Source organism: Oxyura jamaicensis, chromosome 3 (genome assembly GCF_011077185.1).
Source record: "Oxyura jamaicensis isolate SHBP4307 breed ruddy duck chromosome 3, BPBGC_Ojam_1.0, whole genome shotgun sequence".
In the NCBI taxonomy this organism is placed as follows: domain Eukaryota; kingdom Metazoa; phylum Chordata; class Aves; order Anseriformes; family Anatidae; genus Oxyura; species Oxyura jamaicensis.
The window spans coordinates 34,900,724-35,028,294 of NC_048895.1; the positions used below are offsets into that span (position 1 = coordinate 34,900,724).

General features: G+C 38.5%; 1 protein-coding gene across 11 annotated transcripts; it reads left to right on the top strand.

Moving 5' to 3' along the window:
* Positions 1–10,208: 10,208 nt before the first annotated feature.
* ENAH (ENAH actin regulator) lies at positions 10,209–107,213 on the top strand. Of its 11 annotated transcripts, none has more exons than XM_035320331.1 (16): positions 10,209–10,387; positions 56,824–56,989; positions 58,320–58,497; positions 70,449–70,460; positions 70,836–70,920; positions 84,570–84,889; positions 86,070–86,867; positions 88,685–88,989; positions 89,253–89,386; positions 89,784–89,838; positions 90,144–90,192; positions 94,692–94,758; positions 97,021–97,080; positions 101,191–101,269; positions 103,592–103,649; positions 105,219–107,213. In XM_035320331.1, exons 1-16 carry the CDS (start codon positions 10,383–10,385, stop codon positions 105,254–105,256), a joined length of 2,409 nt encoding a protein of 802 aa, XP_035176222.1. In that variant the 5' UTR covers positions 10,209–10,382; the 3' UTR covers positions 105,257–107,213. The 11 variants fall into 11 exon arrangements, with proteins under 11 accessions (XP_035176222.1, XP_035176225.1, XP_035176224.1 ...); XM_035320337.1 differs by having other exon boundaries at positions 10,216–10,387; positions 86,757–86,867; XM_035320334.1 differs by lacking the exon at positions 97,021–97,080 and having other exon boundaries at positions 10,212–10,387.
* The last annotated feature ends 20,358 nt before the right edge of the window (positions 107,214–127,571 follow it).

Sequence of the window (127,571 nt, forward strand, 5' to 3'; positions counted from 1 at the left end):
GATAGTCTCTTAAGTTGGGCCCTCGATGAAGCTGCCTTACTGTCTGCAGTGGCTGGAACTCCTTTGTGCTGGTCTTCAGGTGCTCTCCTGCTGACCTGTGACCCTCCTCCAGGCTCTGGGCACCTATCACTGATATTGGCATCGAACTGGTAAGAGTGGGATGAATTGAAGTTCTCTTCCCCCTGGCAACTTTAGTGTAAAGCCCCGTTCACCAGCTTGGCAAGCCTATGACCAAAGATGCCCTTCCCCTTCTCTTGCAGATGAACCCCATCAGCCTCCAGTAGACCAGGTTTCTCAATTCGAGTCTCATTGTCTAAGTAATTGAACTCCTGGCCATGGCACCAGTCTTGTAGTCATTTGTTGATTTTCCAGATTGAAATGGCTCTCTCAACCCCCCTTCCTTTGACTGGGAGGATTGCCGAAAAAGCTACCTGCACTCCTGAGTCCCTTACTGCTGCTCCTGGAGCTGTGTAATCCTTCTTGATACTCCTCAGGATGCTCCTGGTTGTATCAATGGTGCAACATGTGAAACAACAGCAGGAGCAGATCTTTCCTTCCATCTCTGAGCAGCCTAACAAGCAGCGTAGGGAGAAAACGCAGCATACAGCATTATCAGATCTATCCCTCCAGCCCATTGTGTGAGCTCTGTTACCATGTATTCTGAATGAGGATTGTAATTTGTATTTCACGTGATCATAGGTTCTAATCCTTCCCCTTTCATATATAGAAATTCCCAGTCAAACTTTGCAAATGACCTATGTTTGGTTAGTACAGGGTTTCTTCATCCTTTATTTCCATTGTGCTAAAGACACCAGCAGGATTTTGTATGATACTCCCATTTGGACAAAGTTGTGGCAAAGTGAGATTGTGGCAAAAGTTCTCTCCTTTAAGGTGAATATTCAGAAATCTTGGCATTTTGATGAATTCTGTTGTAGCACCTGGAAGACCACTCTTCCCAACCAAGCATTCTTTTGTCTTCCTTTACTAATGATCACTGCTGTGCAATTACTCAATAGTTTCTGCTCCCATCTAAAACTCCTGCCCAATTCCACAGCTGTAATAGTATATTTAATATTAAATAAATAGGTTTTGATTGTTTTTACATAGTAACAGAAGAAGAGACAATGAGATGCAACACTGGACAGTTAAGATTAATCTTTTTTATTGTGTTGTGGATGTTCTGCTCTTAATTTAAGTCCTTTGAGTATATTTACACAAGCCTTTTCCTGGTGCTTACAGGTTCTTCATGTAGTTGCTGTAAAGAATGCGGTAGCTGGATGGAAGTCATCAGACAAGTGAGGTCAGAATCTCAGGAGAGTATGCCTGCAGAGCTTGGAACTTGGTAAGTAAAAACGAGGTTATGGAAAGTTCTCAGCTTTTGAGGAAAACCTCCTGCAAAGTATTTAGCAAATGTGCATAGTAGGATATAGGAATAGAAATATGCTTGTGGCTACTTGAGAGCTCTCAGAAACCTGTAAGATGTGTGAAAGGTGAAATCTGAGAGAGAAAAATGTTTATGAAGTTCAGCAGTTTTGTGAACTGCAGCTAACTTCACAAAATTCTTAGAGGACGAATAAAAACTCCAGGGCAGTCTCTTTTGTGCTTATTTAATGTGATTAATTAATGCGCTTTTTTTTTTTTTTTTTTCCTGTGCAGAGAGATTTTAATTATAGCATAAGAATCATGTGTAATTGATGTAAGAGATGATCATGTAAATGGAAATCTGAGTTGCTATGTTTGAAACTAAAGGAAAGAAGAAATTCCCTACTGAAAGATGGGAGCTTATGTGGGTCAACTTAATCTCATTTGTGTGTGCTAAAGGTCTGGTTCATTAAGAAAACTCAGATACTGACCGTAACATGTAAAACAGCCTTGTGTTGTCATGGGTGAGACCATAAGGTAGAGGTAATGAGGATAATTTCCTTGTTTTTATGAGGTCAGATATCCATTAAGAAAATAACCTGAAAACACTACAAATCAAAAGCTTTATAGAATAAATCACTCAAATGCTCAAGCAGAAGTCCCATGTCTGAGACCCTCCTGCAGTATGTACACACTTAGGCTTCCAGAAGAAAAATATTTCTGACTTTCCTCAGGGATCCAGATGTAAGTGAAAGGAAGAACACCTCTTACTTAGTTAACATATGAATGCAACCAATAATATGTTTTCTAGGGTAAAATATCATAGTTCTCTGTAAAAGTTACTGGCAAGGGTTCCAAAGCATCACCTCTAACTTTGACCTCTTATGCTCTGATTCATGTATAAAATCCTCATAATTCCTTGGCTAGTAGATCTATGCTTTAGCTAGTTCCTGTCCCTTCCCAACCATAGACTGCAGCAGCTTCCAGCTCTAAGTTACCACAAGCCACAAAGGATCATTTTAAAGCAGCAATCCCAGCACTTTGGTGGGATGTGGAGCCACATCTGCCTTTTCAGCCGTCCTCCAAACATGCCATCAATTCCAGATTATAGAGAAGTGCATGAAGTAAACAACATTTTGTGTCAAATTAAGCTTGTAATGTGTTTCTTTTTAAATTTCTTTTGAGCTTCCATGGTGAAGTTAAGAGAAGGGGGGATGATGTATAGCAACTACAGTGGAATAAATAGCTGGCCTTTTTTTGGTTTTAAAACCCAAATTAAAACAATAAATGCAAAGCTCACCTCTACAAAGACAGACCGATTTTGGTATTATATTTCTTCTAGAATCAAGCTTTGAATAATGGTCTCGGAAACACTATCATTTTATTTCTTGAAAAGAATAAAGCCCATGCATGTGTAGATCCGTATCTTGTTCGTGTCACAGCAAAAAGACAGATTAATTCCTACTGGATTTTATAATTTTTAGCATCAAAATCTCATCACCTTTTTCTAAAATAACATTTCTTTTCCTGATCTTGTTCCCAGCCATTACTTCAAGGACCGTGCAAGGATTTCCCTTGCTGCTGGGCCCTTGCAAATCTTGCATTGCTTCTCATTCAGTTCTGCACCTCTTCTGAAAAGGCTTCTCATCTTTTTTTTTCTTTTCTTTTTTTTTTTTTTTTTTTTTTTTTTTTTTTTTTTTTTTTTTTTTTTCTTTTCTTTTCTTTTCTTTTTCTTTTTTTTTTTAATACCATCCCTATCAGATGCTAATGGTTATGGTTGCTACTGACTTAGAGTGGCTCTAAAACATGAACAGGTAAGAGATGGAAGGCTTTTTATTTCTTTGCAGATAAGCCAATATCCTAGTTGTAAAGTTGTTTTAATAATAATAATTTCAAACATTACAAAGCTGGCACTTCCCCTCCACCCACTGGAGTAGTCACAGCAGAATGAATAGTTCATTGTTATAAGAATCATTTCACTGCACAAGGCAACCTCTATTTCCAATTAGAGGGTTAGAAATGTTCAGCCAATCATGACAATTAAATAAAATGATTGTCTGAGCATCCCTTCAAGCTTTGTTATAAATCAGCCTTACTTCACACAGTTGGTGCTACCTGCATTTTATTATATACCCACAGAGTCTTTTTAGAGTAACAACAACCCTAGTAGAAATAGTCAAGTGGAACGTGATTTCTGTTTGCATATTCAGAGCAAGGAGCAGCTGGCTGCACCTTGAGTAGAGTTTGGTTTACACAACGAGGACCTGGAACATGGGAGGGAACTTAGAACAAAGCTGCAAAACAATAGCAGAGGCTTTCAAGAAACTGAGTTATAAGAACATTGACAAATCTTATTTAGTGACATGGAGTAGTTGATTTTTTAGGAATAGCTGATGTCTGAAGGAGACCAAGATAAAATTTACAACTATTATGAAAATAACATAGGGAAGGTTGAATTTATCTAAGCATAACAGATATAAATAAGGAAAGTTTTACAAGGAAGAACTTCCTGACAGTGAAATGTATTACAGATAGCACAAGGTTGGTTTTTAACCAAAGCTCTGGAAAAAATCTAGTGGGGGAGGTCCCTTTACTGGTAGTTTTCTACCTCCATTTATTTACTTTGATGTTCTCCAGAAAAAAGAGTTATGTTTTCTTACCAGGCAGTTAGAAACCCCAGCATTCAGCAAGTGTTTGAAAAGGTGAGATTTCTATGAAAACCATTATTTTTTGAATGTAGACTCTCCAACAGTACTTTCTAGTGAATGTTATGTTCAGAAAGTGGTGAATTGACCATAGCACTTACATTCCTGACTTTACCATGACAGTCAGTGGCAAAAAATCAGCACGAGTGGTTTAGAAAAAAACACTGTGAAATAGGAAATGGTATAAGATGGTTCTGTTCTGTCTAAGGCTGGAATGAGCAGGAAAATATCCATCACTGTTTATGTGATTGTATTTCTGAAACATGGAAGCTAAACTAGCAGAGGAAGTGCAGATTTAAATACTCAATGGAGACCGTGATTACTGTTGATACTGATGCAGTCCTTGAAAATGTGACTTAGGACCAGTTGCAAGGAATTCCTTCTCAGTGATTTTAAAGAGCATATCTTAGTTTTGAAATTGCTGCTTACTAGTTATAGTAATAATAATGGCATGTGTTAGTGCTATAATCTCTTAGGAGCTCATTTCTTCACGTCTTTTTATAGAAACATTAATTCATTTGGCAAACATTTTTGTGATGTTCTTTCTAAAATACTGAAGAAGAATATTTTTGCAACTGCTGCTTTGTATATTTTGGGTCTCATGCATGATTTATCACTTACTAAATTTGAAATCCAAATTATGGAGTTGGCTATGGCTATTGCCAGAAAGCAAAATCTGCAGTGCTGGAAAGGAGTTAAAGAGGTTATCACCATCGTACTAAGTTTCCACCTTTATTGGAACAATATTTGTATTGTGACTTACGTCCAACTTTGCAGTCAACAAATGCTAACTCACAATAGCACAAGTTGTCATTCATCTATAACCAGGACATTATATTTGTTTCAAGTTATTCCAACTTCGCAGTCAGTGGAAATTAACAAGCTATAGTAAAAACGTTGTCATTCATCTATAACTGGGACAGTAATTTTATCGTAAGATATTCCAACTTTGCAGTGAATGGAAACTAACCAGCAATAGTAAGTGTGTTGTCAGTCATCTAAAATAGAAGGGAGGAGAAAGGAGAAAGATGGTTAGAAGACAGAATACATTTGTAACAGAGTCAGAGCAAAGTAATTCCAGTGTTGTGATGCATTTTGCAATTGAGCTTCTTTTGCTTGTTTGTTAAAGATAAATTGCAAAGTACTTAATGGTGGTGAAATTTGGTACAGGCTTCCAACTGAAAGTCTACACCACCTCCTTTGGCTTCTGTCCAACTAAACTTTGACAAAAGGAAGAGGTAGAGTGCAGTAAACAATGCTCTGGTGAAGTCAAATCGCTGCTGGTGTTGGGGCCAAGAAGCAAGATAAGCAGCTGTTTGCAGTGCTCAGGGCTGTTTCAGCTATAAAGTAGCAGATAACTAATACAAGGCAACTGAGCCAAGTATTAAAGCTAGCTCGGATACATGAGGCTGCAGTGTAGACATCCCATTAAGAGTAACAGCTCTTTTAAGAGAGAGGTCTTTTTTTTTTCTTTCCTTTTTGTAATAATTAATAATAGCTAATTAATAATGGCTCTCATCCATGGCTGTAGTCAAGGAACGTAAAGCATAACTCATACGGAGTTGTAAGATGACTCAAAACCATCTTAACCAAATCCTGGGCCAGCTTTGTGCCTGGACTTTACTCCAGCCTAAGATAGAGCAGCAGAGTACAATTTGTTCTGAGACATTAGCAAGGGAGAGCAAAGAATGTAATGAATTAATTTTATTGGTAATACATAACAAGAATGCAGACTGGTGGCAAATAAGACCATTAGGGGATAAGAGCATAAAATTAGATGGGGGGAGATGAGATTGGTCTATCACAGCGGTCCTAAATCAAAATGTCACCTCAGAAACTACAAAAGGCAGCAGTGGAGTGGAGGTGAATGAAAGACAAGGGTCAAAACAACAATCACGATTTATCTGAATGTCAGAAAAGCATTTCTATGCATTGATTTACATTTGATTGTACTTATACCAAAAGAGACTTCAGCCCTCACTGAATAGCCTACAGCACAATACAAATTCTTTTCATAATAATTCTAGGGGGGAAAAGCAATCCGGTTTTATTCAAGGAATTTTCGCTTAAATATTTTAGCCTACTGGGAACAGACTGAAAGACACATACCATGCTCCAGACTCACATCTACAAAGGTTTATGGTTAGATTTTATGATGCTATTTGACACTATGAGGAACACTTTTAGGAACCTTGGTGGAAAGACACTGTGGAAAGCTATGGCTGGTTTTTTTTTTATTTTTTTTTTTTCCACTTCAATCATGCTTGACCGAAGATCTATAAATTGTTTACTTGGATAACAAGGAGCAGGGTCTGCTGGCAGTAAGACTGAGATTCACATTCAGGACTCAGAAGACTATGTTTGATAGTAAAGGATTTGCTTCTTTTTCTGGTAATGTTACTTTGCTTTTTTTTTTTCTCCTTTTTACAACAAAACAGAAATAGTGTTCCATTACGAAAAGACCTTGCTGACTACTGCCGTAGTTATCTGCTGAGTCACCCCAGTAATTATAATTGTTTATTTTAGCATTCTTAACAAGTTTTTGAGATAGTTTACCCTTCTTCCCCTAGAAGATGGTTGAGAAATACTGCATAATTTGATAAATAAAGCTAAAGAGTTTTTGGTTAAAACACCCTTAATGGAGTGCTACGCAACACTTCAGCAGTCAGCTGACTCATGGCAACCTGAAATTGAAAATTACTTGGGAGTGAGGAAAGGAAAGGGCAAAAAGAATTGCAGTACATTTTAACTATCTTTATAATAGTCTGATCCTCATCTTGTTCAAATCCATGGAGTTGATATAGAAGTTATCTCTGTGTCTGGTTGAGAGCAAAATATGTATTTATAAATTAGATTAACATAATCAGTGACAAAAATAATATATTAAATTACATGACTGACTTTTGTTTTGATAATCTTAGATGTTAACAGGAGCACACTGCCAGAGCCATTCTTCTGGCCCACCATTTATTTTTGGAAATCCTGCCACTATCACCAAAGAGAAGGTATTAGCTTTCTCTCTGAAAGTGCTGTGTTGTTGCAATTCTCTCACTTCTATTACATAGTCAATTTTCTTTCTATATTAGCTGTACAGAAAATAATTCCAACAGAAATAAAAATCTTTTCCTACATATTAAAAAATAACCTCTAGACATGTTAACTAAAAAAGAACAACAACCATCAAAAACCAACCAACCAACCAACCCCCCCCGGGGGGGGGGGGGGGGGGGGGGGGGGGCAGGAGCCTCTCTGATGCACATCCTGCGTCACGCTGCTCTCAGAGCATTAAAAAGGCCAAAGTGATCTTGTGTGAACGCTGCTGTCCTAGGACACTAACTATAATGAGACATGTGAAGAACTCAGCTATTTTTTTTGTCTTAAGTACAAACAGACTTTCGAGAGAAACAAAGACTGCAAAATGGAAGATTGTTTCAGGGAAAATGGGGGAAACCTCACTGTGAGAGGATGGATTACTATGCTTTTTGAAGCTTTTGGATTCCCCCAATGACTCCAGAACATTAGTCACACATTCTCCTCATGACCTTGTATTGAGGGTGATCCATGGTGATGATATGAGACTGGACTCAGCTGGGTTTGCTCAGGAGTAGCCTGCCAAACCTCTTGCATCTGGCTGATGCTAAACAGAAACACATTCTCTTCTGGATTATGCCTTGGTGATCCTTTTCTCTAGCATTCAGAAGGCCTCCACTGGGTTGTTCAGAGCAGAGGCACACCATACCACTCAACCCGAGCTGTCTCACCCATCGGAAACATCTGAATTCCAGTCCTCGGTTTCAGCTGAGCAACAGAAATGCAAAAGGGATCATTGCAAAGTGGCTTTTGGGTACTCTGAGCTGCTTGGATCCCAAGGAAGGAAGGTATGAACACAACCTCGACACAAATTAGAAGAGACATTATGTGCCTCAGCCTCTTAAGTTGTCAGCGGCCCTAGGTTATTAGTATGACACCGTCAGCTACCAAGGCTTCTGCCATGTTCTTTTTGTGGAGGAAGGAGGGAGGTGGGAGGTGATTTGGAGGGCATTAACACTGATGCTACACTGTGAAGATGCTGAGAAAGATGATGGTAGAATTGCACAAAGTGAGTTGGACACATCTAATGATTACAGCTTGGGAACACGTGGGCCAGTTACAAGAGATTACAGAATTTCTCAATGCATAATTCAGAACCATAAATATATACATGGCCCTAACTCATTTTTCTGCTAGACTGCTTTAATTTCTTGACACTAACATTGCTAAGTGGACCTGGAAATAAAAAGACGCTCAACATTTATCATTAATTTCTGCCCTATTTCATTTTGGCTCCCCTGCTTCTCACAGAACTAATATGAGTTCCTAAAGATTTAATATTTCGTTACAGTGGGATTTAGACTAAGCTAGTGTCCAGCATGACTTTGCACTTGGTGACATCTGTGATACCAGCATGCAAAATGGTTCTTCTGGCATTTTTACAAATTCTATTATACCACACGGTGTGCCTTGAGAAATCAAGCTATAACCATACCTGATTTGGCTAAGAACGCCTAGCAATATAACACAAATAATAATGATTTATTTATTTTTATTTTATTTTTATTTTTTTAAGGAGTAACAGTTCCTGGCTATTTCATTCTCTCTCGGGCAGACTTGTTGCTCAGGCATACTTTCAGTGCTTTTATGTACATGTCACAGTTAAAGTTCCTTTAGATTTGACTAGTACGTCCAAACAGTCACATCAGAACAGTCACATCAGCATCCTGATTTTTTTCTAGTGTAGAACAAATGGGATCTCAGAACAGAATCTGTTCCCAAACATCTTTGCATTCCTTCTACTGGTGTATCTCCTAGAGCCAGTTAAATATCTATCTTGGATGTATCTGTAAGATGCATAGATGTATGTTAGATATAGATCTTTACAATTATATTTGGCTGCCTCCAAGATATTTTTCACTGTCAGAATGGCTTACTTGTCAAAGCTTTTATCTGGAGGACATTCTGGGGAGACAGTAACCCCAGACCTTGGAAAATACCCGATTCTTTAAGGTTCTTATGGTCCACGGCCAGTCACAAACATCCTAAATATTTAATGGGAGCAATTAAGATAAGTGTATTTATCAGATTCAGTCAAGTCCCTTGTTTCAGACCGTGTGAATGTTGTTGTCAATGGTACCCACTTAATTTTTAGGGGTATGATGCTGCTTTCCTGATTACTCATCTGCATTTTGTGATTCACCTCTACAGATGCATTTTCATTGACATCATCCCTATGCCAGTAAAAACACGCACATTTTCTAATTAAACTGGTATTCCTTCGCTTGCATTTTGGAGCCTATCACTCTTTTTCTGAACTGGTGTTTTCTAACAGCTGCTCTTGTATTTTTTCAGGCTGACGAGCTCCACGCTTATCGTGCTGCTCTGGATGGCCTTGACACCAGGACACCGTGCTGATCCTGGGGGCTGGACGCGTGGGGCTTGTGGTAATGGATGAGATCTGTGACACCCGGATCAGAAACATGGAAAGAAGGTGTATGTACATGTGTGTATGTATACGTGTTTCTAAAATTCTGTACCTTTTTATATCAAAACCCAGCAATTTATGAAGAAATTTATTGAATTACATACATTAATTTACGTATTTTTAATGACTAATGCCCTAGAAAACAACGGTAGCGGTGAATAAAAGCGAAACGACCGGCGCAGGAGCACCAGGACGCCTTCCCGTCACCGGGAGCCGTGCGGAGAGGTGCTCCTCGTTTCCGTGAGCGGGCACCGAGGGCTCGGCGCCGGCAGAAGCCGCTGAGGAGCCGCTGAGGAGCCGGGGGGCGCCGGGTCCGCAGCAGGCGGGGATCCCGGGCAGCCCCCTGAGGGGAGAGCAGAGCCGGGCCCGGGCCGCGCCGCGGGGGCGGCGGCCGCCGAGGACAAAGGGCTGCCTCCGCCCGCGCCGCCGCACCTGAGGCCCGGCCTCCCTCGCGTACCCCTGGCGGGGGGCGTGCGCTCCGCCGCCCCGCCCCGCCCTCCCCGCCGCTCCCCCGGCCCCGCCGGGCTGCCTCCCCCCCGCGCTCCCCCCGCGTTGGTTCGCTCTTCCCCGCCCCTCTCCCCCACCTCTCCGGCCCGTCCCTCCCCCGGCGCCCCGCGGTGGTCTGGCCCGGCCCGGCGGCGGAGGGAGCGGCGGAGGCGGGCGGGCGGCGGCGGGAGGCGGGCGCTGGCTGCCGGGGCTCTCGCTGTCCGTTGAGGCGCCGGCCCCCGAGGCGCAGAGCAGGGAGCGAGCCGAGCGAGCGAGGAAGCGGGAGCGGCTCCCCGACGCCGGGCAGCGCCATGAGGTGAGGGGCCGGCCCCGGGCGGCGGCGGCGGTGGGCCCCCGCCTCTAACGGTCCGCGGCAGCCTGTGGCGGGGGGCTCGGCGGAGGGCGGCCAGGAGGAGAAGGAGGAGGAGGAGGCGGCGGGGCCGGGCCGAGGGGAGCCCCGCGGTGGGGGAGGGCTCCATTGTTAGCGCCGCGTGGGGGAAGGGCGGCCCCGCCGGACCCGGCCCCCGCGGCGGCGAAGTTGCGGGGCCCGCGGGGAGGGAGCGGGCCCGGGGCGGCCCCTCCTGGGCCGGGCACGGCGGGAGCGGGGCCGCCGGGTGCCCGCCTTCCTCCCTTTCTTTCTTCCTTTCTTTCTCTCTCCATTTTTTTCCCCCTCACCCGGCGGTGTTGCATTGCAGCAGCGGCGGCCGGGCTCGTCCCCGTGTGATCAATAAACAGGAGGAGGGGAAAAGGGGGGGGGATTCCCCCTCGCAGCCGTTCGGGGATTTCGGCTGTAAACACGGCGGGGGCCGCCGCTAACCCGCCGGCCGGCCGGCAGCCCCCATCCCTGGGGGACCCGGGCTCGCTGCGGGCTCATTCATTTGGAGCTCAGTTCCTGGCCCCGCGCCCCCCCCCACCCCGTTGCTTTTCCTTCTGCTTCCCAGGCTCTGGGCTCTGTGTAGGCCTGGCCCCGGTTCCAGCTGGGGAAGGAGCCGGGCTCTGCCCTCGGAGGTGCTGCACTCGGGCCGGCCCCTCCTTTGTGCTCCCGACCGCTGGGAGCCCCGGGGTCCTCCGGGGCACAGCGCGGCAGGGTCTGTAGGGTGACACCTAGGGAAAAAAAAGCGACAAGCCATTGCAATCCTTCATCTCTAGTAAAATCCTGATTAGGTTTTCGAACTTTTTTGTGTCCATGCCTTCCGTGCAAAGGGCAGCCTTGCAGCTGGAAGCATGGCAACGTTGCCCCCCCCCCACCCCCTCCCGTTTTGTAGCAGACTTTATTCCTGTATTTCCCTCTATCTTTCTTTGTTAACTCTTAAGTATTTATGTACTACGTTATTTTAATCCTCATTTTGTGTTACACTGCTTTGTTTTCCTGTATTCATCATACCCTGGAGAAATCAGATGCCCTGCAAGTTCAAAGTTACAACTTAAAAAACCTTACAGTTCATACACAGATCCTACAAACAGCGTGTTTTTATTTTGATCATCTTTACCAGTGTACCGAGTACTGTTAACCTCACAGAGGTTGATATAAACATCTTGACAAGCCCTGTATAAATTTGGTTTCTATACAGGAAAAAAAAAAAAATCCTTTAAATGTGTGGTTGATGCTGAGTGAAGTAAGCTCTACCAGCAAGACTGTGCTCTCGCTGATGTAACTGTATGTGTCCTAGGGCTTGTGCCAGTTCAGAGGCAGCACAATGTTCCTCTTAACCAGCACAACAGGAAAGGGCCTGTGCTGAATCTACCCTTAGGTTGCTTATTTAGGTGTTTGATTAGTTGGCTTCAAGCAGTTAGTAAATGTCGGCAAATGACCTGGTTGTGTGCCTGAAACTTTCTACCTGCTCCTGAGTACACAATGTGAAGCTGCTAAGAGGGAAGCTCCATGGCGAGTTGAATGGGCTCACCGAGTGGTCGTGGGGTATTCTGAAGAAAGCTGACTCCAGAGGCTTGATTCCAAACCTTTTGGGAAAAAAAAAAAAAAAGCCAGCTGTACCAATTAAACTACACAAGTTACGAAAACGATGTGGTTAAAGCAGTATTTTCCTCTCTATAGAGGCACCATTAAATTGACTCTGTTTTGTTTAATTGGTCCAGCTCCAGTACAATGGCAAGCTTTCACTGCATGCTCTCCCTTTGGACTTGTTTAGACTAGGATTGACGCTATATTTCTGAAACATGTTTAAACCAATATCTGCACACCCTGTGATGTTTGAGCAATGAATTTTAACATGTATTTGCTGGTTAAGGCAAGCCCTGATGGGGGAGGAGTGAGAAGGTGGATAGGGTAAGTGACCAGTGCTTCCTATATAGCTCTTCTATATGCAGGTATTACTAAAATATGCTTTTGGAATGAATGATGTCGATGGTTTCCTGAAATGCATAAAATGCATTCTGCTATTCCTGTTCCATAGGTAAGTATGCAGTTGGTGCTCCAATTTACATAAAAAGAAATAAATATCAGAAGTCATTCTGAGGTGAGGTGGATGCACCCCCACCCTCTTCCAGGAAAAAAACCAACAACAACAAAACACCTCAGTTTCTGTAATGTCCTCTGGTGCCTACATGTGTGAGAACCCAGTCTTCGGCCATTTCAAACCTGAAATAATTATGATAATTTCATGTTAAGGTCTCACATCTTGTCTAGGCTGCTTAGATGATCAGTTACTAAAGAGCAAACTAGTTGTCCTTATGGTAGATAAAATTAAACACCAATGAAGACGGCATCTTTATGTTATAACAATTCAGTAAGATGCGAACATCACAGCACAAGTTGAACACAAGAATTAATTCTTGTAGTAGTCTGTTTTGTATTTGAATCAAATTTATGTGCTCTTTGGGTAGCATCTGTTAGGGTTGCAGGTGGCTGATAATGTTTATTAGACTTGATATTAAGCATCCCAGTTAAAAGGTCTAGCTGAAGAATGAAGTGACTCAGTTCAGGACACAACTTGAACAGCCACCCCCAGCTTTAGATAAACAGTTGATTTTGATGAACACCCATTTCTCTTACTGAACACCCATTTCTCTTACTGCTAGCTGACAAAGTACTGCTCTTAATGTAGTTTCCTGAACAGGCTTAGAATAGGAACCCAGGAATAGGTGTATTTGGTGACATTTCCATTTGCTGGCCTAATGGAATGTGATGCTGGGAAAAAGTAGTTAAAATATAAATAGCAGCACAAGTTTGTGCCCTTGTTCTAGGAATAGCATAACTTCCCATTGTATTTATACAAGAAGCTCATGTGTAAACAGACTGATGGTGAAGGATATGTTGAAATCTGTGTTACAGAAGCTGATAAACATAACTACTTGTACAGTTGGGATTCTACGGTGAAGGTTAACTGATTGCTCTTAAGTTTTCATTTTTTGGTATCTAGCTCGTTTTGTATGCTTACTCAAAAAATAAATGAGCTTCCTGAGATACTGACTTTTTAAATCAAACTGTGTACGGCTTTCTCTTGGGATTTCCACATCCACTTCTTTGTGTGGGAAAGAATTGTTTTTCATTAGTGTGCTAGTGAGAAAGCAGACTGCTTAATCTGGTTTTATTGCCCAAGCTTCAGGAACTGGGAAAGAAACAGTATTATTTTAGATCTTTATTTTATGTTATTTTTTTAGAATTTTAAATTCCATTATTTCTAGAGCTCACAGAACTACAGAATGGTTGAGGTTGGGAGGGACCTCTGGAGATCATCTGCTCCAACCCCCTGCCAAGCAGGACCACCTAGAGCACGTTGTGCAGGATGGCATCCCGGCAGGTTTTGGATATCTCCAGACAAGGAGACTCCACAACCTCTCTGGGCAACCAGCTCCAGTGCATTGTCACCCTCACAGCAAATAAATATTTCCTCAAATTCAGCTAGAAATTCATGTGCTTCAGTATGTGCCTGTTACCTCTTATCTTGTGACTGGGCATCAATATTCATTTCTTAACTCATATTCATAGCTCGCTACATTCGTGTTTGATAGGCTTCTATGCCTATTGTATATTTAGATGGGGCAAACAGCTAAATTACTACAGATTTTTTTCTTTTTAGGAAATCATGTCATATCCTCACTTGTTTTTTCCAAATAAAAAGTTAGATTCATGGTCTCCTTAAAATTTCTACTCACGTTCCATAGTTTCTCTGCTCCAGTATGTTGCTCTAGAATGTACTTTGTTACTTAAGTCTGTGTTTTGTGCTGGGGTTAGTAAGCCTTCGTTATATTCTAAATTTTGTGCTAATATGTTTGATATCACACTCCCTGTTTTTTTAATGTCTTTAATATAGGAGTGAAAGCAGAAGTAACAAAACATGTACCTTCATTAGGACTAGGAATTCTTGAAGGATCCCGTGTACGTTTTGTAGTTTTCCTAGACAAGCAGGTATGCAAGAACATAATGTTAGTAGTGACAGTAGTATGGTTTAGTCCACTGCTGTAACTGCAGCTATTCAGGGTAAAATACCAGAGTAGAAGAAGCCATTAACTTCAGTGGCGATGTTAAGTTATTGTGTACATCAAAATGCAGGGTAATGCTTTGGTATTTTGCCTTTATTTTAGTTTTAATACATGCATAAATAGTATATTTGAACTAGAAAGCTTAATTCAGTTAAGAAGGATTTAACAAAATATTGGAAATGTATGCAGGCCAATAATTAAGACTGGATCTTTGTAATCAATACGCTTCCTAAAAATTGCTCATGTCTCAAGAGCAAAATTGGAGGTGTAGGCAATCTTTTTTTTTTTTTTTTTTTTTTTCAGGTGGGTACAGGAATTCAGGTTACTTTCTGTTGTCTTAAGTAAACTAACAGATGGACTGAGTCATCTGTCTGATAGAAGTGCAGACTTCAGCTCGTGTTTTATCTGTGACAATTGAAAGTAATTTCTGGACTAGTTGTTTCTGCCCACCTGATAGGGAATCTGACAACTGTTTTACCCTTGAGGCATCTGGATAGAGATTAGTGAATTTTTTTGATAGTAAAAGTGTAAGTCTTTAAAAGATTACTGTGTGAATGGAGGATGCATGAATCACTTTTTTTTTTTTTTTTCCCAAAAGCTATTTATGACCATCTTACCAATTATGTTGTCAGCCTCTAAAAATTAGAAATAGTCTGGGAGTGTGTATAAATCGGGAATGCTCTCTGGAATGCTGTATACACGTTTTCTTGACTCTGATTCAGGGCTTCGTATTGTTTGTTACTGGAGGTCAGAAAACAAGACCAAGCTGGTTGGCTTCCTACTCCAGACTGCTGTTTAATGAAAGCCTTTTTTCTGTACTTCTGTAAAGAGGTTATTCTTTCAGCACCTGTTTCAGTGGATGCCTTCCCAAACACACGCCCGAGTGACGTATCTGCGCTGCCTCAGCCATATGATTGGAAATACTTAGTAATGAGGGCTGCTATTTGCCATGCCAGCGCAATTCATGCACAACTATTGTGGAAGTGGGTTATTGAGCTGCTGCGTAGAGTCATTTGCTTTCATTACTAGAGAGCAAATGTATTTTGTGAAACAGATATTATTCTCTTCTTTGCTGTGACCTTTCATCTGGAATTGCTCTTGACAGTTCATGCCTGCTTCCACTCATCAGTGTAGAAATACATATGCCAGCTCTCTAAACATCTAGACAGGTTTAGGTTTTAAGAGTGCTTTAGTGCTGAGAGAAAGCGAAAGATACCATCTTTTTATGTTTGGTTGGGAAAAAAAGAAAATGTGATTTTTTAGTAGTAGCTAAAGTAAACACAGAGAGGTAAGTCATACAAACCTTCCTGAACAGATTCAATAGTTTTAAGTAATTTTTGACAATCACTTCACCACCCGACCCTTCCCTTCCCCTGCCAGTCCTTGTGAATTGTATAAAACTGTGTTGTGTTCTTGCGATATTGGCATCTCCCTTGGGACTAATAAGGGATCAAAGCCACTTTTCTATCTGGCAATACTTAAACCTGCCATATGAAAAGGCAGTGCTGTAGCTCTCCCTGCTTCAGTTTACCCTGTGTTATCACAAAGCTGGAAGGTAACTAGTTTTGTGTACGGCTCTTTTTGTTGGACTATGTACATCATCTTTTTCCCTTTTAGAGATGTCTGCAACACCTAGTTTTAACTTTAAACGTTTCTAACTTTAAGAAGGAAAAATTATATCTTAGTACCTGAGTTTGTTTTGCCTTGCCTTGGTTTAAAATGCTGTACGCTGATACAGGCTTTAGATGAAAACGTGCAATTTTATTTCAGCTACTGCCAATTAATTGCTCAAATGATTGGAAAGCCTCCACCTGCCCAATGTCACTAATTGCACATCTTGCTTTACGTAGCTATTTCACAATTAATGCTTTAAAAGTACCTGAAAAAATGTGGAAATCATTCCTGACATCTTCTGGCGGTGTTACGCACCTGGTGCTCCTTATGTCGTAATTCAGTGGACGCTTACAGGCAGCTTATGGGACTGCTCCTCGTGAGAAAAACGCGTAAGGGAATGCAAGGAGCTGAAGTTCCATCATTCCATCATTCTCTGTGAGTAATTTTTAGGCGCGGTTAACTTAAACAAAAGAGAAAGCATATGCAAAAAAACTTCACTGATCAATATTCAGGCAAAAAAAAATCTGGTCTTAGTCTTTGTATATTGAAAATTCTCCAGGCAAAGCTTGCTTATATAAAGGAAAAATAGTGCTTAAAAAAAAAGTTTAGTCCCAAACTAGTACATTTTTCTAAATTTGTTGGGTGTTAATGTGGCTTTTTTTATGTTACTGTTTTTCTAACTATGGTAAAAAAAAAAAAGTGCAGATACCCCCTGAGGTATCGGGGGGAGAAGTGGAAACTGATTGCAGTCTGGAGTGATGCAGAAATGTTGTTTTGTTGGACTGGTGTGCTGCCAGAAATAACCCCAAACTCCTAGTTTGCAGCACAAATAAGATTGGAAGCATTTTGTTTCAAACATTCTCTTATTCTTTTATTCACAAATTTGAAACTTAGTTTCAGTTTCCTGAATCAGATCCTAAAGTAACTGATACCTATTGCAAATTCCATAAAGAAGGTGAATTTTGGTTGTTGTATGTTCTAAGTATATGGACTATCTAGTTGGAAAAAAAAAAAAAGTTTTAAAACTTTGAATTTAGCAGAATAATAAAGGAATAAGTAATCACTGGTGTAGGTAAAGCCTGTGTTATACTTTGTTGCGGTTTTATAGCAGCTAGAGGAGTGTTTTATTTCTAGAAAGAAAATTATTTTCTTTCTAGAACTCAATTTGTGTTGTTCTTAAAGCAGAATCCTAAAATATGGTTTAACACTTTTTTTTAGGCTACTGACTACTGTCATCCTCCACTTCCTTGGAGATTACACTGATAACAGATTGTTAACTGAAACACTTTGGAGGTGATGTAGTTAAGGGAATGTTTTACTGTGGTCTCCTCACAGCAGTTGAGGAACTGCTGGTAAATGCTTTACATTTCAGTTGTGTAAGACAGTATGTCTTTGGGTATGATACTAGAAGATATGATTGTATGTTTCGTGGAGATTTCCATTGAAGTTGCATTGTTCTTACTGTATGGAATGAAAATGCAAATACTAAATGGGAAGGTGATTGAGATTCTGTTGTATTTCATGCATTTCCAAAAAAATGTCAATGCTGCTGTATTAGTGGTATTTTTACTGGCATTGGAGGGAAGAGGTGGTTGGTATTTTTAGGTTACATTCAATTTTCTGTTTGGCTCTTTGCGAATCAAACTTCAGCATATGCACTGTGTAAATTTGTGCCTTGAACCTAGTAGTGTTGCTTCTTCAAGTCGCTAGCTCTTGAAATAGCTATTTGGGGCGGGGGGGGAATGTTTTTCAGGCACCAAGCTTCCAACTCTAGGCTAGCAAGAATTTGTCTTTTCTAGTTACTGTAGCTGTTCACATCAGTGATTCGTTACAATAAATAATATATGCTGCTGCTGCTTCTGATAACTTGTTTTCTTGTTCTATTGTTTTATTCTATTAAAATCTTTTCCCTTCTTTGCTTTCTTTTAAAAGCTTAGTGTCTTTTATAAACAGTGCATAGTGATGTGTACATTTTTTTTATTTCCTCTCCTGTGTTAAACTCCTGCTGATATTTCAGGAAAGCGTAGCAGCATTTTGGCAAACCTTAGTCCATTGAACAATGCTGACTCTTCTATGAAAGTACTTACTCTAAGGTAACAGCTTGTTGAATTTGGACTTAAAATTGAACACAGTGAAGCTTTACTATGAAACTCATACTGTTTTTGCATGCAGTTAAAAAGCATATTTTTAGAAAACTAATTGGCTGCTGTAGATTAAGGTAAATTAATTTTACAACTTCAGAATAAAAATTCTTATCTGTGGTCTAAAATAAAAGGTGTGGCCATACTTAGCAGTGAAACTTAATCCAAATGAACCTAATTATGGCAGAGATAATAAAGTAGTGAATGACGGTACTGTTATGAAAATGATCACTGCTGAACCTCATGTGCATGATATTTGCGTGTGTAATCCGTAAACACACGACTTCAGAGGATGTGTAGGCTGTCTGTAGTTGTATACTACTCTAGCAAAAATACTGCTTTTTTAAAGGAAATTAAGTTTAGAGGTACTTTTTTTCCCTAGTTCAGAATATTCCTGCTTTGATTAAAAAAGCTTGAAATGTGATCAGAATGCAAGAAGCTACTATTGTATTTTAACTTAGCATTACGTGCTGGTTTATTTAGCCAAATCACTCTGTTGTAAGTGGAACATGAGGATGGCACAGGAAGCAGATGATACTTTGTGCCTCCATTCTCTGTGTGTGTATGAAATACACTTTAAACACAGAGTTGCCTTACAAGTCAGGAACAAACCATTTGGTCTGAAATGGAGAATGAATGAAGAAGTATGTTAAATTTTGCAACTAAAAGATCTTGTGGTATAATCTCAAGGATTGTGGTAGTGCTGTTGTTCTGGTTTCCACAACTTTGTGCAATGAATCCTGTAGTCCTCTTTAGTGACCAGCTTAGTTAATTGCACCATACATTAATTAATTCTGAAATTATTGCTGCTTGACTTTTCATCTGACTTTACACCCATACTATGAGGTGAGGAAACCTGTACTGCTGTGTTCTGGGGCTTCATTTTGTATTTTTCTGATGTCTTAGTTTATTTTTCCAACCTGTAAGAAGATTAGTCTACCTTGGACTTCTTGGTTTACTATACTCTAAAGGCAGCTTTGAAACTGATGGACACTGCTGTATATTTCTTACTTGCTGTACGTTTCCTATTCACTAATAGAATGGTTCTGTGTCCCTGCTGCTGCCACTATTCCCAACGATAGTTAAGTGCACAAATGGATGGCAATAAGATAAACACAAAGGTGGTTTTCTAGGTTATGTTGCTGTAGCTGTTTTGCTCTGAGAATATAAACAAGACAAAGGTTTTATAAGGAGAGGCAACATCTCTTACTGGATCAGCTGCGTATTGATGGGGAATGGGACATGTGCAAGCTTTCAGATGTTCAATTGCTCAGTTCTCAAGAAAACTACTCAATTCTTTGGAGACACCATGTGGAGGTTGTGTACTGTATGGATCGTTACAGGCACACTGCACTTACAGGTAGATATTGTGGTTTTAATTTTTTTTATGGGTAGCTCGTAATTTTGAATTCTTAGCCAAAAAAAGTGAAGACTTAGATGCTTCAAAGCAAGTAAGCAGATGTAGGGTCCTATTTAAATTGTCAGCTCGTTTTATACTACCACGATGCTTTCATGGAGGAAGTGGAGATGGCATTGCAAAAAAAGATGTCAAAGAGAAAAGTGTGAAGATACTTCTGAGATGTTACTGTTTGTGTGTGAGAGTGTGTTTTCCGTTGAATTATCTGACTACTGGAAGTGAGCGGAGTTCAGTGTGGTTTGTTTGAGGAGCCCATCTGCATTATTTTTATAGAGAGGGATTTGGTCACGAGAGTGGCTGCATACAGGTAAATCTGTAAGGTGCATGTAAAAGTGGATTGCACAGAAAGGGTTGCGTCTTAGGCATGACTAATACTTAATAGTAGGATTTTATCTTTGCCCTGTTGAAGTCCCCAGTTAGTCATCACGAGATAGAGGCGTATATATCTAAGCCTTTTCTGGGTGCTGTAAATGTCTTACCTTCCATGCACGCATATCCCTTTTCTGAGGGAAGGTGGATGCAAAACAATCTCTTCTCCCTCACTGCTTCCTGTTCCAATGTTAAAGAAAACTCCCCGTTCCTGCTGCTACCATTAGCCTCTGTGTGCTGCCTAGCTGTGAACATGCGAGTCCCAGTATGTGATGGGCAGCCTTCATCTGTGGGCAGGTAGCTGATTTCTAACTGGTCCATTCTGCAGCTCCACAGTTAGGAATATGGAGGGAGGCAAGTGACAATGTAGGGGAAATCCTTAGCTATTATGAATTGGGAACTATATGTAACTTTGTTAACGGTCTGATTTCCATGATCCAGGCCTTATGTAGGCTTTTCTTTCCTGAACTTTTGCTTCTAAGTAAATTATACTTTGTAAGTGATGTTAGGATGAAGACTGAGCTGTCCATGTAGTAACTTCTAGGAATCCTTTCAGGTTCGTTGATTTATTTATATGCTTCTAGGCATAGTATTAATCACCCGTTTACTTGAAGTCTTGCATTTTTCTTTTGGAGTTGAAGAGAGCTCCTGATGTTGAGGTCTGTCTGCAGTTGGGGTGGGTGTGGGGGGTGAACTTACCCCCAAGATCAATCACGAGAAATTTCCTTTGTAACTCTTGGGAAAATACCACTGTCTTTCTTGGGCTTTGAAAAAGAAGAAAGCAAAATACCAGAGGACATTGACAGTCTGTATTTTCGTATTTAATATTTTCTTGCAATGTATCATTTTCCCAGCCAATTGAGTTATCAGTTTCCCCACTTTTGGGGGAAGGGGAAGAGATTTTATGCAGTTCACATTGGCTTTACCTCCAAACGAGATGAACAGTTTAAATGTCCACAAATAGTTTTGCTTCAAAATTCATTACAGATCTTAAATTCAGTGTAATCTGAGTTAAAATTTCTTATTTTCTTTAAAATAAAACCAATCCCTGCAACAAATAAAAATCCCCAAACAAAATGAAGCAAAACTATTTTGAAACAAAGCCATAGGTTTTTCTTCTAGAATTTGAGAGCTTTTGTTTTGTGTTCAGTAGGACAAAAGTCTGGCATAAAATGATGAAAGCATTCCACTCTTAAGAACAGAGATTCGAAGCATCTAAAGAAATTCTTCTTGGACATTACTGTAGAAATCAAGCATTGCTAGCCGCATTCAGTATAGCTGTGAACTTGGTCTCAGCAGCACCATCTCTTCCGACCATTTAAATACACTGTCTTTTTTAAATGTGAAAGATGAGGTGTTGTGCCTCGAATCCTTGCTTCGGTTGGCGAGGAGAGTAATGTTTGTTCCGGGGACGTTGTGGTTCTCAGGATGGCTGGGGTTAATGGGAGCTTGGCAAGTGGAAAAAAAAAGTTCCATATTGTTTTCCTGCAGTGGGTTCCTGTTGCTATGCGACAAACAGAATGTCACTTAGTCCAGCGTGTATTAAATCTGTATTCCCTGCACATAGCTCGGCACGTTCGTTTTGTGCTCTACCAGGAGGCCACGTTGCTGACTTCCTGTAGGACTGTAGTACGAGGTATACGTACCGGAGTTTCTATTCTGGTGCTTGCTGTGACTGCGGGTATGTCAGCACGCTTGCACAGCCTTTCTGTGTTTTTGGATGCATGGGACACCTGTGTGGCACTGGCAGACGAAAAGGGGCGGTGGTTGTGTTCATGGGGGTGGGATGATATTGCCAAGCAACACACTAAGGCTTCAAAAGGGAGACATTTCTTGTATGGAAGAACCTCAGGCTATGAATTTTGAAAACATTTAAACATGATGCAGAGAAAGTTAATGCAGGTGATATGCTATGTGAATCTTCAAACCAAAAAATCCAGTTAATTTTTAGTGATTAGAATTAACTTTGGTATTTGAACATGTTAACATCTCCCTTTCCTGTCTGAAACCAGGGCTCTCCCCCCCAAAAAAAACAACCGATGGCAGCATCCAGACTCTTCAGACTCTCCCCATTCACTACAGATGGATGGATTCCGGAATGCTAAAGATGTGTTTGGGGAAAATTAGGTTCTGTGCCTCTGAAACCGGTAATGGACAAATGAGTGTTGGCAAGGCATTATTCCATAATCGAATTAGACTTTCATAGTAGAAAAGAATTCAACAATAATATTTGAGGGCTAGAAGGACATTAATTTGATCTTTGCTTCAAAAAAATGTCATGCAGCATGAATGGCAAATACAGAATTTGAAAGCTGCAGATATTTAATACTGTGCTTGTAAGAATAAAATTGCACCTAACACAACATTCATCCTATACAGTAACAGCTCTTATTTTTAAGCGCTTCTCTGAATTTTATAATATATAAGCAGAAATTAAGTTAGATACTAAAATAAGCAGGTCAAACAGTGCTACTTTTTCTGCTCGTAAAATTGAAATATGCCGTTACCTAACATCTCTTTCTGTTGTCAGTCTGAAGCAGATTTGTAAGCGTGTGTTTTTTTTAATGTTATTTTAAGCTTACTTATGTGTGGCTTCTTGGTAAAGTAAAAGTGGAAGAATCAAAATGAAGTTAAGAAAGATCAGAAATATCTTGTAGTACTGTTCACTTCCTTGTTTTACCAAGGATGTGCCTCTAATGCATGGAGTATCATTAAAGGAAAGGTAGTATTTAATAATACCATTTTCTTCCATAAGTTTGCTGCTGAATTCAGGGCTAAGTGTTTGAGCATTGCATCTATGTTCCCAGGCAGAAGCAATAAATACAATTTCTCAGTGTATACAAAAGAGGCTGATGCAATGTAAAACGCTCTTATGGCATTCTGTATTGGCTGAGATCAATATGGAGCTCTGTTACAGAGAAATGATGTCGTGACATGGGTGGGGGATGCTCCTTTTTTTCGTCTTCATATTTGGAAAAGTGAATCCATGCTTTTGTTTCAGAATTATCGTCACAAGTTAGAGTACTGCCTGTAGCTTTTAACATTGTAGTGGCTCGTTTTAATGCTATCCTTTGGCACAAGAAACTAGGAACTTAAAAAAACTGCCGCCTCTTCTTGAGGATGCTCTGTGTGGGGGGGAAGTAGGTCAGTTGTGAGGCTGCTTTATCTATAACTTGAATGAAGTTATCTTATTTTAACGAGTAGAAGGCTTAGTGCATGCATGGGAAATTTGAAAATTTGAGATGCAAGATGTAAGGAGTGCTGAGGTAGGTTATTTAAATAAATCTGAAAGGAACTCCAAGTAGAAAATGGTCTTCTAAAACCACTTCGGTTTTATGGTAAACAGCACTTACAAGTTAAAAGCTTTAAAATATGAATCCATTTATCTTCAGTTGTTTAATGTACCCCTCTACTGTTACCTAATTAGATCCGAAATCCATCTGTAATATTTCTAGAAGACTGTCTGAATTTGTGTTGTAATGTGGCCTGCCCCTTTCATTTTTTCTCTAAGTCTGAAAATGGCTGTGATTTTGCTGACAGCACCCAAGGTTAAAGAAAAAATCAAAGTACGAATCTGGGGCAGAGAGCAACACATTTCCCCCCTCCCCTCCCAACAAACACCCACAAACTAACAAAAACACCTAGGACCACGTGCTGTTTAAAACCTTTTGTTCCCTGTTCCCTCCAATCTTTTCTTCCTTTATTTTTATTTTTTTTACATTGAAGTCTATAGTATCATGCTTCATATCGTGCTTCATTGTATAATGGAGCAGAAATCCAAAATGAACAAAACGATGCAGCAGTAAATTAATGTTTTGTTTTGTTTTGTTTTTTTTTTTCTGTGTTGCTGGTTGCCAGATGAAAGCAATCTGTGTATGGGTAATACTTTATCTTGATTTTTTTTCTTGCAGTTCAGGTGCTATTCTGCTGTAAATAGGGCTATTAAAAAATAGTCAACTCTTTGTATCCATCTTCTCATTGGAAACTGATTTTAAGTTGAGGCAAATCCTGTAGGCTTGACAGAAGTAGTCCAAAGTTGCGTTTAGCTGCTGGAAAGAAGATAACTTCTTTATGTATTTGTGGTCTGTCATGTTAACCTACCAGCTCTTGTTCATTAATACCTGTTAGCAAATGCAAAATTATGTAAAAACTTTGAAGTACTTGAACTCAGCCCCACTAGGGGCTGGATTCTGATTTGTAGGAAGAATTAGGTTGTTGTTCAAGGCTGCTTTTTTTTTTTTTTTCTTCTTGGTTGTCTTTCTATGTTGCAGAGGTTGGAAAGCATATAATGAAAGGGAAATATGTGATGAGAGGATCATTTCATGGTCTTACGGTTTTCTGTAAGAACTGACTACTTTTTCAGTATTAAGGAGTTTCTGTCCTTTGGTACTGGTTGGGTTGTTCAGAGTTGTCAAGATGCTTATTAGTTATTTCCTGACATGTTATTGACTAACTTGAGACTGTGGAGCCTAAACTTACAAATGTTAAATTTTCCGGTGTATACCTTAATCCTTCAAAGCACAGAAAGCATCATATGGCCGTTGAAGGGAAAGGGCCCTAGGTCATCTTGGATTAAATGACTGAGATCAGATGTGGTGCACCAGTTATTGTGCCTTGGCTCTCCATTGGAGAAAACTTCTTATCTGTTCATCCTTTAATTTCTAATCTTTACTAGCTTTTTTTTTTTTTAAACATTTGTGTTCAAGCTTGAGCTTCTCAAATGCAATATTTAGTGAGACTGTGCATAAACTTCAAGTAGATTTTACATTTGGTCTTCAGAACAAGGTTTGACTAATGTGTAAGAAATCTCCGAACACTGAAACAATGCAGAGAAGAAAAACAGTATCTGGTCATTCCCTCATTTAGTGAAGTCAGAGGCAGCCTGTTAAAATAGGTGGGAAAGGCGAGAGGAGTAAGTAAGTGTACAACTAAGACTTTACATGATTTTATAACTGACTTACTCTTTCATCTTACATATATGCAACCAAAATTTCTGGTAGTTCTTTTTCTTTAACTTGGAAAATTACTTTTTAAACTACATAACAGGAATTTCTCAAGCTCTTTAACAATAGAGGTAGTAAACCAAATATCATGTTCTGTAATATTTGAAATGTGTACAGGCTGCCAAGAGATTTGGACCAGCTAGATTCACAACTGTGTGTGCTACCTGAAATCAGCATAATTCTCAATTTCTGTTCTGTTTGTAGACCATGCACTTGAAGGAAGCTGAAAACTACAATTGCTACTGTGTGCATTTCAAACAGTACTGAAATCAAGGAATCTACATTCTGCTCATGCTGTGCCTTATCAGTCGCTGACCTTCACTAAACTAAAACGTGTACATGTTTGTAAGGGTTTGTGGTAGGACTGGGAAGAACCTTGACACTGTGCTTGTGTGGGTCAGGCCATGTGGGGGTTTGATGATGCTTTGAATTTCTGTCTTGATCTCTCCTTTACTATGTAACTGGAAGACGTGAAATGTTCATCTGTCTTACCTAATGGGACACTTAGGTGACTCTTAATAGCTACTTAGAGATCCAATTATGGGATAGGCAGCTTTGTATGTGTTTTGGCTATGTGGCATGTGCAGACCTGGTTATTAAGGGAGGGAAGTGTGGTACCCTCAGTGCAGGAGTGGGTTTTCAAAATAACTTTATGCTCCCTGGTTATATCTTGGGAGACTGGGGAAAAATGATATCAGGGAACAGTCTGGGCAGACAGAATGTGCAAGAAAAATCTATCTAGTCTTTAGACTGTTGTTTGGGCACCCTAGTTAAAAACATCTATCTGATCTGAGATAGCATCACCTTTATCAGGAAACTTACTGCTGTTCTGAATTCTTCAGAGTTTCATCTCCAAAACTTTTGCTACTCAGCTTGGAATAGAACTTGTTCAGCATAAATTGCACAACTGTAGTCTTCTGAAGATTGAGGTGTTATGTTCAGGGTTCTCTCATGGGGGAATAAATTATATATTCAGACACGAAGTATACAAAGAAGTCATCTGTTGATGTAACGTTGAGGCTTGCCGTTTCTTGCACAGTTGAAAATGTGAGCTTTATAAGAGCCAACGTAGAGCTATACCTGTGAGTATCACTGATGGCATCGCAGAGAAAAGACATAATGAGTGAGAATAGTACTAGATTCCCTGGTGGTGTCTGAGGCATCAAATTGAGGAAGAATACTGTCTTGGGATCCAAGGAATGTGTAATTTTTTTATGGGGCAAGATGTTGGGTCAGGTTACAGCCTACTGATAAATAACCTGAATGTGAGGGGATGAGGTTGGTTTTGCAAAAATAACTCACTTTTTATCTTCACCTCTTCGCTTACTAAAGTTACATAGCTACAGTATATTTCAGATTTCTTTCCCTTAGTCATGTTTCCCATGTGTTGCATGCTTCATCTGACTGAAGCTCTTTTGTTTTGTATCACAAGAGCTAATTTGCTGAGATATAATTAGCAGTAGTCATGGTTTTGTGTCTAGCAGAAATGCTACCTGGAAAGATAGGTGCAGCTTGCCTTCTTTGTACATGGCTTATTTGCATTTGAGAGTAGAGGAAGTGTTGGAAATAACCACTAGACAGTGTTACTAATTTTCTGTGTAGCTAGTTGGTAGATGTAGTGGATAAACCCTGAGACTATTGATCATGGATTACTTGCTTATCAAAACTTGATGAATTTTCATTAAAAATTGTCAGTATAGCAACTGCTGGCTGCAAAATTACTTAAAATTGTAGAGACCTTTTAGTTTTGCTTTTCTTTTGTGTTGCAACAAGATACTGTTAATAGTTGCAGTTCTTGCGGAGTTGCTTTAATCTGCTGTACACTGCTAAGCATCTTTAGATTTAAGTGAGTAACTTCATGCTGTTCATCTCCCAGCAGATGTTAGACTTGAAACGCTTAATAGAAAATATGGAAGAACAGATCAAAAAGCTAATGGGAGTGGGGTGGGTGTCCAGTCTTTGCATCAAGTTCTAGGGAATGCATATAGAGAAAAAGATTAATTTACCATATGGAGTAAAATCCAGAGGTGCGAGGTGAATGTTTTTTTGTGTGTGTGTTATTTCTACTGGTGTGATTGTTTTCCATTCAAAAATGAATGCTGCTTTTTCACTCTTGCTTGTGTATCTTAACTAGTAGAGCCAGCAAAGAGACAAATTAAAATGTGAAAGAGACGCTTGGTTTTTAAATCTCTATCAGTGAGTTCTTAACAAATGCTTTCTTTTCACTTGGCAGTTAACGTCTTTGTTAGCTCAACCTCCAGATTGCAGTTTCTAGATGATCGTTCAGGAATTACAAATATCTACAGGTGCGGAGATCTGGAGAACATATCCCAGGCAATCTCTATAGCTTGAGTTTGTAGCCCAGAGGTCATGGAGGTGCTAACAACAACAAAAAATGAGATAAAGAGAAGTTGATTGTTATATTTTATTTATTTTTAAAGCACCTGTTAGTGCATATAGCTGTCCTCATTTTCTGTGTTTTAGCTCAGTAGCTGAGCTCAGTTTAGGGTTTTGGAATTTAATTATGTTTGGTCAGAATAAATGTTGTTTATGAAGCTCATTATCTGATGCATGCTTTGTCTAAATTTCAGAAAATGCTGATGAGTGATGTTTAGCACTTGCTAAAGCTGTATTTCAATGCAAGCTTTGTGGAAATTAGAAGTAGAATCTTTTTTTTTTTTTGTCTAAAGCTGCATATCTGGTTTTCTGCTGTTATTGTCTTAAATCTTGAAGTTAATTGAACATCATTATTGAACAACTGAATGTTATTTCTTAGAATGCCAGTTAAAGCTTTACAAGAATGTTTATTCTTGTAAAGATGTTTAATATTTTTATGTGACTGCAATTAACTGGACAAATGCCAGCTGAACTGTCAATCCTGAATTTCATTGGCATTTTAAAATTTCTTTATATGTCTTGTCTGCAAAATAGGTTCTTGTCTAAAATTGGAGCCTTTGTTTTCTAATTTTGAAGTGCCTTGATCTACAGTTTGGGTAAGACTTTGTCAACTTGAACCACTTCAGAAGCTCTTTGCTTGAACTCATTTTCAGAGGTTATAATTGAAAATGCCATCATAAAAAGACGCTTCAGGAAGCCCCTGGAAAAGCATTCCCACAGTTTGGGGAAGACTTGAGTGACATAGCCTATGTGTTCCATGTGACTGGTGAAAAATGCTAGGATTACTTGCAGCTCTGTTTGAGATGTGGAATGCACTGCATCTATTGTTAGCTCTCCAACTGGAGCAGGATTGTTTTTCTCTTCTGACATAATCTAGCAACACTGCTGTATATAGTTTTTTGAGTAGTTAAAGGTAATAGCACTGGAAAACTGTCTTTCAGCAGCTCTGGGGGAACTGAGATGTGGGAAACCATAACTTACGTGGCTGTTTTCTGGTTTAAAATTCTTAAGAATATGGAAGGCTGTATATCTCTAGAAGCCTATAAAGTTCCCTGAGTTTAGCTTCCCTTTTCAGGGTAGCGTCTCTTGGAAGTCTAAGCACTCTTTTTGGGCACCTCCACACTACTGAGATTATGCACTGGGTGTGTTTGCACTGTAGTAGTGAGGACAATTGTTGCCATCTAGCCTGTAAATAAATACAGCAATCACAAAACCACATAATAATGTTCCTTTGCTGTTGCCTGTAGCAGAGATCATAATCTGTTCTTCCTCACTCTACAATTTAAATACTGAACTCAGAACTTCATTGTGGAATGTACAGATCTGTTTTGTCTAAAATTTGATCTTAGTCTGCATTGTACATCAAGGTGTCATCTTTTATGAATTTCACATATCTGATAACATGCTATTAGAGGAACATGGAGCTATGATATTCTGATATTGTCTACCATCATCTATCAGCTGTGGGTGCTGAGGGAGCTGGTGGATGTGATTGCTGGGCTGCTTTCTATCATCTATCAGCAGTCATGGTCATCTGGAGAGGTCTCGCATGACTGGAGAATTTCTAGTGTGATGCCCATCTATAAGAAGGGCTGTAAGGAGGACCCGGGGAACTACAGGCCTGTCAGCCTGACCCCGGTGCCAGGAAAGGTGATGGAACAGGCCATCTTGAGTGCAGTCATGCAGCATATGCAGGACAACCAGGGGATCAGGCCCACTCAGCATGGCTTCATGAAAGGCAAGTCCTGCCTGACCTCCTCATCTCCTTCTACAACTGGGTGACCTGCCTGGTGGATAAGGAAAAAGCTGTTGACATAGTCTGCCTAAACTTCAGCAAGGCCTTTGGTACAGTCTCCCACAGTATCCTCCTGGAGAAGCTGGCAGCCCGTGGCTTGGACAGGTACACCCTGTGCTGGGTTAGAAACTGGCTGGATGGCCGGGCCCAGAGAGTGGTGGTGAACGGAGTGAAATCCAGCTGGTGACCGGTACCAGTGGTGTTCCCCAGGGGTCGGTGGTGGGGCCCATCCTCTTTAGGACCTTCATTGATGGTTTGGCTGAGGGAATTGAGTGCACCCCCAGTAAGTTTGCAGCTGACACCAAGCTGGGGGGAAGTGTCGATCTGCTGGAGGGTAGGAAGGCTCCGCAGAGGGACCTGAACAGGTTGGGTCGATGGGCAGAGGCCAATGGGATGAGGTTCAACATGGCCAAGAGCTTGGTCCTGCACTTTGGTCACAACAACCCCATGCAGTGCTTGGGGGTGAGTGGCTGGAAAGCTGTGCAGAGGAAAAGGATCTGGGGGTGCTGATTGATGCTCACCTGAACGTGAGCCAGCAGTGTGCCCAGGTGGTCCAGAAGGCCAACGGCATCCTGGCTTGCACCAGGAATGGTGTAGCCAGCAGGACCATGGAGGTGATGGTCCCCCCGTACTCAGCTCTGGTGAGGCTGCACCTTGAGTGCTGTGCTCATCTTTGGGCCCCTCACTACAAGAAGGACATTGAGGCCCTGGAGTGTGCCCAGAGAAGGGCTACGAAGCTGGTGAAGGGCCTGGAGCACAAGTCCTTTGAGGAGCGGCTGAGGGAACTGGGGGTGTTTTGGTCTGGAGAAGAGGAGGCTCAGGGGAGGCCTTATTGCTCTTTGCAGCCACCTGAAAGGAAGGGGTGGGGAGCTGGGTGTCAGCCTCTTCTCACAGATAACTAGTGATAGGACTAGAGGGAATGTCCTCAAGTTGCTCCAAGGTAGGTTCAGGTTGGAAATATGGAGACATTTCCTCTCAAAGAGCAGTCAGGCACTGGAACAGGTTGCCCAGGGAGGTGGTGGAGTCACCATCCCTGGGGGTGTTCAAGGCAAGGTTGGACGTGGTGCTTAGGGACATTGTCTAGTGGGTGTTGTCAGTGGTAGGGGTATGGTTGGTTGGACCAGGTGATCTCAGAGATCTTTTTCAACTGTAATGATTCTAGGATGCCTGTTAATTAGAGAACATTGCTTCTGGGGACTTGGTTTCGGTTGATTGGTTTGTTATGAAATGTTAGATAAGAATATATGAAAGGTAGTGTAGCAGTAGATTACTTTTAAAAATCATGTAAGTAGGTTTGAAAGATCCTTAATCTCATATGAATTTTAGATAGAACAAAAGAAAGCTTGTTAACATTTCCTCAGTGTTGATCACTAGGCAGCGTGGCTGTTTATTTAAAGTGAGACTTCCTTCTGACTGATTTTAAAGAATAGGAAGCTCTTAATCTTAACGACTATGTTTCCTGTCTTAGATACAACTCCCTTGATAACAAAACAATGAAAGCAGGATGTATAATTCAGACAGTGTAAATGTCAGTGTTCTAGGATTCTCGCCTGTGGAAAGAACTTGGTTTTGTGTGATGCGGAGATTTCAGTAATACAGTGGTATCACGAACTAAAAGTATCCTGTTGAGGTTGACCAATAGCTTCTTACTCTGTCCTGGAAACCAGGACCAGGGAAAGCTGTTGGGAAGGCTCCAGCCCTTAGTGATCACGTGACATCTTGCTCTCCCAGCAGCCTAGAGAAATTGCTTCATTTGAGATTTTGAGGAACATGCATGTTAATTCCTCTTACTATTTTTTTTAAAGAACCTGTTATCCATGAATTCTTGTAATCCATTTTTAGCCTTCTGATATTATCTGCCTCCATAACTTCCTGTAGCGACAAATTCCAGAAATTCCCTGTCTTGGAAAGTAACGCTTTTAGCCTTTAGGGTGATAGAAATTATTAAGTCAAGTCAAAAGTTCACAGTTGGCAGCTAAATTTAATTTTTCTTCTTGTAAATTCTTACAGTGTTGAGCAGTCTGGTTTATGGTGTGTAGTACAATATATTGAATATATGTCTTTGCTAGTGAAATGAGGAGAGCTCTCATGTCGCTTGTCATATAATGCGAGGCCAAAAGAGTGTTAACTTTCCTTCATGTAGACTAAGTGGATATTCAGTTTAAGTAGCTGAGACTATCCAAACAGCACCTTCCAATTTATTCCTTTTAGCAAATAAAGGTCTGCAGTAGTAAGGAAAGATCTTTCTAAACATTTTGACAGTTTTTGACAGGTTACTGTAGTGATTGCTCCACCAGTTTGCAATGTTTTTGTGAAACCATTTCTATAAAAGTATTCTCTACGTATGTAGGAGAGAGGCAGCATGTATTACATAATTTTTATGGCTAGAGTGAAGAGCTTGAATGTTCAAATTTTTACAGCTCCTGTACATGATTTATACTACGCAAGAGCAGAGCTTCCTTGTAGTTATTGCTTCGTGTCACTGTTCTGCTGCAGTACCTCATTATGTTTGTTACTCATATTACAGGTCAATATAGTTTTTCTTTTCTCTTCCCTTTTTAAAGCTGTAACTAGGTAGACATGTTTAGAAAAAAAGAAACACAGAAAACCAAAGTGGAAGTTCTGTGATGTAGAGGAATATTGAATATTAAATTTGCAAATTTACTAAGTCAGAATAGATAGTGCCAAGTCTTCTCTAAACTTTAAATTCAGATTCCTTCTAGGTCAGGAAAAACAGTAGATTATGACATAGTATCAATTGACGCTCCTGTATTTCTTGTACCTCCTTATTATTAGAGTTGTAAAACCGAAATGAAGAAAAAATGGTGACCTCAGAAGGTAGTTACAGTGGCAGCACTATGTATAGTGTGATTTTGATAGAATAATCGTTTTACTTGAGATTTTCCAGTGCAAGTGTATATTGGCTGGAGGGGAAAAATGTAGTACAGTTTATAATGTTATGGTCAAAATCTAGTGAAATGCTTGAAGTTACTCCTTTTGCTAGTTGTATATTGACTATTGTATTTTTGTTGTTGCAGTATTTGTGGGTTGCTGTAGTTTCTATGGAATGTTAAGGAAATTTAACATTAACCTCTGGATATTTTAAACCTTAATCAGGCATTAATGAAGGTTTTGGGCTTATCTTCTTTCCTGTGTTCTCTTTTGCCATAAAAAGGAGTAGTAATTCAGTGATGGAGAGTGGTGATTTTGTTTCTGGGCTTTGGGTATTACAGAGGTCAACAGTCTAATGTTGAAGTACTAAAAGGAAACTTTGGAGTAACCCTGCCTATTTTGTTCTGGCGAATCTTAAATATTCCCTCAAGAAGTTCAAGTCTCACATACATGTAAGGTGTCTTTGCTTACAGCAAAGATCTGTTTTTTTGTCAGACAATTGGTAGCTGTGAAGAGTGAATGTATCTGTGTGTAAGAAAATGTAGTTGTGTTCTAGTTCATTCAAAATTCAATTAGGTTTCCATGTCAGGACCAAAAGCTGTCTTTATTTACATTTATAAAGCTCCCATTGAAAGAAGCGGAGGTTACATAATTTAAATTTAGGTCAAACACTGTTCTTTTGAATGTTTTAGAGCAGTGAATGATGCAGAGAAGGTCTTTCTTTTCTTATATGTTAAAATAAGGAAGTGGTAGCACATAATGAGCATATATACCATGAGTTGTTATAAATAACTTGAGTAGAGCTCCATTTTAAGGTGAAATAGTTCTTGAATACATAAAATCTACCTATTCTTTCCTTCTGTAAAAGCTGATGCAAACTTAATCATTGTTTGATCCAAATAAGATGCCTAGATTCGCATTTAACTCTTTATCCTCTGCAGTTATTTTTACAAGCAGCTAGCTGCAAAAAATATAATTGATGTTTTGAATTTAACTTTTTAATATTAAAATATTGTATACTTGATATTTAGTGTTACATTTTATATTATGCAATTTTTACAATGTTATAATGAAATTCTTATACTTTATGTATTACAACATAATATATATGCAATATTTTATACTTGATATTAACATTTTATACTTTAATATTAAAATATTTTATACTTGATGTTTTGTATTTAACTTTTTACATGCTTTTTTTTGTATTGGGGAATCAAATTCCTTGACTGAAGATGTGTTCAATTTTTTATACTATAATTTTTACTATATATATAGTAATATAAATATATAATATATATATATATTATATATAGTTTTACTATATATATATATAGTATAGTTTAGTTATAGTTTATATATATATATAGTTTTACTATATATATATAGTATAAATTTATACTATATTTTTTTATACAGCTTGATACTATAATTGAATAATTTGGTTTGTGTTTTGAGACAGGAGTTCCCAACATTGAATGTTTGTGAAGGGCGGACATGGTTCTGACTGTCGTGCCCCCTAAATCTTGCAGGGAACAACATTTCCTAGCTGTTGCACTTGTGTGTTGGTGTAGAGAAAACAAACTGAACAGAAAGCTTTAAAAGCCAAGAGGAAGCATTTTTTCAATAAATATCAAGCTGGCGGGATTAAATGTTAGTTTAGAGACTTTAAGTACGCTAAATCTATACTGCACTTACTAGACTAAGTCTATACTACTAATCGTTACGTATTATTTTCATGCTATGACTTTTTTTTTGGAAAAAGTGCTGATGCATTGAACTTTGTAAGAGTTCCTAGCTGTTAGCAGACTTGTTATCAGCCAGAGAATGGGTCTGGAGGGAGCTTTCTGTCACTGCCACACCCAGGTTTCTTAACCTGACTGTTGCAAAAACTTTCAGAGGATTCCTTGTCAATCCACTATTTAAAGGACACCTGTTAAAACTGTAGAAAGCACAGTAAAACAATAGAAGGCAGTACTTCGGCTTCTAAATGTTAGGAAACTTCAGTGGCATTGGAATGTGAGTGCAACTCTTTTTAAGGTATAGGAGGAGGTTATGGAAAGTTATTCTAAACAGCCTCAAAATCAACACCTCTGGACTTTGTAACGTAGTTTTGTTCTGCCAGAGTTGTATAATTTTTAACATTAGAGACTGCTTTAGCATAACAAGTGACGTTATGGCACCAGAAGGTATTTGAAGTACTTCTAAAAGTTTTGGAGGAAGAGAATTTTCTTATTTGGATAAAATAACCATAGCTGCAGTAGAATTTTTTTTAATGCAAACTTGGGCAATTTATTCACTGGTTCAAATTAAAAGTTAGTATACTGAAACCAAGGACCTGTTGTTGCATTTCACGTTGTTTGAGTCAAACGACTTGTACAGGGCAGTAACTTGAGCAGACACTCTGCAGACAAACAGACCTTGTGTATCTTACCATTTTTTTAAATTAAATTTGTTGAGAATGTAACCTCTCCATGTGTGCTGTAGTCGAAACTTAAAAAAAAAAAAAAAAATGTAGATTTTCATTGCATATCCTGATAACTGCAACTGTTGCTGACACATTGCAAATTTTGGCTGTCTAAGCTTACAGTCTTTCTAAAAAATTGACTGTATTACAGAAGGGGAGAATGGGTAGTACCAGCCAAATTCTGAGACAAGGAGCTTCCATACACACTTTCCTACACAATTTTCTTCTGTAAGAAAACAGACTGATTCAGACTGATCTATTACAAAAAGTAGAAGAAAAGGTTCTGCATTCCCTTTTTGTCGTCTGTGTACGCACCTAGCATGAAATTTCATTTGTGGTGGTTGGAACCCTAAAGAACAAAACCCAGTCTTGAGAACGAACACCAAATACTACAAATGCAAAATGCTAGACTTTTTTTTTTGAAAGAACGAGTTAATACTTCAACCTTCAGCAGTCAGCTGTTTGAATCTAGTTACTAGTGCTGTCACAAGATGTGTAAAATTTCTACAAATACTACAACGTTGAAGAGAACTGATGTTCAGTTTCTTTGGGATAATAGCGAGATTGATGGCTTAAGCATTTGTTCTTTAAAATAGCTATGCCAATGGGAACAGCTAGAGGATAATCAACTGAAGTTCCTGATAACTAGAAATATAAATGCCATGTGAACAGCAGTAGATGAGAAACTAATGCATGTATGCTTCAGCTGCTCTGCACAGACAGCGTAACCTCTGGTGAGGTGAACAGGTACTAAATTGCCATAGTAGCAATTGCCAGGCACCTGCAGATGTTGATTCTGGCTAAGGTCCTTCTTCCTGTACAACAACTCAGGCACAACAGCGTGCTGTGAGGATTGTAGTAGTCAAGTTGGCAGTGCGCTGTATGTGCATAAAAGCTGTGCATGCTCAGGAGTTTTGTATCCATTTATACTCCAGAGCTTTAAAAAAGATAAAGATCCAGACTATTTGAGGCAAAAACATGATTTTTCTTATCAGCTGGATCAAACATCATTTGAGTAACTACAGAAGAATGAGTTTCCCCGATGGCCTTTGTAATCTGAAACAACTGAAACTTAAATAAAATAATACTGGAAACAAATTTGATCAGTTTGATTATATTGAAAATTGTTGAGAATTGCAACTAATTATCCATTCCTAGACCATTCAGGGGTTTGTTGTTTCATTTTAAGAAAAAATATTTCTGAAAGCTTGTGGGTAAATGATACCCACTGTGATAAATAATGATGGTGATAAATGTAATGATAAAATAAATAATTAAAATAATTAAATTTATTAATTAATGATAAATTTTAATGATGAATTCTTGATGTTGATTATTCTTCCTCACTCTTCTCCTTTCTCAAACTTTTCTCATTTGTTGAGGGCCATCTGTAAGGATATGTTAGCGTGGTGGGGAGCATCTCCTGGTTCATGTAAATGCCTCCTAGGAAAATAAAGGAAGGATTTCTGTTAGTTTCTTCCAGCAGTAAAGCTTATTTCCATATGTATTACACCATTTAATATTTGAAACTTGGAATGTGAACAGTTATTTCTGATAACTTGCCTGAAATGTTTAGGACCAATATGCTGCGTTTTGACCTTGAAAATGTGTACTCTAGTGTCTTAAGCATATGGGAAATAGTTGGGAGAATTATGTTGCAAATCATGCTCTCTCTCTTTTATTTATTCTGGTTTGCCAGTAGCCTTGAAAATCTTCAGTGTATTTTGTGACAGACATGTATCGAAGAAGGCAGGACATTCCACTTTCTTAATCATAAAGAGCTTATTCAGTAATTTGTTGTCCTGAGACTTAGAATTAATTGGTGCCAACTCAGAATTTACCAGGAACACTTCTAGATATGATTGCATTTGTAGGACTGTTTATCCGAGGCAGATATGCCAAATATCAAATCAGATAAGTGCGAGAGAAAGCAGCAAGAACACTTCTAAGGTTATGAAGCTGTCTTGTGGTGATGAGATATTCTCAATTGTGTGTTTCTTGTGAACACTTTTTCTCCATTTCCTAAGCAAAGTAAGTGTGTTGAGGTTCTTGCTCACTTGATTTTTTTCTGTCTAAGATGTTAAAAGAAGTTGCAGTATTCTGGTCATTAAGGCTTTTTACTGCCCAGATTGAGGGCTGTGATAGAGAACATGATCAGAGTCTCAGATGGCATAGCACACTGTTTTGGGCCACCAGCTGGTGCTGTAATTGCATATTAATTCAACTGTAACTTCAGGTCTTAATAAAGTTATGCATGCTCTTTGAGTGTTTCTCAGACATGGGACTAGAGCTGGGGTCTAGGAACACCTCAGTAAAATCCATGAAATTCGTTTGAAAAAATTAAATTTATTTGGCTGGTCGATTCTTGCTCCATAAACCATCCTAAATGACAACCTGCTGATCGGACAATGAGATGATGAATGTTTTTCTATAAATGTGCCATATAGATGTTATCTATGTGTGTTATAACCAAAACTGCTATCTATCTAAATAAATGATACAAGGTGCTGACTTGTGTCACTGACCGAGGTAATGTTGCATACAAAAAGGCTCTGTCCGTTCCTGGAGAGTTTTCAAAAAGGGGTACGTGCAACTCTTGACCGAGGGTACGCTCTGCTGGTTGCAAGGCTCAAGGGCTGAGCTGCCTATGCACAAAGACACTCCTGAACTACAGAGTTGAGGAGCAAGTGTCATTTATCGTGACAAGCCTAACCTTTTCAGGAACTTCTGTGAGACTTTATTTTTCTAAATATTTCATTGCATGGTTTACTTTATTTTCTTACCCCCTGTTGCTTTTTTATGTACATTGCTGCCTTCTCAAGTGACTTCCTACTTTTTGTCTGCAGGTAATTCCACAATCTAAAGGGTACTTCTCTGAGCTAATCTCTCTAGAAATCTAATTGAAGTTAATTTTTTTCCTTTCAGATTTCATCTACCTCCATTTTATTATTTATTTACATGGTATAGTTCTAGATGCCAAAAACATAGTGCTTATTTTTCTTTCCTTGTTGGTTGGGTAATGATGAAAGATAGCCCCTATCTCTTCTATGGGATCTCTTGTATCTTGCTATCAGGACAGACTTATTTGTGGATATGCTTGTATGGGCCTGCATCGTCTGAGCCAGGTTATGACAAACAGTTCTCGTATGACACCCAGCAGTTAAACTCATTTATACGCTCTTCTGTGACAAGCTGTTTATTGATAGGCTTGTCACAGAGAAGGGAGTGAAATGGTAAATGTTAAATTAATGGTTACCTGCAGAATATAGTTTTTTACAAACATTTCTTTCATACTTTGGGGTAGATTTGCTGCTTAGTAATTAATAAATTCTTGGTCAGTTGCTAGTAATGATACTGTTTGAATTGTTTTCACCAGGCCAGTATGAATGCTGGCTGGTATGTAAAGGAGTTGAATTTCTATTTTATGCATCTCTATTTTTAAGTACTATTTTTATATATGCATTTTTAATTTTGTATGAAGGTATTCCCTCTTGGTTTATACTGCTTTATAAAATGCTTGTTTTGTATTTTCACCAGCTTGCTGCATAAACAGAATGACTTGACCTGATGCACCATTTTTTTTTGTGGTGTTCAAGGTTCAGCTTCACCTGTGTGAAGGCTTCTCTGTTTGTTACCTGCTGGCTTAAAGGATACACTGATGCTCATGGTGGGTCCCCCTATATGCTGTGTTTTGTAAGGAATTGTGAACGTTTGGTCTTGCCCTGACTTTTCCAGTTGCTACAAATGCTTGCTTTCCACAAAATAAGCCTACTAATTCTTTTCTGATTCCTATTAACCAGGAAGAAGTAGGATTCCACGTTGCTGCTTGCTATTGTACTAGTTTCATTTTGATATATTCTTTAAAATGACTGCTGAAGTTGGGAAGTTTTTGTGGGGTGGTATGATGGGGAATGCAAGAGTAAACTGCCATCTCCAGGAGCAGCATTACTCACAAATAGTCAGGACTGATTGCACTTAAGCTGAAGTAGTACTTAAATGTTTGTTTTTAAAGAGAATTCTTGCTGTTGTAGCTTGTGAAGATCTGTGTGTCCGTACTTGATTTACGAGATACTAGTTGTGAACACTGACTGATGTCTGCTGGTGGAGAGAGCTGTGTTGCCATATCTAGATTTAAACAGAGTCTTGCTGTGAGTCTGACTACTGTAAGGAAAGCAGCGACTGACATTCAAACTACTGTTTCTAATGAGGCCTGGAACTGATTAGTCTGCCTAGATCACTGGCAGCCTTTGATCAATGGAATAAAAGCTGAAGTAACTAGTTTCTAAACCAAACCAGAAGTTTGACTGGGTTATGCAGTGGATTCTGCTGACAGCATGGCTAGCTGGTTAGCTGCGGCTTCTGTTCTGCTATCTGAAACAGCCCTTCTGTAGGTTTCCACTTCGTTGATTCACTTCTGGTAATCAGAACCTTGAGTTCCCCTGGCTTGTTTTTTCTTGTTATAAATCTGTCAAAACTTGGATTTTTGTAAAAAGTCATGAAGCGCTTCTGAAGAACCTTGTGTCTAAGTGTGAGGAGGGGAAGAACTGCCTGAGCAGCACGTGCTGCTCATAGCCTGGGTGTATGTTAGCCCAACTAGCACGATGGTAGATGGATTCAGAAGTGTACAGTCTGATAAATATGATTAGTCATATGATTAAGTTGCACTTACTGGCATGTAGTGCCTGAGAAACCCTGTTGTAAGTCTTGAAAGACTTTACCTCAACAGTCTCACTTGATTATTTTTTTTAGATTTTTTTTTTTTTCTAAATCAAATGACCGACTTCATACAGGCAGTGAGTGCTTTCTTTGCTGTATAGGAACAGGGAAAATGAACAGTTTACCATTTCGCAATAAGGCTGAAACTTTAAAAACAAAAGTGTGAGTGGAAGTTTAAAGAATATAATTTTCTTAAGTCTGTAACAAATTTGTTAGTGTTTTATGGAGTATTGCTGTTTCATTTCATGCATACAGGTGTGTAAACTCAGTTCTGTTGACTGTTTCATGTTACATTAACCAGATCTTACTGTTAAACTTCATCCGATGATTTTGGAAAAGTGCATTTGGACAATTGTTTATGCATAAATGGAAAATGGATTATAATCTATGAGGGACCAGTGGAATGAGCTGTGGTTGTAGGGTATACCCACATACGGCATAAAACATAGGGAAAAAATCTATTTCTGTGTGTGCCTGGTTTTGTTTGCTTACTTTAAGTTAGCAGTGGATGACATATGTTGCAGAATATGAATGTTTAGCTACTCTGAAAGTGCAATATCATGTGATTGTGTGAAGGCCCTTGTCTTGCACATTGCTTACCTAAAAGAGGCCTTTTATAGGGTTGGTAACAACTGAAGATAACCAGATGAAACAGCATTCTGTAGCTGCTGTTACCAAACTGTGCGCACAACGGTGTAGTAGTGTATGACTTTAACCTGAGTTTACAAAAAGCAAACAAAAAAAAAATGAGTCCCCCCACCCTTTGTTGGCAATTCAGCAGTAAATACAGCCAATCTTCTGGAACACCCCAGGTGGAGAGTAGGATTCCCAAAGCTTTTACAGAAGGTAAGATGAAGGACACACCCTGTGTGGTTTAAAGATTAAACCTCTGAATGTACTTGTTAGAAGGGTGTCATGACGCTAGAGAAACACAGTCCAGTAGTAAAGGCTGTAAGTGGCAGAACTTTGTCCTGTGGCGTGGGGTTTAAAGTATCTTAGCACCTAAATGACTTGCAGAGAACAACAAAATGATGATTAAAAATTATGCAAGACTGCCTGGAAAAGATGGTTTCTAAAATGAGGATATAGCTGGAGGATATAGCTGCAGAGGAAAAGTAATACAATGACTAGTCTAGTCATTGATTAAGACAGTTGCATTAACTTTCTTGATCCATAGCAGGTACCTTGTACAATGATGAAGGTCTGTGGGATGCCAGCTGGATTGTGCTGCTTCTATACTTTAAAACATTTTCCAATAGTTACTGCAGTAATAGATGAACTAGTGAAAATCCATGTACAGATGAAGCTTTTTGGCACTTACAGTTAATACAAACCCAAACAATGGGTGTACTGATAAGGAGTCTTGATTTTCTAGCACAATCATTCTTCTGCTCACCTTTGCATTACAGTTACTCAACCAAATACTTCATTAGCACAAATAATCAATGGATACATAATTATGTTTTTAAATATTCATTTTCCAGTTGGAGTTGATGAATGATTTTTTTTTTTTTTGCAGTTGGAAAGTAGTGATTAGTATAGGTCTCCAGCTGTTTGTGCTTCTGCTGTACTTTCAATACTAAAACCTCAGAATAAAAGCCTTAATTAGGTACAGCTGCTCTTCTGTTTGGGCTGCTTGTATTGATGTTTTTTGAACTGAATTTATACTTCAAATTTAATGAGAAGCATTTGCTTATATAATAATTCACTGAAGAAACAGAAGTAAAAAAAAAAAAATGATAAGAAAAAAAAAAAGTACAAAGTAGTATTAACCTGTGCACTAGTTCTGGTTTACACTCTGTGCTTTCAATGTGAGTTTAGGTATAGTTACGCTCCCTAAATATGAGGAGATAGAATAAGTGGCATCTAATTGTTACTATGGTACTTGGGGGGAAGTGTCTAAATTTTGACACTTCCAATTTTGACAGTAACGTAATAAACACACTCTTACTGGGTCTGTTTTTACATCTCATTACTGTTTTGAAAACTTTATTTTCCTGTTTTTCTTTCTAGTACAGCAAGCTGGTAACTGCTTTTCTCTGTGACCTAAAAGGAAAAAACGATATATTTTGTCAGAACTTTAAGGGACTTCCTGGGCTGTGTTGATAATACTATTGTGTATAAAAACTTTTACACAATGGAATCTGTTATATATTTTATTATGCATATAATAAAACATTAAAAAACATCTCTAGTCTTTTTTGAGTAATGTTTCCAGGTTTCGGTAGTTCTGGAGTCAAGTCTTATGCCCAACTACCCATGGAAATTTACATGCAGATATTTGGATTTGTTGAATAATTATTTGTGCTTGTTCGTACAGGTGTACTGTGTGTACAGATTGTCCGGTGTGTGTAAGTTTTGAATTGAAAGGACTCTTACTCAGGAAATAGTGTCCTTTTGCCATTATAACCAGTAAATGCGATGCAGTTTGCTTTTAGAAGTTGAGGATAGAGGTAGTAATGGAACAGAAGGTCTTCAAGTGAACATAAATATGTCCTTGTATTGCTGTAGTTCTTATTGTTTAACAGATTAAAACATGTGAGGTTAATTTTATTGTGAAAATGAGCTAACTTTCCAGTCTTAATTCAGGTTTTGTCTCAACCTGAACATTTGTAAAGTGGAAAGAAAATTGCAGAAACAACTGAATACATCAGAATTGGGAACAAGAAACCAATGCAAACAGCTTCTTGTTGTTTAACTTGATAACTATTTTTCTGGTATGAAGGTAGATCTAAGAGGTAATATTTAAGAAGCTAACACACAAACCTCCTAAAATGGGGCAAACATTACAATCTTTAAAAAATCACACTGCTGAGCGGTATCAAATACTATGAGCTGCTTTCTCTTGAAAAGCTGTAGATATTATCAACACCTTTGGGACCAGTTTTATAAATTCTGTTGATCAATTTTAACTAATGTGAGTGTGCATCCTGTTTTAGTAACTTAGATATGTGTGTTTTCTGCTAGGGAGTAAGATTGCTCTTCTTTCTCCCATAGGGTAACCATTTTTTTTTATAGGGTTTTGGTCATAGACCAGCTATCTAAGAGAGGCAAGGTATGTTGAAAAATAGCCTGTCTTACAGAGATGACAATTCCAATGTCAGTTTATACTAGCTGCTCTGCATGGATTAAAAAGAAAAGGCAACCTTCAAACAAGTGTTGAGAGCATGCTTCTACATTGATGCACATATGTTGAAGGGCTGTGTAGTTCTGCTGCTTCCTTTATTGCAGTAGACACATGACTGAGCAAATCAAACAGCTTCTACTTAGTGGTTCATGCTGTGTCTCAATCATCCCTATTTCTAGGACAAAACATTACATGTGTTGAATGCACAAATGTTAATTATTTACTAGATTGAATTAGTTACTGCAATTGTCTGTTGGTGTTCAAAGCTAAAAATGGGTCACAGAGACTCAAAATACTTTTACAGTGGATTCTAGCATTGATTTTCATATTTCTGCTTATTCTGTTCCTTCTCGAGTAGTTGGAGAAGTACAGAACACTTCATTTTGCATGTGGCTTCATAAAAATAGAAGTAACCTCTCCATGCTGTTCGCGTTACAGTAGCACCTGTATTTCAGGAGAGCGTGAATTCCTCCAGCAGCTCCTGAAAAAGGATTTTCTCTTTAAATCAAGCATGACTACCGTAAAAGAGTGGCTGCACTTTTAGATCAAAACACCTTTGCCACCTTGTCTTCAAAATCATTAACTGTTGAAGCCAATCTTCAGACTTGAGGAAATGCTGAAATTTTTGCTGTTTGGCAAAAATAACACTGTAAGAAGGATATTCAGAGGTAAAATGATCACAGGTCTGAATGATTAAGTTAATGACTAGGTTAAGTTGCATTTAAAAAAGTGTACTTAGATCTAAGGGATTGGATTGCAGAAAGACAAGCTTTAGTGTCTTGATTGAAGTATATTAGCAAAATTTGCTGGAAGATGGGAGGAATTGGGAGGGAGGGTAGTCGAGGCAGGGCTTTGTTCAAGTTGGAGTCTTAAATCTTGACTGACTTAAAACCTGACTTGAAGGGTTTCTGAACCAGCTAACTTTTGCTTAACTAACTCCTTCAAGAAGGATATTACTAATAACTAGGTTAGAGGAGTGAGGAAAAAAAAAAGGCTTGTGTAAAAAGTGATGCGTAGAGACTAAATGGTGTGGGGAAGAAATAGGAGTTAACATAATACTGGATTAAAATTGAAAAAGATTCCAAAAGTAAGTGTGTGTGTGTGTGGCAGGGGAAGAAGGAACTGCTGGGAATGTTACAACAGTTTATCCTGCTGCTGTGCTGAAATGCCAGGTAGGGAAGTCTTCATTTTAAGTCTTTCAGATATGGAAAATTGTTACCTCTTACACGTCCTTCAGCATACACTTGCTGCTTTCTGAAGAAGAGTATGATGAAGTAGAGCAGACATAGCAAGAGACCAAGCTTTAAGTCGTTCAGTTATTTTTAGGGAACAGAAGGTATTTCAAGATTGACTCCAGAAAATTGATGTGTTACTTTGTCTTCGATGCTTTGTTACTGCTGTGAAAAATAGAAAAACCCATTGTGCTAGATGGGCATACTTTCTGAGAACACTAGCGTTACTAACATGATGGATACTGCCCTGGTTTTGCAGTTGTCTATAAAAACGTAAGTAAACTTTGACTAACTTGAGGCCAGCTGCATCATTTGGAAATCAAATCCTGAGTTGAATACTCTGTACTTCTGAGGTTTTCCCAGTGCTGAGTGGTAGGAGGGAGACCGGGATGCTGAACAGGCACTGCTCTTTCAACTGAAAACTGAGTTTCTTTAGTGGAGGATGTCCTTCTATGTGAACAAGGAGCATCTGTGCTGACTTACCAGGCACAATATTTATCGGTACTGTGGAACTTAGTTATGCAATATTATAACGATGTCATTGTCACTTCTCAGTATCTCAGATGCTGGCACATCTTCTGTTGTGTTTTGTAAATACTGGCTACCATCTAAATAAAGCCACCATTCAGAAGGCTGGTGTGTGTGTGTGCGTGTGTGTATATATATATATTTTCAGTTTTGAATTCTTCCTTGGATTTCTTGTAAATAAATCCCGTGCCCTATGAGCTGCTGTGTGAAAATTAAGACTACTTGTCAGTTCTTACACTTTTGTTCTAGCAGGCCGTGAATTGGGTGGGTGTTTGAAGCATACAGGAAAAAAATACTGTATTTTGAAAGTGGGGATGGTGTGTGGTGAGAGATGGACGAGATCTGGAAAGGCAATAGTGAGGACATGGAGTTAGACATGGGCTTGATCTGCGGAGAGATGGTTTCACCCAGAGATTTGAGAACAGCACCTGTCTGAAAACAGGGAATTGGAGGAGTTGGTCACCTTAACCAAGGATAGTGTAGTGAGATGTATTGCTGGGGCAAGCCAGCATAACTGAGATGAGGAGGGGAAGCAGAAGAGAGGAGGTAAAAGAATGGAGCAGTTGCAGCAGGTAGCACAGTAGAAATGAAAAGAGAAAGCTTTGGGTGAGCACAGAAGAAAGAAAGAGTGGTTGTGAAGAGCATGCAGAAAAGTTGGACTGATCTATCCAGTTTTTCATTGGAATGAACAGTTGAAGAGTACTGTGATCAGCCTTGTCAGGTACTTGTCTAATTTCTTTTTTGAGACAGAATTCCATTTCAGCTGAGATGCTAGCAGCTTCCTTTGTTAACCATCTTGGTGCATAACTGCAGTCCTTTTTGATTTAATACTCGACTAAATACTCGACTACTGTACTCGGCTCTGGTGAGGCTGCACCTCGAGTACTGTGTTCAGTTTTGGGCCCCTCGCTCCAAGAAGGACATGGAGGTGCTTGAGCGAGTCCAGAGAAGGGCTACGAAGCTGGTGAGGGGTCTGGAGAACAAGTCTTACGAGGAGAGGCTGAGGGACCTGGGACTGTTTAGCCTGGAGAAGAGGAGGTTCAGGGGTGACCTTATTGCACTCTACAGGTACCTGAAAGGAGGCTGTAGCGAGGTGGGGGTTGGTCTGTTCTCCCACGTGCCTGGTGACAGGACGAGGAGGAATGGGCTAAAGTTGCGCCGGGGAGGTTTAGGTTGGATCTTAGGAAGAACTTCTTTACTGAACGGGTTGTTAGTCACTGGAATAGGCTGTCCAGGGAAGTGGTTGAGTCACCATCCCTGGAGGTCTTTAAAAGACGTTTAGATGTAGAGCTTAGGGATATGGTTTAGTGGGGACTGTTAGTGTTAGGTCAGAGGTTGGACTCGGTGATCTTGGAGGTCTCTTCCAACCTAGACGATTCTGTGATTCTGTAAATGTCTTAAATTCCTAAAGTCTTTTTTTCTCCCTTCCTTTTTCTGGACACGCAGAAAAAACATTCATCTGCTTTTTAAAAAACACGCTTCACTTTTCCTGCCTTATTCTAGTGAGAGTACCAATTGGATTCCCTTCTGTGTGTTGCTGGGTGCTTTTTTAAAAAAACAAAAGCATTGGGGGGGAGGAGGGGAAGCATGCTGGGGTTGTGTAAATATTGCCTATAGGACGTTTGGAGTAATCCTTCCGCTTCATTCTTGAATAGCAGTGTTTCAGTTCAAATAACTTGCCCAAATTTCTGTCTCACTTTGTTATACCTCAAGTAGTTCATGGGGTGTGTATTTAATAGTAGAAAGAATTATAGAAAGTTCAGGAAGATCTATAAGTAGTTGAAGACTGAAAACTTGCTTTGTTTGATATAAAAAGGGAAGCATTGAGAGGTTTCCTTTATCTGGATTTTACCAAATCTTTCAGTTCAATGTTTCTGTTGTTGTTGTCTCCAACTACGGATGGAACAAGTGAGAACACTGTTTTGTTTCCCTTTCATGTACAGTTTCAATGAGCCACTTTGCTAATCATAACAGCATTTTACGAAGCTATTTTAGACTATTTTAAATATTTAGACATTTGTTTTGTAGTACAGGTCAGTGCTATAAATAATACATGGTTTATCTAAACCTCTCGGTTTGAGACATTGAGCATTAGAACTTTTGGAGCTCTCTAAATGAACGCCTTTATGTACTACACAAGGAGAGGCCGGTTGAAACTGCAAGCGTGAAATGCATGATGTTAATCCATGGGAAGAATGCTCCAATAAAATGAGGTGCCAAAACAGTCAGAAATAAGGAACTTCTGATGACGTGTCTGCAAATCAGTGGGACCTTCTCAAAGAATTTATTTCTTTCTAGAACTGTAGTGTGATTTAGTCAAGATAGGACTTCAGGGAGTTCATCTGCAGCAGCAGTCCCCTGCTCAGACCAGGCCATCATCAACGTTAGGTTGGGTTGCTCAAGGCCTTGTCCAGCTAAATTCTGAAGTCCTTTGAGGATGGAGATTCCACAGCTAGCTTCTCTGGCAGCCTGTTCCAGTTTTTAATAGCTCTGTTGGTGCAACTGCTTGTTTTCTGGTTGAAAGTTTTTTTTTTTTTTTTTTTTTTTTTTTTTTTTTTTTTTGCAACCTTTGACCTTACATCTCATCCTTCTCTTCTGCACTTCTGAGAAGAGTCTGTGTTCTCTATAATGACCTGAGTGGTTGAAAATGGCAATTCAGTGCCTGCTGTTTGGCATACTCCAATTAGTCCAGGTCTTCCATGTACCAGGGAGCTCCAGTCTGGACACGGTGTTCCAGATAAGGTATCACAAGTGCTGAATAGAGGGTGATAATCATTTTCTACAGACCAGTCGTTCTGTAGTCACATGTGCAATTTTTTTGCTCGTGCCTTTGAATTTGTTGAGGCTTCTGTCAACCTGTTTCTTCAGCCTGTGAAGACTCCTGTGAATCACAGCTCTACTGTTCGGCATATCGATCTCTTCAGTTTGTGGCCAGCCATCCACAGGCTTGCTGAGATTGCACTCCATCCTGCTTTCCTGGGCATTAATGAAGACATTAAACAGTATTAGCTATTGACCCTGAGACGTTCATTGGTAGTAGTTTACCAGTTGAACTTCAAAGTGCTCCTCACTGTAACCCCCCTCCCCTTTTTAAATACAAATGAGATCTTTGTAGCCCACACAGGACTTCAAGTCCTGTGGAACGCTGTGGCAAAAGGCTTGCTGAAGTCAAATCAATCGACATCACTCCCTTTGTTGGCAGAGCAAGTCATCTTGCCACAGAAGGCAGTTGGGTTGATCAGGTATACTTTGCTGTTGAATATTCTTGCTGGCTGTCCTCAGCTGCCTCCTTGCCATTCAGATGGTTGTACCAGGGCCTCTTGGAGTATTTGCCCTCTAACTTAACAAAGATTATGCTGGCTGCCTCTGTCTCCCTGCATTTTTGTGCTTGGACTTCTTTAGTATGGTCATGACTATGCCTTTTCGCAGCTGACAGGAACTTGATCACTTGTTAAAGCTGTTAGTAGTCTCAGGATGTCATACCTTGCCGCCTCCACCCTTGTTTGGGGTATGTCATTAATTTCAAGAGAATTTAATATCCTCTATGTTGAAAAGGAGCCTCTGACTTAAACTTCCTCTACCACAGGTAGTAAGTACTCAGTTCTTCCAGATGGCAACAAGGCATGTGCACCTGGGAAATCTGGGAAGAAAACATTGGTAGAGACTGAGGCAAATGCATGTAGTCTCTTCTGTGTCCTTTGCAGCTAGATACCCTGTCTTGTTTCTGTAGTGGATCCACATTTTCTTTGGTTCGTATTGATGTCAATGCAGTGTTTAACCGAGCACTTGTTTTTAACTAAGTAGGCTTCACTTTGTACTTTTTAGGTGGAAGTAAGTTTTAGAAAGGCATTTCATGCAACAATTTTCCTTGTAACGAGCTGTGAATTGCATACTTGTATATTAGTACCGGGGCTGTAATGTCTCAAAGATCAGCAGTGTTCACTTTACACAGCTCTGTACATAAGAGGCATCCATAATATTAAATAGGTTATGTAAAAATGCCATCGTGCTATTTCAAGAGAAGATGAGCATTCTTTATCTGGAAGTAAAATGAGTTACGTGATCTGCAGCAATGGGGAGGTAATGACGGATTCTATTGCGGAGTGGTCAAGGACTCGGATTGCCCTGGGAGTCTGAGCTTTGAAAGCTGTGATTTGTACCATGTGTTGAAAGCTTAAGAAATAACGTACGGTCATTTTTTTTGTTAAAACACATATAGAAGATTAAGAATTGTATGTTAAATAACAGAAATGACAAAATCATCATACAACCATCTATCTAGCTGCTAAAGATGGTGTTTTTTCATGCCCACTGAAGGCTTTACATAGTATGATTGGGCTCAGATTCATAGAATTGTAGCAAAGAAAACAACAAACCATCAAATAAATTATTTATAGGAAGGAAGTATCTGGCTAGCCTTTGGCACTGGTCTTAAGTTAAAGGATTTGAACACATAAAGCTATGATTCTTCCTTTTCAGTAAAGGTATTGGTTTTATGGCTGTTAGCTTTGTTCAATAACAGCAGCCTGGTGCTCACAAATAGGTTAATTCCCAGATTGTGCTCTGGAGCTTCTTTTCCAATTGCTTTGTCAAAAAGTATACAAACTGAGAATCTGATTCTTGAAGATGTTATGGTTTTCTTTATAAAAATTCGGTATGTGGTATATCTTCATAAAAACCTGTCTCAAGTTGGATGAAAGACTATGATAGCAATCTTGTGCTCCTGTTTCACTCTTGAGTAAAACTGCTCTCCAAGCAGTATGAGCCAGCCTGTGACAGAACCTTTGGCTTGCAATGCCACTGTATTGAAAATGCATTGAGGAAACTTAATCTATTTAAATTACTGCGTAGATTTTGCATAACCTTCTAGTGTAAGTAAAGTCATAAATGCCTTTTGGAAATATGTTTGAAGAATGAGTGGAAAAACTGATTTGAGTGCAAGATTTTCAGGAAAAATATCTGGTTAAATTAATTACCAAGAATGCCATGTCTAAGAGAGCACCCTGTGTAAGAGGATAAAAGAAAAAAATAACATGGATGAGTGCATGGAATAAGTGTAACCTGAAATATCCTCTTTCATATTTCTAAAGAGACTGAACATAAGGTTATATTTCAACAGGATAATAAGAATGTCTAGAAAGATTATTTTTCCACCCTCTCCTCACTACAAAACCATTGTAATGAAATAGCCAGACCATGTGCTCCCTATAATAGCAAAGAGCATCTCTGTAGCCCTCCCATGTCGCCTGACCTCGCTTCCAGTGTCCGTGTTTGTTCTTCTACCACCTAAACTCTAGCAGATTCCTGCTTAGTCAGGCCAGGCTTCTTCCTCATCTCCTTGACTTCCAGCGTTTTGGAATTATCCTTTTAATGTGCTTCCTTTCTGCAAGCCTTTGCTTCAAAGATGATGGTATTTCTTTTAGTAAAACTTAGCTTCCTGATGCTATTCTCCCTCTGCTCCTGTGCTTTGGATCTGAAACTTTAAACTTTGCTTAATCTGTATTAGATATGATAATTAATTTTAGTGATGTGTATTTGCTAGATGTCTTAATGTCATCTTCAGCTTGAGATGAAAATTGGAATGTTGACTCCACAGATGGTTTATGTAGTTAAGCTTGGGATGGAGATTGCAACTTTAATTAGTTATATATGTTTATGTTCATTAATATTATATACCATTAATAATGGTGAATCATATATAGCTAATTTCATGCTATCCAAAATCCATGGTTGTGAGGCTGCTATTATTAGTTCCTGTCAATGCTTTGCTTTTATTAAGGTTAATCTTTGTAGCATGGCTGTTTCTTGCTTTGACTGTCATTGTATTTTCTGTTAAATATCCCTTATTCCCTTTGAGTTTGAATAGGTTAAGAATTAGCACATACATTTTTTTTTTTTTTTTTTCTGGAATTCACCTATTGCTTTAAGATAGACCACATATAAAACCCTAGTTAATACATAAATCAAAACTTTACTGTATTCTTCCTATTGAAACTCTTTCATGTCATTTCAGTGGCTTTTTTCCACTTCTTGCACTGCTTGTGTCCAAAACACATACTTTATTCCAATTAAAAAATAATAATTTGTATAGACACTTTCTGAAGATTCATATTTCTAATATTACGAATTTTGAGCACCTGACTCAGGCATATGTTTTCAAACTTAAACAACAGTTCTTAATGAAAAGAATTGCTGAATTTTATGTGAACTAGCATGAGAAACCTACAGGTAGGACTGAATTGTCAATTCAAATGACTGCATGTCCCCCGCATAGAATACTTTTGTGTTAAATATGGTAGCGTGTAACAATATTTTTAAAAATAAAAGAAAATACATGGGCTATAAATTGGTAATTCCATGTGGAAAAATACTGACTTTCATTTGAGATTAAGCTTTTAAAAATAATATTTTTTTCTACCTGAGAGTCCTAGCATGATTTCCTTAGTATTTTTGATGGTCACCTGCTGCCAGGGAATGGTTTGCTGCTAAAACTGTGAAACTGAAAGAACAGATTTTTTGGAAGAGAAATTTATTCGTAAATTACTTACTGTAAGACCAGACTGCTCTTAAATTAATGTTAAGTGATTTTTTTTACGCGTGAGTTGAAAAGCAGTTTTCTTTGTGGAAGGTGTTTATTGAGCAAAGGATGTTCAGTTTCAATAAGCTGTATACCAACGGAAATTCTGGAATGTAATGTTGCAGAATGCTGTGCCAAAAGCAAAGCTTCACTCCTTTGCAGGCTTTGAATCCCAATAGTTAGATTCAGCTTCCCTTGCTCCTCAGCAGTAGTGTTTTTTAATTCTAGCTGGGACTTTCCCGTGCGGATTTCCCTGTAGTTTCTCGTGTTGCAGCTAATTTGTGTTCTGAGTAATTCATGAGAAGAAAAAGTGGGAGAGACGAATGCTTATCCCTATCAGAGAATAAAAAATGGGAGAGAGGAATGCATCTGTTATCAGTCAAAAGTTTTTCTAATCAAAGGCAAGCACTGAATCACGAGAGCTGTTAATGAAGTGATGTGGAGCTACTCCCTCTGTTTTGAGCTCCCAGTTGAATGGTAACATGTAGGAGTTTGACGTGCTATAAGAAATGAACAGCCACTCTGGTTCTCAGGGATTTGTAGTGTCAGAAGAAGAATCTGCATGAAAATTGGTCATTAGGTACATAAGCTGGTCTCAGATTGCTCTTGCTCTAAAGCCTTGAATAGCAAGTTAAATGTTGTACTGTCTGAGGTCCAGGAGTGGACAAGCCACATCATTTGAAGCTGGACACAAGCAACAATACGACTTGGTTCCTTTTGCTGTGCCAAGCACACAGTGCTTCATGCAGCAATGTATTCAGCTAGGTTTTTGCAGTGCCCTGCAAAAAAAAAAAAAAAAAAAAAAAGAGGGGTTCTTACTTCTCCATTCTAACTTACCAGTTGAAAGGTATCTTATTTGAGGGCATTGGAAACTTTTTAAAAACTTTTAAGGTGCTAGCAAATAACTATTGAGTTAAGCCAACTGAGCTGTTTAGAACACATGCCAATTTTGTAGAGTATGTGTCGTTGATAGAAAGTAGGGGTGCAGTGCCAAGTACATATTACTTTTAATAATGAAGTGGAGAACATACATTTTCATTGTATTATGCCAGTAGGGGTTCAGGAACAAGCAGGGAAAATTATCTTACAAAACACCACCAAGACATAAAACTTGATAGTTGGACCAGTATTCTGTTGCTTTATAAAAACATGTATTTTAAGATAGTGTTTGGAGTTTTTGGAGTGTTTGAAGTGTTTGGAGTTTTTCTAGCTTTATGCCACACAGTTTGAAAATCCTAAGTAGGCACTTGATGAATCAGCATCTTTCCATTCCCTTCTGCCCTACGAAGACTGCACATTTTATGAAGGTTATGTTTCTATGAATTGAGAGCATACTAGCCAAAAAAAAAAACCACCACTGAATCACCAGAAGTAGTAAGTAGTGCAATATGATTTTCAAAAAATAAACAAAAATCCTACCCAAGTTGTTACATCACTAAGACACTAAAGACTGAAAACCCAAGCAATCTCAGCTTCTCCTTGCTTTGGTTCTTATATTTATTTGAATCATCTTTTCATCATGTGGCTGCAATTCTGCAGTTTTCCATATGCGTTTGAGCATTTACATGACTTTGTCATTTTCTCTACCTCAGTGGGGGGGTGGGGAACAAGCGTTCCCTTTGGGGCAGGTGGGGGAGGCTTAGGTCAGCAGACTTTATTGGTGTCGTTGTGCACTGAGCTTAAGAATTTGGGATGTGAAAGAAGGACTGCGTTCCATCTGGGCAAAAGAATCATGTCAGGGTTCAGTTTGCTGTGTTTTTTGAGCTTTCCATATGATCTCATCACTGGAGGAGGAAAGTATATTCTCCCATAAGAATAATCTTATACTTACGATTCCTTACTACTATGTTTTTTTTCTGTGAGCCTTTTGAGTGCCAGACCTCCCCTTACTTCCCCCCACACCCTGTCTTTAGCTTTATATAGTATTGCTGTAGGTGGACTTAGCCAGAATAATGGTTGGGTTTAACAATCAGTCTTAGATTTTTGTCTATAGAAGAACTGTTCCTAACATATATTTATCTTGCTATTTGTCAAGCTTTAGATTTTGGGAAGAGAGCTTGTATGCTTCTCCTTCCTGAGGTTTGGTAAGCACTGTTTTGCGTGAATCCTCCCTTGTCTAGATATAATTTCATATGCTTAGTTTAGTAAATTTACTTGGGAATGGATAATCGTTTAATCTTACTTAGTTAAGATTTCGATTGTCACTTTAGTTCCCCAGCCCACTTCCCCAGTAAGTTGGCAGTCAGCTCTTGAACAGCTGTGTGTCTTGGCAGCAGCATGTAAAGCTGGAGAGAGTTGCCTTCCCTTATTCTCCTGCGTACCCCAGTGAATGTTTTTGTTGGGGACGTACAGGCTAAGCCAAATATAGCTGTTACACCAGTACAACACATGAGAAAAAGAAAAAATTGCAGAGGCAAGTAAACAAAGGATGCCTTTGAAGGCTTAATGACATGGCAAAGAGATGAAGACCTTTTTCCTTTTGCTCTGGAACGTGACCATAGAGCATTTGTTCATTTCCCCACTCCGTCCATGAAAATAAGTCTTGTAATCACACAGAATGGTTTTGACACAGTGAAGGAACATGGGCATTAAAAAAAAAAAAGTATTATAGAGTTCATGTATAAATACTGAGGTGAGTGAAGACCTGTCAGGTGTTGGAAATACAACAGAGAAGTATAATAAGCTCGGTGAGCAAGAAATATAACAAGCAGTCTTGTGATACGTTTGGCTCCTGCCAAAACGTATGGTGTTGGGTCAAGTTCTAGTAACAGCCTTTGTTAAATTTGGCATTTTCCCAGGAGAGGGTGGATCAAGGAAAGCAAACTAAACCTTGTTTTTTTATTAGATTTGTCAAGGATGTAGTAATGAGCTACTTGTGTAGGTACTGATTTGGTGTAGTCCCTTCAGGTTAGTGGAGGATCTTATTTCTAAAATGTGAATTATTTGGGGGGACTTAAATACTTAGTTTATGATGTCCAGTTGCTGCAATGTAATGTGCTATGCTCAAATGCTGAACTATCACAGAAGCACTGAAGAGAAGGTCTAAGGATTCTTATTTGCTAAAGCTCATGTATTCATGCTCTACTTTAAAAATAAGAAGTAATCATTTTAGAATGTGGAACTTGGCGAAAGAAGGGAAAGAAATTGAGATAATCTCCCCTATATCTAGTAATGTACAGTTATCGAACCTTGGAAAGAAAGCTAGCACACTGTGGTGGCTTAATTTTTTTCTGGTGGTAGTTTCATTTTTCTGACTTAACTACTGCAGGCTGGTAAACAGAATGGTGGGTGGGGAGAACTGCTAGCAGGAGGGGAGTTCCTTATCTTCAGTTTGATACCTGGATATGAAAATTACAGATCAGGAACATTAAAGGTTTAGCTTTAGGATTTGTGTGAAATGACAGCAGAGTGCTTATTTTGTAATAATAGAATAGGTCAACTGGAAATCGTTCAGATTTGCCATTTTTTAAAGGATGTGAATCATCTCATATCTTTATATGGGTAAGAATAACCCACTACTATTAACAAAATTCTTTCAAATGGAGCATGAAATATTTGTGATGGAGACTTTTGTGTAATATTTCCAGTTATAAGGCATAGCTGGGGAAGTAGAACTAAGAATAGTTTGAACAGTTCTTAAAGAAAAGATAGAAATGGTACTCAAGGTCATCTTATTTGTGCTCATGGATTGTGCTACTTGAATACCAAATAGCTGTAGGACAAGTAGTATTTTTTCTTATGTTAAATAAAATAAGAGCTTTTGTAAAAATAGAGCTTTTGTGAGAACTTGGAGTTGTAGAAGGACTGTGACAGAGCAGAGAATAAGAAGGCTAAATTTGATGGTCAGTGCTACTAATTAAGTCTGCTCATTTACCGTTACTTCATCGTTCTTTGGTTCTACCTTTATTATTATTGAAACATATTAGCTTATGCTCAGTGTCTCCATTTTTTAATAGAATCTAAATGAAGTTTTGTCTGCCACGATTGTGAATCTGTTTTTTTTTTTTTTTTTTTTTTTGACAAACGCTCTGTAGGCCTAATGGCTCTGCTTACAAATCAGTATCTAGGTACTCTCATGTCACCTGAGGTTTATCATACCTCTGAATCCAGATTCAAATGTAGCAAAACTGTGCTTTGGGGTTCAGAAATTGTCCTTAAGTTTTCTGTAATACTGCTGCTACGTGATTTAGAAAACCATTGTTATTTGTTTTGCACTTTGTCAACAATGTGGAGTCTTCCTGGGTTTGAACATTGGTAAGATAGTTATGTGCCAGAATCCTCTAAATAGAGAAAAACAGTATGTTTGTGAATTGTCCTCCCCTCAGATGAGGGAATGTTCTTATATACCCGTGGCATGCTTTTTAAGGGGACTGTGAAGCACTTGAAACTTGCAGCTAAGTTTATTTTAAGAAGAACTGGAGTCTTAGATGCAAAGCTTTCTTTGTGGATCAGATGTGATCCTTTCAATCTAAGTGGCAGATGTAAAGATGCTACACTTCTTTTCTCAGTATAGTTCATATATTATAATTTTGCTATACCTATATTGAACTAATTTCTGGCTAGAAAAAGGATGGCCTCATGGTATGTTGTTATCCTATTACAATTTTAGACGATGAGGCTAGAATATATGTGCAATTTTAGAACTGCAAGCATATCTCCTCCTCTCATCTTGAGTCTTTTGCTACCAAGCACAATCTCTCTTCTCCCCTAAACCTGAAAACCACTCTGGTGTTAAGCATTTTTCTAGTTGTCGTTGTTGAATGCCATGGCAAATGTGATAGAAACTGATGCTATGTCAGTGTTATGTTTGACTGGTGGTTTGTCAAAAACATCATTATTGAAAGCTTACAAAACAGCTGGATGCACTGCAGTATTTTCTTGTGCCAGGAAAGGGAAAATGAGATATTGGGAAATGCAGCATTTTTTCCTTTAAAGGATAGGTGAGGGGAATTTGTATTTTCCCACCTTCATATTTTATGAACAAGTATTTCATTGCTGTCCCTCTGTAACTTAGGAAAAATGCATGTCTCTTCAGCCATTTCCATTCTCCAAATGGCAGGCCACATTCCTTGCAAGCCAGACAGCTCATGTGTTTTGGGTCTGCAGGAGTGCAATGTTCAGATAACTTTACTTACTGATAAGAAACCATTCTCTTCTATTTTTATTTCTTCTCTGCACTGGACATTGTCTATAAAGACAATATGTGTAGTTCCACCCTCACCCCTCCTAATGGTGTGCTTATGGTATGTTCAGGTCTCTTGCGTTTCTGTTAGGATGATGTTCATGATATGCTGCCTTCTAACTTTAGACTGTACCTTAGCTTCCAGATGACTGTCCACAGCTAATCCACTTAATGGCAGCAGGAAACTCTCCTGATGATTAAAACTGTAGCTTTGAGTCATTAACAGAACTGTTCCTTAGGGAGGAAATAAAACGTCTAGGTGTTGACTGCTGTAAAATGTCAAAACCAAAAAGCTTTTCATTTGTTAGCAGGTGAACTTTTGTGTGCTGAACTTCATCCTGGTGTGTGTGTGTATATGTATATTTTTAAAATCTGCACATACATTTTTATGTGTCCTTATGTGTTAACAGGAGCTAGGGCCTTCCAAGCCTCCTCTTGTAGAAGTAATTTCCCCTGGAAAACATAAATTGTACGGAGCTAGTACAACTACAGTGTTGTTCTTCAGTCTTTGTGGAAAACTTTGTATATGGTTTTAGCACTTATTTAAAATTCATGGCTGGTGTTGAGGAGAAAGGAAAACATGCAGGGAGAAAACTGCTAAAAAAAAAAAAAAAAGGTGCAAAAAATCGCTTCTTGATCTTTCACTAGTTGTTATGCCTTCTTTGTCTTGGCCACAGATTTTCAGAATGGATGCCTGTAAGCAGAATGTCAAAGTGCTAGCAGTTTTGAATTTGTGAAAGAGGACTGTGCAAGGAGCGTTACTTTTAACTTTTCAAGTAGAAAGGATTTAACAAAAAAGATAGTTTGTCTTAAGTAACTTTTATGTTCTAATCTAAATTACTTGTATTTTAACAGTGAACAGAGTATCTGCCAAGCACGAGCTGCTGTAATGGTCTATGATGATGCCAATAAGAAATGGGTACCAGCTGGTGGATCAACTGGATTCAGCAGAGTTCATATATATCATCACACAGGCAACAACACATTCAGAGTAGTGGGCAGGAAGATTCAGGATCATCAGGTAAGTGAATCTCTGAAAACTTTGAATAGAAATCGTAAGCTATTTTTGTGATTTTTTTTGACACTGAGAAATAGGTCTTCAGTAATGGGAACTGTAAATAGTAAACTTTTATTTTTATCTCAAGTAATGAAAATTGTATTACAGCTTTTCCCCCCATCAGCTAAGTGCTTCATATACCTTCAAGGCAACATTCCGTGTACGTTCTTTGCCATTCCTTACTACATGCAGGTACAAAGGGTAGGGAGGAAGACTAGTGCACACATCATCTGGTTCTCCTTTAGCCAAAACGTTAGTCTAAGAACTAATGTTCTTCCCTATTTTATGCAGTTAGCTGCAGTCTACTTTGGTACCAACAATTCTTCTTTTCTAGTTGTTTCTGTATTACAGAAAGTTGGATACCTGGTTTCTCATTTCCCCTGATCAGTTAATTAAAAAAAAAATCAGGTATTTGGTAATGCTGATCAACTACTACTTTGAGAACTAGAGAAGAGAATAGTAATGATTACTTCTTAATTTCCTTGATGAAGAATTTAATAGATCTAGATTAAAAGGCAGACTAGCACTGCCATTGTGAGATATGATCTGCCTTGTGATAGTTGGGGTGGAGTTATATCTATTATCTTTCTGTTTGAGGAAAATTTCTCACCTTCTTTTTTTGATCTTTTATCAAGAAAACCTGAGACATAGAATGATAATCTCACATGTGATTTGTCACTAAACACGTATTTCAAATAATAAATAGTATCTGTTCATTTACCTGAGGACAAGTATATATATTTTTTGCCATTAGTCAGTAGATAAAGCTGAGAGGATACAGTTATCCAAGTGCAATGGGATGTTCTTAGAGGTTGGCTTGTAGCAAGTGGTTGTACTGCTGGCTAGAATTTACCACCTTTTGTGTGAGCCATAACAATCTTGCAAGATGATACCTTATGATGCATAGAAGAAATCCGTGTAAACTGTTACTGAAAGCGCTGCAAGTTAAGGGGTTTAGCAGCCACAGTAGAATGGTGATAACTTGGTTAGAAAAATTCTCAGAAGTACTCTGAAGTTGATGGAAAACCAAGGTGGTTTCTAAAATCCAAATGCATGTTCATATGCTGGTAAAGAAACTGTTGATGTTACTACATTGCTGTTAGGAAATACTGCATCATTTGAAATGCGAATTATCAACTTTGGTAGCATAAGCAGAAATACCTTACTCAATGTTGTCAATCTTGTAGATTACAGGACTAAAATTAACCCACACGGTTAAGGAATAAAAACTAAATGAAGCTGAAACTTGTGATGAAACAGCACTTTAAACTGCTTTAATTTTTCATTATTATAGGTGGTAATAAATTGTGCCATTCCGAAAGGACTGAAGTACAATCAGGCTACACAGACCTTTCACCAATGGCGTGATGCAAGGCAAGTCTACGGTCTGAATTTTGGCAGCAAAGAAGATGCCAATGTCTTTGCAAGTGCCATGATGCATGCCTTAGAAGTATTGAATTCACAGGAAGCTGGTAAGTCTCTTAACTTACTTTTGGAAGATTGATCAAATAGAGATGAAAAAATGAAATGTTCATGCATAAAAGGCAATAAGTCTTGTTTCTAATCATGATTCAGCCTCCAGCCATTTTAATCATTTGGGTGTTTTGTCTGCATAATTGTTGCTGCTTAACAGTGATTCTCAACCTGATTGCCATCCACGTAAATGGAATTCCTAAAAACTAAATGGATGGTCGTGGTATTTATTACATGAAGAAACTGGCTGACTGCCTTAGGCAAATAAGCACCTGACCAATATATTTATACCTCTTAATCGCAGTATTTTTCAGTCTTCAGGTGGTATCTATAATCCACTTAGACATCACAGCAGATGGATCAGTATAGCACTGGGACACACAGAGGGAGTTCTCATTTTATGAGACTTCAAGACTTTTGTGTTCATGTAACCAAAGAGTTCTTTTGTCCTCATTAATCTTTAAAGGTTGTCCGTGTAACAAGATATAGTATTTCTGTGCCAGGTTTCTTTCTCTTGTGTAGAAGAGAAGCTGTGGATAACCTTAGTAGGGCTGTCTCAACTACAGAAAAAAAGGGTGACTTGATAAAGTTCCTTTCCATTCTTCACAGTTTTTTCAACACTGCCTTTAGAAACAGAAACTAAGCTAGCTAGACCAAGCAGTGCTGTTATGCAGTATATGAGGCCAGAAAATAAAGGATACCTAGAAGTGTAAGGTGTCTTTTGCCAGCTAAAATAATGCAGTTGTCTACCACATTCTCCTTCCTACTAGTTGGATGTTTTCTCCTCTAAATCCTGCAGTTCTCCTTTCCCTAAGGGCTATTTGATTGTAAATATTTAATGCACTCCAACTGTTTATTATCTCACAAACCAACATGAGTGGTTGTAACTTTTAAGTTGTCTGAATTGTACAGAGAATCTTTGTTTCTCCTTCCTGTGATTTTTGACTTGGTAGTAGTAGGTATAGGTGGAGATGTGTTAACTGCATCAGAAACTAGTGGTTGATGATGTCAGCATTGGAGGAAATAAATGTTCTTATATAACTTCTGTGAGCCAAGAAAGAATGTAATTCATATCGTCTATTAACTGACCTGTTTCACAGGCGTATCGGTGCTCTAGCTTCCATCAAGATGAAATAAAAAGCAAAGCTTAATGTAATATGTCCTGAAAACACTTCAGCAGATGTCTGAAGATGATTAGCTATGCACTGCTGCTTGTAAAAACATTCACAAGCACACACATATAAGCTTTTTGTAAGTCCATTATCATTTCCTAACAATGTTGAAAGATAAGTCTTCATAATGTATCTGTGTTAGAATACTATTCCGAATTTTCATCAGTTGAGGGGTTTATTAGTTTACGGTCTGCATACTAAATATTTTGACTTTCTTCAATGTAAGAAGTAAAAAGATGATTGAGCAACCTGGTCTAGTGGAAGGTGTTCATGCCCATGGCAGGGGGTTGGAATTAGGGGATCTTTAAGGTCCCTACCAATCCAAACAAGTCTATGATCCTATCTGTCTGAACATGACCAATTATATATGGAAAATACGGTACTGAATGGCTTGCAGTTCAGAAACAAACTAATTGGACTCCTTGCTCTAAGTTAATGCATTTCTTATATTTGTAGTTGGATGTTACCGCACTCTCTCTTTTAAAGTTATATAGTCTTCCTCTCCTGCATATATCTGAAAAATGTCAATGGTCTGTACTGGCATTATTTGAGATTTTATTGAGGATCTCTCTCCCTCTAGTGGATCTGCAAAAGCAAAGAAGTGGTGCATGTAGCACAGAGTGCAGTGACAGCCTTTTTGTCATTCTAATGAGTTTGGAATGCAGAGCGAAAGTGTTTGAAGTTATAGTGAAATAAAGCCATAACTGCAACTGGCAATTTTCTTATTAAAAAAACAACGCGGTACATATTTCTCAAAGGACTCTGAAGTGTTGGCTGCCTTGTCAGTGGAATTGTTTGAAACATGCTACATGTCTAGTCTATTCTCTCCTTGTTCTACAGTACTGAACATGTGATACTTGTATTTACTGTTAAGCTTGAACTCTGGTTATTTAAATAAACACAAAAGTCAGTGGGTTTTCACTCAGTTCGGCTTTGAATGGTTGTATTAACTAGCAGGTATGCAACCAGACCCTATTCTTCTGGTTAGTTGAGCAGACCATAGGCTACCTGCACACCAGAAAAGAAAGACAATATGCAGGAGTGTACGTTAGCCTGGAATTTTAAGGTAGGCTACTAAAGCTACAAACGCATGCCACATACCTTTTAGGAAATGTTCTCAAAATCACAGAATCATCTAGGTTGGAAGAGACCTCAAAGGTCACCCAATCCAACCTCTGACCTAACACATGTCCTCCACCAAACCATGTCACTCAGCTCTACATCTAAATGTCTTTTAAAGACCTCCAGGGGTGGTGACTTGACCACTTCCCTGGGCAGCCCATTCCAATGCCTAACACCCCTTTTGGTAAAGAAGTTCTTCCTCATATCCAACCTAAACCTCCCTTGGTGCAACTTTAGCCTACTCCCCCTTGTCCTGTCACTGGGCACGTGGGAGAATAGACCAACCCCACCTCGCTACAGCCTCCTTTAAGGTACCTGTAGAGTGTGATAGGGTCATCCCTGAGCCTCCTCTTCTCCAGGCTGAACAACCCCAGTTCCCTCAGCTGCTCCTTGTAAGATTTGTTCTCCAGACCCCTCACCAGCTTTGTTGCCCTTCTCTGGACTTGCTTGAGCACCTCCATGCCTTTCTTGTAGCGAGGGGCCCAAAACTGAACGCAGTACTCGAGGTGTGGCCTCACCAGAGCCGAGTGCAGGGGGACAATCACTTCCCTAGCCCTGCTGGCCCCACTGTTTCTTATACAAGTCAGGATGCTGTTGGCCTCCTTGGCCACCTGAGCACACTGCTGGCTCATATTCAGCTGACTGTCAACCAATACTCCGAGGTCCTTCTCTGCCAGGCAGCTTTCTAACCACACATCTCCCAGCCTGTAGCGCTGTTTGGGGTTGTTGTGCCCCAGGTGCAGGACCCAGCACTTGGCCTTGTTGAACTTCATACAGTTGCCCTCAGCCCATCGGTCCAGCCTCTCCAGATCCTCTTGCAGAGCCTTCCTACCCTCGAGCAGATTGACACACGCACCTAACTTGGTGTCATCTGCAAACTTGCTGAGGGTGCACTCGATCCCCTCATCCAGATCACTGACAAAGATACTAAAGAGAACTGGCCCCAGTACTGAGCCCTAGGGGACTCCACTAGTGACCAGCGTCCAACTGGATTTAACTCCATTCACCACAACTCTTTGGGCCTGGTAATCCAGCCAGTTTTTAACCCAGTGAAGCATACACCAGTCTAAGCCATGAGCAGCTGGTTTCTTCAAGAGAATGCTGTGGGAAACAAAAAATGAAACAGCCTTTCTTTGGCTGATACCCGGGAGAATTTTGAAAGACTTCATTTCATTAAATAATTGTCTGAGGCAGTTACTGCAAAATTACTCTATCTTAATCAAATGCCTAATATGTGTCAGCAGTTCAAGAGATCATTTGAAGAGGATTTCTGGCTTTTACAATTCTTCGCATTACAAAAATTTTCATATCTGAATTAAATAGAGCTCAGTGTTGCAACCAAAGTGGCTCTGGAATGAGAAAAAAGCCACAATGAAAGGAAAGGAGATGAGTGAGAAAATTCTCCGATGTCTGAGAAAATTCATTAGTCTTTTGAAGGAATAAGGGTGAATAAGGAAATCATGCTTTGGGAGATGGGAAGAAGGAAGATGTATCACAGAATCATAGAGCAGCTTTCATTGGAAGGGACCTTAAAGATTACCTAGTTCCAACCCCCTTGCTAGGGGCAGGGATGCCACCCACTAGATCAGGTTGCTTGGGTCCCTATCCAACCTGGCCTTGAACATCTTCAGGGATGGAGTATCCACAGCTTCTCTGAGCAACCTGTTCCAGTGCCTCACCACCCTCTGAGTGAAGAATTTCCTCTTAATATCTAACCTACATCTCTCCTCTCTTAGTTTAAAACCATTTCCCTAGTTTAAAACCATTTCCCTATATCCTATCACTATCTGCCAGTGGAAGAAGTTGTTCTCTGTCTTTTCTGTAAACGCCCTTTAAGTATTGAAAGGCTGCAGTCAGGAGCCTTCTCTTCTTCAGGTTGAACACCCCTAGCTCTCAGCCTTTCTTCATAGGAGAGGTGCTCCAGCCCTCTGATCATCTTTGTGGCCTTCCTCTGCACCTGCTCTAACAGCTCCACATCCTTCTTGTGCTGGGGGTCCTAGACCTGGATGCAGTTCTCCAAGTGGAGCCTCAGAAGGGTGGAGTAGAGAGGGACAGTCGTATCCCTTGACCTCTGCCCACTCCTCTGTTGATGCAGCCCAGTATACAGTTGGCCTTCTGGGTTGCAAGCACTCACAGCTGGCTCATGTTGAGCTTTTTGTCCACCAGAACCTCCAAGTCCTTCTGCTGGGCCCCTCTCAATTTCTTCTCCCAGTCTGTACTCATCTCCGGAATTGGCCCGAGCCAGATGAAGCATCTTGCACTTGGACTTGTTGAACCTTATTAGGTTCACATGGGCCTAATTCTCAAGTTTGTCCAGGTCCCTTTGAATGGCATCCCTTCCTTCTGTTGTATCAGCTGCACCACACAGGTTGGTGTCATCTTGCTGTTGGTGTAAACTTGCTGAGGGTTTACTCAATCCTATTGTCTATGTTATTGCTAAAGATATTAAAGAGCACTGGTGCCAAGATGGAACCCCTGAGGGATACCACTTGTCACTTTCCTCTACCTGGACATAGAGCCAATGACCTCAACTCTCTGAGTATGGCTGTCCAGCCAATTTTTTTATCCACCCTTCAAACTTGTAACTCTACAACTTTAGAGATAAGGATGTCATGTGGGACTGTGTCAAAGGCGTTATAGAAGTCAGTCAGTCTTCCCTTGTTGACTGATGCAGTCACACCATCACAGAAGGCCATCAGATTGGTCAGGCACAATTTGACCTTGGTGAAGCCATGCTGGCTGTCCTAAATGACCTCCTCATCCTGCATGTGCCTTGACATTGCTTCCAGGAGGATCTGTTTGGTGATCTTGCCAGGCACAGAGGTGAGACTCACCAGTCTGTAGTTTCCTGGGTCCTCCTTTTTACTTCCTTTAAAAAAAAAAAAATGTGAGTGATATTTCCCTTTTTCCAGTTGCTGAGGGAGTGTGATGAATGACTTTTCCAGTTACTTATCATAGTGAGATTTGATGCAAAAAGTACCTTCCAGTTCACTGGGAAGTGGTATGATTTTGTGGGGCATCGGTCTTCAGTCCAAAAAAGGCCTTGCTAAGAGAAAAAGAAAACAAGTACAAGACTGATGTGTGTAATTTACATTTGAGGTGGTACTTTGGGTTGTTTGTTTGCAGAAGATGAAAGGATGTTTGAAAGATGTAACTGTAAATAATCCTATTTTGATTCTTTCTTATACAACTCAATGCATCTTACATTCATTATGTTTTTTTTTTTTTTTTTTTTTTGTATGAATATTTAACAGTTAATTTGTTCTTTGTTACGATTTTAAATGATTTGGGGACGTTCTGATACAAAGACCGGGATAGGAATGGCTTCAATGAAACTGTTCTTATATTGCTTTAGGAGATGCTTTAATTCATAGGAAAATCAGGAGGAAGAAAAAGAAATATAGTTCCACCCTCAGTCTTTGTATTTTGCTGGTCTAACATTTAAAACAAAATTGAGGTTACATTTCTTTAAAATCATTGCTAACCCTAGAAGTTAAGTTATTCAATTATTAAATAACCAAACCTTTATGGAGAAAAGATGCATGCTTTATCCATAGCTTTGGAAATACACTGATCTGTGATCCTTTCTCTTACAGTGAAGATAATTCATTAAATCCCCCCTTATAAGGGAATGTACCTACTTATAGGCTGAATAATTTAGTATCTTTGGAAAATGCAAACTGGAATGAAAACTGCAGTTGCCTAATTGGAATATGCACAGAGACTATAGAAGGCTGATATGAGAAATTCATGGGGAGGAGTAAGGAAGAGGGGGGAAAAGAGCTCAGAATGTTTCTCACACTGTTGTTTCACATCATGCTAAAACTTGTTTCAAGAGAAAAATGATTTTGCTGCAGTGAAGTAATTATGCTGTACCTGTACTCTGGCAGCCTTCTGGAACAGGCTGTCAGCACTGCTTGTCAGAATGGTAGTAATGTGATGTGTTGTTATTACCTGGGTTGTCAGAAGTAGAAGAATATATCTAGTAGTAAATTTTATAAAATAAAAAAAATAATATAAAATAGTAAATTAATAATAGTAAATAAAAAAATAGTAAATAAAAATAAAAATAAAAAATAAAAAAATAGTAAATAAATAGTAAATAAAATAATATAAAATAGTAATTTTTTCTTTTTGCTTTCAGCGTGGGATTGATTAAATATTTTTTTGTAGTTACTAGTTTCTATAATAGCTAATTTTGATTTATTGGCCAAAATACTGATCTAAAAGAAGTTTGAACTGTTTATTGGAGAAAACACTTCCATTTCAATTGCATGTAAGATCATCTAGAGCATCATTAATTTCAGCTGGGGTATTGAGAAGTGGAGGAGAAATTGCTAAGTTTTCAGGGTTATGCTCACCTTTAAGTATTGCCTTTGTGGTATTTTTGATGATTTTTGTGATTCTTGAGGATTAGTGTTATATCAAATGAAAGTATTAAAGTTTGGGTGGGCAACCAAAAAGAATGTCATTAAAATTTGATAGTTGGTCTTAACTGCAGGGCAGCAGCCATAGATAGAACTATATTAGTTTTGTGAATAAAGTTTTTTTTTTTTAAAAAAAAATAAACATCAGGGAGTGTCAAGAAGGGAGTGTTCACATTGTTGTCTTAAATATTACATGTAGAAGTTGTAGCTATGTTATATTTGACGTCTTTTGTAATCTGGGTGTTGTCATACATTCATGAACATAATTGTGGGAATTTAACTTTGTTATAAAGGATCAATTTTTTGATATTTATCAAAAATTGACAGTTACCACCTATAACATTGCTACTTAAAGAAACTTTTACAGAACTGGGGAAACAATTAATCAATACCTTACTGATGGTGCTGATATATTTAACCTTTGATACTTTAAGATCACTTTTTTAAAAAAAGAAGTTTGTTGGAGTGACCTTAGTACTCTATTCTAGAAGCTTTGTCTCCGTCTCCCCAAACATAAAAGAGGGAAGCCACAAGCTTGCTTAAGGCCACCAAGCAAGCTTGTTCCCAAGCCAAGCGTAACACCCAACAGCCTTGTTTCCAAGGCTCTGCTGGCGTTGATAGGAGGCTCTTCTCCCTTCAATAGAGAGCTTATCTGTACTCAAATTCAAATATGTTTTATTGAATGTTTTTGTTATCCTTGGCCCCGTTTTATTTTCTTTTGCAGCTAAAAGTACCAGTGAAGTGAAATGAAAAGCATTAATTTATGTACAGGAAAAGTAACATAATCACCATTTGCTAAAATAAATCAAAATTAGTCAATTAATTCATCTGAAAGCACTTATAAAGTGGGAGTCACATATGAAGAGGCAGATATTTGAAGCAATGGGAAGTCTTAACTCGAAGGTAATTAGCTTGAATAGAAGTACTAGAGTAGTTTTGTTGCTTATTAATGCCCTAGCGTTTAACTATTGTAGCCTTGCATATAAATCCATAATACAAATCCAGGTCTAGATGCCACTTTACTTTTGCTAAACACTAGTTAGCACCTTTCCCTAAATTTTGTTCTGTAATGCTCTACAATAGGACAGGCTCTGAATAGGAGGAGAAGGAAGTAAAGTGAAAGAGGTCATTTCCCCATGATCACTTTTCCTGTTACTTCCAAGTATCGATTTCTGAAAAAGTCTGCATTCCATTCACTTAGAAAAATCTTCAAGCATTTATTAAAATACATCATTTGGTTTATTAAAAAGAAGTTCTTGTATTCCACAACAGAAATACATCTTTTAACTCTGGCTTTAAACTTTTGCCTGGGTTGTTCTCCTTGCTTAGTAAGTGTGCTCAAATTGTCCTTTATCATCTTTAGAAAAGGTTTTCACTGTTATGCGATATTTGTCTTTATAGCATATGCCTGTACAAATTAACTTGCTGTCTGCTTTCATTTCATTTGTCCTTTGAAAAGTCATTCATACTTTGCTATTGCTTCTGTCTTGAACAGTAAATACCCTGTTTTTTCTTAGGGTAGGAATGCAATATTTTCTGGTGCTTTGTCAACAGTGCTAACATCAGACAAGTGATACTAAAAAAAGTGGGGTGGAGAGTTTCGGGTGAAACTCCAAAGCAGACAATATATTTGCAAACACCAGGGGAAAAAAATGGAAAGGCACTGAGAAAAACATGTGTTTCTATTGTCAACTTGCCAACTATACTTTCATAGTGTTGTGCAACTGGAATTAATAAATTCAGCTCTTGAATGGACGTAGAGGTAAGAAGTCAATTTGAGGTGAAAAGGAAGTTAAGGAGCTCGATAAACTACAACACTGGTTGTGGTTTAAAAAGGGGATGCTCAGTTTGGCTCAAGCAGTCCCCAGCAGCTGGGTGTCATTCTTTGAGCTATGTCAGCATAGCTGTCTCCATGGCTGTGGGAAGAACCAGATCAGGTCCTGACTTAGCTGGTGAAAACAATCCTTGCAGGCTTTCCCTCCTAGGATTTTTAATACATTGGATTTTCAGTCCATCTCACTGGATAGTTGCCCCAAGTGTTGTAGAGGAAGGGTGATGCAAACGTGAGAATAAGCTGAAAAGCAGAAAACCTTTAAAATGAACTACTGCTGAACAAATTAGTATATGAAACGATATCCTCTGTCAAAGTACACCACAAACTGCACCATCTGTACTTTCTTTAGAAAAAGAAAGATGTTAGATTTTCCTTAAAACATGAAATGAATAGATGATTCAGCCTTGTCTTCTACTTGGCTTGTACTGGTCTTTGAAGATAAAGCGATTCTGTAGATGGAACAGACTTTTTGTCCAGGCAGGATCTGTGAATATTTCTCTGGGTGCTTGATATTGCTAATGTATCTTGAAGTGTTCAGAAACATCTCAGAAAGCTTTTTATTACCTAGCTCCTGCTTGTTTGTTTATAGCACCTGTCCCCCTGTCTGGACAGTCTTGGTTTAGCAAGGAAGTGGTGGTCGTGACTTCCTGGAGTAAATTAATTTTATAGTGTAAAAGATACCTTTCCCCTTGGGTATGTACCTCTAACTTGCCACTGTCCATCAGCGTGGTGGTTACTTCAGTATGTTTTTACAGAGGGGATTTCCTTGGTGAACATTCCTAATGGCTTGGTAGCTCACCATTTCTTTCTTGAAAGCCTTTGGTCTACTAAGGTTGCATTTCTTCCTGGTAAAAAAATATATATATATATATATATATATATATATATATATATATATATATAAGTACTAAGCCCAACTGTGTCAGGTTGCTTTGCAGGTGATTGCATTCAGCTTTCTTGCATGTACAGATGTTAAAAAGCACCATAGCTTACTGGAGAAAGTCAGCTTCCCATGTCACATTCTGCAAGGCTAATGGAGAATGGTTTTTTTGACAGAGTGAAAAGTTGGAGGTTATGAGAACAGGTTTTACTATGAAATTCTGTTTGGAGAATAACAAAATCAAATGACAACAACTGGTCTGTGCCACTTCATTTCCCTTCTTTCCCATCTCAGTCTTCCATAAGCAGTGGATGAACAGTCAGGACAAATAGCAAGATGATTTGTTTCCAATGGTGATAGCAAAAGAAGGACCGGGGAGGGAGCACCAGCAGAAAGGCTGCACAGTGACAGTACAAACTCAGCCACTGCAGCATGTTGGACATCTAATAATACCCTGTCCAAGAAGACCAGTTAAATACAAAAGATTAAGTGGGTGGAGGTTCCAAGTTTTAATTTATTCTGCATTTCAGTACCAAATAGTTGCAGTTGGTAAGTGGCCATAGTGTTGTAGTCCTGAGCTGTAGTGTTGAGCTAACAAAACCAAAGGAGGTAAGGGATGAAAACAAGAATAAGGAAGTGGCTGAAGGAACGTTTCAGAGTGACCCACGGTACCCTCATGGTACTCATTAAGGGTCATTAGGTGGAAGGGTATGAAAACAGGGGAATCGGTTGAGGTCCCCCCCCGCTGGACCTCTGTAACACATGCTCAGTAGGAGGTAAGCTAGGCAAGCTAGAGAAACCGAGCAGAAGTAGCAAGGGAGATAGTTTTACAAGTTGGCTGTGTATAAATAACAGTACTTCAAGTCAGACTTGTGCGTGCTTTGCAGAAGCTTGCTAAACACCTGATTGTGCAGAATGAATTAAAAGACCTTCATGTCTGTTCCAGCTCTCTGTGCTTATTGGCTAGGTGCACTGGGCATGAAGCTAGGGATAACAGTATGATCAAAAGATGCTTTTTATATTTTTGTTTTTTGCTTGTTTATTTTTAATGCTTAGATCATTGTGACTTGTACTGAGAAATGACAGATCTTAGGGAAGGAAATACATTAGGTGTAGCAAGCTGTAATGGTATCTAGCATCTTTATGAAGCTGCCCCTGGGTGGTGCCTTATTCCATAAGTCTGTGAAAGGCTGCAGCATGGTGCAGGCAGCAAATGCACAGGCTGCTTCCCTGGCTGCCTGGGAGCTGCAGTCGTAGCTTAATGGGCATAAAAGCCTAACGCCTGTCACAAGGAGGAGATGAGGGAGGAGGGACTTGTAATGTCAGAAGTTATAAAGCCACAAAGTTTTCCAGATGAGCAATATGACAGTTGTTTTGATTTTATTGATAACTTTATTAATTATCACTGCAGTTAGGTGTTTTGCATTAAAAATAACATAAATTGACATCTGTGGATAGCTCTTGGAGATACTCCAAGCAAAATAGTACATCCATTGCATCATCATACACTTAAACATGAAGACCTAATGATTGCTAAAAAGAACTAAGAAAGACAACCTCTGTAATACTTTCTGCTTCTGTCTTTTATAAGTAAATTTGCATTATGTTTTAACTATAGAGTAGATTGTAAACAACTTTACCATTTTCAGAATTTGTTTTCTTTATGACCACAGTGAAGACAATACTGTGCTGTTTTGAGTACATGAATCTTTTTGTGTAGCCTTCAAAGAGGGCACTTACTTGCTGAATCTGATGCAGATCAACTAACTGTTCTTGAAGTCTCAATATATCAAACATGGTCTCTTCATGTTTTGGATGACTTTCACAAGTTCAGATGGCAAACAACTTCAACATCTTGACATTTGAGATGGATGAGATCTCATTACAGCTTCCCCACTCTAACTACTTTGGTGGAATCCTGGGAGAAGTTTCTGTTCTGTTTTGAGACCTACTCAGAGCAGGATAAATGTTGATCGTTCCTAATTCTGTCTTTGATTCTGAATTCCATAATCTTAAGTATAGCTATCGTCTAAATAATTTCCTGATTTACTGACCATTTTTACAGACAAAATACATTAGTTGTGTACTGTACGCAGTTTCAAATTTCTCTATCCTTTGCTTCTGTTGGTACTTTTTAATTAGTTTCGTGCTGTAAAGAGATTCGTGAGGAATGCAAACCTATTTGCTTTTAAAGCACAGATCTAATACACAGTTCTGAAAGATTCATAATACAGAATTGATCATCAGCAAAAAGTCACAGATGAATGATGTCTTTCTCTTTTACATTTCTTGCGTTTATCAGAATGCACAGTTTGTACATTTGCTGCATGCCTCTGTTCCTTTGGACGCAATACTTGCCTATGCAAAAACGAAGTGCTTCAAGTTGACAAACTAAAATCTTGAGTAAATTTTGGTGTGATTTGTAGAAACATACTTACTTTTTCCTTCTCTCAATTTTGTGGTAAAGTTCTGATGTTTTTTCTCCTGTTCTTTCTTTTTTCTTTTTAATTACCAGTGTTCTATTTAGGTGAGTGCTTTTAATTTTTTGAGCCTTTTCTGTTCCTCCAAGAATATTTGTCCATTGTTTTAAGAAAATAGAGACTTGGGGTGCTTTTCAAAGCTTTTGTTAAGTCCTATCACATATATATAAAATTTATTTTGCATTTCTGTGAAACTTCCATCCATGTGAATTAAAGCCATTCTGCAGATATGTCAGGTAACATTTGTTGCAGCTTTTATTTGCTGTATCATGTTGTTGAGCTTGTTTGGCTTAAGAAACAGAAGCAGACAAATCCTACGTCATGTGCTGGCTGTCCTTTTTCCTTGATTTTTTGTGCTCACCCCCCACACCCCACCCCCAAGGAAGAAATCCAAATAATGAATGATCTGTCTTCACTTTTAGGTCCTACGTTGCCTCGACAGAATTCACAGCTTCCCCCTCAAGTACAGAATGGTCCGTCACAAGAAGAATTAGACATACAGAGAAGGTATGGTACTGTAAGAGAACAAATTGTTCAATTAAAGAATTTAGTAACTCATCACTGATGATGAGGAAGTAAATGTCAAGGACTTAAAATTACACTGTTACACTAGGGCAGCATTTATATGGTTGCAATTTTCAATAATGCAGCTTTGCTGTGTAAAAACTTTGTAGCTTGGTTCCTTCTTCTTAATCTCCACCCATTCAGAGATTGCAAGGATTGCTCTTACTGGTTTGTCATGAAAGAATTGGAAATTCTTCTGTCACTCAAATTGGAAATGGAAGACTTCACTGCTGTCATTTTCAGCCAGACTAATTACTTTTCCAGTGACTGTTGGAGCTCCAGTTCTTGAGACGTGTTTATAAGGAAGAAATCAGTAAGCAAGGAAGGAACTTTTAACCTTTGGAAATAGAAAATAAGTCATCTAGTGGAATGTCAATTTTTCTTACTGGATGCGGATGCACTATAACAAAATATTGTATGGGATAGCTTGTTCCCCTTTCTACTATCTTAGTTCATTACTAAAAAAAGAGAAACAAAAATACCCCACCCCACAATCTTCATTTTCTGCTTCCAGTTTATAAACTTACAGAACCTTTAGTAGTTTAATTTTCAGCTATAGCAGTATTAGTTATAGCTGTGCTGCCCTCAGGGAGACTGTTCCTTTGGCCAGTTGGCACTCCTCCTAGTGTAGCTGTTATCTGTTCAACTAGAGGCCACTGGATCCTGTCCCTTGTAGCATTTTTAACATGTTTATTTTTTTCCACAGTTCATTTTAATAATTAGTATGCATCAATCATATGGCTGAGTTCTGGGAAAAAACTTCCTAGCTGCCCTAGTCCTGCTTTTTGGATCACATGATCCTTATGTGTCCCTTCCAACTCAGGATATTCTATGATTTTTATTCCATTGCAATATGGGTTAGTGCCGTATGTGAAGTGTCTGGGATTAGGGTATGTGAAAAGGCAAAGTCTTCTAGTTTAGTGGTATCGGACTGGGCTGACTGAAAACAGACCTTGGGCTGTCTTAACCGTACTGCCTGTGAAGCAATCCTGAATTATTTTACCATCAAGATACTCCCAGGAGATTAGCTGTTCCCTTCCAGACAGGATGTTGGGAGCAGTTTAGGTCATGTGCAGTACAGATGCAGGGAATAGGGTCCTTGAATAAATAGGAAGTCACCCAGTTTGACACTGTAACTACACATAATAGTTTTCAGTAGTAACTGAAAAAAAATAAATTAACATGCTGGATCTAACTGGCAATGGCACTGAAGATATTTCTATTTAATATTCTTAATTTTGCTTCTTTATGTAGAGGTGAGCAGAAACAGATTGCGAATTTGTAAATGATTCATATTATGTATTTGATTAGTTAGCTACACACGTTACAAAGTATTGACGTTAAAATTGGTCATGCTTGTCTTCTTCCTAGAATGTACAACACTTGTTTAATGTGAGCAGGGATCACTATCTGAAATTTACTTTGTTCAAAATTGAGTATCAAGAAATCCATTACAAATCTGTGTTTCATGTGTTTACTTCTAAACCTGCTGTCATGATAAAGATCTTTTTTTTTTATGTCACTTTTTATTCTTGACAGATTATAGATGTTGTTTTGATTAGCTTTTTTCTGTTCCACAGTCATGTTTTTTAAATTCCCCTTCTGTTCCTTCAGAAAATCGTATTAACTGAAATTTATAATGCTGAAATGCTCTTAGAGAAGCCTTGTAGATGGATGTCTCCAGAAAGAAATGCTGCCCAATGTTAAGAGCCCTGAAAGTCTCTCGAAACTTTATGCAAGAAGGCTGTATTATTAGATGCATTCTTATGGTTTCACTTCTCATTTGACCGGTGTGCTCTACTTGTTTGTTTTCATCTAATTTAATGTCCTCTTTGAAGTCTGGTCCTGTTTTTGATTTTTATTTTTCTTAAGAAAAAGGATAGGGAAGTGGCATTCCAGTATTTACTCATGTTGATAGCCACATTGTGGAAAAAACATTGTTGTGTCATCAAGTCAAAGACAAACATACAATTTTGTTAAACCATTTCACAAACGATTCTGCGGTCTATATGTATTACTGTAAGCATGTAGTTATAGCACAGTTCAGTCAACTCTAAGTTCTAGGTTACAGCTTGTGTGCTCTAGAGCTTAAAGACACTTAGTGCATAAGTTCAAAGCTTCCAGACTGTAATAGCAATAGCCTTACTACCATAGCATAGACAGCAGTAAATAGCTGGGAAGAAAGAGGTTTATGTATGCCTTACTTTTAGCAGATCTGTAAGTGACATTTCCAGTCTCAGTAAAGATGGTGTGGGCAGAATTAAGTTCTGTAGGAAGTAGTAAGATGAGGTAGTGCAGAAGGGAGTGAATAAATGTTACTGTGTAGAAGGGAACATGGAGTTGTGATTTCAAGAGAAATGTAGGCTTTGTGGAGTCTATTGCTTGTGAAATATGTGTCTGTTGGGGTGAGGGTTTCTGTTTAAGATGTGGCTTAGTAATAGCTGTCTTTTAAGTGCTGTGGTCTCCCATTAAATGTACCTGAATTCAGCACTGTTTGACCAACTCTTCTGTAATGGAGTTTACGAAAATACAATTTAAGTGATTCTAAGTCCACAGACAAAAATCTGTTTAGATAAAAAGTGAAGCTGGTAATGGGATCCTGTGGAGGTCATCTGGTCCAACGCTTTGCTTGAAGTAGGGCGAATTTCAGACTTACATGGCTTGAAGCATAGGTACTAATAGACATATTGCCTCACAAACATCTTGCCACAGGAGTGACCAGTGAAGCATAGCATATTAAAGATATCTTCAAGTGATCTGATGCTTTCCTTTGCTTCTGTAACCATTGTTCAACAATCTTGTGGAAACAGTGAATAGAAGAATTATTTCAATTATTATCAACAGAAGTCTCTTTTTTTTGTTCAACGTTTTTTCCATTTTAGAAAGCGTTTAGATGCTTTGTTTTGAATAAAAGTGCTAAAGTAGTAATTTTACTTTATTTGGCTGCACATGAATGTTTGCATTATTTACTGTGCATTGAATAACAGTTTATAAAGCCATTAGGACCAGATATGCAATGTAAAACACTGAGGTTTTTATGAGGCCGAGATTACAGATTAGGTGGTCGCTGAAATAGTTTAATTTGATGAATTGATAAATTAATTACTTTATTTTAAAAAACCTTAATATAGGGTGCGTGCTTTCCCTATATAAATAACTATGGGAGTATTTAAAGATAACTAACTTCCCTTAACTTGCTCTAATTTAAATACATCAATAATAACCTTAAAAACACTTGGCTTTGATTTGGGGTCCTCAAAAGTGAAGGGTTTCTACTTTCACAGGAGATATTTTTCATTTTGTCAGTGTTAGGCAACGTATAGAAATTCTACTGGTTATTAGGAGGTGAGCAACTTCACTTGACATAGGTGTTTGTTAATAACTTCAGAGTTACTTAGCATTTTAAAATATATTATTAGTTCATAGCATGCCTCTGTGCTAGTCATGAATATAAATTTACCTTCTCTTCCAGCCATGGTAAATATATTGTCAGGAATATGAGTCAGAGAGTTGGTATCTAATATGATACTGAGGAATTTATTGAGTTAATATTTATAAATAACTTCAAAGTCATCACTGCTTCATAAATAAAGAGTCCAAGAACACCAGAAAGAGCAAGTGTATAGATTAGAAGGAATAATGAAGGTATACAAGCCACCTGTTGTCTTTCAGGGACGCAATGGACCAAAAGTTGACCGATTTCTGTCGTAAGTAATCAAAAATGTTAGAGGTTCTCAAAACTCAGTACCAGAATACTTGTATTTTCTGTCATTATTAAATACTTGATGTTTGCTTACAGTTTTAGATTATATCATAGATTGGATCGATACTATTAAACAAAGAGAACTTGGTGTGTGACTCTACTAGAAAGGAGTACTGATATGGCTTTGTTTTTATAACGTCTTATGGGAGGCTTATTAGCAGTGGATAGTAGAAGTTTGGAGACTGACAAGGTTAATGGTTTTTTATCCTTTGTAAAATGTGTTCCTTTATGCCTTTTGATAGCCTAAGAGTATTTTTGCTGAGGTTTTGCTAAACTTTATTTATTTAACCTTAAAAGGATTTATATTTTTTGGTAAATTAGTATTTATTTCATATATAATTGCTGAGTTTTTTAAAAAGACGTAGTTTCTGATTCCTGATTTTTAAAAACACTTGGAAATACTGAAAGGAAAAAAGTGCATCCTATAATTAATAGTAATCTAGTTATATTAGTACTAATGTAATTATAAGGGAAGGAAAGTTTATGCTCATCACATTTTGTCCCTGATAGACTGGCTTCTGCTGTTTTTTGTATAACCCATGACCTTTCCCTAGTTAGTAGCCAGATATGCTACTTCATTTCTCTGCTTTTAAAAGTCGTTTAATCTATTTGACAGTTTATTTTGAGGAAGTAGTATTTCTTGAAAGGCATACAAATTGATTAGATTATGAATGGTTATAATCTGAGATAGGCATGTGAATAAGATATAGTAGTTAGCTTTTTGCTTTAAGTTATAAATAATCAGTAGAGTACTGCCATTATAAAGTCTATGTTAAGTTTGCATTCCAGAGACATGATCTAGGTGGAATTAAAGTTGGGTGTTTTTTTTTTTGTTTTTTGTTTTTTTTTTCCCGAAATGCATAAGCTAAGGCTTTCCAGCCATCTGAAGTTATAACAGTATAGTTTAGTTTGTAAGTTGAGCTTGCTGAGGTGGTTTCATGGGACAGCCTGAGGCTATTTGGATCTTTCTAACCTATGCATTGCATAGCAGGGAGGAAGAGAAAGGAGATTGAAACAAAAAGACCCATCAGCATTGTTTATCACACCCTAAAGACTTCATTTTTCTTGCACTCAAAGTTTCTGGAAAACAGAGTTCTGGTATAATAATGACTTTTTAGTGCCTGTCATTTCATATATATATATATTTAATTATTATTCAGTTTGTTCCCATTCACAGTAAAGTTTCCCTTAGTTCTGTCAAGGTTAGCCTTCAGAAATTTTTACTGATTTTATGTAGAGGTAATGGGTGCAGGCTGGTTACAGTACTGAATAGCTATAGATGTTGGACAACATTGACTTGTTTAGCAGACCGAGAAGAGATCTCTTGCATTAAGCAGTCTTTTAACTGCATTGGCAAAATTACTGCCTTAATCACTGCGATTGAATATGTATGTTGCTGTAAGGATGGTTTTGACGATTACATTAAAATGTCTCTTTGAAATCTTACTCTTTATGCAAAATCTTGTTCAATTCTGTTTTGTTTTTTTTTAAGTGCAAAACATGAAATTGAGACTAGGTCTATGTTTTTCCAGGTTTTTAGTTATTGTGGTTCCCTTTCCTGAAACTAATTCTATTCTGATTGTACTAATGACAATACCACTGAGAGGATTTGCCAATGAAAGTAGATTTTTCTACTACTAAGATTCTAAGATTTTTGCTAAAATTGGACGTGCACTTATTTCCTGCAATGTGGTGTCTGAAAGAAGTGTTATGTTTGATCAAACCTTAGATCTATTTAATTGTTTACCTATTATATAAACAAAGAGCATAAATTAGACCCCTTTCTCTATTGGAAATCCTGTTTCTAATGACCTTTTGGCTTGTAGTTGCATCTTCATGTCTCTGTTGTGGTGGTTAGTAACCAGTTTTTGCTTAACTGATTAAACATTACTTTTTTCTTATTCCCTTATTTCCATTCCTTCTTCTAGGGAGGGAAGCCACCTGTGTACCAAATACTAGTATTTGGGTTATTTTAATACTAGCATACAGGGAAATTAAATTGACAGTTGAGAATTTTTGTATGCAATGGTGATCAACATCTGGGGAATAGCTATAGCGACATCTAGATTTAATTAGTGTTTCAAAATCATGATATAATTATACAATTAAAATGCCTTTACACTTAGTTTAATGCAAAGCTATAAAATGTTCTTGGATGCAAACTTCAAAGAAAAAAGATTGAAACAGTAATGAAAGGTGAGTACTTCTAGGAATCAGCCATCTGCTACTGTTGAAACTGGGAATAATTGTCAGTTCCAGAGCATGTACTTAAACTTGTTTTGTAAATCGCTTACTTTTATTGAATAGCCAAATGCTGTGGATCATCTAAGTGTCTGTTTCTTGCTTGTTTTATCTTGACTAGCTCTAGTCAGGGTTTCTCTGAAACAATATGCAGTATGCTTAGGTAGAAGTTGTCCAGACCATGTAACAATTTTTTTTTATTTTTTTTTTTTATTTTTTTTTTATTTTTTTTTTTTTTTTGCTTTAAAGCTAACTTGGTAAGAGTTTTATCAGTGAGAGCATATAGCAAGAGTTCAGTTTAGATGCGGTAAAGTTAAGTTGATGCAGCTGAGAGCTTAGGAAGTTGGGAAGAGGTTTAACCTTGATCGCTGACTTGTCTCAGTGGAGACTGCCTGTATTTGGAAATATGCAATCTATTACAAAGAAAAAAGTGTAAATCATGTCAAATTATGAAATTTGTGGGCATGGTCATCCATGATATGTAAACATTAGCATGTAAGAATTGATACACATATTCAGTGGGCTTTCTTGACCATACAGGGGAGAGAGTTATGTGGCAATTACTGAATTTTACAATGAAGAATAAATTGCTAAATATTGAAGATGGAAGAGCAAGCTTAAAGTTAATATTCAGACTTTATTGTAAGTTGCTGAAAATTTGAAGGGCCATGGGAGGTACACCTTTTTCCTTTCCGGATTTAGGCAAGAGAAGATTAGAGGATTAAACTAGTAGCTATGTTAAGAATAAGTGACTTGTTAAAACACTCACTATTTGATTTCTTTCTGTAAATAGTTGTAACAGTGATAAAATTGGGTTGACAGTATCTAGTTAAATTGATGTCTATTAACTAGGTAGCCACTCTTGGGTAGACTACGAAAGGCCTCAGCAGCTGAGGGTCATCCCTGCGTGTGGTGCTAGCAGCCTCCAGCTCACAGCTAAGCCTCATGTTGCCTGCTTGCAGCCAGCTGCTCTGTTTGTTGCAGTGACTCAGTGGTGGGAGGAGAGGATCGTGTGAGATGTATTCTGGTAGGTAGTGACTGTTGGATTAGATAATGGTATCTATGCCCACATGCTTGGGTTTTCAGCATTTTACAATAAAACTCCAAATATTGCTGTCTTTTGTATGTTGCTCCATATACTGAGGCATGGTTAGAGGGGCTGGAGCAAGAGCTCAGAGGAATCCTGAAAGCACAGGCATACTAGGACTGCAGGACTGGAATGCTACTGACCTTTTCTCATAGTGCGTGCCCTGACATGACAATGCAACTTTTAAAATCAGTAAGTGTACCTGAAGTTTAATGGCCATGAAGCTTAATTTGAAGTTTTGGTGAATCACGTGATGGTTTTTGGTGTCTTCAATACATTCCTCTTACTAATGATTTTTTCTGCATCCGTATTTTCATTGCTGCTGTTGTCATAACTCTAAGCAGCTAAAACAGGGGTAGTATTCCTCTTCATCTTCCTCAGTGATTTGATGCCCTTTGACACCAAGTTATTCGGCAAAGAAAGAACAGAATATGAGATTGATGTGGTCATAAATTATGAGTAATAGCTGTCAAATACTAGGTATTATCTACATGCGACTGGCCTTTTTGCTCATTGCAGCAATTACTTCAGTCAGGTCTGTTCCTCAATATATTTTTTTCCTGCAGGCTTTGTCTTGCCTGTTGAATTTGGATGTGATACAATGATGCTTCGGTCTTTACTGTTCATGGAAATACTTCTGGGTTTTAACGTATCTGGCTTCATGACAAATCCTTAGGGTTTGTGGATGAATTCTGTTATTTAGGTTGATATGTTGTTGTCTTGGCACAGTTTTGTCATCTTTTTAGGAAGACTGTTAATGGCCTGATCTCACAGCCAAGGTGAACATACGCCACTGTTAGCATCTTGAAGATTTATATGAATGTACAGGAAGAACTTCCGTCTGAGGAAACAAGGTGACCTGTCAGGACAGACATCTATGTGCTTTCACCAACTGTTTTAGCAATGAACTTGCTAATATAGGTTTTCTCCTCTTGATGCCCATGTGACAACAGTTCTGTGTGTTTTTTTTGTTTGTTTGTTTTTTTTTTTTTTTTTTTTTGACAGGATGAGATTTGTTTAATTTTTAGGCATCAGTTTGCCTAAACAAGTCTTTGCACAAATGGAGACACTTCAGTAACGCTTCTACAGGTGATCAAGGTGAAAAGTGAGAAGTTCCAGAAAAGGATGGTCTCTCTATAGCCATTAAGTCTGTTTTGACACAGCATATTGTTTCACCAGCAAATGTGAAGTTTCTTGCTATAGTTGAGATCTTTGTCTTCCCTTCTACTCATGTGGTAGTGGTCATCTTTTAAGAGAATTGACTGGAGGCTTCAATTCTTTTGTTTGTCTATATTGATATCTTTAGTGAAGGGGCCTATGGATCACAGTATCACACAAGCTAAGACAACCTATTTTTTATTGTCAGAAATACAGATCTCAAGGTATTAGATTAATATTAATTTGGAATAATTTTCTAGTTGCCTTGTGTGATAATCTGTTACCTGTTCAGCTGTAACTTGCTAAAGGTATGCTAGAAAGTGATCTCGGTCATTTTGTTTAACATCAAGAGCTGAGATAGTAGCACTGCTTCTGAGATGTTACTCCCTTTTATGATCTGATTCAGTACGAACTAGGAAGGCTTTGTGTGTACCTGGGTAGGCTTTGCAATGTTGTTTTGCTGTTTTCATTCAAGATTCTGATAACTTCCAGTAATACTGATCATTTGGACAGTTGCGGATTTTTTTCAGCAGCGATGCAATAGCGAGTACATTGCTTGTTGCATTTTTAACCTTGTGATATTTCAAGACTGTAGTCATGCTTCTGATCCTTAGCTGATCAAAGGACAGGAAGAATTAATGCTGATGGAGTTCAAAGTCACAAGTTAGTGTTATAACTATGAGTTTTCCTTAATCCTCTGACTGTCCTTAGCTGGACAAAAGTGTAGGGGCAAGAAAAAGAGAAAATAACTTGCTTTAACATTAAAGCTGTTGGAATTTTTAAAACAATAAATGAAAACATAAAAACATAATAACACAAAGAAGAACACACACAAAAAGAAACAAAGAAAAAAATCAAACCAGCATCTCCAGAGTGAAGATAGTGAAGCCTAAGGTGGTTTTGGTGTGAAACTAAGATCCAAAAAGAGATAGTTTCATGACTAGGATGCATGATACAGCTGGTAGCTATTTCTGAAATTCTGAAATTGATTGTTAGTATCTGAACCAGTGTAAAAGTACCCACATTGCATATGGCCGATGTGCTGTCCAGTGATAACAGTTGTTAATGTACCTCAGCTGTTAGATTATAGTAATTCACAATTTTAGATAACTAGTGATTAGGACTGGGGGGAATGGCATCAAGTTGTCCCAGGGGAGGTTCAGGTTGGAAATGTGGAGACGTTTCTTCTCAAAAGAGCAGTCAGGCACTGGAACGGGTTGCCCAGAGAAGTGGTGGCATCACCATCCCTGGGGGTGTTCGAGGAAAGGCTGGACGTGGTGCTTAGGGACATGGTTTAGTGGGTGACATTGGTGGTAGGGTGATGGTTGGACCATATGATCTTGGAGGTCTTTTCCAACCTTAATAATTCTATGAATCTATAATACACATTTCACTATAAATTAGCATGCTGGGACATATTTTTATGTGTCTAAATCATAGAATATCCAAGTTGGAAGGGACCCATGAGGATCGAGTCCAACTCGTGGGTCCCAAAGGACCACCCAAAATATCAGACCCTGTGTCTGAGAGCGTTGTCCAAATGCTTCTTGTACTCTGGCAGGCTCAGTGCTGTGACCACTGCCCTGCGGAGCCTGTTCCAGTGCCCGACCACCCTCTGGGTGCAGAACCTGTTCCTGATGCCCAGCCTGAATTGACCTGTTGCAGTTTCAAGCTGTTCCCTTGGGTCCTAAAAAGTTGCCCTGGGTGCTAGATAGTGTACTTTCTATGGCTGAAGAATATTCACATACTGCTTTCACAATGTTCATGAATATTCCTGTGTTTTAGATGTACCAAATCCTTGACATTTCTGAAATGCTTAAATTGGTGTGTAATGATCCTTCTTAATCTCCTAATGCTTTTGCATAATATGTTTTGTTCTCTGACAATTTTAAAATTACATTAACAAATGATAACTAAACAAAGCCATGGAGTTCAATGCAAACATTTATCCTGGTTTTAATAAGCAAAATGAGTTCTTAATGTGTTCACGCATATTAGAACTAATCAATACATACGTGATGCACATACCTCTCTCAATAGTTAGAAAAACTTGAAATAAAGCTAACAAAAAGTCCCCCCTGCTGAGCCAAAGCAAACATCCATTGAGCTTAATTACTCAGACAGGTTAAATGTCCTGAATACTTCCCCCTGCTGCTCTGCTATCCTCTGGGCATTTTTGGTTCCACAGCCTTTATGCCTGACAAAATTTCTGTTTTCTAAACACTGTTAAGTATCTTTTTTCTTGTGGTGGGGTTTCTTCCTTGAATCACTCTGACAAGGAGTTCCACATCTCATCTGCCTGCTGTGCAAAGGTGCTCTTTTTTCTTGAGCCTTTGCAATTTTTATTAGTTGAGTTGAATCTTTCCTCCTAGATGTTGTATTAGGATGTCCTCATTGTTCAAGGTTTTAGAGCTACAGTTGTCTTTTCCAGAATGCAGAATTCCAGCTTATTTATTTTTTTCTTGCGTGAAACCTCTTTACTACATTTCATCATAATGTTGCCGCTCTTTGAACCTTTTCAGTTCTGCTGTTTTCCCTGCCTTCTGAGATATATGAACACAGATGCAGATTAACCAATGAATTTAATAAGCAGGATAGTATTTTCTGTGCTGTTCCGTAGTCCTTTCTTAACGTCAAGGGTCTAGCTGATGTTTTTGAATTGAACCCTTGAATGGATATTTTTAAAGAACCCTCACTCTTGAGTCATATTCCAGCATTTAGTCAATCCAGCATTTTACATGTGAATTAGCAGAATTCTTCCCTTCCCCCTACATCACATCAGCTGTATCCCAGTTGTTTTATTTGCCAGTTTTATTGCCTGGTTACTTGGAATTAGAAGATCCACCTGTACTTCTTCACAATTAGTCATCATCCTTGCTATCCTAAAAAAAAGTAATAATATTAAGGAACTTAGTCTGGGGCACTTCACTGTTTCTTTTCCAGGTTGCTTATGAAAATATGAAATGGCAGAGTTCTTGGTATGGCTTATCACAGAACTGCCTTTGTAACGTTTCACTTCTGGGAGAAGTGACCTATATCAAGGTTCTATTTCTGTTTTAAAAATACATATATGATAAAGTATCTTGCAGTTGCTTGATGTGTTGTTAAACTCAGTGAACTGATACGTTCTAGATTCATAAACTGAATATAGCTTGAAATGTTTACAACTTAGTGCCTTATCTACATTTTAGTTTTAAGATTAACAATGTGTAGCTTCCTACATAAAATATGCTGATTTCTGCTGGATGAATTAAAAGAAAATCAAACTAGCACAGCTGTTTTAGAGTAAGCGCTGACTCCTGCTCTGAATAACCCTTTAGATACAAACATCTGCACAAAAAAAGAGCCTAAGATGATTGAGTTGAAATTAGACATGAGGAAAACCCCACTTTCATCTAATGACACATTTTTATCAGAGGGAAGGAGAGTACACAGGAAAACTAGATTTGTATGAGACAGCAAGTAAAAATGTAATGCCAAAAACATTTTTGAAGCTTAAATTTCTGTGGATTATGTTATATTCTCTTAATGTTTTGCAGAAATCCTCTCCTGGTTCCAAAAATGTATCAGTCAATTAAAAGACCTTTTGGTGGACTTGAAATGCTAAAAATCAAGCATTTAATGAAATGAGTTGTAGCTCTAATTTCTTAGTTACTGCTCCTACAACTTTGTTTTATGTGAGAACAGTAGCAGGCAGAAGAACTGATGCAGAAGCAGAACTATTTTGCAGCTTCTGAGGATGTTGGGTAATGTTTTCAGTAAGGAAGAGTCCTTCTGCTGTACATAACTGGGGCTTAATTGCCTTTAGGAATTTAACAAATTGACAACATTTCAGCGTGGGATTTCTTTTTATTTTTTAAAGAATACTGGTATGAAATAGGGTGGATTTGAATAATTCTAGTGCATAGGCTGGCATTTCTATTTCTGCAAGTATAACCTAAGCATGAATAGGAGTGAACTAGCTGAAGTTCCCTTTGCTTTCAGGCACATGTAAAACTAGGTGTATAATGTAGAATTACCAATGACCTTTCTAAATAAAAGCAGTCTATAGAAAATATATCTAATGCATTAAGGTGTCAAAATTTAGGTCTCTTTTGCTTTTATATTTAAAAGCTGGCTGAGTTTCATATTTGTTGAGAAGCTATCTTCAGCTTGCGTCTGAAGTGCAGCAGAAAAGTTTGTGAGCTTAATATACAAGTTTTTATTTTTAAATGCAATGGTTAAAAAATAAACAGATGATAACTGACGTTTTTTCAGTGATAGATACTGGTAGGAACATAGCAGCCACAGCCTTGAGGAGGATGTACCTAATTCTTCTTTTAGTAGTGAACCTCCCAAAAGATTGAAAAAAAAAAAAGCTTTGAAAATCAAAAAGCTGTATTTTAGCTGACTAGAATCATGCATCTTATCTGACTGTTAAAAAACAGAGAAAATATATATTAAAAAGAAAAACAAAACCAAAATACTGTTATGTATAGCTTTCCCTGCTATTATTTTTTTTGTGAGAAACTCCTTTCTTTCAGTCAACTTAGTGCCAACAAATTCTTAAAGAACAAGAATAACAACAAACACACCCAACTTCTTGCCCCTAGGAAGTTCTGTTTCCTTTGCATGGTCATCTACTTGATTTCTTCCTCTCCACATCTTCCTCCACTCTGCTTTCCTTCACAATGACTCCTAACGGCTGGAAACCCTGCCAGCTCCCAGCAGGGTTTCCATGTCTGCTGCACCATGCTTTTTTTTATGATCATGTCTAGTTTTCCCCTGAAGTTTTTCTTCAGTTTTCCCAACTCCTGTTTTGTTGAGAGTACGGTGTGTGTAGTCAGCAGGTGGAGAGGCATGTATAAAGTATGCACTTGCTTCTGTAAAATTTGGATAAATACTAGCTGACTAGTTTATGTGAAAGATCTAATGTGTGTTTTTTGATGGGGATTTGTGATATTGCCATTTCATTGTTCTTTTATTCACTGCCTCAAGTATAAAATACCACGCAAAGAACAAATGTAACTCCATATCCCAAACTCAAAAGATTGCATCGGTGAGTGAATTATCAGCAATAGCTTTCTATTCCTACCTCTTGAAAGCTGTCTCTCCTCCTAACCAATTTAATATTGTGCAACTGGGTATATGAGTCTTTTTACTGTAAATATAATACACCTGTTATCCAGCTCCAAAAAATAATGTTTACAGTTCAGAATTTTATGTAGGTGCAAATGCTGTGTTTTTGTTCTCACAGTTGAAAGGCTGTTCATTGTTTTATCTTTTTGTCCTCTAACAGTTATTTGATATTCTTGGTTTTAACTTCGCAGCTTAGTCTTTTCTTTTTTTTTTCCATGATTGTAGACAGTTGCAAGAGCAACAAAGGCAGAAAGAGCTGGAACGAGAGAGGCTGGACCGTGAACGAATGGAGCGGGAGAGACTGGAGAGAGAAAGACTAGAAAGGGAGAGACTCGAAAGAGAGCGCCTAGAACAGGAACAGCTGGAGCGAGAACGGCAAGAAAGGGAACGGCAAGAGCGCCTGGAAAGGGAGAGACAGGAAAAGGAGAGGCAGGATCGAGAAAGACTTGAACGACTTGAACGGGAAAGGCAAGAAAGAGAACGGCAAGAGCAGTTGGAAAGGGAACAACTGGAATGGGAAAGAGAGAGAAGAATTTCAAATGCTGGTAAGAATTTCAAATCTGCGTGTGTGCAAGTACCAGACTCTGTGTTCAGGTAATACTGTAGGAGGTGGCAAACAAGGGCAGTGAGTATAGCTGTGCAAGAGCAGTCAGTGTGTAACTTGTTTGGTGGAATTGCTTTCCTTCTTATGGCAAGAAGTCCAAGATGACTTTCCTGTCATAATTTTCCACTAACCATGAAATAGAACATGTAAAAATATTTGTTTGCTCCATTGCTTTACTTCCTGATTGCATGAAGAACTTAAATCGTATTGGGCACCTCCAGCATTGGTTGAAGTATGATGAGTTAAAATTTCTAAATATTTTGTTGTTGTTTGCTGTATTAAACAAGATGTATTCTCATCAGATAATTTGACAAAAGTAGCTTGAGTATGTTTACGTAGAGGGTATGTATCTAAATAAGGTGAAGTAATAGTGTGAGAAATGCCTTTCAGTATGAACTTTGCTTCACTTATGATCATAGTAAATTACAGTGAAAAGTATTATATGAATTTGTAGGTAAGATAATACACTGCCTTTAGAAGTGTGTCCAGTGATGACTAGAAGCTTTTTTCCTTAGCTAATGTAATGGAACATTAATCAAGCACTTTGTCCTTTAGTAACAAACTCAATTTAAATAAGAAGTCATCTTGTGGTAAAAGTCAGAGTATGCTATGTAACAAACTAGTCACTTTAGAAAAGACAATTTTATTGGTAGATTTATTCCAACTACGCTGAAGTTTGTGATGGAGCTTATTCTAGGGAAGAGAGATAATATTTACATGCTGCCTGTGTTAACAATTCTACTAATAAAATTTGTTCGAAATGTTAAGATCACTACACTTGCTTGCAATTTGCAACAAAACAAGAAGATAAAAGCTGATAAGACTGATTAATCAACCCTGTATCTAACCATCTTACAGATGGGATTTGAGAAAACTTATCCTAGAACATATTTGTAAATTCAAATGTTGGCACAAAAATGGTTGGTAAAATTTAAGCAGCTGTTGATAATATATAAAACTTTCCTAACAGTATTTTCACTTGTGCCTAATCCTCTGGTACTAACTGTAGTCTACATTTATACATTTTGTTTGAATGCTGGTTTTGTTGCTTCATTAGCTCCCTTTTTCTCTTTCTCCTTTTTTTATCCTGCCTTTGCTGCTGCTTTCCATCTTCTGTCCAGCTCCATCTTTCGACAACTCCCCGTATAGCACTCCACTTCCTGAATACTCCAGTTGCCAGCCTCCTTCAGCACCTCCTCCATCATATGCAAAAGCAGTCTCAGCACCAATGTCAGAGTCCACATCGGAGTATGCTGTAGTGACTTCTGCACCACCGACTTCCACTCCCCCTACACCGCCTCTAAGGCACTCTGCATCACGTTTTGCTACATCTTTAGGCTCAGCTTTCCACCCTGTTCTTCCCCATTATGCTACGGTTCCTCGTCCACTGAACAAAAGTTCTCGGCCCCCTTCTCCTGTGAATGCCCCAGCGACGTTGCCTCCAAACACAAAGCCTGTTGCTTGGTCTGCACCCAGTTTTGCTCCCCTTCCCCCATCACCTCCAGTAATGATAAGCAGTCCACCAGGCAAAGCTACTGGTCCAAGACCTGTCCTCCCAGTGTCAGCTTCTAATCCAGTGACCCAAATGCCTACATCTCCCACAGCTCCCAATGGGCTTTCTGAAAATGTGACTTATCCAGTTCCTTCGCCTACCTCAGGTCCAACTCCACCTCCGCCACCTCCTCCCCCACCGCTGCCTTCCTTTCCACCTCTGTCACTCTCTGGACCTCAAGCTTCTCCTTCTCCAAACTCCCCTAATGCCTCGACTCCCTCATCCAAGCCTAGTGTTCTCCCTTCTCCCTCTGCAGCTACCCCTGCCTCTGTTGAGAACTCTCTAAACTCTGTGCTGGGAGACTCCTCTGCTTCTGAGCCAGTCTTGCAGGCAGCCTCTCAGCCGATTGAACCTACGACCCAGCAGGGTAAGGCTTTCTGTTATTGCTACTAATTCACTAATCAGTAATGCAGTCAAAAACAATTTGTATCAAAGCCCTTAACTGCTCCGAAGAATTAACAAAACGCTTCAAAAGTTGCAGTGATCTTAATACCACAACGAAATACCATCTGGAAACTGGTAAGGGAGAAGAGCCAGAGTTCTGTGGTCTGTCATAAGTAGAATTCTGGTTTCTTAAGCTCTCATCTGTTTGAGAACAGAGCTTGTCAAACACTTGCTTAGTAAATCTTGCACTGTTAGTTTATTGGGACCATTGTACTAATAGGCAGCATCGTTAGCTTCCTAATGGCAGTTGAAGCAGGAGTACGTGTATGTGGCTTTGGACATAGTATCTTAAGTGAGGAGTAATTTGAACCACTTTGATACTCACAATGTAGCTTAAAATTTAGAAGGTGTTGCATAACAATTACAGCATTTCTTTCTGGACCGTGTTCATGTTGAGGTGTGTGCTGTTTGCACACGTAAGGCGATGGATTGGACTTTCTGTGGTGTTCTACCAGAATGGGTTAAAAAGTTGCAGTATAATAAAAAAGACAGAGTTAGTTTAAGCAGATGACAGTCTTAATGGACACTCTACCAATGTGATATAAATATGTTTTACACGGATGTAAATGTCTTTGTTAACTTGAATCCTGTTTTATAGTGACTTAATAGATTTAGGTCCTATGTACAGAAGACTGCAGTAGTTTAGCTAAGGGTTTGGGTTGAGGGGATCCAGGAAGATAGGTAGAATGTAGCTTCATCACACAAGCCATGCAGAGTAGATTTCTATTTATACATGTGTTGCATTAAGTTGTGAGCTATTCTGTGATTGAGTGGAAATAGGGTGAGTGGTCTTTTTTTTTTTTTAGTGGAATAAAAGCATGCATTTGGATGGTGAGTAATCACTAGAGAGTTTTAAATGCTTCTAAACTTACTCAAGGGTTAGCATGACAGGAAACCAGGGAGGCTTTCGAATGAAACTCCTGCCTTTAGAGATTGCTTAAGGTGGTTGCTGACTTCCACTAGCTTATGTCAGTTCTGTAGTCAAGCAAGGGAATAGAGTTGATGTGGGGGGCTGTTTTCTTAATCACAATTCCTGAAATTGTTCCTATAATATAAACACTTCAGCAGCTGCATTAAACAACAGAATATTATTTCTTTAAAATAAATGTTGTACTGCATATCTGTACTGTAAAAGATTAAAGGAATCATAAATAAATGGAAGAGCTTGTCCTCATCAGGTTGAAATGTCAGTCTTCTAACTCACTAATTAGTGTCTGTGTTTAATTATTAAAGTTGCTTCCTGGGATGTTTTTTAGAGGAGAGACTTTTTTTCAGGCTTAGAAATTGGTGTTGGAACTCAAACACTTCCAGGGTGCGGATGCTTGGGTGGTGTGTTAAATGCTCATTGATATAATGAGGAGCCAGTTCTTACTTAGCACCATTTTGATAAGTAATTTTTTTCTTCTGCAGTTTGATACTTGTATGTTACTTGACTCGAAAAGCTTTGCTTGTTTCCCTTCTGAAGGTTCTTGGCTGCAGCACAAAACCTAACTGGAGGGTTATTGTATTTAAATGGCTCTGAAATTCTGATCTCTTACAGCATACTATATAATACTTTCAGTGCATTTAATAAGAATGTTCCCCGCTGCTGAAACTTGGAGTGTTCCCTTGCCTATAAAAAGGACACTTACCAGTATTAACTTCTCATACACAGAGAAAATGAACCGGTGTTTCGAGAGAGAATAAGACCTTTCCTTTCAAAACCCTTAATATAGTCTGTTTTTTTCTCTTTGATACTAGGAGCTGTCCAAGGACCACCTGCACCTCCTCCCCCACCCCCGTTGCCCCCTGGCCCAGCTCAGTCTTCGGCAGCAGCCCCACCTCCTCCAGGCCCACCACCACCACCTCCACTTCCACCTTCAGGGCCGCCGCCACCACCACCACCACCTCCACTTCCTAGCCAAGTACCTGCTGTTCCCCTCCCACCTCCTGCTCCCCCCCTTCCTGCCTCTGGATTTTCTGCTGGATTTATGTCTGAAGAAAATCGCCCTCTAACTGGACTAGCAGCTGCACTTGCTGGAGCCAAACTTAGGAAAGTGTCACGGGTAAATGCAAATACTGTGTGTTTTTTTCCTGTTTTCCTGATTTCTATTTCTAAATTCTGTGTTTCTGAACTGGCTGTAGTTTTTGTTTCAGATTAATTGCACTGTAAAATACATTTTGGATAGGTATAATTCATTATTTTAAAAGTTACAGGTTGTGCTGCTACTGTATTATGCAATTGTTTCTTTATCCTATGTGAGCTTTTCTTATTTCATTGTCAGCTATAACTGTTTGCACATACACTGTTATTTTGTGTATTGCAAAGGGTGAAGACTCCTCCAGTTCAAGTGGAGGAGGAGGCTCTGCTCCATCTAAAACAGACAGTGGCCGTGGAAATGGGCCACTTCCCCTGGGAGGCAGTGGCTTGATGGAAGAAATGAGTGCCCTGCTGGCCAGGAGGTAAGTAGCTGTTTCTGTGCTGTAGCTGCTCTTAGAGGTAAGATTCTTGGTGTCTGTTTTCAGCTGGCTGAGGATCAAACAAACATCTGCTTGCTCATGTGGTTGCTTGGTGAAGTTGATAACGTTTTGTGAATAGCCGTTTTTACTCGAGTATAATCGAGTACTTTTCTTCTCTGTAAGTCTTTGTGCAGCAGTAGGGAATATAAACTTCAAAAGGATGAGGAATCCCAAAATCACTTGGAAAAGAGGGCTTTGTCCCTGAAAGCATTCTGAAAGTACATTAACACTAGTATTTAATTATCTAGATAACAAGCTGTATGTATCCTTAATTACAGCAAAGAGCAGTCTTTCATCTTAAAGCCATGATGATCTTGGTAACTTTTGTCTCTGCTTATAGGAGAAGAATTGCTGAAAAGGGATCAACAGAACCAGACCAGAAAGAAGATAAGACCGTGAGTTGAGAAATTTTATCTACATCAAGTTACTTAATACTTAAAAAAGATTCTAATGATGTCATGGAAATTATTTATACTTTACCATACTTAAAATATATATCTTCTATTTTGGGAAGGTTATATTGTTTGTTCACTTTCTGCATGAAATTGAGCAGAACTATTAAATCTCTATTAAAAAATATATATATATTTGAACAGTTGAGATTCATTTACTAGGTTCACAAGAATCAAAGGTGTGTTTTTTTTCTCTGCCCCTCATCCCTGCCTTTATTCTTCCTTCCTTTCTCTTCCCTGTTAATCAGGAAGAATCAGAGTCTTCAACTTCTAAGGCTTCTTCAACAAGCACACCTGGTAAGTAGCATAGGTTTGTGAACTCTGACTCAAATGCTAAAATCTAATGGTGAATCTCAATAAGCTGTGTTAAATTTTGGAGTCTGGCTCTTAGCCCTTGATTACAACTTGACATCTTAGTGTAGAATGGTTCTGGGCAGCAGATAAAAACATCTCCTGATGCAGTATCCTCCTGTGTCGAACCTGTGGGGCTGATGCATGGAAACAGCTGACAGTGATCTGAAAGCAAGCTGTCTGTCATTACGTGAGCTGGTGCAGTAGTTTGTTTCCTTCAAGTCAGGCATAGAAAACTCAGTCAGATGTAAACAGTTACCGCTTACACAAGTGAATCTTTACCGAGCTAAGTGTCTCTTCTAAATCAATATAAGTGCACGGTGCAGAAATTCTTTAAGCATTAATTTCTCTGCTGCTGTATGACTGTGGCAGAGTTAGGAGCTGTGTAGTATGCACTCCTGCTGCAGTCAGTAAGGAAAGCTTTTGTATCACCAGTTCTGTAGCTGGTCAACATGTATCAGCATGCATATGTATTCATACTGTAAATACTTGTATTACAAAGACTTGGCTGACACTTGAAACTGTTTTTTTTTTTTCCTTGTACTTCAGTAGTACCTTCCTGCATGTTAGCTTCCTAGGCCCCTCTCACCCTGTGCATAGCAGGGACAATGTGCAGTTTGTCATCCCAAGAGATGCTGCTTCCCCTCTGGAAGCAGAGGGGAAAAAGGAAAATGGCTGGGTAACGAACACACCAACGTTCAGTATGTTTTAGCTTTCTCTGATTGCTTTCCCATGTGTGTGTTTCTTCACTAGATGATTCAACCACTTGAAGTTTTGCAGGCCTGTTGAAAGCCATTTTTGTAGGGTGATCAAGTTCTGGGTAGACACTAGCTGTGGGATAAAAAGAGACATGGAGCTAGGTGTGTCTTAATGGACATTATGGAAAAGCTGTTAATGTTGAGATACAGTATGTCATTTAAAGAAATTCGATTGCAAGACAATAAATGACTTAGCGTTTTCCATCCTTTTCTTCAGAGTTTGCTTTATTCTGTTAACAAGGAGATGACCCTAGGGTTGGGTAAATGTCTGCTTTTTGGGATGCTTCTCCTAATAACATTGGATAAAAAGATGGAAATCAAGAGCATTAGAAGGAAGTAAAGATGTTCTTTTGGTTGGTGGTTGTGATGAAAATGCAACTGGTGGTTGCATTTGAACTTAAATGTCAAATGCACCCGAAGATGAGTCCTTCATTAGAAGAGAGATCCCACCTCGTTTCTTGATGATGTAAAATGTTTTGAAAATGCTGTGCATCATCATGGGAGCATGTCTTTAAAATGTTTAAGAGGAATATTTGGCATATTAAGTAGAGGCCAGGTCAAAAATTGAAAAAAATAATGCAATAATGTACTACAGTGCAAGTATAATAAGCAGGCAGTTTTCAAATGTGCTATTTTAGGGGCCTAGAAAAAACTTGCACTATGAAGAGATAGGTGGTGTTACTAGACAAGGATGAAATGCAGGAACTCTCAGTGAGATACTCAGGAGTAAGGATCTTAAATATTTAGGGAGAAATACATCTGCCTTTTAGAACAACAGATATATTGTTACTATCATAAATCTAAATTTGAGGACTTTGCCATCTGTGTGTCCCCATTCATTCACATCAAAGTATTTGTCATGCTAACGAACTAGTTTATTCTCTGGGAGAGGAGCCTTTGGAGAAGGGGTTGGGGATTGGTGAGGGGATGAGAACAATCATGGTGGCAAGTGTGGTAGTAAAATGTTATCTTTCCGGAGTAATCAGTTCTCTGAAGTGATGATATTCCAAGGATGGAAAAACCTAGCTACATGGCTGCCAAAAAGTAGCAATTTAGTTAAGAGTATTATGTGTAATGAAGGAAAAGCGTTTTCCTTGCTTGTTTGACTTGAGGACAGGTGGAAACATCAGGGCTCTCAAGTGAGGAGTAGAATTATTACAATTATTATTAAAATACTGAATCTGATGTATAATAATAGTAAAATGAAGATGAATCCTTTCTTAGCCCTTTATGACACCGTCAGTGGTGTTCTTTTTTGAATTCTATGTTGTTGAATGAGAAATGATTTGTGAACTGTGGTGTTTCTTAGAGGCCCTTCGTAGCATTGCTTTCTATAGATAGACATCTGGCAGTTGTATCAGAAGTATGCTGAGCAGTCTGAGTGGTGGATCTGTCGTGACAATGCTTCTAGTGTTGTTTTGAGCAGGCTGCTAAAATATTAAACAATCAGTCTTTGTTCAGTTACAGGATATCAATGCTTAGGCTAGTTGTGTAATTGCTATTGTATAATTGCTATTAATAATATGATTGAAAATATGATCAATCATAATAATATGATTGAAATTGTTATGCAGAGACTTGCTAGCATTTACGTCTTTCTTTGATGTTAAGTTTACCCTTCCTATGTGCTGTGAACTACCAGAGTTCCAGAGTCCTTGTCAGGAGGAGTATGATGTTGAAAGGGGAGACATTTCTTTTGTCTTAGCTTGGGTCTCCTTGATTTTTTTTTTTTTTTTTTTTTTTAAATTTCAGCTCTGTTAAGAAGCTATGCGCTTTCTCTCCTCCTGTGCTTATAGGGCACAATTGCATAGACCTGTTAGTCCTTCTCTGCAAATGGTCTATTTCTTTTAGGGGAAGAAATGCAGTTACGTAAAGCTAAATAAAATATAACTTGAAACACCTTAGGTAATATAAACAAAGCAAGCTCAAAAACACAGAATAGACAATACACATGTGAAACTTGAATAATTTTGCTGTTTCAGCTATATAGTAATTGTGATGGTTGAGCAAGCTGCAGCCATGGCAAGAAATTTCTCAGATAATTTTGCAAATACAGCTAAAATAATTCCAAGGCTGGACAAATCCTGAAGCCTCGTATAGCAAATTAATTAAGCTTGAGACCTATTACTAGCATTGGTAATGTGTAATTAACTGGGTCAGAGACAACTATGCTAGTAGACTTGTGCAGTTCAGATATTCTTCTAATTTTGCTGAATGCCAGAGTTTCCTGATTAGTATGAGATTCAGAAGAACATTTCTGCCTTTCAGCTTGCCCAGCGTAGCAGAGTTGAACAGTACAAAATGATGGGAACAAAACAACAATTAAAAACAGAACAAAACCAACCCTCAACCAAACCAGAAATAAAGACTTAAAAGATCCATGATACCTTAAAAACTTAAGTAGCAATAGCAAGCAAGTAATAACAATTCACAGTATAGAAACAATGTTTTCATTTGTGCAGACTGTAAGGAATGCAAACCTGACCAATATGGAATGAAACCTTTGTAGTGATAGTTATGTCATGAGGAAGGGCTAGGTAAGACTACTAAAAAAAAATAGTCTCATTCACAATTTAACAACACACAGTAGTCCTTAGCTGAAATGTTTGCTTGTTTTTTGCTTGTTATTTTTTGTTTTATTTCTGTCTTCTGTTGACAAACAAAGATTGCTGTAATAAACTCAACATAGTGAGTGGGTCAAAGTTGCTTGGAGAGGATTCTAAACAGAACTAAAAACAGGCTCTGTAATGGAAAATGAAGCATGAGATTATGTAAAGAATAGATGGTTATGTTTTTTTGGTTAGTTGTTTTGTTTTGTTTTACAACTTGGATACAAATTACTGTGTCTATGGACTAGGCCCAGAAGTCCTTTTCTGGAACATATAATAAAGTGCTTGACCTTCAGTGTATAAGCTGCCTAGGGAATAGCAGAGTTACCCAGAAAAATTCTGTCCTGTATCATGCTGTGGTAAGTAAACTACTACTTTTCTGGATCCAAGTGCAAAATGTACCTTTAGTTTTGAGTCTGTTGTTTTGGAAGAGGTAATTATGCATTGCAACTTTAGAAGCGTCCCAAAAAGGGACACAACTTTGGTGGAAAATAAGTATCTTGTTGTTGAAAGGTATTCTAGTTGTGTGAAGTTTTCTCATTCCTGCTGTTGCTTCATTCAAATTAACACTGAATTATTTTTATGTAATTTGTTACCAGGTTAGGAAAACTCCTTTAGTTTAAAAACATACTCCCCCAGTATCTGAAGCTGACCGTTTAGTTACGGTTCCAGAATTCCGTTTTTTACAACTAAAGCAATAAAATACATAAAGCAAGGCAGACCTTCTCCCACTTGGTTTAAGATGTGCACTAGATGACCCTGCTTGGCAGGGAGGTTAGACCCAGATATCTCCAGAGGTCCCTTCTAACCTCAACCGTTCTGTGATTCTGTGAAGAATCAAATGACATTTGCAATGTCTAGAGTTGAAAGTGAAGCTCAAAGATGCTATCGCAACATGAATGGTTGCATGACTAAAAATAAGATGAATATAACAAGAGGTAGCTTAATATTAAAGAACTCATGCAATGTAGTTTTAAAAAGGAAAGTGACTGACTTAAGTTGCTAGGTACTTAAGCTTCTTCACATAATTATACAACAAATGGAAGACAATAGTTTTTAATTTTTCTGTGTTTGACAGAACTAACAAGAAAGCCTTGGGAAAGAACAAATACGGTGAATGGAAGCAAGTCGCCTGTTATATCCAGGTACTTCATTTTGTACCAGTAGCTATCTTTTTCTGTAAGTTTGCTGTTGTTGCTCATGCTGCTAAAGATATTTGACTAAGATAGCAAAAATAATACAAAGCAAAATTTTGGGGTTTAAAAGTCCTGCTATGAAACAGCTTTTGGCAATTCTAATTAAGAATAAAGTGTTGCTTTTGAAGAATGGTGGAAAGTGAAATTTTCATGGTAAAAGTAAAACAAAAAATTCACTTAATAATTGTTGGTATATAAGTTCAATAATTGTGGTATATATTTGCTTACAGAAAGGGTTAATTTTTTCTATTTCCTTACACTTTTAAGTCTGAAATTTCCTGCAGGGGAAACTAAGTTCAGTGCTATCAATTCATCTATTCAGTAATAAATCTACTGAATAGATTTTCTCCTTTCTATTTCTGCGCTAATTATAGAATGCATATCTTGATACTTAAGCATCTTGGTGAGATTTGATTTAGTGACGGTTTTCAGTAGTTGCCTCAAAACAATCCAAAGAAACACCCTAAAGAATTATGGAATATTATGCATCCTTTACTGCACTGACTGGTCGGTAACTTGTCAACTGGAATTCCAGTTGGCATTATGGCAGGCATTTCAGTAATAAAATTACGTTAAGTAGGCTTGTGGTTCATTTTAGTTTTGCTGTGTATTCTGGATACAGAGGTTAAAAGGTTCTGACCTGTGATAATCTGAAAAAGTTACCTGAATTTCTCAAAAGACAACAGAAGAATGTGTTAAACCTGAGAATATTCTGTTTGAAATTACTTCAATTCTCATTAAAATTCTGGCATGTTGGAAACAGCTATACAAGGTTTGTTGATTTGTGAAGAAAATTCTCTAAATGGCATTACTTGTCGTTGAGGTTGCTGTTTGAGGTCTCATTAGTTCTAAAATCGAGTACTAAACACGATCAGACTATCAGTATCCGTGTCTTACTTCCAGAAATTACTAAGTCCAGTAACTTAAAATCTCTCCAGCCTTGATTCTGGTTGCTTGTATTGTGGGTCTCTTTTGTTTTCATTTGGGTTTATTTGTTTTTGTTTGGTTTTGCTTTGTCAAAAAAAAAAAAAGTAACATTGGTGGTGATGTCCTCCCTGTTCTACTGCCAGTGTAACAAAATAGTGCTTCACAAACTTTGCCTTGATTTCTTCTTCCTACACCTACCTGGTAGATCTTACATGCTTTAATAGAGGTCTCTTGTTTTCAAGCAGATTAATGTATAAATACATGATATTGAGGGGGAACTTGTCACAGCATTTTAGATTTAATTATTTGAGGTATTTGCTGACCTGACCGTTTGGGTATAGATTCTCCTATTCTCAGCCTATTTCACTGATCTTATTTCAACTGGTTAAGTTCGGAGTTTACTGTAGTCTGTTTAAAAAAGGTTTTTTGATCTAGAAGAATTACAGATGTTTTGAGATTTCTCTTGAGATGTGTTAAGAAAATCTCTCCATCAAGCTTTTTTCTGTGTCATCACATGAAAAATGTTGATAGACCGATAATTCAGACTAATTAGAGCCTCAGTGAGCGTATGCTCCATAAGCACTTAAAAAAGGAATTCTTTAATCAAATATCAGTATTGTATTCCAGTGTTGTCATAAACTCCTGGAAGGTTCCATAGCATATATTGTAAAAACTGCAGATAAAGTTTTCCAAGCACTGTTTATGGTTTACCATACCAGGATGAGGGATATTTCATGGACTGAGAAAGAAAAGGTATTAATAGAAGTCTCTCTTAAATATCCTTGCATTTTTTCTAAATTCTCTGAAGTTGACAACTCTATCTCCTCAAGCAGATTGTTAAGGTTTTTTGAGTGAGTTAGTCAAAGGGTGCTGCTACTTGAAACACCAATACCATGTTTGCCAGAAAGGGGTTATCTTTCACCTGTTAAGCCTAGAAAACTTGTTCCTGACCTATACAGAGTGAATGTGGTCATTTATGGGGATTAAATAAAGCATGCTGAGGAAAATGCCAAGGAAGCAATATTTTCTCTTGAAAGCTTCCAAGCAATTAGACAAAGGATTTGTTATTCAGAATGAATGTTATAAATCAATACTATCCTATTTAAAATAACCCCTTTTTTTTCTAGCACAGATTTTTAAGTATTGAACTACACGTTTTTGATATTTCCTCATATGTTCAAAATAGAACTTTTGGAACACAATCAGTGAGGCTCTATTGTATCTAAGGTTTTAAAACTGAACATAATTAAGCTCGTTAAGGTAGTGTTTCTCCCCTACTCATAGACGGGAATCTCCATGGAAAAACCTTGTTTCTGAAAACAGGCTCTATGATTCATTAAACAGGTATTATCCTGTTAGGATTTGAGACTTTTTAATGATAAAATCTTTCTTACTTTTTTTTTTAAACCAATTCAAGGGTGGACTTTTTCTACACAGATTGGTAATCACCACATGCGTGATCAGGTTCCTCTTTGTATTTCATTTGTCTAGTTAAGTCCATTTTTGGAATGTTTTTTGATGGTTCTGAAGGCAAATTGAGGTGGTTTAAGAACCAGCTTTGAATTCAAAATAAATATTAGATTTCTTTTAATCACTGTCTGCAAAGTTACAAATTCTTGTTGGATATGCCATGATTTAGTGAACCTTCTGCAATGTCCTGAGGAATTTTTCAGAAATGTAAGCTTAGATATACAGGAATAGCTGGTAATTTTCCAAGTGAATTTACATGTCTTGCTGCCAGAGATTAAGTAAAGATCAATAGATTTTGCCTGACATAAGAATATGAAAAAGGAATCGTTAAACATAAATTGTTTCAATTGGGAGAATATTTGCAAATTGAAAAATATCTATTTTAAACTGTAGTTTCTGTAGTGGTACATAAATTTTGCACAAAATACTGACATTTAAAGCCTTTGGGTTTTAAGAGCTTTCTGCAGCTAAACTTCTTAGAGCTCTGATTTTTTTTTTTTTTTGAGCACTTTGAATTATTGAATCAAATTCCACCTTTGTTTTTCAGCAAAACACTCACTGTGGTGAATACTTCATCTTTTGTATAAGAAGTTCCCTTTTGAGATACTTATCTTGGCTGGTGTATTCTGCATGTTGGCATGAATAAAATCTTTATCTTGCATGTTTATTTTAAGGTGCTTCAGGGATTATAAAGGTTGCCTCACTGTCCTGCTAGGCAATGCTATGAAAAACCACATGGGAGTGCTCTGTAGCCATTTTAGGACTAATGGTTGGGATGTTTTATTTGCTAATTTTCAGTAACTATCATCTATCTTGATGGTAACTGCATTCACCATGAATCTTTTCTCTGAGCAAACTGGAGAAGGAAAAGGATAATTTGGGTAGAGAGGAAGCTAGATGTAAACTAGATAATTACTTACCTCAGTCAAAAGTTAAGGTCTTTCATATTTGGTTGAATGAAGAATTTGTTGCAGGACTTTTTATAAAAAAAAAATGAATGCATTCCTGCAACTGAATGGTCAAGTTTATAAGAAGGCTTTCCTGTTATACCTCTAGACAAGTATTTCACTAGTAGGAATATATGGCATAAGATTGGCAGAGCTACCTTTTTAATGTAAAGATTTGGAGCAAAATAAGCAGCAGTCTATTTGTGGAGATACATTCTTTAAAGTATAAGTAATTTTATTAAAATACTCAAATATGTTCTTGCTTGAATTCTTTTAATAAAACACATTGTAGATCCCTGTTATCTCTAGTCAGGAATAGCTTTGGGGAAGAAACTGATTATTTTCTTTATTTCAGTCTAGTTGGGTAAATGCTATAATGCCCTAGTATATGGAAACAGAGACAGTTAATGATCAGAAACAATATATGGACAATCTGAAAAACTCACGCTGTTCTGCTTGGAGTCAGTCTGTGTTTGCACTTTCAGGTATAAACTGCAAAAGTAGCATTCTAAATGTCAGATATGTGAAGCAGCAGCAATTGCCAAAGTTCCCATCCTGATTTTTATTTTGAGCAAGGAATCCTTTCATAAGGAACTTAGCACTGTCAGTATCTAAAGATTTTTGTAAAAGATCCCAAACTGTGGTTTGTCTTCATAGCATTCGCACACACCATTGATCTTCTGATGGCTACAAGGTGAATTCTGTTTTCCAGGTGCTTCTACAATGAAGTTATTTAATATTTATTATTCTGTCTTAATCCATGGATCGTGTATTTCATTTCAGTGTGTTTCAAGTCAAATAATGTTAGCAGCGTCTCTTTTGGAACTTGTTTAACAGTATTCTGATCCCATGTGAAGAACAGAGCTGGTGGTATAACAGAGAATGTTCCTGCACCTATCTGCTTTGATGCAAAGTCCATCAGCAAAAGGACAGTTAAACACTGCTTTTGCTGACTTCTTGCATGACTAATTATTGGCAGTTTTTTCCTACATGGGCACAACAGGACTTCACATAAGTAACTTGTCAGTGCACAGAATTAGTCATGAAACTTTAAAAACATAAGTGTTAAGAGTTTTCTACCACTTGCACCAGAGTTCTTGCCTTCCAAAAAAAAACCCGATGTATAAATTTAAAATGCTGTCACCAGATTACTTGGTAGCTATGAATTTGTAGTAGAATGGTGCCAATGCAATAAAAGTTACTGTATACAAGTTGCGTGGAAAAAAAATTGCAACTTGTGACACATGTTGTGTTTTTGTTTTTCACACCCAGAACCAATCAGAGGTGAAAGTATGGAGAATACAGAACTGAGGAAGTTTCTGTAGTATCAAAATGACAATTGAGTGTGCATCCCCTTTTCTGTTGAGAGTTGCACTTGGAGTGTTTTTCTTCGGTTTGCAAATAAGAAAATAGTCTGTCAAATTTAAGTCATCAAGACCATCAGGATTGAGGCTTATTCTGCTGTTATTGAAAAACCAGAGTGTAATCAGGCTATTTCTTCAAAGATAAACTACTATCTTGTAAGGGGAGATAAGCGAGACCTTAAAGTACTGGTTTTGTTTAAAAATAAATATATTATAGGGGTTCATTTTTTTTCTGAGTGAGAGCACAGCTTGTTTGTGCTAGATAAATAATTTTCCATTTATCTAGGCATTTTTAAAGCAATGGACACATTGTATTGTGTCCCTCATGTACTGAAATAAGATACTGTGTATGGGAAAGAAAGTAAGAAGCATAACTGGACCTCTCCTGATGGTTTATCTTTTTCCTGTGCCTGGTCACCTTCCAGCTTAACAAAAAAAAGATTGGACCTTCAAGTAACAAATCTTGAAAAAGGCAGTGTTTAATCAATTCCTCCTATGTAAGAATTTGTAAGTGAGAAACTAAATGTAAGCCAGGTTTTTTTGTTCAGTGATACCACATACATGGACAGTGAAATAGGACCCAGTTTATTATACCATTACTCTACCCTTAAAGTTCACATCCTGTGATCATTCTAACACTGGGGAAACATCTTGAAGTTAACTGTCAGCAATTTTTTACAAGCATTTTTTCTTTATCCTTTTATAGAGTCATAGAGATTGTTAGGATGTAAAAAGTAATTAAGAGCAGCAGAACATCCCTTCTTCTTTGTCTGATGCGAGCCAGCCATTCCTGTTTTAGAGAACCGTTCTCTCTTTCTGCTGTTAGCATCCAGCTGTTCTCTCTGCTTATAGCCGTGCATATGGAAGGCCCTTTGGAAGTGTGCTTGCACATTGTATAAACGAGGGATCAGCAAAAGGGAAATGACGTGGTTGAAAGTCCTCTTATTTTGGAACCTGTTTTAAGAATGCAGGATAATCTTTGTAGGCAAATTTTCGATGTCTTAGAGTAACCAAACATTAGAAACAAACCATCAGAACTTCCTCTCAAATGTTATATGATAAAATGTGCTGTCGTTACAGTGTATTTGAGTATTTGTTTTCAGTAGCTCTAGAATGCATGGAATAATATAGGTTGGAAGGAACCTCTGGAAGCTATTTCTGGATGCCTGCTCAAAGCAGGAGTTAGATGAGGTTATTCACTCTTGCCCTGCCAAATTTTTAAAGTCTGATGTGTGATGCCACACACCACGTGCTTTTAGGTTGCAGTATCAACATGCGCTCATTAAGAGGGGAGTGCTTCTTTCAGAGAGCCTTTTCTGAGATAAGTAGTTTTAAAGGGGAAAAGTATTTGACATTCGAAGGAGATCAGTTTTTTTCATGAACACTATAAAATCATCGGAAACCACTGACAATGAAATATGTCTGCAAGTTGAGTTGTTCTTGTTTTGAACTAATAACTTATTCCTATGGTAATTAATATTTCCAGTGCGTGGAAAATATTCTTGGTTGTTGGTTTCCATTCTGTGTGGTATTTTGGGTCTAATTTTTTTCCCTTTTTCTTTTCATATTTATAATACTGTTTTGATAGATGAATATTGGCAAGTTTGGTGAAGTATTATGTATGTTGTAATAATGAGTGAACAGTAACTTACTGATTTGTTTTTGTACTGCAGACCAAAATCTACACCAACGGGGCAACCCAGTGCCAATGGAGTACAGTCAGAAGGTCTAGATTATGACAGATTGAAGCAGGTACATATATCATGCCTTGTATAGAATACTTGGGTATTAGGACCTGAAGCTCTCAAATACTATTTTTGAACTGTTTTTATTAACTAGTTCCAAACTTCAGTAATAATTTAATTATTAGTAGTTACTTTTCCCCAAGCTTATTTCAGTATTCTTAGGAGCTATAATTGTACGATGCCTGCTTGCACAGCCCCATTACTTTCTCCCAGATGCTTGTTCCTGCTTTTGCATTACACAGAATGCACAAGATGGTGTTGATACTATAGATGGAACTGGGAAAATTAGTTTGCTTGGAAAACCTTTCTTTCCCCTCTCCTCCCTCCCAAAACAAACAAAAACTGCTCTGCCTACCAAAGTATAACCTTTTTTTATATCAGACTTGAGCGCTTGTGGTCATGTGCTTGGTGATGAAACAGCTTCCAGTGGTATCACCTTTTCTGTAGATATACTGACTATCTGCAGAAAAGAGCCTTGTGTGAAGAAGGAAGCCTCCTGTTAGATTAGCAAAACATGTTACAGGTTGCGTTGAAAAACTTTTCTAACGGTTACCTATAAATGACAAATATTTGGCAAGCATACCATAATCTGAGCAACAAAAACCTCAGCAACAGATCTGTTGCTTGTGCTGTTGTTAACAGTATTTCTAATGTTTAGACTAAGACCTCCCATGCTAGAAGGAAGGGAGTTCCTCATAGGAATCCCCCCAGGAGCAAGTGGATTTAATTTACCTTTGTTCCTCAAGCTACTAAGAAGTCTGCCTTTGAGGCCATATGATCATCTTTGCTGATTGTAGGTGATTTATTTTCATTCAAGATTCTCTTCTGAGAGTAGTTGATATTTGGGACGTAGGGATGATGTTGATCTGAGAACGTTTCTGTGAGGTGTTCCATGTTCTCCACCTAAGACAATAGTACTACTGTATATTTTTTCTCTGTAATGCTTCTTAATGCCTCTGCTAATACTTAGATTGTTCAGGAAATGTATGTTGTTTCTGGCTCAAAAAACACCCCACCATTTCTGATGTTAACACAAATAGATTCCCTGTGGGTTTTTTTGAGTCTTGTTTGAGGAAATGCAGTTTTCTATTTTCTAGTAACTGTTTCAACCAGACGGTAAAAAAGATCTCAACTCTGCAAATACGATTTTTTTTTTTTCTTTTGCTGTTGTCCTGGAAAGAGACATCTGACTTCTTCATAATCCTTTTTGGCTACATAAAAGTCTGGTAGTGTCTGTTCTGGAGATAAAACAAGAACTCCTCAAAATTTATGAAGAATTTTCAGCACTCATGCTACAACTTGCAAATAGCAGTCTAGATGATTTTATTATGTTGTCAGTGGTTCTTTTGAGTTGAAGTCTGTGTAGATCCTATAACCTCATAAAGTTCAGATGTACCAAATTTCCAGCAGTCTGAGTCTAGATGGCTAGATTGTGCCTTCTTGTGCTTCATAGCAGCTATTTGGCATATCTGTTCTCTAAGGGGAGGAATGCAGCTCTTCCCACCTTCTCCAGGAGCTTAAATTGCGCGAGGGTACCTCTGAAGTTTTGATGCTGTTACTTTGAAGACAGAGCTCATGCATATGGTGTGTGTATGTGCTTGAGGAACATCTACAAAATGTATAGTATTGCATATTAGTATTCTAATTGTGTTGAAAAGCTGAAAAAGAGTTGAATATCTTTATTAAAATCTAAATCTTCTGGATGTGTTTACTGATGATTACTGTTTTGCCTGGGATGAGACTGTACTTTTCAGAAACAGACAGTACTTCCCACTCTGGTTTCAAAAGCATTTTCTTAAAATAATTATCCGAAATCAGATATACAGAACCCTGCAGAAAAAAATGATAGCATTTAACTCAGTTATTTTGATTAGGTCATATTCCAGTTTGTGACTGGGACTAATTTGATAACTTGATCCATTTTTTTTTTCCTTTGAATGTTTGCTTGGCTTTTTTTTTTAATTAGCTTTCTTTGCATTGCATATGAGCTTTCATCTATGATAAAGCTCCCTTATTTTAAAGGGATGATCCTATTATTATTTAGCAATAATATTAGTGCAATATTCTATCTTAAGTATTTCCCTTCTTTAATAAGTACTAGTGGAATCAATTTATAAGACTTATAGTTTTTTAATCTTATTCTGTAAATTATATCTGCAGTAAGAGTATTTTATGAATGCTGTAGATTTTGGGGATTAATTCCTTAAGATAAAGGATGGAATATAAATTTCAGAACTGCTAAAGGTTGGTTAAAGGCTACAATAATTTTGGATTACTCTCAGTAGAAAACTAGATGTTCCAAAACTAATCTATTACTCTGACACCATAGGATATTTTAGATGAAATGAGAAAGGAGTTAACGAAATTAAAGGAGGAACTCATTGATGGTAAGTATCAATTTATTTTGTTATTGTTGAGTCTCAGAGCAAGTAATTTTTAAGCTGCATTAAAATGTAAGCTTAGTATGTTTTTATTCTGTGAATCAAATATTGGAAAATAGAGTTTTGTTGATAGTCTGGCATTCTTTCATTTGTGCCTGTGGGGACAAGGGTTCTCAGGTTGAGATGAGGACAATCTAAAGGGAAGAAGAAAAACAAGCAAAGGCTGCATGGAAGCAAAGAAAAATATTCTCTGCTTCCCCTTAGCAAACAATATTCGGCCACATCCTGGGAAGCAGGACCTTGCTTGATGGACATAACGGTTGTTCAGGAGGACAGGTTTTTATAACAAGAGTTCCCCTTCTTCTTCCCCTTCCTCAGCATAAAAGCTGAGTGTGAATTAATGTGGCATTGGAACATCTTTTGGTCAGTTTAGGTCAGCTGCCCTGGCGATCTCCTCTCCACACCTCTTGCACACCCGCAGCCTTTTGGCTTTGTGGTGATTTGGAGGCAGCCTTGATGCTGTGCCAGAGATAGACAAACCATTGGTGTGATACCAGTGCTGTTCCAGCTACACGTGCAGAGTACAGCACTGTGTGGGCTGATGTGGGGAAAGTTAACTCCATCCCAGCCAGACCCAGTACAGTGCCAGACCTACTCTTACTGTTATGTTGTATGTCTTATTTTCCTCTCCTTTGTTTTCTTTTTTTTTTTTTAAAGTGCTTTGACACCAAGTGTTGTCTTTTGAATGTGTGCTCTGAGATATTTGCAGTTATCTTTAATATTGTGGTTGTAGACGGGCCATTTTTATAATTAAAATAATCCAGGGCTGCTGGGATGCATATTTCAAAACTGATATTATTCACTACGGTTATGTTTCCAGCTTCCAGTCTTCTAATGTTTGGTCTTTAACGTTAAGATTCAAGTAAAATAATTTTCACAATTTTCATTTTTATTTTAACAGAAGATATTTTATTAAGTAGTCTTCTGTAGTTATATAAGTTATTTAGGAATAATAATCTTTAAGATCCATGAATCAAGAAGTAAATAAAACTGTGTGGGTGTTGATGTTTCATTTTGTGTTTACTGCTTTGTGGATTGTGCCAAAATGAAGTATGGTCATACTGAAACTGGTACCAATACTGGTAAAATAGTAAATGTCATCAACAGATGTGACAGAAAGAGCTGACTGGTTTTGCGCTACAGTGCAGTGCTTTCCCTATGCTTAAATCAGTAACTGTTTCATAAAAGACTTCATTAATATTTAGACTATGCTGTGTACCACATATAAAAATATAAGCCCACGCATACTCCTTGGTATCTCAGCGGTAGACTTGCTGGAGATGTAGAACTGAAAAATAAAAAGTTAATGCAAACCTAACAGGAGTGAAAAGCTTACTGCCTAGCTGAGAGTGACACTTGCCTTTTAGCCACATGAGAGGCATGTTACATAAAGATTATTCATTTTCTGAGATGTTTTAGTAGGATGAATGTTCTTTAAGAGGTTAGTTGTGAATTCTGGCGTTCTTCCTTGACTTGAAATGTTTGATTTGTTAATTTCTCTCTCTTTCTCTCTAGCTATCAGGCAGGAACTGAGCAAGTCGAATACTGCATAGAAAGACTAGTACTAAGCCGATGTGACTCTTTAACTTGATATAAAACTGACTACGTTTTGTGAGCTGTTAGAAGAAAATGGAGACAGACACTTGGAAGGAGGGAGAAACAACATATTCTGAAAAGCTTCAGGCACATCACTCTGGTGATACGCTATTTTCCTCCTAGTTTGCAGCTTTTTTCTGACCTTTACAGCAAGGTGGAAAAGAGTCTTAAAGTTACTGTAATGATTGTGCAGAATTTCCTACGCCTATCAGACAAGATCACAGTGCTTTGAAGTATACTCATGACAAGATAAAATTGCACATGTTTCAGAATTTGTTGTTACACAAAACAAACAAAAACAGGGAAAAGCTTGGGAAGGCTTTTCAGAGAGGTTTTCTTTATTAATGAAGGATTTAGCAAGTTATACTGTTGTACTTCAAATGAATCTCAGGTTTGTCTTCCTATCATATCTGATATTTCCATGAATAATTTAAAAGATCAGATGTGTATAAGTTCAGTTCACAAAATAACGGAATGATTAGAAATATGTGCTTTTTAAGGGCAGTATTTGTAAGTGAATGACCTAGACAGGGATCACATGTTGAGTTTTTGGGATTTTATGATAGGAAGCCTCTCTAGTTAGCCTTCATGCAATTTTATAGGAAAAAAAAAAAGCAAATACAGTCCAGAGTTTAAAGATGTAGATGCCTTCCTACATTGTTACAATGCTTTACCAAATCTAAGACTTCTACATAATGCGAATCAGCAGTCAAATGTAAATCATTAGTATGTTGTAGATTTACAGTAGATTTTTGGGCTTTTTTTAGATTTATGCATGTGGACATTTTTGTAATGTAACACAACACAGCTTTTTAATTAAAAGAAAAATTGCATGTCACAGATATTAAGTAGCCTTTTTATTTTTAAGGCTTAATTTATGCCCAGAAAAACGTGGGATGAGGGAGGGGGAAGGCGACACATTTTTATTACTTTCTACACTTTTTCTTCATCTTACATGCATGTGTAATAATGAGGAAAATGTGACTTTTATCAGTAACCATGTTAATGGAACCAGGTACTTAATCCTTTTTATATCTTTTTTTTTTTTTTTTAGTTTTATATTTGAAATTCAGTAATACTTCCGTAATGGTTCTGAAACTCCCATGTGAATCTAACTCATTTCTTGGCAAGAGAACAAACACTTAGACATCTGAATTGCTGAGGATGCACCTATATAAGTGCATTGTTCTTTATCTTTTTACAATGACCTTCTGCTTCACGGTTTTTGAGACTACTTTTTGATTGCTTAATGCAACAAGACAACAGTTAGTTGCATTAGAATAATGGAGCATGAGGTCACAGTAAATGTCCCCTTCTAATTTATCTGCCACTTTCCTTGGGGGAGGGAATGGGGGGGTGGGGGTCACAACATAAAAACAAACTAATGTAAAAACAGCTGCTCCAAAATCCAAATTCTGAAAAATGTCAGTGGTGTGTCATTGGTTTCAGTCAATAAATAGGGAATTATTTTCAGGAGAAATGACACCCTTCTGTTTCCCCAGATTTTGTTTGTAATTGTTTTAATGTGGTACAGTTCAGTGGCATATAAATTCTGTGAATGGGATCTGTAGTGCTTTTAGAAAACAATACAGATCAAAATCTTCCCATTTCTTTTGCACTAACAATTTCTCTGAGCTGTACCAGTGCCATGTTTGCTTTGTGATCCGTGCTGTTCCAAAAGAAAAGTTTGCTTTCAACTTTAGGAGAGGTTAATGTACATGCAGCTTCATCCTTAGGACAAATGCTTTCAATAACATACTGTCTTAAGTGCTGAACACCAAAGTAAAGCAGCACTTAGTGCTTTCAAAAGGCTTAAAATTGAAATTTTTCTCCAAACGTTTCCTGTTTCTATACCTTCAAATTCTGAGAGAAGATGAAAGTGGAAATACTGACCAACTGAATTAATGAATCATTTTTTTTTAAAAAAAAAAAAAGTTCTTCCTGCATGCGTTTATTGAAGGCATTAAAAAAAAGAAATCCATAGTAAGCTTGTAAAGTACTGTTTTACTCAAAATAAGAGGAGGCATTTTCATCTTTGTTAATGTAACTTTATTTTACATGGACGTTTTCAGCATTAAGGAAGTTTATCCTTGTCAGAAATCATGTTTGGTTTGTTTATAGGAGAGTTCAGGAGTAGCATAGTGGAATAGTGTGAATGGGTATAAGTGGTCCAAAACTAAATGATGAACTACTAGATTTTGCAAGGAACTGGCTTATGCACTAAACGTTTTGTGCCTTGGTCTAAAATTAACATGATTTCTGTTTAAAAGCAAAAGGAACAGATGTCTTCTTTTGTGCTGCTTCTACATACATAATTTCTATAATTCCAAATTGCTGAATTGGTTCTTTCCAGAAAATCTGAGTTAAAGGTAACTGTAAACATCTCCTGTCATACTGACAGTTGCAACATTTTCAGAGATTTCAGTATTGAAAATGAACTACAGAAGCTAAGATTATTTTGCTTACTGGTAACTAAGTTCTTAGAAAACCATATTGTGGTGGTTCTGTGCTTTTGTACAATGGATGTCTTAAACTGAGGACAGTTTAGGGGGTCCTTTCTAATTCCAGGAAAGCGTTGCTTTTCTCAACACTGTGATCTGATCTGTGATAAATCTGTACTATATACAAGTGGCTAACAAGTCAACCACAAACTGAATGTAAAAATCTTAGTGCTGGTGCTGAAATCTCTTCAGACAGTCATAATGATTTCCAGTTCATTGTTTTAAAAAGTTATCGAGCATCAAGTGTCAATCAAAAACTGAAGATGATCACTAATGAATGTTGAATTTTCATGCATTTAGGTTTACCTTCCTTTTAGTTTCTCAGTTCATTCTCTGCTATTTTTACCATATTGTGTCATTTTAAATTTCTTACATGCTAACGTTTTGTTTGAGCGAATGAAATAAAATTGCAATATATACATGTTGCCACCATTTATTTATGGAACTTCGTAGAAGAATATCGTACATTTACTACTAAAATTCTCAAACTTTAATGACTGTGATAATTCCTTAATCCTTGATTTCACCACTCATTTTTGTTTTTCATACAGAAGATTTGATAGAGAACATTAAATACAAAGAAGGTAACTGCACAGGCTATGTAACATTCATGAATGATAACTACTGTACATAGATCAAATCCATTTTAAGTGTATGATTTTATTTACATTCTAACAGGGCACACTTTGTTCTATATATCCACAGAGAACTGAGAAGGGAGAGAGAGGGAAAAATGAGGGATAAAATAACTACAGTTAGTCCAACTTCCTCTTGTTGCTTCTTTGTTAATTACTTATTTTCAATACTAGTAATAAAAAAAATCTACCATGAAAGATTAGTATAGCTTTCAGTACACTAATAAGAACAGTTTCAATTTGTCTTAAAGTAGAATACTGCAAGTAGCTATTTAAATGTTCTTGGTTTTGGATACTAAAAGCTGTGTTGTTTTGCTGTTGCTTTTTTATTCAGAAAGCACTAGTTCTTATCCTCTTCTAAGTTGCCTGGTACATCTTAATCAACATGTTTTGAACTCCCATTTCTTGCTCTCTTGCCATGTTTTTATGCACTTGATATTTCTCCACAGTTATGAAAGATGCAGTCAATGTTTGCTGTGGCAATTTTGTGCTTCAGGGTACACCTACCTGTTGCATGACCGTGTGTTAACTGCAGCAGCTGTTAACTAGTGGCTGTGGAAAAACTGCAGTCTAAAACATCAGTGTTAGCCAACCAGGCTAGCAAGATTAAGGCAAGCTGCATTCTGCAGCCAACACGATAATGATATGCACCAGCACCGTACTCAATTACTTCTGACTGTAGTCTAAATGGCCAGGTATCTGTCTACAGAAGCAGGCCCAAATCCAGAGCTGCGATTCAAGTTGTACTTCACGCTACATGGGAAGATGCCTTTCCTCGCTGCTGCCAGCCATCCTTATGACCTGCGGTCTGGCTCTGGGAGAGCCTGGGTCTGTCTCTTGTTTACTTGAAGCCTGTACTTAAGGAGAGACAACTTCATGGTGATGCAAACGTGTGATACTATGGCATGTAATTTCTCATTTGGAAGTCCTTTAAGCCCTTAACAAAAAGAGGATCTTGTCAGCTGAATACAATAAGGGTATTTTTCTAGTGTTTCTTCCAGTGAGCTTGGCTCTCTTCATTGAAATGTCTAGGGTATCTTTCCTTTAAGCTTTTACAGTGTTAAATCTTGGTTGTTCTGTCTGTGGCAGTTTGGAAGCTAGCTATTCTGCAGGTTGGCTTTAATTTTATTTTTATTTTTTGTAGTTTACATACTGATTTTAGTTGCTTTATTTATTCAGCTCTTCAGCTTAGAATTCTGTCATCTTTGTTCACCATGAGCAGAAGCCAAAATGCAATGCTAACACAGTACTGGTAAAACATAAGTTCTGTGTGTATATGGAATATACATAAGTGGCTTTGGTTGCAGGAAGGTGGAAGTTGTTTATATATATATATATGTGTGTGTATATATATATATAAGGCAACCAAACAAAAACACGCTATAATACAACATTCTATGTCCTTTACCTGTTTTATGCAGTCTTACCTGCCCCCAAACTGACTTTTTTTAAAGCGATAATGGGTTAATCCAGCTTTGTCAAACATTGATACTAGTGCCAAGTTTGGTACCAACTGTAAGTTAATTTAATTTTTTTTTTCAAGTAAATTATTGCTAGATAACAGTCTGCTATAACTGGGATAGCATTTTGGCAACAAGTTTAAAAATTTCTGATTTAAATTTCTGAACAGTATTATGAAGTCTGTCCATCAGTGTCAAGAGATGCATAATACCTTTTTTTTTTTTAAGCTGTGTATTACAAAAGTAGAAAAGTTGTCTGTGATTGATCAAGCTGGTGGTTATCAACACTTGAAATATTCTCTTCTGAAAATGGTTAAGTATGCTCAGTTGCAGTGTTAAATGGTCCCTTCAAGGGTATCTCAAAAAGAGTGATATAATGCTTGCAAAATCATGATAAGGTGCCCTCTCTTTTTAGAAGGTGAGCAAGACTGGGCTCTTGGGGAGCAAGGAGAAAATTTCCCAAACTGACTTTGTACCCGAGACTAACAGTTCTTAGGGGGACTGTATTTTCCTGACCACATAGGCTATCACCATTTGGGTTTTGATAGAAAATGAAAAGGGAAAGGAGTTGGTGATTTCAGTGAAACAGGAGCCAATGTATAGTACTTGAAGAACTGGCTAACGTTCACCTAAGTAATTTATCTTAAGGGGTGACTTTTGATGTGGAAACAATGGGGATTAAATAATCCTAAATTATATGCTATCTAGGAGAGTCTTAATGAAGAGAGAGAAGTAAATTTGTTAACTGTCACAGCGTATTACTACTTTTACACATTCAAAAGTGTTTAAATCATCCCAAATGAATCCCTGACAAGAGTTACGTATTTTATTTCAATTCTTTAGGGATGGTAACCTAAGACTGATGAAATTGATATATAGTGACTGACAATATATTAAAGTTGATTTGGGTTTATAATCTTAATTTAAAGGGAAAAAAAGTGTTAATGTAGCTTGGTGTAGTTGTCTAAGATAAGAAATAGAGGTGTAGTCCTAAATTCTGTGAAAGCTCAGCAAAACCTTAGTCCCAGGACTAATGCTCGCGTGTTACCTGGTAATCAACACTTTCTTCACTTGTAGTAGTCATCAAAGTGATTCCAAAAATCAAAGAGCTCTGGAAAACTACCTCCATTTTATAACTGGGATCCATTTATACTCAGTCATTACAAAAATGCCTTACCTAATTCTTTATGGAGTTTGGTGTCCTGAATTTTACTCAATGATTATTCTTCATTTGGTGTCCTACCTTGGTAAACTGTTAAATGGCAAAGATGTTGAGCAACTACTACAGATGAACTACAGAGCTCCTGTAGGTGATGTAGCTGTCAACTGCAAGCTGAAAGGAGAGTTTTCTATGAATGTGTTGAATTTTGCAGTCATTCTAGGTTAGGGACTTTCTCCTGTCTTCCCAGCCTGTTATTAGAGCTGTTACCAGTGCGACATTTTCGTAGAATCGTAAGGGATGGGAAAGACCTCCAAGATCATCCCCCTACCACCACTATCACCCTCTAATCCAAGTCCCTAAGTACCACGTCCAACCTTCCCTTGAACACCCCCAGGGACTGATGCCACCACCTTCCTGGGCAACCTGTGCCAATGTCTGACTGCTCTTTCTGAGAAGAAATGTCTTCTCGTTTCCAACCTGAACCTCCCCTGGAGCAACTTGAAGACATTCCCTCTAGTCCTAGTTACCTGTGAGAAGAGGCTGACCCCCAGCTCCCCACACCTTCCTTTCAGGTGGTTGCAGAGAGCAATAAGGTCTCCCCTGAGCCTCCTCTTCTCCAGACCAAACACCCCCAGTTCCCTCAGTCGCTTCTCACAGGTCTTGTGTCCAGGCCCTTCACCAGCTTCGTAGCCCTTCTCTGGACATGCTCCAGGGCCTCGGTGTCCTTCCTGTATTGAGCGGCCTAAAACTGAACATGGTACTCGAGGCGCGGCCTCACCAGCGCAGAGTACAGGGGGACGATCACCTCCCAGCTCCTGCTGGCTCCACCATTCCTGATGCAAGCCAGGATGCCATTGGCTTTGGCCACACTGCTGGCTCACGTTCAGGTGAGCATCAATCAGCACCCCCAGATCCTTTTCCTCTGCACAGCTTTCCAGCCACTCACCCCCAAGCACTGCATGGGGTTGTTGTGACCAAAGTGCAGGACCAAGCTCTTGGCCATGTTGAACCTCATCCCATTTGCCTCTGCCCATCGACTCATCCTGTTCAGGTCTCTCTGTGGGGCCTTCCTACCCTCCAGCACATTGACACTTCCAGCTTGGTGTCATCTGCAAACTTACTGGGGGTGCACTCAATTCCCTCATCCAAACCATCAATGAAGGTCTTAAAGAGGATGGGCCCCACCACTGACCCCTGGGGAACACCACTGGTACTGGTCATCAGCTGGATTTCACTCCGTTCACCACCACTCTCTGGGCCCGGCCATCCAGCCAGTTTCTAACCCAGCACAGGGTGTACCTGTCCAAGCCACGGGCTGCCAGCTTCTCCAGGAGGATACTGTGGGAGATCACATCAAAGGCCTTCCTGAAGTCTAGGTAGACTGTCAGCGGCCTTTCCCTCACCCACCAGGCAGGTCACCCAGTTGTAGAAGGAGATGAGGAGGTCAGGCAGGACTTGCCTTTCATGAAGCCATGCTGAGTGGGCCTGATCCCCTGGTTGTCCTGCATATGCTGCATGACTGCACTCAAGATGGCCTGTTCCATCAGCTTTCCTGGCACTGAGGTGAGCCTGGCAGGCCTGTAGTTCCCCGGGTCCTCCTTACAGCCCTTCTTATAGATGGGCATCACACTAGAAATTCTCCAGTCGTTTGACACCTCTCTCGATGACCGTGACTTCTGATGGAAAGCAGCCCAGCAATCTTATCTGCCACCTCCCTCCCTCAGCACCCTCAGGCGGATCTCATTTGGCCCCGTGGACTTGTGATAGTCCACATGGAGTAGCAGGTCTCTGTTTCTGCCTGAACTGTGGGGGGTTTCTTCTGCTCCCTATCCCAGACCTCCACGTTGGGAGGCTGAGTACCCCAAGGATAAGTGGTCTGGATAGTAAGGACAGATGTAAAGAAGGCACTAAGAACCTCAGTCTTTTTCTTATCCTCAGTAGTCATGTTCTGCATCCAGTCAAGGATGGAGATTGAAAGATTTTCAAAGATTCAGGATTTTCATTAACCTTTTGTGACTGGAGGTCTGTGCTGCAATTGGTCAAGCACAGTGGAGTTGAAAGTGATCTCCCATGATCATCCTACATTTACCATCTTAAGTGCATTTTTTCACTTATTTTTTTAATCAGTGAGACACTGGCACAGGTTGCCCAGAGAAGTGGTGGTTGTCCCATCCCTGGAGGTGTTCAAGACCAGATTAGATGAAGACTTGGGAACCTGATCTAGTGATTGTCAGTCATCCCTGCTTATGGCAAGGTGGTTGGAACTAGATGATCTTCCGACCTGGGCCATGCTATGATCACCAGCTAGCCTGGAGCCTCCTAAGTCCCTACTTTCAGAACAACTTTCAACTTAGCAATAAAGTTATCTGTGCTAACTATGCCATGAGTGTGATGAACTATTATCCTAGTTTTCTTTACAAAGCTTCTAGGCCATGTAAACAGTAGCAATAAAATGGATATAAGAAAAAAGTGTAAACCTGTTCTGGAATTATTCAATGGAGGGTGATAGCTGCAGAGGAGGATGCAGCTAGAAGTCAGCAGGACTGCAAGAGTCCTGAAAGCTCACTAACAGTTTTCAGATTGAGTCTGGGTGCTCTTTGAATCCAGAACCATGGATCTAGAGAAGTCTGTCATTGCCCTGAAACCCAGAGGCTGCAGCAGATGAGAAACTTTGGAGTTTTATTTGGTTCTGCCAGTGAATTATGCTCATATCTGAGACAAAATTGGCCAGTAACATGCCTTGTAATTTCTGTCCAGTATTCTTTGCTCCATTAACGAAAAAAGCTCTACGCTGCTCTCAATCCTGCAGGCTGACAACATGCTAAAGTGTAAGAAGCAGAGAGGGGCACGTGAGGATTCCAGCCCCAATGGAGTTGCTCTGTCATGGGATTTCACAGGGTAAGTGAAATGTCCTTCCCCCTGTTTAGTGACTGATTACAGAAAGGGAGTCCTGAGGAGCGCTAGCTGGTAATGCAGGATGTCAGTGACAGTGGAATGTCACTGGTATTTTTAAAGGACCGTTGTCACATACGCTGGTTTTATCGGCAGATCTTCAAGAGTTGATAGTGAAAGATGCAAGTCAAAGTGGAAAACAAACGAGTGAAGAATGTCTCAAGGTTCCTTGTGCCTTCTGGTGACGGAAGATCTGCTTTCTAAGGACTTTGGCCATATGCTAACCAGCACCTGCGTTCAGTTCTCTAGTGATGGACCTGCTAAGCAAGTCTTCAGTTGTACATGTCAAATCAAGCTTCTGACAGCTTGCGTTTGAGCTGGTTGCAGTGAGTCATTCAGTAGAGGAATAAAGGGATTGCATAGGTTTTCCAGAAGACTTGACTTAAATATTATTTTCTTTAACTCAAATATTTGCAAGAATTTTGGATCTTCTGAGATGAGAACTTTTTTGTGTTCTACTGTTTGTTCTACTATTTGATACTAGTTGTATGGAAGCATATCTCAGTTATGGAAGATGAAGCAGTAACCAAGATCTTCCTCACAAAATTGTCTTTTTAAATGTGCCACAAAACTGAAATTAACGCTGTCACTTGAGTGTATGTAAAGAAGAGATGACCACAGCACCCAGTAGTAGCTGGGAGCGTGAAAGCTGAGGAACACAATCCTGTCAGACACCGGGAGTTCAGATGTAGCAGAGGTGAAGTGCCTAATAAATACTGTGTACCCAAAAGGATATCGTAATTAGCTAGGCGTGCATAGGTTCCGGTTTTGTCTGATTATCAGGAGACCTTATCCCATAAGTAAAAAAGAAATATAATATTCATTGCCTTTTTCTTTCTTAAGAAAAAAAAAAAAAAAGGAAGAAAAAAGAGTGATAAGCAATACAAAGTGATGTTGGAGATTAGAGTATTTCTCTAACAAGGCAGGTCAATGTTTGATGAGATCGTTCTGAGAGGCAGCATTGCTGAATGAGCCTCTAACTCTGGGTTGTGGTTTAACCCAGCCGGCAGCCGAGCACCACACAGCCATTTGCTCACTCTCCTCCCTCCATCTGTAGGATGGGGGAGAGAATTGGAAAAAAAAATGAAAGCCTGGGGGTTGAGATAAAGACAGTTTATTAGGACATAAATGAAAGGAAAATAATGATGATGATAATAGTACTACTAATGTTTTTGAAACAAGTGGTGCACAATGCAATTGCTCACTGCCCGCCGACCGATGCCCAGCCTATCCCCAAGCAGCTGCCCCCCCCCACCCCGGCTAGCCACCCCTATATATTGTTCAGCATTACATCAGATGGTATGGAATACCCCTTCGGCCAGTTTGGGTCAGCTGTCCTGGGTCTGTCCCCTCCCAGCTCCTGCTGCACCCCCAGCCTGCCCGCTGGTGGGACAGCGTGAGAAGCTGAAAAGTCCTTGGCTTGGTGTAAGCACTGCTCTGCAGCAATTAAAACATCAGCATGCTATCAACATTATTCTCATCCTAAATCCCAAACACAGCACCCTACCAGCTACTAGGAGGAAAATTAACTGTACCCTAGCCAAAACCAGGATATTGCTTTGATTGTACTGTTTCTAGTCCGTATTGTAGTATGCCAGTGACGAAGTCTTCACAAGATCACGTTTCTATGCAGATCTTAAACTGCGTGGAAGATGAACGTATGGGTTGTATACTAGTAACAGCTTTCAAATTCTCTTTAAATAATAGTAATTAAAAGTCAAGTCTTCTTCAAAGTCAAGTGTTCTACAGAATAATAATTTGCAAGCTGAAAATAACCAGATTCTGTAACTTATCTGTTATATCTTAACTAATACTCTTGTATTATTTATTGGAATTAACCACTAAAATGCAAGTTTTCACTTTTTGACTTAGTCTGTTAGTATTAGTTTTCAAATGTGTTTTCATCTTCTGTTTCACTTGTATAATATACCTCATGAGCTATTAATTGATGTAGAAATTTATAGTAGAACCAGCAAGATATTCTGTACTTTCAAGAATAGTTATTCCCAAGCTGTGTTAAATGGCTGGGCTTGGTAACCACACGCAGTTGGGTGTGAAGGGTTACTGTAAAGAAAAATGCTCATGTAAGCTATTTGACCTGGTGTAATGGAAGTGTCTGAGGGTAACCTAAAAGTACGGTTCTCTACAGATGAGGTTAGGGATGGGGATTGAATAGTGTGACTTCAGGAAAAGTAGATTTTTTTTAAAAAGGGGAGGGTTTCAAAAAACAAGGTAGGCAAATGTGAGGACTTCAGAAGGTTTCTGACAGCCACAAATGCAAAGCTTGAAAAGAAAAAAGAGAGCTTCAAATGACTTTGAAAATGGTGGTGCATTTGGCATGTTCAAAATAATGTTGATTTGTTGATTAGAACATCTAGATTTTGTGTGTTCCCAACTTGTTATGGAAAGTAGAGGGAATGATGCTTGTAATTTGAAGGGGAGGAGGAGGAATGTAAAAGCAGGAAAAATCAAAGGTAGAGTTATCGCCCTTTGTAGGGTGATACAATTTTACAAACACAGTTTTAAGAGTTTCTAGATATTCTCAAGCAAGGAATGAGCACCTCATGAAATGCTACATTTTCTTATTGTATTATTTTACAATTATGCTTTCATTCTTTTGTTAATGACATAGAAATACAAGGTGAAATACATAACTTAAGTCATGTCTTTCATATATTTGACTAATACTTGACTAATACAAATGGAAGGGAGTTCAGTTCTGAAAGTTACTGAAGTGTACAGCCTTTCAGTGTTACAGTTTAAGGTCTGAACTTCGGGCAAACAGACCCAAAACAGTCCTCCTGTGAAGACTTGACCATGATTAGGGACTGCTCTAGCAGTAAAGTTTTGGATTTTTCAGTGTGTAATAAATTGTTAATTGTATTTGATATATCAGCTGAAGGTCACCTTCATTTGCCATGAAGTCATTGATTTTCTGGGGAAAAAAACAATTAAGATCACTTCAGTCTGCAACTTCTAATGCAAAGGGGTCATCATATATTTATCCTCTATGTTGTCATAAAGGCAATAATTTCATGCTTTAACTGGACACAAATAGTGAACATTTCTATCTATGCTGCCGGTTATAATAAAAAATGCTGCACATACTCAAGCCCCTGAGTTTTCTCAGCTTCTCCAAAGTCAATGTGAGTTGTGTTACAGTTTGATTTTTGGTTTTTAGTCTGAAATGTTTCCAGCCATCAGATGTAATTCTGTTTTTGAATATTAGTGGTCTTGTATTTACACAGACTAGTAAATAAAATACTGTCCATCTTTTTTTATGCATCTACAAAAAATGAAAATGTAAGCAATAAAATATGACTTGAATTGCAGGAAATTGCTTTTTTTTTTTTTTTTTTTTTAGATTGGGAATCCTGCTCCTGATACCCAGAGGGGTGCAATAGAATAATAGAATGGCTCACGCTATTTTTAATTGATTACTTAAAATCTATATACTATGGACTTGCATGCCTCTTGCGTACAGTGTTGCATGTTATGAATATTCTAGTGATTTCAAATGCTATTAATATGACTACAATATAGCAACTGTAGTATGCTGTGAGTAAACAATAAAGGATATTTGACAATATTTCTAAAGTAAAATTGATTTGATAATTAACTCAAATACAGATACAATAAATAAACAGCAATTCCTTGCAAGTAATGTATCCTTTTTGAGTAAAGAGATTAATAGCATTTATAACTGGTACCATTTGGAGCAGGTATTACAGGATGATGTAGTGATAGCAAGTCTTCTAGGAGTTTTTAAACTCTGCTACTGAGTTTCAGCTTAGTAGAGGTAAGGAAAACAGGGCTTTTTATGAAGAAGTTCCTCACATTCAGAAATGGCTTAATGTCTGCTTTAAAATGAATAAAAATGCTCCAAGTATGGAGTTATTTCAGTGTTGTTTTTTTTCAGATCAGATGTTATTGCCAGAACCACTGCTTGCAGAGGAAAACTTAAGTGAAGTGCTGCAAAGATGTATCAGAACTGTGCTGAGATTCTGTATGCAAAACAATGACAAAAAAAAAAAAAAAGGTCCTTGTATATTTTATGAGCTGTATGTAGATTTCATGTTCCAATAATTAGTTTCTCCTCTTGAAAATGTTAGCTTGGAGGGAGAGAGAAGCTTATATTACATTGTTTCTCAGTGATAACCGATTAACTCTTCATATCCATGCTTTCCCACTTATAAAAGGTTCTATTTTGATACAGTTCAATATCATTTTTTTTTTAAATAAACACTAATTATTTGAGATGAATGTAAGATGTGTAGTTTTTTTTCTTGCAATCGGATACTGATTTGTGTGTGTGTGTGTTGTGGAAAGGTAGTTCAAGTGATTAACAGGGCAGCCAGCAGCAATGTCTCTTCTGTTGCAATGGTTTCCCTTCACAAAAAGGTTTTAGATTATCAGAAAGTAGATCAGCGAGGTAAACCAAAATAGACTTACTTTACAGTCATCCTAGTTTCAGATGAGGGATATTCTACAGGGCAGTTGAGGTGTCACTGGACTGTTAATTGAACTCTTCCCTGGAGAACAACTTCAGATATTTTTAGTGTTAAAATAGCTTCAGAAAAGCCCATAGTGTTTTTCAGGCTTAAATATAGCCTTAAATGCAGACACACAGGTATGGCATCTCTGTGCTTCTTCCTGTGAAGAGACTCTTCTATTGCTGCCATGGGAGTAGTGTTTTCATCTTGCTGTAATACTGAAGGTGCATTGTGAGCCTTTGCAGCAGGGCACTGGGTTCTGTAACCAGCAGCTCAAACCAGAGTGAGAGTGATGGGGATGGCAGATGCTCTGGGCACTACTGGCATCTCCTGCTACTGTTTCCACCTTGGCTTGCTGACAGCAGCAAATTGTAAGCGAGGCACTCTGTTACACTTCTGAATCTGCATAGACTCCTACACTGATGTCCCACCTCTCCCCAGCTAGGGTGAGACAGGGAGAGGCACCTGCACGTTTGTGTTCATCCTCCAGATGTCCTAATCCTCCTCACTCAGCAGCCTCACGTTTATTCACTTGTCCCAAGGTTGGATTCTGCTACTACAGAAAGGCATAGCTGTGGAGCTCTGGTCTATTAAGTGAAAAAGAAAAGAACCAGGGTTTTTTGCTTATGTACTTCACCAAGAGGCAGTGACTTATCTGTGTTTTGAGGGAAGAACAAAGCATTTCGGTTTCTCTAGCCTATTTTTTTTTCTACCTACTCCTTTTGCTAGTTGGTCTGGTAGTTGGTCAGTGTTATGGGAGTTTCGCCCAGACTGCCAGTAGCTGGAAATAACCTGTAACTGCTTTGTGTTCAGGCCTGAATTTATACAAATAACTACCTTGAAGAAAACCTTAGTCTACCTACCAAAGCTTCCAGACAATTAAATAGCAAATGTAAAAAATGCTTTCCTTCGTTTGTGAACTCTTACTTCCTTTCTCATGTATATTTATCGTGTAAGTTATGCTTTCTTGAAATAAGCTGTGTGTCCTGTAATACCGAGTGAACAACTCAAATATAACCAAAATAAGAACATAAAAGCTGAAATACTGCTCTTGAAATTGAATTTCTGCATTTGTGGCAATATAAAGTAATTGCAATGGTCATTCCAGCTACCATAACTGGGGCAGAAGAAAGAGAGGGTGAACAAGTGGGAAGAAACTTCTTTCTCAGAGAACCCCTTTTTCCCTGATTGTTTTTCCTTGCAACTCACGCACCTGTACCTCTCGTGTCCTGGTTGATTTTCCATCCCTTTTTCTGATGTCCTCTCCATGGTCACGTAGGTAATACCTCGGGGTGGCACGGCGCGTGTACCCACTCCATCGTCTTCTTTGCACAGAAGGATGCTTACCCCTGATAGCTGAGGCACTGGTTTGTACAGGTGGGGAGGAAGATCAATTCTCTTTAAGTTGGTGGACCTCTTCAGGAAGTTTCTCCACAGCTGAGATGCAGGCCTGTAGGGAAGAAGAGAGACTTTCTTCGTACTGCCAGAGCTGTTTAGCCAATGTGGGTTCCTCCTGGTCTTTCCAGGTCATTACTGCCAGTGAGCCGGCACGTGATGATGGTGCACCCTGTACAAACTTCCGCCACATGGGTCGTGTACACTTCATCTCTATCTGTGGATATTTGTTGTCTAGGTCCCTATAAACCACCTCATGTATGGCTAATTCCCTCAGGTACTGGATTCCCTTCTCCATAGTGGTCCACTTGCCTGGTAGACATACATGTTCTTCCTTGAAGGGATACCTTTCCCTTACAGCTGACAGGCGATGCCTCCAGAGGCTGGCGCTCCATCTCCAGTTGCTTTGTCAATGCCTGCATCTCTACCAAGGGATCCCAGCCGCCTGGCTTCCCTGCCCTCTAATTCCAGACTATTGGCTCCGGTGTCCCAGCACTGGAGCAGCCAGGTGACAAGCTGCTCACCTACACAATGACTGAAATCTTTTTGCACGTCCTGCAGATCACGCTGGTATAGGTTTCGGGTAGTTACTGTTGTTTTCACGACATCTTCATCTGCATCCTCCTGTTACTCTGATGGCCCAGCCTTGTCTTCTCCATCCCTAGTCTTAGCAGGAGAGTCTCTGCATACTAAAAGATCTGACTCTCTAAACCATTTTTTCATCTTGTTTACAGGTGCAGCTGACACTGGTACAGTTTGCTTCCCTGGTTCAGCCTTGGGGCCCATTTTAGGGCTTAGAGTGGCCGCTGGGTCTGTCTCAGGGGTTGAAGTGGCCGCAGGGTCTGTCACTGGGGTTATACTGGCATTGAGCGCAGCTCGGTAAGCATAGGCCAAGCCCCAGCACGTTGCAGCGATTTCTGTATGTCTGGTACTACCAGGGTGATGACACACCTTTTTCAAGCACTCCACCAGTTTTTTTAGGATTTTTCAGTTGTTCAGGGGTGAATTTCCAAAGCACTGGAGGTGCCCACTGCTCTAGATGCCTGCCCATATCCTCCCACTCTCCCTGCCACTCATAACTACCCTGCCTCAGGACAGATCTCTGGATGACGCTGTTAAGTATTTGTTTAACCTTAGACAAAACCTGAAGTGCATTCAGGAGACATAACGATAAGAACATGCTGGTCTGAACATCCCAAGGATATTTGAAGTTTTGGAAAGCTACTATCACTCGCTGATCTGCCATTACTGAACTCATAGGCTCTTGAGCCTGCTGTCATCCAGTAGATAGAAGCAGCACAGACAAATTTAACAACCCTGTTTCTGTCAGCTGCTGAGGCTAAACCTGCAAGTCTGAAGGCTAAAAAGTGTCTGTTAATATTAAGTTAGCTATGGTTTTAAAGGCTTAAGTTCTGTATTGTAGCTGCTGCCAGGGGGGAGGACAAAAATGGCTGACCTCATCTGGAAGATGATACTGTGTCAAGGATGCAGTTTGGGTTACTCATAGGGAAGAACAGGATTCTGGTCCCAGGATGTCAGCTTAGTGTTTTTCCCTAAGCTACAGTGAGCTGGGTTTCTTGGTACGTCTGTTTCCTTGATTTTGAAGTTGAGCAAAAGCTGTTGTGTACCTTTCCAGTACAGCCGATATTTGATAGTTTTGCTACTGATCTTGAGCAATATTTGACTGCTGTATTGAAAAGTTCTCTAATCTGGTCAAAGATTTTAAGATTAAAATTGGATGTGCCAGCTGACCCTCCACGTTGCTTTTGTGTTGTACATATGTTCAATTGTTGTGTGCAAAGAAAACTTCTAAAGTTTGAACTGAGAGTTTTTCAGGAGAACAAAGCATCTAGTATGATGCTTACCATGAACCGTCAGCATCTTACCTCATAGCCTGCTTGATGGTGAGGGTCACAGGAATGCAGTTCTCATCTGATGCCAAAGGATGACACTATTCAAAACCTTTTTTCCAAGTGCAGGAGTAGAAATGTTAGAGGCTGTTGGTTACATATTTGAAAAGTTTGCAGAGATGAGAACATCAGATCTTTAGCTAACCCAGTGTGTTATAAAGGTTGTCAGTCCTTACTTTAATACATGTGCAATGCATGAGAACATACAGGCCTAAATATGCTGAGATATGGTACTATATTACTTAACTGAATGTTTGCATTGGTATGTAGAGACTTTAAAATGTATTGCTTTTCATAGTACTATTTTCACAGTTGTGGTTTTTGTGAGGTTACTTACTAATTTGATCCATATATTCTTACCAAATGGAATCAGTCTCCACTGTGACCAAAAAAAGTACAGGTTTTGGAGAACAGTGTAGGAAGTAGAAGTGAAGAAGAAGAGGAAGAAGTAATTACTTTTTTTTCAAGTCTTGTTTAAAATAGATCAACTTTGTCCTGTGTGTGGGTGGAAAACACAACGTAATAGTACAATCAGACACTTGAATCTGTCTCATGCTGAGAAGATAAACATTGTATAATAAAGTACAAAAGCTCTAAAATTAATATATTTTCTGCAATTTTTAATTTCCAAAGCAAATGGAGCTTGCTGGCACAAGTTAAGTCTTGTGCTAGAGAGCGGGTCTTGTTTATTTGCTTTTTGAGATCTTTGAACCATCTTGATTTCATTGCAATGTTAATTTTTTGTGGATAAAACTGCAGGCAATTTTCAAGTCAGATCACTATGCAAGCAGTAAAATATACTTTAGAAATTGACATGAATTATGCTGCTTCATTATTCAACTATCAAAATAGTCCAAAAGGACTTTTTGTAGCTCCTTGTGAACTCAAGATTCCAGTGTTTTTGTTGGCTTTTTGAGATACATAAGAAATATAAAGTCAATACCATACTAGATACTAAATTAAAGTACAGGCTGCTGAACTAAGCAGTTGCTAAAGTTTTCCTTTTAATTGGATCTTGCCTGGAAATACTCCTTAGTCACATTAACCAAGCATCAAATATACATATTTAGCTATGTCCAGGCTTCTGAACTAGGCTGCTGAAGTTTGTTGTTGTTGTTGTTGTTGTTTTAACATTGGATCTTGCCTGGGAATACTCCGTAGTCCAATTTCAAACTGTGCCTTGATGTGTTCTCAGAACTTTAGAGTAGGTCCATTTCTTCATTACCGAGTTTAGATTCAATTCAGTGCGATTCCCTTTAAAAAAGACAACTTGCATTGTCTTTTGCAAGTTGTTTTGGGCATGATTTTCAGCATTACTAGACTCAGTTCAATTTTATCCAAAAGGACGCCAGTCTGTGGGCTCTGAGACTGCTGTGTGTTGCAAAGTACACAGACAACAGCAAGACTGGCTCCAAAAGCAGGCACAACACATCATCCAAAATGGAACATTAAATATAGAAGAAACACAGAGGATAGTTCAATAGTTTATCTCTTAACTAAAGGCAGATGAAGCACATTGACCCAGAGAAGGATTTACATTCTTCAGATCCAGTTTGTAAGATGAACTAATAAAAGATGTCATCCCACCCATCCAGTAGACACTGTTTATCCTAATGCTGTTGTGGCTATCAAGAGGCTATTGATCAGAAGCTCTCGCAGTATAACTGACTTAACACCTTCACAAAACTCTCTAATAACGATGATTTTAAAAACTCTTCCAGATATAACTTGAAATCATCCTCAAATCTTAAGATTGCATCTTAAGTAACAAAGGTAAATCTTCTAAGCTATTAATGAAAATACTGACCAGCTCCAAATAAATCCAAGGGGAAAATCTGAGATTCTACTTTAAACCCCACTACCAAAATTGGTTAAGCATATTTTTTTTTTCAATCAGAAGGATGCTATTTTATGGCAATTTAAATTAATCTATATTTGTGTACAAATGTACATAGGCAATTCTCAAGTCTAGTACAGCAACATGAATTTTATGTCACTCAGCTCTTGTTCTGTTAGGGTAGTTGCTTTTCAAAGGTGGTAAATGGCAAGCCCTTGTTGAACTTCTCCAACTAACAGGTTAGTGTTCCCTGACTTCTGTCTGTCTGGGTGAGTAAGCTGGGCATCCACTGTGTTATGTGCAGCAACTTTGTTCTCATCAACCTGTATTATTGCAACTGTAGGAGGTTTCTGTACTTGCTGCCCTAAATGATGGTAAGAATCATATATTCAAAACTAAGTGAACAATTCAAAATAAAAATGCTACTTACCATTGTAAGGTTTTTAAGTTTTTTTGATTGTATAATATCCTGTTTGATTTTTGGTCTTTTAAAGAAACAAAAGACAAAATCATATACATCTTTTTGGGTGGGGAGTAAGAGAGGAAGAAGATGCAAGAGAATACTGGTTTTGCTTATTAGATGTCAGTAGTGTTTTTATAGTATCAAAGAGAATGATTTAAATGCTAAATAAAATATAACCAATCCTAAAAGTGTAATATAACAGAGCCAGAAGAAAGTACAACTTGACCAAGTTCAAATGAGCAACTTGAAGACAGATAATTTCAAAAAAACTTCTTGAAACGACATTATGGAAGAATCAAAGAATCATTAAGGTTGGAAAAGACCTCCAAGATCATCTGGTCCAACCATCATCCTACCACCAATGTCATCCACTAAACCATGTCCCTAAGCACCACGTCCAACCTCTCTTTGAACACCCCCAGGGATGGTGACTCCACCACCTCCCTGGGCAACCCGTTCCAGTGCCTGACTGCTCTTTCTGAGAAGAAATGTCTCCTCATTTCCAGCCTGAACCTCCCCTGGAGCAACTTGAAGACATTCCCTCTAGTCCTAGTTACCTGTGAGAAGACACCGACCCCCAGCTCTCCACACCTTCCTTTCAGGTTGTTGCAAAGAGCAATGAGGTCTCCCCTGAGCCTCCTCTTCTCCAGAACAAACACCCCCAGTTCCCTCAGTCGCTTCTCACAGGTCTTGTGTCCAGGCCCTTCACCAGCTTCGTAGCCCTTCTCTGGACATGCTCCAGGGCCTCGGTGTCCTTCCTGTATTGAGCGGCCTAAAACTGAACATGGTACTCGAGGTGCGGCCTCACCAGCGCAGAGTACAGGGGGACGATCACCTCCCTGCTCCTGCTGGCTCCACCATTCCTGATACAAGCCTGGATGCTGCTGGCCTTCTGGGCCACCTGGGCACACTGCTGGCTCATGTTCAGGCAAGCGTCAACCACCACCCCCAGATCCTTTTCTTCTGCACAGCTTTCAGAGTTGCAGTAGCTACCACACAATGCAAATCATCCACTTTCTTCCCACATCTTCATGGTTTAACATCTGCTCGTGTTTTGCATGTGTTGAAAATGCTTAATGAGATTTAAAATAAGTAAAATGTAAATTAACTTAGCCTCAGATTTGCATAGGTGTTTAGGTGCCTAATTCCCAATGATATTAAGTGCCTCAATACTGAGTATGGAGTTCTATTCTTTTTTGCTGATGCCTCAATTGCCGTTTTTCCATAACATGGTATTTCCTTTGTTTGTTTTATGTTTAAATTTCATGTTTTGGGGGATAAAGGGATTCATGCAGGTTTGTACAAAGAAAGTGTTTTCAACTCGGAGCTTAGAGACTCTTCAATGCTACAGGTAATATATATATGAAATTCAGAATCTGTCCTTTTAAAAAAAAAAAAAAAAATAGTCCAGAGTTTAGTATTTCACTGTTACAGAGCTTTTGGGACTGCAGCAGTTGAGGTGTTCTATTCTGTTCAGGGCAGAGGTTGGGATTTTTTTGGTTATCTGACTCCCAGATTCATGATTAGGTTTTTAGATCGACAATTAGAAGAGCTGTCTCAGTTCATTAAAAATGAACAAGTATTAGAAAAATGATCCAAAAAAGCATGTGTTTAATAGGCTCCAGAAATACATGGTTTCATATTTGAAAATAGGTGATTTTTTGGAGATCTGTCTGTACCAGTGGATTTTCATAACACAATCTACATCATCAATGAGAAGAGGCTTGAGAAAGGAGGATGGGAGGAATCATGGACACATCTGTGCATCCTCAAAAGATGCTGAAATAATTAAAATGCAATTGTAAGTATTCAAAAGGTAATTTGGTTTAAAACAAAACAAAATGCTATCATGGATATGAAGAGAACAAATCTATTCAAACCATTTCATTGAATGAGGTCATCTGCTTCATTCATAAGGATAAAGACATGAAGATTATATCTTAACTTTATTGATGCTGTGACAGTGTCCCACAAGACCACATAAGGGAGTAGAAAGTGTAGTCTAGAGCTCCTTAATGTTTTAGTAATGTCTCAAACTGGTTTAGGGGAAGGAGAAAAAAATATATACTTGCAAGGAGTATTTGTTTCTCTGCCCAAATGGAAAGGGGGAGAGTGAAGATGCACTGTCAAGTGGAATTGAGATGAACATCTGTTCATTCTTGAAGTCATTTTAAATAAATGAGAGTTCACAATAAATCCCAGAAATTGAAGAGGTGACCCAAAATCTAAATATGACATTCAGTGTAGATAAACTGCAGAATAAATGCAATGAAGACAATGATTTCACAGGGTGAGAGTCTGAGATGGTTTACAAAATTCTTGTGTTCTTCACTGGAGAGTTTCATAAAAAGATCTCGATGCTGGTTGAGGCTTACAGGGTCGTACCTCATTGCAGTCTGGATGATGCTTGGAGGTCCAATCCATATCCATATTTCTGTTGCATTTATGGAGATTCTGTTTATAGAAATTCCATGCAAGAACACGAAGTAGCCTGTGACAATAAAGAGCTTTTGATTAGAGAATCTAATCCTTCAGTTCTTATTAAAAGCTGAAACTTTGCCTGCATGAGGACACAAGTTTAGACTTTTTAAAAGGAGTTTTTCATACTTATGATAAGTAATACTAGCAAAAAATATAGGTGATATCACAAGAAACTTGCAGCCATTTCTCATTAAATCAGCATCTACTATTTTATTAGTCTGACAAAGCCATATAATTTTGATGGGCTTTTCAGCCATAAATCTCAATTGTGGGCTTATGTTAAGTAAGAGTTGCAAAAATTTCCACCTTTTGCAAGAGGCAGACAAATAGACATGCGAGTGGAATTTGTGTTTCTGTGCATTTAATCTACTTTGCCTGTGACCCCAAATTTATACTGAGCATACACAGATACTCAGCTGAGTTACAAAAGAAGCAGTTAAAATGTCAAGTGATGATGGTAGAGTACTATCAAATACTACTAGTCAATGGGGAAAAGGAGGAGGGGTCTGCAGCTCTTGCTTCCATTTGCTTTTCTCAAATGTGCAATTGGTGCAAGTTACTGATATTTTTACTCAGGTGCATTCTTTCTTCTAAGCATTTTTATTAAAAAAATCCTGAATTTCTTTCTTTTTTCTCTGGTGACTGAATGGCTCTTTCCTTGATCAGCCTTTCATTATGTGCTGGTACAATTTTCTGAAAGGCAAAAATAACCATCCTTCTGGGGGATTCTTGGTGTTAGTCTAGGCAGGGATATTTTTTTATTTTTTTTAATTTTTTTTTTTGGTTTCCTCATCAGCCTCAGTTGTTGTATAGGTATAAATAGGTGAGAAAGTGTAAGAATTCAGACTTTGCTTGCAGTGGCATTATCTTGTTGTATTAAAAGAAAGGAATAAGATAACCTGTTCAAAAAAATGCATTTTACCTTCTAACAAAAGTCTGACCCTTATTTTTATGAGCTGACCCCATAAAACTGCAAGAAAAAA

Bases quoted from the DNA above. Each gene is read 5' to 3' on its own strand.
- ENAH (XM_035320331.1), top strand. The intron at 86,868-88,684 runs GTAAGGCTTTCT...CTTTGATACTAG, and splicing joins TGAACCTACGACCCAGCAGG to GAGCTGTCCAAGGACCACCT. The intron at 101,270-103,591 runs GTACATATATCA...CTGACACCATAG, and splicing joins ATTATGACAGATTGAAGCAG to GATATTTTAGATGAAATGAG.